The sequence below is a fragment of the Schistocerca nitens genome, chromosome 1 (genome assembly GCF_023898315.1).
Source record: "Schistocerca nitens isolate TAMUIC-IGC-003100 chromosome 1, iqSchNite1.1, whole genome shotgun sequence".
NCBI lineage: Eukaryota > Metazoa > Arthropoda > Insecta > Orthoptera > Acrididae > Schistocerca > Schistocerca nitens.
The window spans coordinates 1,227,488,535-1,227,632,713 of NC_064614.1; positions in this window are offsets into that span (position 1 = coordinate 1,227,488,535).

The window sequence follows — 144,179 nt, forward strand, 5'->3', positions numbered from 1 at the left end:
GTTAGGCGTGCGGCGGTGCGCAAAAAGCTGCCCACGCGTGTCGGCGTAATTAAACACAGCCGGGCCACGTCTGGTGCCTGCCGGTCCTGCGGCCTTCGAAAGGCTTCCGCGCCAGAGCCGTAACTCCCATTATTTTCTGGTGCACATAAAACGTACAGGTTAGTCGCTAGCTATGTCACCGACAACAGCGGGCTGCAGCGTAAGACAACCTTTATGAAGAATCGGTGTGTAAGGAAATGTGATAGTGAAGAATTGAGGAGTAAGTCTGAGGGTGTAGCCCTTGAAGGTAATGAACTCTGTATTGGGTATTTCAGTTGAAATGGAACTGACATACCTTCGAAGGGCAGTTACAGAAGTTGGACAGAAAAATATAGGTTCAAATGGTTCAAAGCACTATGGGATTTAACATCTGAGATCATAAGTCTCCTAGACTGAGAACTACTTAAACCTATCCTAAGGACTTCACACACATCCATGCCCGGGGCAGCATTCGGTTCCGGACTGGAGCACCTAGAACCGCTCGGTAAAATATAGGTTCAAGGAATGAAGTCTTCCGCGAAAATTACCTTGAGCAGACGGATAGAGAACCAACTCGTGAAGGTAACGTCTTGGACGTCCTAGCAACAAACAGACCTGAACTTATAGAGTCAGTTAGCACAGAGGAAGGTATCAGTTACAAGACCATGTAACTATGACTACTGGTTTTACAAGGAATGTTAAGAAAGTTAGGAAGATATTTTTGCTTGCAGGATAAAAGTTGCAGAGTACCTGAGTAGCCAGCATCAAATCTTGTGTATGTCTTAGACAGCCCGCCCGGTTGGCCGTGCGGTCTAACGCACGGATTTCCTGGCGGGAAGGAGCGCCTGGTCCCCGGCACGAATCCGCCCGGTGGATTTGTGTCGAGTTCCGGTGAACCGTCCAGTCTGTGGATGGTTTTTAGGCAGTTTTCCATCTGCCTCGGCGGATGCGCGCTGGTTCCCCTTATTCCGCCTCAGTTACACTATGTCGGTGATTGCTGCGCAAACAAATTCTCCACGTACGTGTACACCACCATTACGCTACCACGCAAACATAGGGGTTACACTCGTCTGGTGTGAGACGTTCCCTGGGGGGCCCACCGGGGGCCGAACCGCACAATATCCCTGGGTTCGGTGTGGGGCGGCGGAGGGGTGGACTGCGGTACTCGTCGTGGGGTTGTGGACCACTGCGGCTGCGGCGGGGACGGAGCCTTTCCGTCGTTTCTAGGTCCCCGTTTAACATACAATACAATACAATGACTTAGACAAGTAAGTTCCGACCAAGCGCTTAAGATGGGATAGACTCACTGTGTCACAACAGCCGTGTTACAAAACTGCTCATATTCAACAGCATTCGAAACCTAACTGACAAACAAAAGCTGAACGAAGCGAAAATATTTGTGGCGCAAGTTTTAGGTGATTCATATACAGGGTGAATCACCTTAAACTTATATATGTATAACGCGAATGAAATAAATAGGCTGTGCACAGTTGATGAAGTCTTCGGAAGGGCAAATTCGGCGTATAAAAAAATTAAATTACCTTTTGGTGAGGTAGGAGGAGAAAAACAGAATATTAAGTAGAATGAGATTTTCACTCTGCAGCGGAGTGTGCGCTGATATGAAACTTCCTGGCAGATTAAAACTGTGTGCCGGACCGAGACTCGAACTCGGGACCTTTGCCTTTCGCGGGCAAGTGCTCTACCAACTGAGCTACCCAAGCACGACTCACGCCCCGTCCTCACAGCTTTACTTCTGCCAGTACCTCGTCTCCTACCTTCCAAACTTTACAGAAGCTCTCCTGCGAACCTGCATAACTAGCACTCCTGAAAGAAAGGATATTGCGGAGACATGGCTTAGCCACAGCCTGAGGGAGAGGTTCGCAGGAGAGCTTCTGTAAAGTTTGGAAAGTAGGAGACGAGGTACTGGCAGAAGTAAAGCTGTGAGGACGGGGCGTGAGTCGTGCTTGGGTGGCTCAGTTGGTAGAGCACTTGCCCGCGAAAGGCAAAGGTCCCGAGTTCGAGTCTCGGTCCGGCACGCAGTTTTAATCTGCCAGGAAGTTTCAGAATATTAAGTAGCAGGACAGCACAGGGTCAAGTGTGTAAATTCGAAAGGACACACACCCCTTGAGTTTTGGAATTCCAGCTAATAATAGTGGATACATTATTCAACAGCCATGTGGAGGAGACACAGGTAGACTTGGAAACGGTCTGGTAACAGGGGAGGATAAAAGCAGAGTTACATCATACTCATAGAGAGGTTCCGAAATCAGATACTTCTTTTTAAGGCGTACCCAGAAGCGAATATAGACAGATATCACACAGTTTAGTAATGCTGAGGAGCAGGCTGAAGATGAAAGGAACCGTAAAGAAGAATAAATGTGCAAAAAAGTGAGATACTGAAGTACTAAGGATTTCTGTGAATCTGTCTGAAGCTGTAGATACTGCGATTATGAATACCCCAGTTACCGGTTCAGTTGAACAGGAACTGATGTATCTTAAAGGGAGTAATCACAGAAGATGGACAGACAAGTGTAGGTGCAAAGAAGGTATCTGTGAAGAAACCATGGGTAGCAGAATAAATTCTTGAAAACCTCGTCGAAAGAAAGAAGTAGTAAATTTTTCAAAAAAATAAAAGAATACAGCGATTTAATTCAGAGATTAAATCAGTAGGAAGTGCAGGAAAGCTAAAGCGAAATGGGTGTAGGAAATAGGAAAAGAGATTCTCATCGGTACGAGAGCTTCATTATATGGAAAAATCAAAAACACCCTTCGATGAAATTAGTAGAAAAGGAATTTCACTGCTAAACCAAGAGAAGAGAGCAGATATTTGGAAAGAATATAATGAGGACATTTACTAGGGGGAGGAACTACCTATTCGGAAGAGATAGGTGATCTCGTATTAGTGTCAAAATTTGAGTTTTGGTGTAGCATTTATGGAACATAGAAGTCGTAGATAACTCTGGATGAAATTGGGTGAAGTTTCAACGAAGCGATTATTCATGTTAGTGTGTAGAATCTATGAGAATCTAGATGTACCGTCAGCCTTTCGGAAGAATATCATCCATACAATCCTGAACATGGTTAAAGCAGATAAATACAAGAACAACCGCTGAATCAGCCTAACAGCTCATGTGTCCAAATTGCTGACTACCGTATATTAATACAAGAGAATGGAAAAATTTAATCTGTTAGACTGACAACGAGTTTGACTTTAGGAAAAGCAAATAATGTAGAGAGGTAGTTCTGAAGCTGCACTTGATAAAGGATCCAAATCAAGACGCTCTGAGAGGCTGTTTGTCGTAAGGAAAGTGTCTGACAATATAAAGTGCTGCAGTGTGTGAAAAATTTTCACAAAACAGATATAAACAATTGCGAATGATTTGCAATGTACAATATTTACAAGAACAGGGAGAGAACAGTTAGAGTGGGAGGCCAAGATAGTAATGAACGGATTCAACTGGGAGTGAGGCAGGGAGGCTGTTTTTCTCCACTACTGTTAAAACTGTCTGATAAGATTCACTAATGACCCAGTGGAAGTGACGAAGAGCTGTGGAAACTGTTGAACTGAAGGGACAGTCTACTTAGAGCAGACTATGGATTCAAAGGAAACTAGAGAAATAAAAAAGAAATTTTGAGCACCAAATGTGGAATTAACAGTAAAATAAACTTCCACGATGCAATACAAGGCTCCTGAAGGGAGCATGATCACTTTGATATATACTGCAGTGAAAGAAGTCATGGGATGGTGATACGCACATATAGAATTGGTGGAAGTATTATGTACACAAGATATAAGCCCGCATCTCGTGGTCGTGCGGTAGCGTTCTCGCTTCCCACGCCAGGGTTCCCGGGTTCGATTCCCGGCGGGGTCAGGGATTTTCTCTGCCTCGTGATGGCTGGGTGTTGTGTGATGTCCTTAGGTTAGTTAGGTTTAAGTAGTTCTAAGTTCTAGGGGACTGATGACCATAGATGTTAAGTCCCATAGTGCTCAGAGCCATTTTAGCCACAAGATATAAAAGAGCAGTGCTTTGGCAGAACCGTCATTTGTGCTCCGGTGATCCACGTGAAAAGCCTTTCATCATGATTATAGCCGCACGACGGGATTTATCCGACTTTGAACGAGCGATGGTAGTTAGAGCTAGACACATGGGATGTTCCATTTCGGATATTGTTAGGGAATGCTATAATTCAAGACCCACTATGTCAACAATGGCTGAGAACCAAATTTCAGGCATTACCTCTCACCGCGGACGACGCAGTGCCCAACGACCTTCACTTAACGACCGAGAGCAGCGACGTTTGCGTGGAGTTGTCGGTGCTAACAGACAAGCAACACCGCGTGACATAACCGCATAAATCAGTGTGGGAAGCACGACAAACGTGTCAGTTAGGACAGTTGGCGTTAATGGGCTACGGAAGCAGATGACCACTGTGAGTGCCTTTGAAGACAGCACAACATCGCCTGCAGCGTCTCTCCAGAGCTCGTGATCATATCGGTTGGACCCTAGACGACTGGAAAGTCGTGGCGTGGTCATGTGAGTTCCGATTTCAGTTGGTAAGCGCTGATGGTAGGGTTCGAGTGTAGCGCAGAGTCCATGAAGCCATGGACCGAATTTGTCTACATGGCACTGTGCAAGCTGGCGATGGCTCCATGCTAGTATGGGCTGTGTTTACATGGAATGACAAGGTCCTCTGGCCAAACTGAAACAATCGTTGAGTGGAAATGGTTATGTTCGGCTACTCTGATACCATTTGCAGTCATTCGTGGAGTTCATGTTCCCAAACAACAATGGAATTTTTGTGAATGACAATGACCATGTCAATGGGCCACAGTCGTTCGCGATTGGTTTGAAGAACATTCTGGACAATTCGAGCGAATAATTTAGCGCCCTACATGAATCCCGTCGAACATTTGTGGGACTTAATCGAGACGTCAGTGCTCGAACAAAATCTTCCACCGACAACGCTTTGGAGTTACGGACGCCTACAGAGGCAGCATGGCTTAATATTTCTCCATAGGACTTCCTACGACTTGTTGGATTCACGTGAGGTCGGGCTGCTGCACCACGCCAGGCGAAAGGAGGTCCGACTCGGTACTAGGGGGCATCCCATGACTCTTGTCACCTAAGTGTAATGAAATCATACGTAGCTTGTAATCGGAGTAAATATAACATCTGACGCAAACAGTGTCTGTCTTTCTTCATTAGACAGACATCGAAATTGAAGTACTAGAGGAAGAGAAGGAATTCTGCTACCTTAAAACTTTTATGACGCATGACAGAAGAGACAGACCAGCGGAGACAAAGAAGGTATTACTCGCTAAAAGAGATGCAGAATCAGGGTATAACTGTGTGCCCATAAGATAGGAATAAGATTGCGAGGAACGAAATATTTAAAACAGTGACTATAAACAGGGTGTTCTATAATTCGAGATAACTAAATATCTCGAAAAGACACATCGTACGAAAAAAAACTGTTATAGGTGAAAATTTAATATTAGCAGAAGGGGATATCCGTTTTTGCTACAACTGATCACCAAATTAGCGCCTCTCCTACGTGAGGGAACCTCACATTTATTGCGTAATCAGAATCTACGCCAAAAATACGTACAGTTAACATAAACTATTGTTTCCAGTTCATGGTAGATGACACTGTAATCGACAGATCTCAGGGTGCCTGTTTTTTAAATTAACAACCGACGCTTTTGATTCTATATTTCATTTACAGTGTGCAAATGTAAACCTTTGTCTTCTAGTTGATTTGTTATATTTTTGAGATGTTCTGCAAAGAAAACGAAGTGTTTGGTTCACCTTCCCCACATCATTATCTGCGAGATCGTTCCAATTTAAGGTGCTCGAAATTATTGTCCCTAAGTGTTTAGTCGATTTGTGTGATTTATCGTGTAACAGAAATTTAACGAATTCCCTTTTGTACTTACGTGTAGGACCTCAACCTTTTGATTTTTTAGCGGTGAATACTCGCTTTTCAAACCATATAGGTTTTTATATAAATCATTAAGCAATTGGCTTTGATCTTCTGATGACTTTAGTAGACGGTAAATGACTGCACCATCTGCAAACATTCTCAGGGGGCTGTTCAGGTTGTCTCCCAAATCATTTATACAGATCAGGCAATAGCAGAGTGCCTATAACACTTCGTTGAGGAACGTCAGATATCACTGCTGTGTTAGTCGAAGACTTCTGTGGCACTAGAGGGATCTAGTAGAGACTGGAATACATCCAACAAATTATAGAGGACATTGGTGTAGGTGCTGGATCTAGTAGAGACTGGAATACATCCATCAAACTATAGAGGACACTGGTGTAGGTTCAAAAAAAAATGGTTCAAATGGCTCTGAGCACTATGGGACTCAACTGCTGTGGTCATCAGTCCCCTAGAACTTAGAACTACTTAAACCTAACTAACCTAAGGACATTACACACATCCATGCCCGAGGCAGGATTCGAACCTGCGACCGTAGCAGTCGCACGGTTCCGGACTGCGCGCATAGAACCGCGAGACCACCGCGGCCGGCACTGGTGTAGGTGCTGGATCTAGTAGAGACTGGAATACATCCAACAAACTATAGAGGACACTGGTGTAGGTGCTGGATCTAGTAGAGACTGGAATACATCCAACAAACTATAGAGGACACTGGTGTAGGTGCTGGATCTAGTAGAGACTGGAATACATCCAACAAACTATAGACTGGTGTAGGTGCTGGCAGCATCAAACCAGTCAGAAGTATGAGGGAAGACAGATTGCTAGTGTAGAGAGAAGACTGAAATAATCCGGGTAGTAGACCCTCCCGTAACAATGGTGTATTAAAGACGCATAGAGATATCAGTCTCCTCGCGAAGTCTTTCAGTACTGTAGTACTGACGGCGGATAGAAATAGTTAAAGTAAAATGTTACACGCGTTACAAAACCGTTCCGTCTGCATTAAGTTGAAATTTACCAGATAAGTAAGTGTACCACCAATAATGAAAAGTTAATAGTGTGCAGAATATCTTCATCAGTTGCTGGAAACATGGAGAAACATTCCAACTATCGTGCTGAGTCACGGTGGAAGTCATTATACATTCTCAGTTCTGGCTGATAACAAAATACCATTTTCTGGAACACTACCTCCGGCAGCCCATGTACACGGGCGATGGAACATCGATTCTGTGACGTCCCTTTTTGTTAAATGTTAGATTTTGCAGTAGCAAGAGCGAGAGTCTCCTGCTAATTTAATTTACATATTCGCTTTGTCATTACATCAAACGAAACGAAGCTGAATCAAAAGCGTACACCGAATACGAGATTCTGATGGAATCAGCTAATGAGATGTATTTCAACATTTTCATTATCTTGTGACAAATGATTCCATGACACTGATACACAAAGGAAAAAAGTCGCATTAACTGTGCCTCAGGAGACATGGCACCAGTAATAATATGAAAAAGTAAAATAACACGACAAAAGAAAATATAGTGCCTACGTATCTCTCAGTTTCAACCTGCGTACTGTACTGTGATTCATTTTCGCGACCGAAATGAAACGGGGAGGCTCTAACTTTCATTTAATTAAAATGGCTGGCCTTATGAAATTAATAAGGTTGTTTCCTTTACATGTACCTGTTTGGCAGGCTTCAGAATTCTCTTGATGCATTCTGCATTAATTCCACTAAGGTCTAGCATATGGTTTAAGGTGATTGTTGGCATAGACAACATTACTTCTTTAATGTTTCGTAACAATTGAGCAGGAGAAATATTATCACGGTTACACCTGAATCATATCTCTAAAGCTGATGTGCTGTCAGGATCTGCTATAAATGTTCTCGTATATTGTAACCTTAGCACAGTACTTCAGAGTATTAGGGTCATTCGAAAAGAAACGAAATTGAGGCTGTAGAATGAAAACCGCTGAAGGGATCGTCATCTTACTGCCTGCTGAAGAAGACGCGGTAGATGTGGGATCGATGAGTACCCAAACACGCCGCCAGAGGGACGTGGGCGCTCGTCTACTGGACGACAGAGCAAGCGCGTCGACAGTCCACTCTAATTAGTCGTGTCGAAAAAGAGAAATGGAGACTTTGAAAGAAGATCAAATGGATATAGGGTCTTTCCTGGCAGCAGAAGGAGTGCGACGAATGGAAATGCACCAAAACGTGGTACAAGACGCACGACCTGGAACGCTACGCCGACTTACCAGCAGGTGTATGTCCTCGTTATTGAAGGCCGTTGACTTACGGTGACAGCCATTGCCTCAGAGGTCGGACTGAGAGTCGGAAATGTAACGGAATTGCAGTGGCCTCCGTAGACTTATGCCATTATTCGACGAATGACCGTTCTCCACAAAGAAAATGATTACAATTTCAGAAAACCTGGATAATTTATTCAAGAGTAAGAATTTCAGAAATTTAGCAAGTCAATAACCCATTGGTCCAACTCTGGTCTTCAGGCAATCAGTTATTCATCCTGTCATTGATAGAGTCGTTGGAGGTGCTCGAGAGGGATATCGTGGCATATCCTGTCCAATTGGAGGGTTAGATCATCAAATTCCCGAGCTTGTTGGAGGGACTTGCCCCTAACGCTCCTAACGTTCTCAACTGGGGATAGATCCAGAGACCCTGATGACAAATTTAGCGTTTGCTAAGTACGGAGACAAGCAGTAGAAGTGCGGGTCAGCATTACCTTGCTGAAATGGAAGCCCAGGATTGCTTGCCATCAAGGGCAACGAGACGGGGCGTAGAAATTTACCAAAGAGGCGAGATGACCATGGTTGAGCTACAGGGTGGGGCAAATAAAACTGACCCAGAGAATGGAGTTTCAGGGTTCAAACAAACACAGTAGGGGAAAGGAAATATGGTACTAATCTGACTATAGCAGACGTTGAAAGTGACCACCATTTCTCTCTTGGTACTTTTGGGCCCTGGTCAACAAGCTGCTGAAGGTGGATCGAAGCTGGACTGCTGCAATTGCTGCAATCTCATCCGAAATGTTCTGCTGCAGTTCTTATGGTTACTGCGATGCACTTTAGACTTGAGCGCTCCCCAAACAAAGTATCACACACTGACACATTACGTGAGCTAGGACACGTCCAGACCGATGACGCACCACGAGAGAATTACCGAAATGGGACGGAAATCAGCAGATGTGATGTACATGTACAGACAAACAAATGATAGTAATTTCACAAAAATTGGATGATTTATTGAAGAGATAGAGCTTCACAATCTGAGGAATTCAGTGACACATTGGTCCATCTCTGGCCCTTATGCAAGCAGCTAGTCGGGTGGGCATTCATTGATAAAATTGTTGGATGTCCTACTGAGGGATATCGTGCCAAATTCTGTCCAAATGGCGCGTTATATCGTCAAATCCCGAGCTTCTTGGAGACCCCTGACCATAATTCTCCAAACATCCACAACTGGGGAGAGATCCGGCGACCTTGATGGCTGGGGTAGGGTTTGGCAAACTCGAAGATTACCAGTAGAAACTCTCGCCGAGTGCGGGCGGACATTATGTTACTGAAATGTAAGTCCAGGCTGACTTCCCATGAAGGGCAACAAAACGGGTCGTAGAACATCGTCAACGTACTCTTGTGCCCAAAGGATGCCACGGATGACAACCAGAGGGCCCGTGCCATGAAATGAAATGGCACCCCAGACCATCAATTATGGTTGTTGGGCCTTATGGGGGGGGGGGGGTGAAAAGCGTGTTGGCAGCCAACCGCTGTCAGGCGCATCTCCAGACATCTAAATCTACATCTACATACATACTCCGCAATCCACCATACGGTGCGTGGTGGAGGGTACCTCGTACCACAACTAGCATCTTCTCTCCCTGTTCCACTCTCAAACACAATGAGGGAAAATGACTGCCTATATGCCTCTGTACGAGCCCTAATCTCTCTTATCTTATCTTTCTGGTCTTTCCGCGAAATGTAAGTTGGCGGCAGTAAAATTGTACTACAGTCAGCCTCAAATGCTGGTTCTCTAAATTTCCTCACTAGCGATTCACGAAAAGAACGCCTCCTTTCCTCTAGAGACTCCCACCCGAGTTCCTGAAGCATTTCCGTAACACAAGCGTGATGATAAACCTACCAGTAACAAATCTAGCAGCCCGCCTCTGAATTTCCTCTATGTACTCCCCCAATCCGACCTGATAGGGATCCCAAACGCTCGAGCAGTACTCAAGAATAGGTCGTATTAGTGTTTTATAAGCGTCTTCGGTCAGGAATCGCATCGACTGGAACAAAATTATCTTCAGTGCTGAGTTCCGTTTCGAATGTAGACTTCCCAGGCGACCGCACGTAAGGCCTCCCCGGTTTGTCTCACAAACAAGTTCCAGGTGCTGTCTGTGGCTGACTCTGTCACTGAACCAGATGCTGTCGCCTGTCCTGTTTCAGAGGAAAAGCCTGCAAGATCCGGGCAATCACAGAAGGTGGGATTGCTGGTAGTTTGGAGCTCCAACGTTAGGCGCGTTATGGCCCTCAGGGACTTGGTTGACAAGAAGGGTAAGAAAACCAATGTGTACTCCGTGTGCATACCGGGCGGAGTCATTACAGATGTGGAAAGGATCCTCCCAGGTGCCATGAAGAGCGCAGGATGCAGCCAACTGCAGGTGGTTGCTCACGTCGGTACCAATGATGTGTGTCACTTTGGATCAGAAGAGATTCTCTGGTTTCGAGCGGCTAACAGAAGTAGTAATGGCTGCCAGTCTTGCTTGCAAGATGGAAGCAGAGCGGACAATTTGCAGCATAGTCGACAGGACCGATTGCGGACCTCCGGTGCAGAGCCGAGTGGAGGGTCTGAATCAGAGGCTGAGACGGTTCTGTGACCATGTAGGCAGCAGATACCTCGACTTGCGCCGAAGGGTGGTTGGGTTTCGTGTTCTCCTGAATAGGTCAGGTGTCCACTATACACACGAGGTGGCTACACGGGTAGCAGGGGCTATGTGGCGTAGACTGGCCGGTTTTTTAGGTTAGAAGGTCTCGGGAAAACGCAGGAAGGATGTCAGTCGCAAAGGGTACAGGCTGAATACGGGAAGAACGTAGATACAGGAACCACTGGTATAAAAGTTGTAAATTGTCGCATCAGTGTTGGGAAAGTGCCAGAGCTCCAAGCGCTAATAGAAAGCACCGATGCTCAAATCGTTATAGGTACTGAAAGCTGGGTAAAGCCGGATATAAGCTCAGCCGAAATTTTTGTGGAGAACCTAACTGTGTTCCGAAAGGATAGGCTAAACACGGTTGGCGGTGGCGTGTTTGTTGTTGTCAGAAGTAGTTTAAGTTGTCGCGAAATTGAAGTAGATACTTCATGTGAGTTAGTATGGGCAGAGGTCATTGTTGGCAACAGGAATAAAATAATAATAAGATCCTTTTACCGACCTCTCAATTCAGATGATACAGTTGCTGAAAGGTTCAGAATAAACTTGAGTTTGATTTCAAACACGTACCCGACTCATACGATAATAGTTGGTGGTGACTTTAATTTACCCTCGATATGTTGGCGAAAATAATGTTTAATTCCGGAGGTACGCATAAAATATCATCCGAAATTGTACTAAACGCATTCTCTGAAAATTATTTCGAGCAGTTAGTTCATGAGCCCACGCCAATAGTAAACAGTTGTGAAAACACACTTGACCTCTTAGGAACAAATAATCCGGAGTTAATAACGAGCATCAAAACAGATTCACGGATTAGTTAACACAGGGTTGTAGTAGCAAGATTGAATTTTGTAATCCGCAAATCCTCGAGAAATAAGCGAAAAATATAACTATTCAAAAAAGCAGATAAAAATTAACTTGACGCCTTCCTGAGAGACAGTCTCCACTCATTCCAAATTAATAATAGACGTGTAGACCATATGTGGCTTGAATACAAAGAAATAGTATCGGCAGCAATTGAGAGAGTTATACCAAATAAATTAACAAACGACTGAGCTGATCCTCCTTGGTACACAAAACGGGTTAGAACACTGTTTGAGAAACAATGAAAAAAACATGCCAAATTTAAACAGACGCAAAATCCCCAAGATGGGCGATCTTTTACAGAAGCTCGAAATTTAGCGCGGATTTCAATGCGAGATGCTTATAACAGTTTCCACAACGAAACTTTGTCTCGAAACCTGGCAGAAAATCGAAAGAGATTCTGGTCGTATGCGAAGTATGTTAGCGGCAAGAAACAATCAATGCCTTCTCTGCGCGATAGCAATGGAGATACGATCGAAGACAGTGCTGCCAAAGTAGAGTTATTGAACACAGCCTTACGAGATGCCTTCACAAAAAAAAGACGAGATAAATATTCCAGAATTCGAATCGAGAACAGCTGCTAACATGAGTAACGTAGAAGTAAATATCCTCGGAGTAGTGAAGCAACTGAAATCACTTAGTAAAAACGAGTCTTCTGGTACAGACCGTGTACCAACTAGGTTACTTTCGGAGTATGCTGATGCATTAGCTCCATACTTATTAATCATATACAACCCTTCGCTCGACGAAAGATCCGTACCCAAAGACTGGAAAGTTGCACAGGTCACACCAGTATTCAAGAAAGGTAGTAGGAGTAATCCACTAAATTACAGGCCCATATCGTTTACGTCGATATGCAGCAGGATTTAGGAACATATAATGTGTTAGAACATTATGAATTACCTCGAAGAAAACGGTCTATTGACACACAGGCGGCCGGCCGGCGTGGCCGAGCGGTTCTATGCGCCACAGTCTGGAACCACGAGACCGCTACGGTCGCAGGTTCGAATCCTGCCTCGGGTATGGATGTGTGTGATGTCCTTGGTTAGTTAGGTTTAAGTAGTTCTAAGTTCTAGCGGACTGATGACCTTAGAATTTAAGTCCCATAGTGATCAAAGCCATTTGTACCATTTTTGACACAGGGTCAACATGGGTTTAGGAAACACGTTCCTATGAAACACAACTAGCTCTTTATTCACATGAAGTGTTGAGTGCTATTGACAAGGGATTTCAGATCGATTCCCTATTTCTGGATTTCCGGAAGGCTTTTGACACTGTACCACACAAGGGGCTCGTAGTGAAAATGCGTGCTTATGGAATATCGTCTAAGTTATGTGACTGGATTTGTGATTTCCTGTCGGAGTGGTCACAGTTCGTAGTAACTGACGGAAAGTAATCGGGTAAAATAGAAGTGATTTTTGGCGTTCCCCAAGGTAGTGTTATAGGCCCCTTGCTGTTCCTTACCTATATAAACGATTTGGGAGACAATCTGAGCAGTCATCAGAAGATCAAAACAAATTGCAAAACGATTTAGAAAAGATATATGAATGGTGCAAAAAGTGGCAGTTGACCCTAAATAACGAAAAGTGTGAGGTCATCCACGTGAGTGCTAAAAGGAACTCGTTAAACTTCGGTTACACGATAAATCAGTCTAATCTTAAAGCCGTAAATTCAACTAAATGCGTAGGTATTAGAATTACGAACAACATAAATTGGAAGGAACACATAGAAAATGTTGTGAGGAAGGCTAACCAAAGACTGCCTTTTTATTGGCAGGACACTTAGAAAACGTAACAGACCTACTAAGGAGACTGCCAACACTATGCTTGTCCGTCCTTTTTTAGAATGCTGCTGCACGGTGTGGGATCCTTACCAGATAGGACTGACGGAGTACATCGAAAAAGATCAAAGAAATGCAGCACGTTTTGTATTATCGCGAAATATGTGAGAGAGTGTCACAGAAATGATACAGGATTTGGGCTGGACATCATTAACACAAAGGCGTTTTTCGTTGCGACGGAATCTTCTCACGAAATTTGAATCACCAACTTTCTCCTCCGAATGCGAGAATATTTTGTTGACAACGACCTACATAGGGAGGAACGATCACCACGATAAAATAAGGAAAATCAGAGCTCGTACGGAAAGATATAGGTGTTCATTCTTACCGCGCTCTATACGAGATTGGAATAATAAAAAATGGTTGAAATGGCTCTGAGCACTATGGGACTCAATATCTGTGGTCATCAGTCCCCTAGAACTTAGAACTACTTAAACCTAACTAACCTAAGGACATCACACACATCCATGCCCGAGGCAGGATTCGAACCTGCGACAGCAGCAGTCGCGCGGTTCCGGACTGAGCACCTAGAACCGCTAGACCACCGCGGCCGGCTTTGGAATAATAATGAATTGTGAAGGTGGTTCGATGAACCCTCTGCGAGGCACTTAAATGTGATTTGCAGAGTATCCGTGTAGATGTAGATGCAGATGTAGCCCTGATGACCAGTGAAGACGTCTCTGGAAACGCCCCAGACAGGGGTGGGATGCCAATCTGACTGTTGCCCGGCATTCCGCCCGATAACCGGCTGTTATAATGGGGGGGGAGGGGGTGTGCCAATTTTTTTTTTCATAGCAGGACTCATTTGGTTGTCATCATCGGCACGTAAAAAGCATAGCGGTACGTCGACAATAATCTACGCCCCGTTTCGTTGCTCTTCATTGCAAGCCATCCAGGGCTTACATTTGAAAAAGACAATGCCTCGCCCTCACACCGCCAGACTTTCTGATGCCTGTGTTCGTGCTTGCCAAACCTTTGGTAGGTAGGCAGTGTTGTGTCGATTCCCTAAGGTCTCGACACAATGAGTGGCTAGGTGCACGCGAAACTAACGCAGACGGGCGTAAATTCTGAAACAGGAGACTGGATGAAAACTATAAAGAAAAGAAGAGAGATTGTCATCTACTTAACTTTTAATGATGTTCTTCTTGTTGAAATACATCTCTTGCATAGTAGTAAGCAATTAGCAATGATACACATGGCGCCTTGCTAGATAGTAGCTACGGACTAAGCTGAAGGCTATTCAATCTGTCTCTCGGCAAATGAGAGGAAGACGTGATACGTGTGGTCGCAAGCTATGTCGTCCGTACAACTGGGGCGAGGTCATGTCCGTGTCTTGTGACCTGCCCTGTGGTGGCGCTACGTTTGCGAATACACAGTGGCGACACGCGGGTCCGACATGTACTACAGGACCGCGGCCGATTTAAGTTACCACCTAGCAAGTGTGGTGTCTAGCGGTGACACCACAGGCAGGAAGTCGGATCTAAGTACTTTTGGAGCTTTATGGGCAGGGCCCTCCAGCTATCTCGAAATTTTGACAATTTGACGCCATAGTTGGACAGCATTAAGCATAGTCTGTCTCAGAAGGACATCCAACAACTCTATCAGGCAATGCCACGCGCCGGATTTCTTGTATCAAGACCAGAGGTGAACTAACGCGTTCCTGACTTGCTCAATTTGGAGAGCTTTTTCTTTTGAAGAAATCATCCCATATTTCTCAAAATGTTATCATTTGTTTTGTTCATCTGTGCTTGTACATCTGATCTACCGATTCGGATAATTACTTCTAGCACGTCGTTTTTTTACAGAACGTATGCAGCAAGACTGCTAAGAGAAGTTATCAGCACTTATCAACAAGAGAAATAGTCCAGAATTAACTGCTACTGTACAACTGTTATTCATAGTGTCGTCTGGTCACTAAGTACATAGCGGTGTAACTACTTTTGAAATTGACTTTCTCGGTTAATTAACATCAAAGGCTTGATTTTGTGGCCTGTATAAAATTAATCAGGCTGTCCATTGATAGGATAAGTAATTACACTGACAGAGACTCGTTAAAAACAGGTAATAAATTCGCGGTCAAAGCGAACATACAACAGCCGTGTAACAGCTGTTGCTAGTAGCTGTTTAATGAAACTGATTAACTACATTTTTATTTTTGTGTAATTACTTAGTTTTTAAAGTACACGTGGCAACCTTTTTCTACGCAAGCGTGCTCTTATGATTGAAATGCTACTCATCTCCACAAATATTTGACAGCTCTGAAAAATGAAGTGCGGGAATACTTACGCCGTTAGAAGGGAACACGTCAAATTGTCGTCTTCCACAGCTGTTGGCTACAGGTTTGTGAATGACGTATATTACAGTCGGCTCTCGTATATTAACATCGCGGAAACTGTTCTGTAACCCGTAATGCACATTCAAGAATTATCAGCTGACAGCTTAGTCTGCAGTACGATAATATGTGAATCTTTGCTCATAGTAGCTCACTGTTGCTAGTATTTCTCTGCGTAACAACTGTGAAACTCTGAAATATTCGATATTGTGATACTTTGTAACAATCTGCGGTGGTGCTAGATCAGTTTTGGAAGGAAGAACTTTAGTGTTTAATATCCCATGGATAACGAGGTCATTAGAGACAGAGCACAACCTCTTATTGTTTGAAGGATGGGAAGGGAAATCGGCGCTGCCATCCAGAAATTTGCGTGGAGCTATTTAGGGAAATCACGTGAAACCAAAATGTAGACCTAGGACGCGAATCTGAACGGCGTTCTCCTCATCTCGAGTCTAGTGTGCTAACCACTGTGGCACCTCACTCGGTAAATTGATTGAGAAATGGATATTATCCAGTAATATTAAACGTCTTGCAAAATATTGCTCAGTTCACGTTATCATATTTACGAATTAAGTAAGATTGACATTAGAGTGGAGGAACACGAGCTATCAAATACCACACAAAACTCAGCGTTCATATCGCATCCGACATTAACTCACTGGAAAGTGCCAAGTGTCTTTGATTAGTATGTACTGTGAAAGTACCATAGTGCCATTAATTTGTTGAGGTAACAAGCGGTACTGCAGAAGCAGCAATACAGTAATATTACCCATATGATACTGTCATGGGTGATGACATTAATAAGGGAATCTACAGGTCACATGTTTCACACGGCAAATACTCGAAATTCCTGCCTCCAACAAATCTTATGGAGCATAACATCCTCAGCATACAACAGCAGCAGCTTAGTCGGATAGAATCCAAACTCCTAAACACACCGAAACACGATCGCTTACTGGACAAACTGTCACGTACTCGTCGTTGACTGACTGTGCTTTATGGCTGCAGCTATAATGGCATATTTTCTAGGTATGGTTATGTGTAAAAAGTTGCTGTGTTTAATGTCTTCTACGCTGTCTTGACCTTATTATTGTATTTCTCCATTCACGTACACTAGGTACAGAGGTGTGCAAAACGTTAAGGACGAAAGTAACATTCACATGATGTGTCACTTCCGAGTAACATAGCTCGCTGAAACTTGGACCATACATAGAAATGAGTGCTACAACATAGTACCATTTCTGTTTGTTTGATTGCTTATTTCTTTCAGTTAACTTCTGTACAACATATTACAGAAGTTAACTGAAATAAATACGCAATCAAACAAACAGAAATGGTACTTTTATTCAAAGACATGTAATTATACTGAGGTCATCGCGATTTGTGATGTTCCTGTCGACATTACAAAGCGCGATACACGGTTGTTAATAGTGTGTGTGATGGCCGGCAAAGCATGCTCTGCAACCCGCTGCCATGCTGGGCACAAGATTAGTAAGGAGTTGTTATGATAGGCCGCTCCAAACGTCCACCCGAACGGTTGAAAACTGCTGAATGAGATAGCGCATTTTCATCCACAAAAATGAAGTCACGACCGAACGCGCTCCTGAAAAGACGTAGAGAGGGAGTACAGTGTCACAATAACGATGACTGGTCAGTGTACATTGTTCAAAGATTTGGATATCAGTGCGGCCTTGCAACATTATGCCTCCTCACACGGTAGCATATGGACCACCTAATCGATCGTGTTTGGCAGTGTTCCTGGAAACGTTTCACTGTGTCACCTCTCGCCATATGACGGTACGCAACATAGCCAGGAAAAACTTCGAACATGATCGTTTGGTGGTCCAGGTGTTATGATGTGGAGAGGCATAGCTGTACACGAGCCTGCTGACCTCCAAACCTTCGAACATAACGTACTCACTGGTCAATGCTAGAGTGATACTGTCCTCCTTTCCTATTATAAATTATGTGTCCCTTTGGAAGTCAGATCTGGAAGCTGGAGAGGTTGAATAAGAGTCTCTGACCGTTATTTCAACCAACCTGTCTTCTTCTAATGTTGTGTCCCTAGCGGAGAAGACAGCTCTTCGGTGGAGGGATCTTCTTCGGCGGAGGCTGCTACGCTGTCAATTCGAACCTTTAATTGGGCTTTTTGCCGGATGCCACTTGCCCAGGTTAGTCTCTGCATCTACAGAGGGCAACATCTGTAGTATTGACAATGATGGTAGGCGACACTTATCATTAATGTATCCTGTTTGGTTATTATTCAAATATTCACACATTTACACTGTTTTTTACAACACTCGACAAAGCTTTCTTAATTGTGTGGTAACTTTTCCATTCATCTTCCGAAATATGATACACATACCCAGGTCTCCAGTACGGACGAGACAGAGTGAGTATTACATATTCACAACTAGTTGGCTCTGAGCACTATGGGACTTAACTACTGTGGTCATTAGTCTCCTAGAACTTAATACTACTTGAACCGAACTAACCTAAGGACATCACACACATCCATGCCCGAGGCAGGATTCGAACCTGCGACCGTAGCAGTCGCGCGGTTCCGGACTGCGCGCCTAGAACCCACAACTAGTTATGCGCGATACAAAATACAACATGTCCGGCTCTGCAGAACACCCGAAACAGGGTGACTATTACATATTTACACCTAAGTAACGCACGATAGTGTGTCCGACCCTCCAGAACGCCTCAAAATAGAGATACGTGTCCGTACCTCCAGAACGCCTCAAAACAGAGTGACTAGCGCAGCCGAAGTACTTTGTTTCCCAGGCGCGCCAAAGTGACCCGAAGGTGTACGCACTTCGGTTGTAATATCGTTACTCTCACGTTTCTTAAAACTAGTCGAATTTAATAAACAAAAACGATACACTTGTAGGGTAACCATGAGAGATTGTCATACTAAAATACAATGAAATGTGTATATATAATTAATAAGAGAAGTTAGGCGTTTTGACACCTAGCACCTAGCAATCATAAGCAAGTTCAGTACAATTGGCGGACTATCCCACGGGACTGGTACATCCGGTACCATCTGTCACTTGTACGTCACTCCACTTTCATTGTACCATATGCTACTTCGCGTGTATCAAGCTGCATCACGGCGAGCTTCTAGCAAAATAAAATGCTGGCAGTCATTGCCAGGAATAGCACACCCTGTACTTCTGTTCAGGGAGGCTTAATTTTTGTGGATGGCCAGGCGCATTCGCTTCGAACTGCACTGGCGGAGGAGTTCTTGACATGAGAGGGCGCATCGAGCGTATGGAATGCGTTGGGGGGACGTATTACAGCATGTCCATATTCACATACGAAAATCCAGGAGTTGTCAGCCTCTCTGGCGGAGAAATGGAACTCCCTACCACAGGAAGTTGTTACCAACCTTGTCGACAGCATGGGAGCACGTTTCAGAGCATGCGTTGTCGTCAGTGGTGATCACACAACCTTCCGTAACGTCCAGGAAGCCACCGTAAATTGTGGTGACTTCAGTGTAGTTATTGTCGTTGAATAAAGTGACATTTCTGTTCATCTCAGTACATATTTCTGTCAGTCATCTTCTGTACTATACTATATAAGCACTTTCTGCGTACATTCCAAATTTCATCGAGCTAAGTTACTGCCAGTAGCACATTATCCGAAAGTTTTCTACACCAATGTAAATGGCATTACTCATACGTCATTTTTGCTGTTGCGCTGAAATACTAATCATTTGCATACCCAAGAACCTAGTACACTTCATGCCAGTCTGACGTTTGTTGCAAGTCACTTCGTCGGTGTTTTACTTTACTGTAGTGATCTCTGAAAAATATCCGGTCAAAATTATGTCGAGGTAGTTCCGAGATCAGGGAAACCTTTCATTTCGAGAAGTAGGCCCCTCCTCTGTTCCGATTACAGTCAAGCCGTCTCTTCCGTGGTCTTCAGGTATACTGTTTTCCTCGCGGTTTGCAGCTGAACTCTTGTTTTGTTCCTTCTGGTGTCCCACTGATTTTGCAGCGACCAGATTGGTCAGCCGTTGGCGATGAAGGGTGGATCAAGGTCCGGAGACGAATGAGTGGGTGCCTGAATAACGCTCGATGGGACGTCAGAGAAACAGTATTGACAATGGAAACATTTATCATTCAGTGTACAACAGTAGTCAGGGCACCACTGCTCCGGACAGCCAGCGCTCGAGTGTCGAAAGCAGCAGTCGCCAATGATGAATGCTGCCGTGACCGCGTTGCCAGCGTGGTAGTGGTGACTGATGTCAGAGGTGGCTCACGGCTGCTGAGGCAGCAGGTCTTTCCTTCTGCACACCTACTGCGATACCTATCGGCAGCGAAACATTTTGGCAGAGGGCACACTGAGACACACAAGATCACGCCGTGGCCCCATAAAGCAGGAGAGACTACCCACAACAAAGGAGTCTACCCACGGGGGCAGAAGCGGGCAGCATCTAGTCTGTTCGCCGTTTAGACGGCGGAAGAGAGGCAGCACTTCTTAGGCTCGCACTTTAATCTTCCAATAGACACTCTGGACGGAAGTTCGCCGCATTGGACTTGGCACTCACAGTGCTGTTGCGGCTAACAGGGTGGGACTTAGAGTTCTGTAGAAGACTGTAAAGGGCAGGCCTTCGGAGACTCCTCTTGTGGATGGACGCAGACAGTCAGAGCACATCTGAGTGTCTGTGTAAGACCGTCTGAGCGTGAGGATCTAGTTTGGGGGGTATTTAAGACACTGTTGCCCAGTACCCCTCCAACAGTGACACCCTCAACCAGAAAAAGCCAAAAAGTCAGTGCAGTTGGATGTTACATTTTGCTGGCGACGACTTCATTCAGTCTCATCTTCTTGTTTGTCCAGTGCCTGAAGGAGGCTATCCAGGGCTGAAATACTGCCCAATTTCACTTTGCAGAGGTACTGGCCAGCTTCTTCTCCCTTGTTGTTGTTGTTGTGGTCTTCAGTCCTGAGACTGGTTTCATGCAGCTCTCCATGCTACTCTATCCTGTGCAAGCTTCTTCATCTCCCAGTACCTACTGCAACCTTCATCCTTCTGAATCTGCTTAGTGTATTCATCTCTTGGTCTCCCTCTACGATTTTTACCCTCCACGCTGCCCTCCAATACTAAATTGGTGATACCTTGATGCCTCAGAACATGTCCTACCAACCGATCCCTTCTTCTGGTCAAGTTGTGCCACAAACTTCTTTTCTCCCCAATCCTATTCAATACTTCCTCATTAGTTATGTGATCTACCCATCTAATCTTCAGCATTCTTCTGTAGCACCACATTTCGAAAGCTTCTATTCTCTTCTTGTCCAAACTATTTATCGTCCATGTTTCACTTCCATACATGGCTACACTCCATACAAATACTTTCAGAAATGACTTCATGACACTTAAATCTATACTCGATGTTAACAAATTTCTCTTCTTCAGAAACGCTTTCCTTGCCATTGCCAGTCTACATTTTATATCCTCTCTACTTCGACCATCATCAGTTATTTTGCTCCCCAAATAGCAAAACTCATTTACTACTTTAAGTGTCTCATTTCCTAATCTAATTCCCCCAGCGTCACCCGACTTAATTAGATTACATTCCATTATCCTTGTTTTGCTTTTGTTGATGTTCATCTTATATCCTCCTTTCAAGACACTGTCCATTCCATTCAACTGCTCTTCCAAGTCCTTTGCTGTCTCTGACAGAATTACAATGTCATCGGCGAACCTCAAAGTTTTTATTTCTTCTCCATGAATTTTAATACCTACTGCGAATTTTTCTTTTGTTTCCTTTACTGCTTGCTCAATATACAGATTGAACAACATCGGGGAGAGGCTAACACCCTGTCTTACTCCCTTCCCAACCACTGCTTCCCTTTCATGTCCCTCGACTCTTATAACTGCCATCTGGTTTCTGTACAAATTGTAAATAGCCTTTCGCTCCCTGTATTTTACCCCTGCCACCTTTAGAATTTGAAAGAGAGTATTCCAGTCAACATTGTCAAAAGCTTTCTCTAAGTCTACAAATGCTAGAAACGTAGGTTTGCCTTTCCTTAATCTTTCTTCTAAGATTAGTCGTAAGATGAGTATTGCCTCACGTGTTCCAGTGTTTCTACGGAATCCAAACTGATCTTCCCCGAGGTCGGCTTCTACTACTTCTTCCATTCGTCTGTAAAGAATTCGTGTTAGTATTTTGCAGCTGTGACTTATTAAACTAATAGTTCGGTAATTTTCACATCTGTCAACACCTGCTTTCTTTGGGATTGGAATTATTATATTCTTCTTGCAGTCTGAGGGTATTTCGCCTGTCTCATAAATCTTGCTCACCAAATGGTAGAGTTTTTTCTCCCTTGTAAGCTTCCTTAATGACTGTTCTTGCTCTGTAAATGAGTCTTCTTATTTCATAGTACATGATCACCACAATGACGGCATATCCCTCCGTATGACGTCACACAGTTCAGCGTCCCAGACTATGACATTGCTCAACATTCTTCCTTCCCCTCGCTTCTTGTGGTAGGCATGAAAGCGTCTAGAACTTACCCATTTTTACTTTTGCAACAATATTATCTAGACACTTTAAATTCTTTTTTATTATTTTGTGAACTAAATAATTTCCCAAATCACTTCTAAAGCCTTCATATATTATACAATATTTCAGACTTTACCCATCTTCCGTTTCGTAACTTCCATTTCAGTTGCGTGTATGTGCATTGTATCTTCCTATGTTGCTGTCCCCGTTTGTGTGAGGAGATGGAGCCACTACGATATTCTATTTCATTTTTCTTTCTTTCTATCCTTTGTTCTCTAGTGTCACTTGTATCTCAGCATCATCATTCATCGAGGCAACAGAGTATCGCATTCATAGGGGATAGGGCCTTCCTACACAGCAGGTAGCTCCACGTTCTCCACTGACGAGCGTGGCAACCATTTTAATTTATTGCATACGTTGTTTTCAAGTTGGCATCTTACGTCAGAACCCAAAAACTGGAAATAGGAACTAGTTCTAAAATACGACTATTTAGCAGCATTTAGGAATGTACTGCGTCTTTCCACTTTATAGATAAAATGTTACTCTTTCAGTGAGAGATACTGCAGCATTAGTTCTCGTATACCTGATCTAGGCAATGTATTCCCTTTGCAGATCGTCCTCACTCCGCTGTAAAATTATTTGGTTGTCATAAAATCATAGTAATTATCCAGATATGCAGTCCAATTGTAATGCCTCGGTTGGACTTAGTTTCCCAAGATCTAAAATTTCGTCAGTATACAAGGTGTCCCAAAAATGTAGTCATAAACTTATAGGGGTTATAGAGGGTCTCTTGAGGAATAAACTCTTCTCCAACAGCGCTACAAAGCGTCCAAGTTATAGGCGCCGACGCCTACCACTAGGTCACCTTTCTGTCAGCAAACGTGACTTGTTACACTGAATTACTGAAAGCGGAACATCTCACAAAACTATTATTCAGTGATCGCTACTGACTGCCACGATCGCCAGTGGAGAAGATGAAGCTATCTGTTGCATAGAAAGGCTTTGTCCCCTGAGAAGGCGATGCTCTGTTGCTCCTGGGAATGACGGTTTTGGATACGGGTTTCTATTCACAGTTTGTTTTTCATGTGGAACCTTCTAAAATCTCCAGTGATTTTCGGTGTAGCGAACAATATTGCGAAACGTTCCGCCTATGTTCCATAAGTGTACAAAGTCACGTTTGCTGCCAAATGGGTGGCCTATTGGCAGGCGCTGGCGCCTATTACTTCGGCGCCCTCTAGCGTCGTTGGATGGAGTTTCTGGACACTGGTTCCTATCCTCCATTTATTCCTCGAGACACCATCTACAACCGAAACTTTTTTGGGACGCCTGTAGTTATCCAAAAGAGGGAGCGATAACGTAAACGTAAATGAAACTCACTGATTAGTCTTTCTCGAATTCCCGACTGCTGTCTGCAAGGGAGCATGAGGAGCAACCTGCGATAGTTGGACATGTGAAGAGCATGTCGCTCATCCCTCCAACAATCGTTGTCAGTAGATAAATTCTGCTTATGATGCTGTTTCTCTATTAAAGCAGATCCTCATTTGGCCTCATGAGGCTTATCCACCCAGTTCCAGACACTCCTACCCCTGAAACGGTACCAGGAATCTAACCCGGGTTCTTCCGCACCAAAGACAATGACGCTAACCATTCGGCTACGGAGGCGATCTCATTGTCTCATACGTCTATTGACTACTATGGTTCCTGTCTTTCCCCAACTCGACTTTATTATGGTCTTGGTTTCTTGATATATGCTTTTAATAAATGATATTAAGTGCTTAGGTTATCATGCCTTCCTAAACCAGTCCATAAGATACGTCAGCTAATCCAGTCAAGATATCTGTGCCCTGCGCGTACGTTGTGACGCGTTTCAATACCGATACATCTCCCTGGTTGGCAGCATCACTGGCGGTGGCAGAGTCAGAGCGATATTTCACCGCCAGAGGGAAGCGCATTGACGATTAGGCCGATTTAAGAGCGACCGCGCGGACAGTTACTCTCTCAGTGATCGGATGTCAAGCGATTTGTGTGGCGACGGCGGGTGGTAAGTGCAATGACGCCGTGCCCGATAAGATCCTTGGCTTGCTGCTGCATTTGGAATGTTAGAGCGGGTTACGTGGTGTCTTATATCGGCCGGATCAGTAGAGATTGCCCGATATAGTAATTATTTCGATGTACGAGGTGTGGCTAGAAAAAAACCGGACTAGTACTGGTGAAACAATAAAACGAATGCAATATGGCTGAAAGTCGCGTGGCCTGTCACGTGACTCTCGCTCCGCCTACTGCTCGAGTTTCATCTGCCTCCTGCACTCAGTCTGCCCGTGGCGTCTGTTTTAAGTAGTTGACGTTTTGTCTGTGCGTCGGAAAATGTTGAGTGTACAGAAAGAACAGCGTGTTAACATCAAATTTTGTTTCAAACTAGGAAAATCTGCAAGTGAAACGTTTGTAATGTTACAACAAGTGTACGGCGATGATTGTTTATCGCGAACACAAGTGTTTGAGTGGTTTAAACGATTTAAAGATGGCCGCGAAGACACCAGTGATGACACTCGCACTGGCAGACCATTGTCAGCAAAAACTGACGCAAACATTGAAAAAATCGGTAAACTTGTTCGACACTTTCCTTGTCAACTCCTGTTAACTCAGACACTGCTCTGATTGTTAAACGGCGATCTTGTCGAACAAGTTTACCGATTTTTTCAATGTTTGCATCAGTTTTTGCTGACAATGGTCTGCCAGTGCGAGTGTCATCACTGGTGTCTTCGCGGCCATCTTTAAATCGTTTAAACCACTCAAACACTTGTGTTCGCGATAATCATCGCCGTACACTTGTTGTAACATTACAAACGTTTCACTTGCAGATTTTCCTAGTCTGAAACAAAATTTGATGTTAACACGCTGTTCTTTCTGTACACTCAACATTTTCCGACGCACAGACAAAACGTCAACTACTTAAAACAGACGCCACGGGCAGACTGAGTGCAGGAGGCAGATGAAACTCGAGCAGTAGGCGGAGCGAGAGTCACGTGACAGGCCACGCGACTTTCAGCCTTATTGCATTCGTTTTATTGTTTCACCAGTACTAGTCCGGTTTTTTTCTAGCCACACCTCGTATTACTTCGGCACCTGCTCGTATTTGGATTTGGATCATTCCGAAGAAGTGTGTGTCTTCTGTGGTGCCGGGTTGGTTTCCTGTCCACTGGTTCCACACGAGGGCGACTATTGGATATGCTCAGCCGATTGCAGCCAGTGATTGGTCGGTTATTGACGGATGTTGCTACTTCCTGGGAATGATGGCGAGCATTCAATTGGAGTCCCGACCCTTATAGTTTGTGTGTGAATAGGCTATTCTCTTACTTGCCATCCTAATTATCCATCGTCGTCTGTAAAGTACTTTTTGTGAACCTTTGATGTGAGCTCATTCATTTTACTCCCTATGTTTTGATTATTAGACTGGCGGTTTGGAAGGCTCTTGTCTGGGTTCAGCCGCGCTAACTGACATTATCTGCAAAAAGAATTACGTTACGTGATTTCAGCGCACTGCTTGCTCTTTCCAAATTTTCTCCAGTTTCTTGGGGTGCTGTAATTTTTTCTTAATCTCTGAACTATTAATTTATATGTTACAGCTTGCGTACATACGTGGCTTGTAATTTGCGTTCCGCGAAAAGGGTGCCGGGTAAAAGAAATGGCTAACCCTAAAGCGGTTGCTTTCTTTATTCACCGTACTACAGCGCGAGTCTAAAAACTCAGCCGACCAACCAGGTGGATTGTTGTTCATATACAAAAGAAAGAAGTGTTTTGGCGCTAATCGGACACCGTGTCTGCACGAGCAACTAATTGTATTTTATGTAAACATGCCATCAGTCTATTTACTTGGATTTGGTTGTTTTTCCCAGTTTCGTGCGATCCGTTTTACTTGCCAGTGGATGACGGACGTTAATTTTTGGTAAGTTTGCGAATCGTGTAACTAATGCGGGACGTGGGTGCTAGCCCGTTATTCGCCTTGACGGTCGTAGAAGAAGAATCGGAATTAAATGCACTCAAACTTGGAATGGAGAACTGCTTGAGTGAGAAATTAGGATTCCAGTGTCTGAAAAGCTAACAGATGCTGGGGAAGTGGTATATCTCGTTGACGACGACTTGTTGTAGAATCCTGCAACATCTTTTTCGAAAGAATAGCCTCCTCCTCCGTGACAACGAGTATGGATTCCGAAAACATCGATCATACGGAACCAAACGCTCGTTCTTCTCACACGACACACTGAAAATCATACATCAATAGGATGGAGATGCAGTATTTCATTGACCAATGACCATAGCAGTCTTGTCCCTTTAATCCCCCAAACCTACCAACCAGTATTTCATTGCCGGCCGGAGTGGCCGTGCGGTTCTAGGCGCTACAGTCTGGAGCCGGGCAACCGCTACGGTCGCAGGATCGAATCCTGCCTCGGGCATGGATGTGTGTGATGTCCTTAGGTTAGTTAGATTTAAGTAGTTCTAAGTTCTAGGGACTGATGACCTCAGAAGTTAAGTCCCATAGTGCTCAGAGCCATTTTGAACCAGTATTTCATTACTCCCAGAAAGCATTGGGATGGGAACGAAACAGACGATTATTAACCAAAGTACGATAACATTGGGAATCAAACAAAATGCATGGCACAAAAAATTTATGGAGACAGGGACAGTGTTGCATAAAGGGAGGAGTGGGCGACCAAGCAGTCCGAGGAGAACAATGATCGCGTTTCAAACGTCTTCACTCGTTCACCTACGAAGTCCATCCGCATTGCTGCCAGACAGTTGCAACTACCACGTTCAACTGTGCATAAGGTCCTCCACAAGAACTTACGGTTGTACGTTTACAAAGTGCAACTGTTAGAGACACTTGAGCCAAATAATATACCAAAACGCACAGAGTTTGCACTCAACATGCTGGAACGCATTTCGGAGCATGAAGCATTCCTCAAGCGAGTTTGTTTCAGTGACGAGGCAACTTTTCATGTTTTTGGGACATTAAACAGACACAATGTTAGAATCTAGGGATCTCAACACCTCCATGTTACTAGGCAGCTTCACTGGGGAAGTCCAAAAGTGAATGTGTGGTGTGGAATCATGTGCAACTGAATAATTGGTCCATTTTTCTTCAACAAGTCAACAATTACTGCAGATGGGTACCTCGACCTTCTGACAGAATATGTAGCACTACAATTGATTGACTTACAACCAACTATCACTTTCCAGCAAGATGGTGCTCAACCACATTGGGGACTGCATGTTCGTCGGTTCCTCAATGAAATATTTCCAGGAAATGGATTGAGACGGATGGACCAATTCCTGGGCCACAGCGTTCTCCAGATATCACTCCAATGGACTTTTTTTATGGGGGTATGTAAAAGCTGTCGTGTGTCAGACACAGATACGGGACATTGCTGACTTGAAACAAGGAATTGGTAACGCCATTGCCCCCATTGATGACGCTATGCTACAGCGAACGTGGCAAGAAATCGACTAGTCTTGATGAGCTTCGTGCAACTAACGGCGCCCATATAGAGCTCTATTAAACTCTGCCAAAAAATCTTTTATAAACACTGGAAGCAATAAAAGAAATGTTGTTAAAATATTTCAACAACTGGCGTTGTAATAAAATTTTGAAGTTGTAAAGCGACTTTATGGACACACTGTATGTCGAAAACTTCGCCGGTGGTTCTTTTTAGAAACAGAAGAATATCTCTGGATAAGGCGAGAAACTCGTTCGCTTATTTTGACGCCTCTTCTACTGAGCGAAGTTTCTGGGAATTCGGATTGTGGCACTTGCCGTGTCCAGCTCGATAGTAAGTTTCAAGAACCCGAATTAAGATAAGAATCAAGAGATATACTTTATCTCCGTATCTATCGCTCCCGTGTAACTTCCCTCTGTCATGCGTTTACAGTGATTTCCTGACTAAGTACTCGGATGAAGATGTAGATGTAGTTGTCCCTCTATACCTCATCCAAATGACATCATTATCGCTTGATCCTCAGAACGTGATCATCGATTTCATAAAATATCCATATAGGCTACACGCCATACGACGTAAAAACGCACGGGACTAGAAGCTGGTGACGTCACAGCGTAGAATTCCACGTTCCATTACAGTGTGGAGTAAAGAATCTGGCATGTGATATTTTGGCCTCGTCAAGAGGAACGTGGCCAGTGAAATGCGACCTCGTTTTACGTCACAAGCAGAACATACGAGCCTCCCTACAGCATGGCGTTTAACACCGTATCATGTGGGTTTCCTTCCTCGTATAGTACGTGGTAAAGATAGGAGGTTCCCCCTTCTTGCAATTATTTTTTAACTTTCTGTTTTCTAAAGCATTCTGCGACTTTCTTGTTAATATAATAGAAATGATTGTCTCAAAACTCGATGTTATTTCCTAGGAATACATATTTGCTGCAATTATTGTTGTAAAGGTCAGGACTGGAATGTTTCCCCAGTGACCAGAGATCTTAACGTGAGTGCCGGTCTGTGTGTGAAGGTAAACTCGAGTTATACACTGGAAGATGTCGCTATTATGAAACTTTCTGCAAAATGTGTATACGTATTTCACGGTTTATGGGCTGGCTCCTGATCTATATTAACGACATAGGAGACAATGTGAGCAGCCGTCTTAGATTGTTTGCAGATGATGCTGTCATTTACCGTCTCGTAAAGTCATCAGATGATCAAAATGACTTGCAAAATGATTTAGATAAGATATCTGTATGATGCGAAAAGTGGCAATTACCCGGAATAAGAAGTGTGAAGTTATTCACATGAGTACTAAAAAAATAAGCTAAATTTCGATTACGCGATAAGTCACACAAAACTGAAGGCTGTAAATTCAACTAAATACTTAGGGATTACAATTACAAATGACCTAAATTGGAACGATCACGTAGATAATATTGTGGGTAGAGCAAACCGAAGACTGCGATTCATTGGCTGAACACTTAGAAGGTGCAACAGGTCTACTAAAGAGAATGCTTACACCACGCTTGTCCGCCCTATTCTGGAGTACTGCTGTGTGGTGTGGGATCCGCATCAGGTGGGACTGATGGATGACATCGAAAGAGTACAAAGAAGGACACTCGTTTTGTATTATCGCGAAATAGGGGAGATAGTGTCACAGACATGATACGTGAATTGGCGTGGCATTCATTAAAACAAAGGCGTTTTTGGTTGCGACGGGATCTTCTCATGAAATTTCTCCTCCGATTGCGAAAACAATCAAATGGTTCAAATGACTCTGAGCACTATGGGACTCAACTGGTGTGGTCATAAGTCCCCTAGAACTTAGAACTACTTAAACCTAACAAACCTAAGGACATCACACATATCCATGCCCGAGGCAGGATTCGAACCTGCGACCGTAGCAGTCGCACGGTTCCGGACTGCGCGCCTAGAACCGCGAGACCACCGCGGCCGGCGCGAAAACAATCTGTTGGCGCCCACCTACTTGGGAGAAATGATCATCACGATAAAATAAGAGAAATCAGTGTTCGCACGGAAAAAATCAAGTGCTCGTTTTTCCCGCGTGCCGTTAGAGAGTGGAACGGTAGAGAGACAGCTTGAAGGTGGTTCTATGAACCCTCTGCCAGGCACTTCATTGTGAATAGCAGAGTAATCACGTAGATGCAGATGTAGATGTACCTCGCCGGTAAATAACTTTTTCGAGGATGGTGAGAAGCTCCGAAAAAAATATCTCGTTGCATTCAAATGAAATTACGAAACGAATCTCGATCTTGAAATCAGTGATATGAAGTATGTTATTTCAGGGTATTGGTAGTCAATGCAACATCGAGAATACGGATATTATGCATACGCAAACATACATTAGACACTGTACGGTAACTATATTGACTTTAAAACCGAAAATGGCATGAAAATTCAATTGATGTAGGGAATAACTTCTATTAGTTTGTATTTCAGATCGTTGAGTAGAATTATTTAGTGTTCTTCTACCAAAAGTGCACTGTTCAAGCCACTGACGAGTCACTATCTTCTTAGTTTTCTTCGCTTTTCTTCGTTGTCGCTAACAGAGTTATCTATTTATGGCGCGTCCATTTTTGCAAAGAAAATGTGTGGTTTGCGAGTCAGTTGAAACTGACAACTGCTGCCAGTGGGCGCTTAGAGCGCAAATCTCGTTAACCGGCTCGTCCCGTGTGAAGGCGGCTCGCTCTCTCGTGAGGCTGGATGTCCCGTCCACGTTCACGTCAGCGTTAGCTGCAGCGTCCCGTGTGAGGGCAGCTTAACCGCACTACTCAGAACAGAGTCCTGAGGCAGCAGCCCAAAGCGTAAACAGGGTAGGCGCTTGATGACGCGCTGATGGTCAATGGATCGGTTCTTTGGAGCCAGAGTAGACATCTGAATCAGTAAGCTCGGCGCGTCCGGCCTACGATACGTAGAGATGAACCCAAGTTCCTCTTACGGCGACCGAGGTTGCTGCACTCCAGATGGTCGACAGCTGAGCCCTGGACAGGGAGATGTGTGGGATGGTGGGAGGCGCTGTGCAGCGTGTATCAGCTGGCCGCAGCCCAACAGGTCCCTGTGGGCGGCGCTGCGCCAGGGGCCAGCGACACCGTGAGAACGGAGCAGCTGCCAGAGAGGATGGAGCCGATAGGTCGGTCAGGTGCGGCTCGCCAGTGTACCAGCTGGCTGCGGGCTTCTCCGCCCTCAACATACGGCGCTACTCTTCTGAAATAACCCTAGAGATGGACTTGTAACAACGTTTTACGTTCAAAACCTGGAACTTAAATAGGCCGTTTTCCTATGTTAAAACAGCTGCTCATAATAATGGATATAAACCCACAATAATAGAAAAACTCTACAACAAAATACAGACAAAAACCACAGATCCACTTCACAGCAGTCACTTCAAGCCAAATCAGTGTCCCACTGAAGTCAATCCTAAATATGCTACTGTCCCACACATAGGCCCGCTTTCATACCAAATAGCAAATTTATTTAAAAAGAAGAAAAATATCACAATCAGCTTTTCCACAAAGAATAAATTACAACAAAAAGTAATCCATGATGTAAATACCTCCAAGAATCCCTATCGTAAATCAGAAATATACAAACTCAAATGTGATACATGCCCAAAATTCTACATTGGACAGACAGGCAGAAGTTTTGAAATTAGATACAAAGAACATATTGCTGCTCTAAGGCTTCGTAACTTGAACAAATCAGCATTTGCAGCCCATATTGCTGAAGAAAACAGTGGGAAACATTGAGGACAACTTAAAAATTTTGTATCTAGCAGAAAAAGGAGCCACTACGAATATATTAGAAGAATTAGAAATACGCAGACACAAAAACAGCACCCCAGACTATATCCTTAACGAACAAACAGAGTTAACTAACACCCCTTTCCTGAAAAATTTCCAAAAATTACTTTCCAGGCTCCAAAACAAATAATATTGGTACACCTATCTGCAGATCAAGTAGCAAATTTATATGTTACTATAATTCTCATGATGCCAAATGTAATTAAATAATATACTATTTTACCTATACTTCTAAATATATACACTCCTGGAAATGGAAAAAAGAACACATTGACACCGGTGTGTCAGACCCACCATACTTGCTCCGGACACTGCGAGAGGGCTGTACAAGCAATGATCACACGCACGGCACAGCGGACACACCAGGAACCGCGGTGTTGCACGTCGAATGGCGCTAGCTGCGCAGCATTTGTGCACCGCCGCCGTCAGTGTCAGCCAGTTTGCCGTGGCATACGGAGCTCCATCGCAGTCTTTAACACTGGTAGCATGCCGCGACAGCGTGGACGTGAACCGTATGTGCAGTTGACGGACTTTGAGTGAGGGCGTATAGTGGGCATGCGGGAGGCCGGGTGGACATACCGCCGAATTGCTCAACACGTGGGGCGTGAGGTCTCCACAGTACATCGATGTTGTCGCCAGTGGTCGGCGGAAGGTGCACGTGCCCGTCGACCTGGGACCGGACCGCAGCGACGCACGGCTGCACGCCAAGACCGTAGGATCCTACGCAGTGCCGTAGGGGACCGCACCGCCACTTCCCAGCAAATTAGGGACACTGTTGCTCCTGGGGTATCGGCGAGGACCATTCGCAACCGTCTCCATGAAACTGGACTATGGTCCCGCACACCGTTAGGCCGTCTTCCGCTCACGCCCCAACATCGTGCAGCCCGCCTCCAGTGGTGTCGCGACAGGCGTGAATGGAGGGACGAATGGAGACGTGTCGTCTTCAGCGATGAGAGTCGCTTCTGCCTTGGTGCCAATGATGGTCGTATGCGTGTTTGGCGCCGTGCAGGTGAGCGCCACAATCAGGACTGCATACGACCGAGGCACACAGGGCCAACACCCGGCATCATGGTGTGGGGAGCGATCTCCTACACTGGCCGTACACCACTGGTGATCGTCGAGGGGACACTGAATAGTGCACGGTACATCCAAACCGTCATCGAACCCATCGTTCTACCATTCCTAGACCGGCAAGGGAACTTGCTGTTCCAACAGGACAATGCACGTCCGCATGTATCCCGTGCCATCCAACGTGCTCTAGAAGGTGTAAGTCAACTACCCTGGCCAGCAAGATCTCCGGATCTGTCCCCCATTGAGCATGTTTGGGACTGGATGAAGCATCGTTTCACGCGGTCTGCACGTCCAGCATCAACGCTGGTCCAACTGAGGCGCCAGGTGGAAATGGCATGGCAAGCCGTTCCACAGGACTACATCCAGCATCTCTACGATCGTCTCCATGGGAGAATAGCAGCCTGCATTGCTGCGAAAGGTGGATATACACTGTACTAGTGCCGACATTGTGCATGCTCTGTTGCCTGTGTCTATGTGCCTGTGGTTCTGTCAGTGTGATCATGTGATGTATCTGACCCCAGGAATGTGTCAATAAAGTTTCCCCTTCCTGGGACAATGAATTCACGGTGTTCTTATTTCAATTTCCAGGAGTGTATAAAAAACTTTATAACTAATTTAGCAATATCAACTCAAATATTCAATGTCTCTGTACTAATGTAAAAGGCATTACAGTTGTGTAAATGAATATATGATCCTTTCCAAACATAGGACACCATCGTCAATTGTTACGATATATCATAGCATCTGCGATACTCATATATTTGTAAGCTCTTTGTTTGTATCAAAACATGTGGTGCGTGGTTGAAATGATCTCAGCGACAAATCTAAAGTGTGCAATGAGAACTATTTACGTGTGCAACAACGAGGATGCAGTGGGAATGCATTTACATCTGTTAGACGAATGTTATGAAAACAAACACGCGAAACCGACGTTTCACGTAAGTCACATGCAACGAAAATCTGTAACGCAACCATCTATGTATGGCGTGTTTATAATTATGTTTTATTTATATTTTAGGTCAACTAATCTGTAAAAACACCACATGTAATAAAGAAAGCGTGTAAACCGTCTGAGGATGAATCACAACGATTCGAAATCGGTAACGGTTTCCTTTGAACAAAGGAACTGAAAGTTAATTTGTGGCTGGTTGCTGTCCTAACACCATCAACATTTGTCTTCAAACAACAACCACGGTCTCCATCATGTCATCATATGACAAAATTGCATGTTGTTATTCTGCTTGATTATAAGATTTAAATAGCATTTAAGGTCAATTTTATCACAAAATATCTCTTACTTTTATGTAATTAAAGCTTAGAAATCATTAAGCATCAAAATCTGGTCACGTGATCGACAGAACCCTGTTATTGGCTGATGCTCTCGTGACGTCACAGACTTGGAGTAAGACGAACCTATACCTGTGTTATATTAGCGTTAGACGAAGTTAGGAGGTGTTTACGTACTTTTTCTGCAAACAGTTTAGTTACAACTTACATATAACAATAGACAGGTTTTTTTAAGGTGATAGTGGAAGCCTTGCGAAAGCTGATGCTCTTATGCTCCATTCATTTTGAGCGGCAATATGTGCAACGACGGACATTCTTTTCTCTGCTCCTTTAAACATCATTAAACTCGCTAAAAACTAAGGAACTGTAGAATTATAACTAGATTGTCAACTATCAGTCGTGAGCTACGACGCAAAACTTAGTGTTGATTTCCTTTCTAGAAGACACACACCAGACATGCTACATTCAATCGGCGTTCAGTGGTGCAACGGATAGCGCATTGGTTGCAGACTGAGAGGTCACATGTTCGGATTCAACAAGAATCAACGTATTTTTAAAAGTTTTTACGCGAAATACGAAAATTGCGTTAGCAAGAACTGATTGTAGCAGTTGTTTCTATGGTGGGACGTATTACATATAGCTTCACATTAGTCTTAGTCTGATAAATGAACAACAAAGGATAAACGGATTTAGTTTGCCAACAAACAATTCACTTTTTTTTAAAGTATTGCTAGTAGTGAAAATATCACCACACACCTACCATACAACACGGTGTAGGACAAAGACGTTATACGGAGAGATATAAAAGCGTGCACAACATGCAGGTGACACAAATGTAAGGTCTGTGATGTCTGCGAGTAAAAACTAACGTTAGCGTCTGGAGCAGACTCACTTCAAATGTGTGTGAAATCTCTTGGGACTTCACTGCTAAGGTCATCAGTCCCTAAGCTTACACACTAATTAACCTAAACTATCCTAAGGACAAACACACACACCCATGCCCGAGGGAGTACTCGAACCTCTGCCGGGACCAGAGGCACAGTCCGTGACTGCAGCGCCTGACTCACTTCATCTTTACGTAAGATGATGGAATTGCACAAGTTTGAACAGTAAGGATCGTAACATGCCAATATGAAGATAAAAATGTTGTTTCTAATAAAGTAAAAATGGTGTGGTCACATTAACCAGAAAATATCTTTTTGAACGCCATGCGTGTGAACAGAGATTCCGAATGTAAGCGCATGTAAACAGCAAGGAAACACAGCAATATTCTGTTTCTGATCGGTGTGGTGAAGTTTTGCAATTGTGATTTGGTTTTCGTATGAGAGGACCTTCGAGTCGTTTTACAAGTAAGTCAAGATATTCTTTCGGGTTAGATTCGAACGAGCGATCTATGGACATCATCTTACAAAATTCGAAGGTCTACCGCTATAACAGCCGAAGTACTGAATAGTTAAGATGTAGTTGGATAAAACGACAATTTTCACTAGAAGTTTAATTTGGCTGAATGATGGTATTCTTTGTTGTGACAGTGGGAGAGCATATTTCGGAGATAAGTTAGTGTTAACTTCAAAGTACAACGTATTTTTAATTAAGGTATTGAACTTGTGCGTCGACGTGGTGGCAGTTTGCCCGTAGAGTCCAACCACATTTTACTCATTTTCTCATTTTCTGGGACATTCAAAAACAACCTTTCAGTATACTAAACACCATTTGTTACTCATTTTTCGGAACGTAAATTCCAAAACAAGACATCACGATGAATTAGCAATATGGCAGTAGGAGCAGCGAGTTAGCCAGTGACGTCATAGGCATCACATGCCTCGAATGGAGTGTTTTAGTGGGCGTTCGAATTATCTGAATTTCACTTCTGTTTTTATAATAGAACACTGAAATGGAACAGGGAAAAAAGTATGTTAGGAGCACAAAATGACACAATAAATCACTTAAGACAATTTCCAGAAAACATTCAACTACCCTACTGTTGGAATTCTGTGTTGTAACAGACCCAGAGGCACGTGGTACAGAATACGATAAACACATTTATTGTGTTATACGACACTAGGGCGAGAATACTGTGCTTGTCTACATCTACATGACTACTCTGCAATTCACATTTAAGTGCTTGGCTGAGGGTTCATCGAACCACAATCATACTATTTCTCTACCATCTCAGCGCGCGGGAAAAACGAACACCTAAACCTTTCTGTTCGAGCTCTGATTTATTTTGATGATCATTCCTACCTCAACAAAATATTTTCGCATTCGGAAGAGAAAGTTGGCGACTGAAATTTCGTAAATAGATCTCGCCGCGACGAAAAACGTCTTTGCATTAATGACTTCCATCCCAACTCGCGTATCATATCTGCCACACTCTCTCCCCTATTACGTGATAATACAAAACGAGCTGCCCTTTTTTGCACCCTTTCGATGTCCTCCGTCAGTCCCACCTGGTAAGGATCCCACACGGCGCAGCAATATTCTAACAGAGGACGAACGAGTGTAGTGTAAGCTGTCTCTTTAGTGGACTTGTTGAATCTTCTAAGTGTCCTGCCAATGAAACGCAACCTTTGGCTCGCCTTCCCCACAATATTATCTATGTGGTCTTCCCAACTGAAGTTGTTCGTAATTTTAACACCCAGGTACTTAGTTGAATTGACAGCCTTGAGGATCGTACTATTTATCGAGTAATCGAATTCTAACGGGTTTCTTTTGGAACTCATGTGGATCACCTCACACTTTTCGTTATTTAGCGTCACCTGCCACCTGCCACACCATACGGCAATCTTTTCTAAATCGCTTTGCAACTGTTACTGGTCTTCGGATGACCTTACTAGACGGTAAATTACAGCATCATCTGCGAACAACCTAAGAGAACTGCTCAGATTGTCACCCAGGTCATTTATATAGATCAGAAACAGCAGAGGTCCCAGGACGCTTCCCTGGGGAACACCTGATATCACTTCAGTTTTACTCGATGAATTGCCGTCTATTACTACGAACTGCGACCTTCCTGACAGGAAATCACCCCATAGGCCCGCAGCTTGATTAGAAGTTGCTTGTGAGGAACGGTGTCAAAAGCTTTCCGGAAATCTAGAAATACGGAATCAACTTGAGATCCCCTGTCGATAGCGGCCATTACTTCGTGCGAATAAAGAGCTAGCTGCGTTGCACAAGAACGATGCTTTCTGAGACCATGCTGATTACGTATCAATAGATCGTTCCCTTCGAGGTGATTCATAATGTTTGAATACAGTATATGCTCCAAAACCCTACTGCAAACCGACGTCAATGACATAGGTCTGAAGTTCGATGGATTACTCCTAATACCCTTCTTAAACACTGGTGCGACCTGCGCAATTTTCCAATCTGTAGGTACAGATCTATCGGTGAGCGAGCGGTTGTATCTTTATTGCTAAGTAGGGAGCTATTGTATCAGCGTAATCTGAAAGGAACCTAATCGGTATACAATCTGGACGTTAAGACTTGCCCGTATCAAGCGATTTGAGTTGTTTCGCAAGCCCTAAGGTATCTACTTCTAAGGAACTCATGCTAGCAGCTGTTCGTGTTTCAAATTCTGGAATATTCCATTCGTCTTCCCTGGTGAAGGAATTTCGGAAAACTGCGTTCAATAACTCCGCTTTAGCGGCACAGTCGTCGGTAACAGTACCATCGGCACTGCGCAGCGAAGGTATTGACTGCGTCTTGCCGCTTGTGTACTTTACATACGACCAGAATTTCTTCGGATTTTCTACCAAATTTCGAGACAATGTTTCGTTGTGGAACCTATTAAAGGCATCTCGCATTGAAGTCCGTGCCAAATTTCGCGCGTCTGTAAATTTTAGCCAATCTTCGGGATTTCGCGTTTTTCTGAACTTCGCATGCTTTCTCCGTTGCCTCTGCAACAGCGTTAGGACTTGTTTTGTGTACCACGGGGGATCAGTTCCATCTCTTACCAATTTATGAGGTATAAATCTCTCAGTTGCTGTTGCTACTATATCTTTGAATTTGTGCCACATCTCGTCTACATTTGCATAGTCAGTTCGGAAGGAATGGAGATTGTCTCTTAGGAAGGCTTATAGTGACACTTTATCCGCTTTTTTAAATAAAATTATTTTGCGTTTGTTTCCGGTGCATTTGGAAGAAACGGTATTGAGCCTAGCTACAACGACCTTGTGATCACTAATCCCTATATCAGTCATGATGCTCTCTATCAGCTCTGGATTGTTTGTGGCTAACAGGTCAAGTGTATTTTCGCAGCCATTTACTGGACTAACTGCTCGAAATAATTTTCGGAGAAAGCATTTAGGACAATCTCGGAAGATGTTTTCTGCCTACCACCGGTTTTGAACAAGTATTTTTGCCAACATATCGAGGGAAGGTTGAAGACCCCACCAACTATAACCGTATGAGTGGGGTATTTATTTGTTACGAGACTCAAATTTTCTCTGAACTGTTCAGCAACTATATCACCGGAGTCTGGGGGTCGGTAGAAGGAGCTGTTCGGCTGTTAAGTATAACCTCCACCCATACCAATTCGCACGGAGTATCTACTTCGACTTCACTACAACATAAACCGCTACTGACAGACACAAACACTCCACCACCAATTCTGCCTAATCTATCTTTCCTGAACACCGTCTGAGACTTGGTAAAAATTTCTGCAGAACTTATTTCAGGCTTTAGCCAGCTTTCTGTACCTATAACGATTTCAGCTTCTGTGCTTTCTATTAGCGCTTGAAGCTCAGGGACTTTCTCAGCACAACTACAACAATTTACAACTGCAATTCCGACTGTTCCTTGATCCAAGCACGTCCTGTATTTGACATGCACCCTTTGAGACTGTAGCCTACCCCGTACTTTCCCGAGGCCTTCTAACCTAAAAAACCGCCCAGTCAACGCCACACAGCCTCCGATACCCGTGTAGCCGCCAGCTGAGTGTAGTGAACTCCTGACCAGCGGAACCCGAAACCCCACCACCCTATGGCGCAAGTCAAGGAATCTGCAGCCAACACGGTCGCAAAACCGTCTGAGCCCCTGATTCAGACCCTCCACCCGGCTCTGCACCAAAGGTCCGCAGTCGGTTCTGTCAACGATGCTGCAGGTGGTGAGCTCTGCATTCATCTCGTAAGTAAGACTGGCAGCCTTCACCAAATCAGATCAGCCTTCACCAAATCAGATAGCCGCTTGAATCCAGAGAGAATTTCCTCAGATCCAAAGCGACACACGTCATTAGTGCCGACATGTGCCACCACCTGCAGCTGGCTGCACCCTGAGCTCTTCATGGCATCCGGAAGGACCCTTTCCACATCAGGAATGACTCCACCCGGAATGTACACGGAGTGCACACTGGATTTCTTCCCCTCCTTAGCCGCCATATCCCTAAGGGGCCCCATTACGCGCCTAACATTGGAGCTCCCAACTACCAATAAACCCACCCTCTGTGATTGACCGGACCTTGAAGGCTGAGAATCATCCTCTGAAAAGCAGGCAGATGCATCTGGCTCAGGCAGAGACAGTGCCTGAAACCTGTTTGACAGACGCACCGGGGAGGCTTTCTGATCAGCCTCCGGGGACGTCTTTCGCTGTATGCCACGCCTTGGAACCATCTTCCAATCAACCACAGGCGAGGGCTCAGCCCCACTGTGGGCAGCAACCGGGGCAACCACAGCGGCAGACCGATCTGGGGACAGACGGGACGAGGTTGAAATCCCCGTGATACCCAAGTCCGGCTCCCCACAGTGGCGCCCATTGGCAACGGCCTCAAGCTGCCCGACCGAAGTCAGCGCTACTTGCAGCTGTGAGAGAAGGGATGCCAACTCAGCCCTCATCCGAACACAGCAATCACAGTCCCTGTCCATTCTAATCGATGTTGGACAACAGTTACTGAAACACGAGTCCGTGCCTAGATAACGCCAAGGGAAACACGCAAAGAATGTATTAACTAACCTGTGCAAATGGCCAACGACTGCGCTACAATCTGCCTGAGTTTACGATTACAGTAACTAAAACTCGAAATTACACCTCCTATACGACACTCACACGCAATTTAAGTAAGAATCTACGAAGTAAACGCTAAACCGCGATGCTAAAACTCTCAAATACCATAATATGCCCTAAATTCATGAATTAAACAATGCAAGTACCCAAAAACACGCAAAGAAATTAAGAATTAAACTATGTAACAAATAAGTAAGCTAGGGGTATACGACTTGCTGCTGCAGCTGCTTATCCAACGGCGTATTTTGTCATCAGGTGTTTAATATTGTACTAGTATGCCGTCAAACTGAAAGAATTATGTTTCAAAAACTCTAGAAAAATAACATATTGTTAATTCTGTTTAACAGCCCATTCCGTAACGTAATAACAACCGACTAGAGTAAAATATACAACTACTAAACGCCATCTTGCGAAAAGTTAGTAATGGCTATAAATTAGTACTTAAAAAGAAATGTAAACAGTTGCAGAAGTAATTGTTTACAAATCATACTGTGTTCATCGCTGTCAGAACGAAAACTCAGACTGACAGTTGAACGCTGCGGTCGCAGCTTCCAGTCCTGCCTCGGGCATGGATATGTGGGATGTCCTTAGGCTAGTTAGAATTACTTAAACCTAAGGTCTAGGGGACTGATGACCTCAAAGTTAAGTCCCATAGTGCTCAGAGCCATTTGAACCATTTTTGACAGTTGACAATGAGCACATGAGGAGGACACGTCGTCTGTCATCACAGTTATTGATATCATGGTCAATTCCCCCTGTATGACTGGTACAACCCAAGATTTACATTGATGGCTGATTTGATAATGGACAGATAGTCAGAAACTGGTCATCAATAGATAAATATTTTTTCCAGCACAACTGACGACCGTTTTCATGACATTTATAGGAAAGGAATTGCAAATTTATCAATGCGATGACGGCTGCGCCTGTCAACTCAGTTCCAGTATGAGTTCGATCTAGCACTCGTTTAGGTTAACACAGTTGTTGTTTTATCTTGTTTTAATGTGGTTTGTCATAGTTTTGAGAGCAAAAGCAAAAATGATGAATATACGTTACTGTTAATATAACTGGTGCAACTGGAACGAATAAAACTAAGATAATGTGCAAAACGTTTTCTGATTATTTACGTCTATCTAATCTAGACCTATTACTTCAGCACCAGAAGCCAAATATTTCAAAGAAATTATTTTCCTCACTACTATCCGATGAAATTTGGACACTTGGAAATACCAATTAGTTTACTGTTTCATTTTAATCATCTGCAAAGTACAAATATATTTCTTGTGAAACATCCCCTTAGAAAAATTGTACATGACTGTACTTAAACTGACACACAATATTTTTTAGCGCAACGCAATCTGACTTTAAAAAATCCCTACAAAAGAATGGCCCTGACTAACATTAACCCATACCTTTCACAAATCACTTACCTCACAAAAATCTTCGTTACTCGAACTACTGCAATACAGCGAGCGCCACTACTGCCAGCTAAATAAAAGATTCAAACTACTGAAGGCACTAACTACTGATACGCATAGTTAGCAAATGAAAGATTTTGATAGAGAACAAACAATGTATTTACCTAAATAGTGGTAAAAAGTCATAATATATATAGCAGTTCATGATATTCAATATTACAAATTTAGTGTCTCTGTCCAGATCATCGGCTGTGAAAACTCCACCATCTCACTCCCCACATCCACCACTGCTGGTGGCTCACCTCCAACTGGGCAACACTACGCGCTGTTAACAGCCAACTGCCCAACACTAAATTGGCCAACAACAATGCAAACCAGCCACAGACTGCACACAGCACAGCCAGTGATTTTCATACAGAGCGCTACGTGGCATTACCAATATAAAAACCTAAACAGCCTACTTACATAGTCCCCATGCTCCCCACAAAAAATTTTAGAAATTGTTTTGGGCAGTGGCCAATACAGATTAGAAAAAAAATTTTCATAATTACAATAACAAAGAAATCAAATGCACACACTTATTGATACAATGTTGGTCAAAAGCTAAAATTTTCTCACAGTCCATAAAGACAGTCCTGATCATTCATCACAGTAAAATTGCAGTGTTTTTTTTTCTCAAAGTGTGAGCAGTAAAAGAAAATGCACGCGGAGGTAGTGGATTTCCATGCAGTCTTCAAGAAGTAGTGTTGTCCTTCCAACGGTAAGACAGTGCTGACTCTTGACATGTAGACAGGTAATGGTCCACAACAGAGCAAACCCACCACAGAGTCAGTCGAAGTTTTGAAGAATATTGGTAGGTAGGTCGTCACAGAGCAGACCCACTGTAGTCCTGGTAGAGATTACGGTATTGATGGGCCACCAGAGGTGCGGACCCACTGCAGTCCTTGTATAAATAATGGTATTGGTGGGCCATCAAAGATGCAGACCTACTGTACTCCTTGTAGAAATAATGGTATTGGTGTGCCATCAAAGATGCAGCCCCAGTGACTGTCGCGCAGCTGGGTGCCCACGACGCATTACGTGCAGGTGGTCACTTAACTTTCTTACCGAAATATTTACGACACCAGTTTGCACTACAGTGACAGTCTCATATAAAAATTTGATAGGTCGAGAATTTGCGTTGCAAATCTGTAAAAACAAAATCCTGTAAATATAACAGTGTCCAAATAATTTTCGCCAGCATAGTGATACATTCACGCATATACACACATTTCATAACTCTTAAAGTACGATTCTCGGTTTCCAACATCCTTTTTCACAAACCAGAGTCCCTAACCACTACTCATTATTCCTTGCTTTATTACACATATACATATTCGTAGACACTTCTTCAATATTTCATCATAATAAATACGTAGCATAATCAAATTCCTCATATAGCATCAGCTTATTGATTATAAACATACCGCAACAGCGTAATACACATCGTCATCGTAATAATAACATTATAACACCTCAGGCAAATCTCAAAATCGTCGTAGCTTTCTGCAATAATTTCAAAACCTAAAAATATTCTCTGCTCATGTCAAAAGTGTCATCTACCTCAAACATATTTTAAAAATCATGATCCCATACCAAATACATCATTCAAAGCTCTCATAGTATCACAATGGTTCCGAAAAAAATATGAACATTTCACGAAGCACAGACAAAATACAATTTCATAAGTGTGAAGTTATCCAACTGTGTAATTACGTAAACATCTGTCACTGATGTAGTAAAATAAATATTTGGCTCTCTCAGTTAAATGATCACATAGCTGTGTAATTCTGTGTTAGAGAAATATGGTACCGATGTGTAAAGTTGTATAAGCAAATACCATTTTAGCTAGGGCTCCTTGTGCTTGCCACACACATGATACACAAAGTAAGCGTGTACCCCCCCTGAGGATTAATGTAATTATACCCTCAGGTGTTACAGATTACAGCAATGGAATGAAAGTTATCACAGAAAACTTTCTTCGTAATTCAAAAATCTTGAAAAATAAATGGTTTAAGTACAAAATTAGTCTCTCAAATGCGTGTCCTGTAGCGCTAAATGTGCGTCTTGCTGTAAGATAATTCTGTGGAAGTGTCGTAGTTATCGTCCTCTGTAAGCAAAGTTCTGCTGAAGTCAATGTACTTACCTCATCATAAACGGAAGTAATGTATAGATATCTTAGTTATTACGTACCTTACCGTGATCAAGAAAGTACTATAATGTAACATATTGTTGTGCTACGGAAGAGGCTGTCTCATTGTAGCTATACCACAAAAGTTAGTACTAAAACATGTTTCACTTTCCAGAATAATACAGAAAAACTGTGCAGATATAAAACAGATACACCGCAAAAGCAACAATGTAAATTGTGTCACATATTAGTAGCGTCGTGATATAATCGTGTAGCTATCAAAGAAACCAAGTGCTAAGTCATCTTTAATTTCACCGAATGTACTTCAAATAAAGAGTATCTTTTCAAGTAAACCAAAATGTTGCATTAAAATCTCATTGGCAGTATATGTTCTAAGTATGTAAGCCTAATAGTCGTTACGTAATCGTGGAACTAACAAGCAAGAATGTACAAATAACAACATTGTGTCGTCTGTTCACTATAACAATGCATTCCTAAATTCTGTTTAAATAAGTTCTCTTGGTTCAAACATTGTTGCATGGTAACAGTTTCTAAGCCTGACAAAGCATACTAGAAATGTGAAGTGAAACGTTTTATCGCAAAGACAAAGGTAAAAAGCAGATTATCTTTCAATAAACGGTTTTACATGTGAAATGTGGTGAAAACCTTTACTCTTCCTAGTACGCCGAGTTTCAACTTTAACGCAATTATCATGTGGTATATGCCGGATTCTGTAGGGTCCACTGTACGCTAGAAAGAATTTGTGACTCAAGTTTTTCTTCTTATGTGACAATGAATTAGCATTAATGATAACTTTCTGACCAATATATAATTTCTTTGCATTTGCTTTACCATGTTGTTTTCTCCTTTTGTCTGCTGCAGATTTTATATTTTTAATAGCCAAATCAATTATGTATTTGTGTCGAAGTTTACGTGTATTCGGGAAAGGTACAAGCTCTCTGATTCTGTTCGGTGGTTCTTCATTCTTCAGTACAAGAGTAGGTGGTAAAGCAGTGGAGTCATGAGGCATTTCATTCAGCACATTTTGAAATAAGTGTAAAAATCTGTCCCAATGCTGATGCTTTCTGTGACAATAAAGTCTGCAAAGTTTATTGATTTCTTTCATAGCCCGTTCAGACGGGTTACAATGTGGTGAGTACAATGAAATAAAAACAGGTTTGATTTTATGATTCCGAAGCATGCGTGACCAAACAACAGATCTGAATTGCGGTCCGTTATCTGAAATGACTTTAGCAACGTGGCCAACTTCACGTAAGAAATTTTTAACAAAGGCGTTGGATACAGACCGTCCTGTGGCTTTACGTAACGGAGTGAAAGAAACATTTTGAAGTAAGTTCAACAGCGACTAGAAAGTACGACAATCCATTAGATGTTCTGACAAGGGGTCCCAAGAGATCAACAGCAGCAAATTCTTTTAATTTAGAAGGAATGATAGGAAACAACGGAGCACGATGTGAGATAGTAGATGGTTTCGCTTTTTGACAAAGTTTACAAATAGACAAGACTCTTCGAATTCTCTTTTCCATTTTATTAAAATAAAAAGTCGTTCGAAGAATATGATAACATTTTCGTGGACCAAAATGTGCGTAGTTGAAATGAATGTACCAAATGAGCTTATTAACAAAATCGTCTGGAATGCAAGGTACCCATAGCTCGTCATCAACAGTGCAGCGTTTGAAGAGTATGTTGTTTCTAACCAGACAATAATGCCGAATCTGAGTGTGTGTCTTTTCGTGCCATTTACTTTTGATATCTTTCCAAATCGGATCTTTATCTTGTTCATGAGCAAAGTCCTTTAAAGATGTGGTGATGAAGATTTCAAAGGGCGCTTTCTGAATGTAAAGAATACTGAAATTTTTCTCGAGGTAGCCTTCTGTGTTACTTTTCTCAAGCCCAGCCGGTGCGCGTGACAGTGCGTCCGCAACAATGTTCTCCTTGCCGGGAATGTAGACTATTGTGAAGTGGAATTCTTGCAGAAACAATGCCCAACGTTTTAACCTGTCATGATTTTAATTTTGAAGACAAGAGAAATTGTAATGCACGATGATCACTGTATACTTTTACGTGCTTACCAGAGAGGAAGAAACGGAATTTGTTAAATGCCCAAACGATACCTAAAGCTTCTAATTCAGTAACGGAATAATTTTTTTCAGATTTTGTTAGCACTCGGCTAGCAAAAGCAATGGTTTTCTGAACAGTAGTGTCATTTCTGTGGCTTCTTGAAATAAATGGGCACCAATACCGACTTTAGAAGAATCCGTGCTAAGGCAGGAATCTTGTGACAGATCTGGAAGAGCTAGTATTGGCGCGTTAAGCAGCGATTCTTTCAAAGAATTGAATTCCAACTGTGCTTGTTAGTCCCGGTTCCAAATAGTATTTTTTCCAGTGAGAGAATAAAGTTTTGGTGTAACTAGAATTTGCATATTCAGAAAACGACGGTAAAAATTTACGAGAGCTAGAAAACTTCGGACTTGTTTTTTTGTGGACGGAACTGGAATGGCTCTGATTGCTTCTAACTTTTCAGGATCCGGCTGAATCCCTTCAGAAGAAATAATATGTCCCAAAAACTTCACCTTTGTCCTACCGAACTCAGACTTTTCCAAGTTACCTGTAATTCCAGATTCTGCAAAAATATGTAACACGCTGTTGAGGATGCGATTATGTTGTGCCCATGAGGCTTCTGCTATGAGAATATCGTCCACATATAAGGTGGTGTGACGTTTTAAGAACTCAGGTAATTTGGAATTTAGCCCGCGATAGAATTTTCTACATTCTGGATGAAATTAGATCTGATAAAAGCTGGATCTAAGATCAATAGAATACACTTTTACACCATTAAAATTTTGAAGAAGTTCTTCCAACGTTTGCGGCCTGTCTCTTTCAGGAATGATGATAGTATTGATTTGTCTCGAATCTAAGACAAGTTTGATCGATCCATTTTTCTTCTCAACAACATGTAACGGATTGTTGTATGAGCTTACTGCAGGCTGAATAATGTCCTCGTCTAGCATAGATTGTATTTCTGATCTAACATGATCCCTATAATGTGCCGGAATTACATATGTTCTAACACAAAATTTTGTATGCTCACGAACACGAAATTGGTATTGAAATCCCTTGATTGTTCCTGTTTTGTGAGTAAAAACTGTGGAATGTGCTTGTAAAATCTCAAAAAGGTCTTGCCTATCAGTGTCATTACAATACTCAATTGTTTGAATTTTATTCTGAATTAACTCATTAGTATCAAATGCGCCGTCGATATCATCCCTGTCAGTACTTGCAGAGTGATTGTTAGTGTCAAGTTCGTTCGAAAATTCCGAACTGTTGTCTAACAGGAGGTAAAGCCGATTAATTTCTTCGTCATGGTTTGAGAGCCAATCTTCAAATTTCAAAGCTATTGACTTACCTTCTTTCTCTAAACTTATTTCAGCATCATGAAAGTTTAAGATTGCTTTGTATTGATTCAAAAAGTCTACTCCCAATATAATTTCTCTCGACAATAATGGAACAATAAGAAAGTTCATAGAGAAGCTGTGGCTTTGACAAAAGAAAACTAAGTTGGTTTGTTGACGTACATCTACACTTTTTCCAAAGATTGCACCTTGTAATTTAATCTTACGTAACGGAAGTGTGGGGAAATTGTTCGATTTCTTGCATTTGCTAAAGGCTGTTTCACTAATTACTGAAATGGGACTGCCAGAGTCAAGTACTGCCGTAAATTTTACGTCATTTACTGTAATGTGAATCACAGATGCAATGTTGTTATGTTGTACGTCGTGTTCCTGGAGTAAGATGTCCCTAATGTCTTCCATTTTTACGTAATAACTAGCTACGGCAGCTGCGTCGTCACTTTCGTAAGTACGTTTTGTGGCTGCCAGCGGTATGAGTCATTGCCTATTGTGTATTTGTTGGCGCGCGTCGTTATTGGGATTTGGAGACCTAACTTCCACAAATTCACCTTGTCGAGAGGGCCTTGCTGTGTTTGAATCCAGCCAGTTCTGATGCAGTTCAGATCTGTCGTTACGATCATATTGTCTGTCGTCATGTCGGTAGATTCCATAGTTTCTTTCTTGTCGGTCACGTGGTGGAGAATTTCTCCCTGAATCGTAACTGCGCGCTGGACCATTGCGTCTAAAGTTATTCTGTCTCCCTTGATAATAATTATTTTGGTTCCCATATTGTCCGTCTGTACATCGAGGAAGCAATGATGGAAATAAAAGAAAGGAGTGGAATTAAAATACAAGGTGAAAGAATATCAATGCTACGATTCGCTGATGACATTGCTATCCTGAGTGAAAGTGAAGAAGAATTAAATGATCTGCTTAACGGAATGAACAGTCTAATGAGTACACAGTATGGTTTGAGAGTAAATCGGAGAAAGACGAAGGTAATGAGAAGTAGTAGAAATGAGAGCAGCGAGAAACTTAACATCAGGATTGATGGTCACGAAGTCAATGAAGTTAAGGAATTCTGCTACCTAGGCAGTAAAATAACCAATGACGGACGGAGCAAGGAGGACATCAAAAGCAGACTCGCTATGGCAAAAAAGGCATTTCTGGCCAAGAGAAGTCTACTAATATCAAATACCGGCCTTAATTTGAGGAAGAAATTTCTGAGGATGTACATCTGGAGTACAGAATTGTATGGTAGTGAAACATGGACTGTGGGAAAACCGGAACAGAAGAGAATCGAAGCATTTGAGATGTGGTGCTATAGATGAATGTTGAAAATTAGGTGGACTGATAAGGTAAGGAATGAGGAGGTTCTACGCAGAATCGGGAACAGGAATTGTGGAAAACACTGATAAGGAGAAGGGACAGGATGATAGGACATCTGCTAGGACATGAGGGAATGACTTCCATGGCACTAGAGGGAGCTGTAGAGGGCAAAAACTGTAGAGGAAGACAGAGATTGGAATACGTCAAGCAAATAATTGAGGACGTAGGTTGCAGGTGCTACTCTGAGATGAAGAGGTTAGCACAGGAAAGGAATTCGTAGCGGGCCGCATCAAACCAGTCAGTAGACTGATGACCAAAAAAAAAAAAAAAAGAAATTGTCTGTTTCTCTGATTGTCTCTGTGATAGTCACTACCGCGGAGAGGTGATCTTTCCCTGTAATTATTACTACTCTGCCAACGGTTGTCATACGGCTGGTGTCTGTTTTGGTCACGATTTGTGTTGTGAGAATAGCCTTGTCGTGTCCAGTTATTACTTCTTTCATCGCGGAATTGCGACGGATGTGACCTGTAATTGTTGTGTTCCTGTTTTCGCGTTCCGCGATTGTCAGTGTCAATTTCTAATTCTTGTAAGAGTCCCTGAAAAGCTTCAGTGTCGTCTTTGCAACGTCCTGCCAAAATAATATGTCGTAAATGTTCAGGTAATTTGATTAAGCAAATGCGGATGAGTTCTGAGGGGCTGTATGGGTTTGACAGGTACTGATTCTTGTGCAACATGTCTTCAAAATATTTCACAAGACTGGAGAATTCTGATTGTTCGAAATGTTTCGTCATTATGATGCTATGTTTTACTTGGTCTTGTGTAGCTTGAGACCAATATGCTGAGAGGAAGGCATGATAAAATTCTCCTTCACTATGGCAATCGTGAATGACCGATCGCATTCTTACAGGTGGTTCATTCTCTAAATAGCCACACATATATTCTAATCTGTGCTCTAATGAGAGAATTGATGTAGCCACGCTTGTGGATGGATGTCGTTGCGGGAATTCTTAAATGTTTTGAATTTACGTGTAGTAATAAACAGCTTGTAGTCAAAATCATCATGTCGGCGAGTCGCATATCGGTCATTGTTACTTCGTTTCGGCGGTTCCATCTCAAAATTTGGTGTACCTTGCCCATTTCTTTCATAATTTCCGAAGAACCCTGTGTTCTTATTTTGTGGCTGTTCCGTATTTCTATGTCCCTCTTCCCGTATTGGAGTGCGAGTGTCCTCTGAAATACGTAATTCTTGTATTACCTACTTCAGCTGATCTTGTACCTCCCGGATTTCTCTTTTGTGTTGCATATTAATTTGATTCTGATTTTGTTTGAATTTCCTAATTTGTTCGCACTCTTCTGTGTCAGACTACCGGTTTTGTGTCATTCAGATTATCATTTACCTTCGTAGATAAATTATTTAGCTGATCCAAAAGTTCAACTACTTTCTGTGATAATGAACTAATTTCCTCCATGTGTCTTTCTGAACCAATTTTCAGAGTATCTACTGTGTCCTTTAAGTTTTCCTGAGTTTTTGCAAGTTGCATAACCGAATCGGTAGATGCAACTGAGTCAATTTTAGCTTGCAAGGTCTCATGATTTTGATGAACAATAGTTTGCAGTTCTTTTATGGCTGCTTCGTGATTCTGTAATGCATTTTCATGCCGCGAAAAAATAGGTTGAAAATGCTCACAAATTTGTGCTTTTACGTCATTACAGACTTTTTGACATTTCGATTCAATGTTATGTAACTCAGTAGTTAAATCTTCACGTGTTTGTTCAACCGTGGTGTCGAACTTCCGAAGATTTTGTTCCATTGTGTCTAACTTTTGAAGCTTTTGCTGTGTTTGTCTCTGATTTTGTTCCATTGTGTCTAACTTTTGAAGCTTTTGCTGTGTTTGTCTCTGATTTTGTTCCATTGTGTCTAACTTTTGAAGCTTTAACTGTTTTTGTCTCTGATTTTGTTCCATTTGTTGCATTAATCGCAGTAATAATGTATTAGTGTCTGGAATCTGTTTCTCTATGCTTTTTGGCAATGCATTTTCATCGGCAACATTCACATTTTGACAAGCAGAAAATGTGTCTTGACTCATTTGAGAAAACGGTGAGAACCCAAAACCTGAGTCTACAGTATTTGCAATATTGTGTTCTGTCATTCCCGATTCCGGAGGCGAGCTGTTGCCGACAGATCGATCGATAATGCTTCCCTGTTCACTACCTGTTTCACTGTCTACACCATTATTTGCCACCTGCTCCATTTCCCTATGCACAGTTACCAAATTACTACTTTGAATGTCTGTTAATTCATTACACAGTGGTGCTGGTGAGCTATGCTCGTCGTCACTATTATATCTCAGTTTACTTTGGAGCCTAGTGTTACGTTTTTCACTCGCCATTATTGTCACAATATTTCACACGATAACACAGAAAAGCACAATTTGAAGATCAAATATAAGAGAACATATTAACATAGCACTGAAAATAATATCTAGTTAATTGCAAGCACAGCTGCGAAATACTTGGTGCAAATCTTCATGCATGCCACAACTGTTTTACTGTACAACAATGAAAGACTGCAACTACAAAGGATATTCTCTCTACAATTACGTGCTAGCAATAAACAAAAGCTACACTAATTACACAAACTACAAGAAAAAATCAGAAGATTCCAGTGAGGTATCCTGGCAGGGTCGCCATGTGAAACATCCCCTTAGAAAAATTGTACATGACTGTGCTTAAACTGACACACAATATTTTTAGCGCAACGCAATCTGACTTTAAAAAATCCCTACAAAAGAATGGCCCTGACTAACATTAACCTTTACCTTTCACAAATCCCTTACCTCACAAAAATCTTCGTTACTCGAACTGCTGCAATACAGCGAGTGCCACTACGGCCAGCTAAATAAAAGATTCAAACTACTGAAGGCACTAACTACTGATACGCATAGTTAGCAAATGAAAGATTTTGATAGAGAACAAACAATGTATTTACCTAAATAGTGGTAAAAAGTCATAATATATATAGCAGTTCATGATATTCAATATTACAAATTTAGTGTCTCTGTCCAGATCATCCGCTGTGAAAACTCCACCATCTCACTCCCCACATCCACCATTGCTGGCGACTCACCTCCAACTGGGCAACACTACACGCTGTTAACAGCCAACTGCCCAACACTAAATTGGCCAACAACAATGCAAACCAGCCACAGACTGCACACAGCACAGCCAGTGATTTTCATACAGAGCACTACGTGGCGTTACCAATATAAAAACCTAAACAGCCTACTTACACTTGGTAACGCCAAAGAATGAATTTTACACTATTTAACCATCGGATAGCAACGTCATAATGGGTATTTCTTACCTCGCACCATTTTTTGCTATCGATAATGTGTTCCACAACCAAGTGAGCAAAGTGAATCTCTTAGGATGCGGACTTCCTTGGCCATCGTCATTGATGGTGAAATCTTTTGATTCGTTTCTCCGCGTCTTAATCCTCTTTTAGTTTTTGGGATGCTCGACGTTTCGATCTCTCTGCCGCAATTGTCTTCAGGATTCCACCGCCGTGCCTGGGTGGCTGAACACTCTGGATAAACAGTGTCACGTCTAGTTAGAAAATATTTTTACAGCTCATTTCCTCAGGTGCTGAATTACTGGGTAAGAATCTTTAAGCTGGTGTTTCATGGCCATTGGCTAAATACCGAGAACACGCACTGAAAGAGAGGGAGACTGTTTCCCTTAATGTTACTGTTGTCGCAATGCCGCGGTGTTTTCCTGGCAGTTGCTTATGTCATTGCTCGTCAAGTTTACAATGGCTGGCAGGCACGAAGCCGGTAGCCTGTAACCGTCAGCTCTGTTGAAATTGCATTCATTCTGCGAGATTTCGACCGTTTTCGGGATTTATTCCTCCAAATATTACTTTCTTTGGCTAGCACTCTTGTGTTCTTAAAATCTAAGAGGTGCCCATGAAGTGCCACTATCGTATCTAAAAGAATACTTGGAAACTACAGTAAAACTGTCATTCGAGCCCCGGCAACCTGGACTTCTGTTTAATCCCAGGTGGATGAAGGATAAGAATTACGTTAAAAAATCAGAAGAATGTCACAGATAAAACCCTAAATACGAAGGGGGTGGGTGTGATCAGCGGCCGAGGTGCAGAGCGTGTGTTTTTCGACATGTTTGTGGGTGTGGGGATGCAGACGACAATGAAGTGCAGATGCGGTTGAATTAAGAGGATCAGTATGAAGTGAGTGACAGTGCTGTAGTGGAAAAGGTAAATACATGCGTATATTGCTCGACATTTGTCTGGATGTGAAAATGCAGTCGACAGTGATATGCAAGTGTGGTTGAACTAAGACGATCATATGAAGTGATCGCCGGCACTGTTGTAGAAATGGTAACTCAAGGAAAGAGAGAGTCTAGTGATGAAGAGGAATAGGAATATGTTGATGCCAACAAAATTAGTCACAATGATGGAACGGAGGCATTAGAAATAGCACAGCGCTGCGTTAAGAAACAAAATGTGGCGACTACCAGCAGCCCCTGAAGACGACGGGAGTTCGCTGCAGAGAACAGACATTCTTCACAAAAACTGCTGATTCAATTTTTTCGAAAATTAAATATGTACAGCAGCAACTCTGGTACAGTAGTTTATGTAATACCGCAACGTATCTTTGCTCTGTGATAGATAATAAAGTTAGAAAAATAACCAAATAGAGCAAAAAGTATGCAAAGCATGAGTACATGTTTGACTTGGGGAAGACACGTCACAATTTCGATGCCACGATACAGTCACTATTATAACATACATCAATAAGTAATCAGTTATCTTGTTATATAGTATCACCTTAACTGTATTTTGTAGGCCATCGTTTATTATTTTTCTTTTGACTTGTCAGGCCCCTGGTGGCTATTGTACATCATCATTGTTGCAAAGAATCTTGTCAGCGAAAGTGTTAACTAACTTCTTCGTAAAAGTGATAGTAGGTAGTAGTACGGACTTCGTAGAAAGGAACTTTTAAAGAATTAAGTTTTAAAACAACTCGACGCAATAAGCTACCGATCGTTCTGCCTTCAGTGTGTACACAATTCCTGACACATTCATCTGCAACGTAAAGCTCGAGCAATAAAATTAATAGGTCATTACTAAAAGGTTTCTACAACGAATGCAGACACATTTACTGTCAATATGACAATGATTTTTCAATAAATGAGATAAATTACAGAGCTCAATCACACGTACGTCCTATAGATCTTAAGAAACATTCGAACTGTGTCACAAGACGAAGCAGGCCTCTCTTCCATGTCTTTTGTTTTACAAAAAACTGAATGAAATTTATGGATTTTCGTTAAGCTTTCTCGTATACACTGTCTTTGAATTGTAGCCGATATGAATTCTCTAGCCTTTGACGTTATATACGTACATATTTTATGACATGGTTCTCTTAACGATTAATTATTTCATAGTAAGAATCTAAAAAATGAAAAATAATACATCCTTTACAGATGATATGCTGCATTCACAGTGGATCCGATATCTGTGAATTCCGCCGACAACCGACATCGGTCGAAGGCGGTCGATCTCTTCAAATCGCTACAGCGCTATGCGTGCGCTTAGAATTTAGTCGGTCTCACCACCCGCAAGTACAGATTTCGAACGTTAATCAGTGACATTCATCGGTCGACACGACACGAACTGCGAGAAACTGATACGTTTAGTCGAAGGAGGAGTATGTGGCGCCCTGAGGATGAGAAATATCATATTTGGCTTACAGTTCGGAATCTAACGGCTGAAAGCACAGGTTTTATTGGAGATGATACGTAGGCTAATCTCTATCGGAATTTTTAGGTGTCAATCACTACCTCAAAAACTAATTTGTTCATATGAGAATCATAGCTTATCTTAGCCTTAAAGTGACTGTAGCGGACCTGTTTCCTGTTGTGGCAGGTCAATATTAGCTGTCTACAAATTGTTTCTGGCGTTATTATGCCAGTGGGGTGATGATTCTTTTACATGACGTGGTCTGCAAATGTGTTTGTGTGTGTGTGTGTGTGTGTGTGTGTGTGTGTGTGTGTGTTTCCACTTGTCAGTGCTTTAGATGATCATAGTGTCTTATTCTAAATTTTATCTCTGTCTTTCACACGTATGCTGAATGACGCTCATTGAAGATTAACTGCGGTACGTCTGCACAACTTCAACTAAGTTCAGCAAAACTGTTTATTTGTAATCTTACTTTTCAAGGTCACCATGAATCATCTCGACTATGTAAAGGCTTTAACCCAGATAACTTTCGGATAACGAAACCTAATTTCAGTTACGTGTAGAGGTGTGACTCCAGCTCTGTTAAAAACTGGACACTCATATTAACGAAGCAGTTCTGGCCCAAGTAAAACTAGAATCAATACATTGATTTTTGACACCTGGCGATTACATGTTTCCAATATACCGCGTTCTGAAAACAATATTTGAAAGTATTAGTGTGATATGTTGGATGCTATTTACGATGACCTAAACAATAGTTTATGAGATAACATTTTCAAAATGGTTCAAATGGCTCTGAGCACTGTGGGACTTAACTTCTGAGGTCATCAGTCCCTTAGAACTACTTAAACCTAACTAACCTAACGACATCACACACATCCATGCCCAAGGCAGGATTCGAACCTGCGACCGGAGCGGTCGTGCGGTTCCAGACTGTAGCGCCTAGAACCGCTCGGCCACACCGGCCGGCTAACATTTTCACTCTTGCACCCCAAATTGATTTTGGAGCTATGCTTCGTGAAACTACACTAAAAGACACTGTTATTACAATAGTTGATTTGCTTTACTGGGTGCTACACTAAGTCTGTAATAATATTGCGTCTAGAAACCTTGTTACTCCCTTTATCAAATCCACGGGGCAAGTGTTTAAAGAGCATTGAAACTTCCAATAGCAAAATCTATTTATCTGAATATACTGCTAGTATTTCATTAGTTTCACCAGTTTTAGAATAAACTGAGCTGCTGTGAAACAATAACTCTGCCTTTCATTAATTAAATAATATTAGCTTACCCACACGCAAATTTTGTGCGTGCGTCATGTAATAGGAACATCATCAACCTTCAGCAGTTAAATTAACCATTATGTGCTCATAACCTTTTTTGGCAATATGTTTATACACCGAAGTTCCACTTCCTGCCATTGTATCGTAATTAACCATGCTCGGAACAGCGGGTTTTGGAGAGATCTTTAAAGCTGTTTATCATTGAAACTACAGATTTACTTAACACACACGCATAAATATGAAAAACATCAAACACGGAATCGTAGATTCTAAGGTAGCGGCCCCTTCTGGCGGTAACCGATGGTGGGAGGAGGAAAGAGGCGACACAAGTCGAAGAGTTTTTAGATTTGCGGTATGACGTTTTATCTTTCACCTCATTGTTTCTAACACTCGTCTGTTAATTCCAGCAACAGAGGAAAGAGTGTATAGTAGTCGCCATTTTCTTTTCCAGACAGATACAGCTCATTCACATGTATTCGGCGTCTTTTTCATAACAAAAGCCACATTGTAGCACTCGTCTGCAAGCAGGGAGGTGTCGTGTTACCCATCCCACACATGGAGGTTTACGTCTAACCTACTTCGAGATTGTAACCTAACCTAAAGTAACCTGCTTCACCCCGCCAAACCTGACAGTGGAATTGGGACGCTCCTTGACCAAGATGTCGGCCGATGTTATCGGTAGGCTTCTGGCGATAGCATCTACGGCCGTCGTTGGTGCTTTAAACGTCTGTCCTTCTTATCATGAACCCATCAGGGCCTTACCGCACTGGGATGTCACGGCCGGTCTGCTGGCAGAGACGCCAGACAGAAGCATGATGGGACGCAAAGGAGCCTGCAGCTCCGCGAGACTGCCCCCGTGCTTCACACTGGCAGCTCCGCGAGACTGGCAGCTCTGCCGGCAGAGTGGCAGCAGCGAAGCTCTGCCGGCAGGCCTGCCAGTCTCGCGGAGCTGCCAGTGTGAAGCACGGGGGCTTGTGGTCGCTCCCGCACCAGGGCGCAAGCAGAGCTGCCAATCGCTACCTGCCGCTCACTCGTACCAACACTACGTAATCAGAAGTATCCGGACACCCCTAAAAACGTACGTTTATCATAATAAGTGAATTGTGCTGCCACCTACTGCCAGTCACTCCATATCAGCGACTTCAATAGTTATTAGATACCGCGAGAGAGCAGAATGGGGCGTTCCGCGGAGCTCACGGACTTCGAACGTGGTCAGGTGCTTAGGTGTCACTTGTGTCATACGTCTCTACGCGAGATTTCTACACTCCTGAACATCCCTAGCTCCACTGTTTCCGATGTGATAGTGAAGTGGAAACGTGAAGGGACACGTACATCACAAAGGCGTACAGGCAGATCTCGTCTGTTGACTGACAGAGACCGCCGACACTTGAAGGGATTCGTAATGTGTAATAGGCAGACATCTATCCTAACCATCACACAGGAATTCCAAACTGCATCAGGATCTACTCCAAGTACTATGACGGTTAGGGGGGGAGGTGAGAAAACTTGGATTTCATGGTCGAGCGGCTAGTCATAAGCCCTACATCACGCCGGTAAATGCCAAACAACGCCTCTTGATGTAAGGAGCGTAAACATTGGACGATTGAACAGTGTGAAAACGTTGTGTGGAGTGACGAATCACGGTACGCAATGCGGCGATCCGGTGGCAGGGTGTGGGTATGGCGAATGCCCGGTGAACGTTATCTGCCAGCGTGTGTGGTGCCAACAGTAAAATTCAGAGGCGGTGCTGTTATGGTGAGGTTGTGTTTTTCATGGAGTGGGCTTGCACCTCTTGTTGTTTTGCGTGACACTATCAAAGGACAGGAAAAAAAATGGCTCTGAGCACTATGGGACTTAACATCTATGGTCATCAGTCCCCTAGAACTTAGAACTACTTAAACCTAACTAACCTAAGGACATCACACAACACCCAGTCATCACGAGGCAGAGAAAATCCCTGACCCCACCGGGAATCGAACCCGGGAACACGGGCGCGGGAAGCGAGAACGCTACCGCACGACCACGAGCGGACAGGAATACATTGATCTTTTAAGCACCTTGCTTCCCACTGTTGAAGAGCAATTCGGGGATGGCGATAGCATCTTTCATCACGACCGAGCACCTGCTCATAGTACGTGGCCAGTGGCGGAGTGGTTACACAACAATAACATCCCTGTAATGCACTGGGCTGCATATAGTCCTGATCTGAATCCTCTACATCACCCATGGGATGTTTTGGAACGCCGACTTCGTGCCTGGCCTCACTGACCGACATCGATACCTCTCCTCAGTGCGGCACTCCGTGAAGATTGGGCAGCCATTCCCCAAGAAACATTTCAGCACCTGATTGAACATATGCCTGCGAGAGTGGCAAGGCTAAGGATGGGCCAACACCATGTTGAATTCCAGCATTACCGATGGAGAGCTCCACGAACTTTTAAGTCATTTTCAGCCAGGTGTCCGGATACTTTTGGTCTCATAGCGTATTTTATCCGCCCACGTGAGCGCTATGGATAGTTTTACCATCGAATATTTTATCTGCGATATTCAGATAGATCAGCAACTAGAGACACTCCGTATTCAAAACGCGAAGTGGAAAAAGTAAGTGTTGGGAACTAGGAGGGTTATAAATGAAGCTCTGTTCGAAGATTAGGACTCTCCACACTACAATCACGTTCAAACTAGTTACAATAACTCACTTTCTGGGCTTTGATTGGCTGTAGGTCGTGCAAATTATCGATCCTCAATTTACTCACAGCCTATTCCTGATGCTCCACTCTAACCGCAATAACTTTACACCACGGCCAAAGCACGTTTACTATAAGGGCTGTGTAACTTTTCCTCGAAAGCTACATTCAGACCAAACTAGGACAGCTACATCGCCTGCAGCAGCGAGGGATGCTAATGGGTCAGATACATCAGACACGCTAGAATTGTTTTAAGAAAAATGCAATCCAAACAAGGGAGACTGGTTTCAGGCTTCTTGTTTAAGACAGTGACCTTCTTCGTCAGTTAATCTCGAAAGACCTCCACTACCTCGCCAAATGAACGGAATGACATTCTCAAGGTACTGGAAAATTCAGCACTGTGATTTGTTTAAATCATTGTAAAGGCCCGCCGCTTTGGCCGAGCGGTTCTAGGCGCTTCAGTCCAGAACCACTCTGCTGGTACTGTCACAGGTTCGAATCATGCCTGGGGCATGGATGTGTGTGATGTCCTTAGGTTAGGTTTAAGTAGTTTTAAATCTAGGGAACTGATGACTCGGATGTTAAGTCCCATAGTGCTGAGAGCCATTTGAACCGTGTTTCATTATGAAGCGGGTCAAATAACCCGTAGGTGTCACGATCAGCAATGAAGAGATGTGCCCCGAACTTCTTTTCCTGCAATCCTTTTATTGTTTAGAACTCACACACAAAGCTTGTAGCTCTTCTACTGAGCCGAGGCTGAAGGCTTTCCCCTGGCGTCTCGTACTGCCAGACCAGAGCGCTGCCAACAGAGCGGCGAGCAGACCTGACGTGACGTCACAGTGCGGTAGGCTACCAACGCGTTCCATGCGTTCAGGCCTAACTTCCAGCTGACAAAAAGGAGGTTTAAGTGTTGCCAGTGGTTATTTAAAGAGACTGTGGGTGGCGAACTCGACGCAAGACAGCATTTTACGAGGGGTGTCCAGAAAGTAAGTTCCGATCGGTCGCGAAATGGCAACGACTAAGAAAATCCAATAAAGCTTTGCACAGGTGTGTTGGGCAGTGTCTCTAGTACAGCCCTAGATAGCATCACGTCGCTCTTCTCATTTCTGATATCACAGGGAGCACATAAAGATACATAAAACAATATTGTCTCCCGCCGAGTACGAGGGCCTGGTGAGAAATTTCGCCTGAAGCTATGCAGCCAACATTACATAACTGTCGTGCGGTTTCTTCTTCGAGACAAATCATAGCCACATTCTGCAGTTGCAATGAAGATGCTCCTGCATCGTTTTCAGTTGCCTATGTTTGATTACCCACAATACAGCCCGTAATGTCTCCCACTGAGTTTCATCTCTGCTCACATGAACCGCTGGCTGTGAATACAACATTTTGGCACAGACAGCGAGCTGTAGGCTAGCGTACAGAATCGGCGGAAAGCACTGGCGGCTGCCTTCTATGATGAGGGTATTGGCAAGTTGGTACAACGCTACGAAAAATGTCTAAGAACGGTGACTACGTAGAGAAGTAGCTGGAAGGTGTAGCTAACTGTTAACGAGTAAAACATATCTGATTTTCACTGCGGTTTCCGTCAGGCGATCAATCGGAACTTACTTTCTGGACAGCCCTCGTATAACTGACGAAACATTCTGGCCATCTGAACAGCCTGACTAACCGCTACTGATTCACTGAAAAACCTCGTCTTAACAGCTCCTCACCATAGAAAGAACTTGAATCTGCCCTGCGGTTTCTGTTACTCAAATAACAACGCCGTTATTGTCTGAGACCACTATCTGTACAGAAGTTTATTTTCAAATCTTTGACCTGGAACTGGTTTTTCCACGTAGATCAACCTACGTGGCGAATGTCGCTTCAGATTCGGTCTCGTGTTCGCCAAGTCTCCCCAGAAAAGCACACGACAACCAAAAGTATCTACCCTATTCACCGGACTTGCCACTTGTACAATATCGTAGAGCACTTGCCCGCGAAAGACAAAGGTCCCGAGTTCGAGTCTCAGTCCAGCACACAGTTTTAATCTGCCAGAAAGTTTCATCGTACAGATGTTTTGTAACTTTTCTGTTTGCAACCTAATATGATAACATATGCACTTATAGCGACTCGGCAAAAATTATTAAAACACCGCGAAGAATGCTTGCTTGAATGTAAACGCAGATGCTGTGACGGTACGCCACATAATGTGATAAATACGAGGGCAGTTCAATAATTAATGCACCACATTTTTTTTTCTCGGCCAATTTTGGTTGAAAAAGCCGGAAATTTCTTGTGGAATATTTTCAAACATTCCCGCTTCGTCTCGTATAGTTTCATTGACTTCCGACAGGTGGCAGCGCTGTACGGAGCTGTTAAAATGGCGTCTGTAACGGATGTACGTTGCAAACAACGGGCAGTTATCGACTTTCTTTTGGCGGAAAACCAGGGCATCTCAGATATCCATAGGCGCTTGCAGAATGTCTACGGTGATCTGGCAGTGGACAAAAGCACGGTGAGTCGTTGGGCAAAGCGTGTGTCATCATCGCCGCAAGGTCAAGCAAGACTGTCTGATCTCCCGCGTGCGGGCCGGCCGTGCACAGCTGTGACTCCTGCAATGGCGGAGCGTGCGAACACACTCGTTCGAGATGATCGACGGATCACCATCAAACAACTCAGTGCTCAACTTGACATCTCTGTTGGTAGTGCTGTCACAATTGTTCACCAGTTGGGATATTCAAAGGTTTGTTCCCGCTGGGTCCCTCGTTGTCTAACCGAACACCATAAAGAGCAAAGGAGAACCATCTGTGCGGAATTGCTTGCTCGTCATGTGGCTGAGGGTGACAATTTCTTGTCAAAGATTGTTACAGGCGATGAAACATGGGTTCATCACTTCGAACCTGAAACAAAACGGCAATCAATGGAGTGGTGCCACACCCACTCCCCTACCAAGGAAAAGTTTAAAGCCATACCCTCAGCCGGTAAAGTCATGGTTACAGTCTTCTGGGACGCTGAAGGGGTTATTCTGTTCCATGTCCTTCCCCATGGTCAAACGATCAACTCTGAAGTGTATTGTGCTACTCTTCAGAAATTGAAGAAACGACTTCAGCGTGTTCGTAAGCACAAAAATCTGAACGAACTTCTCCTTCTTCATGACAACGCAAGACCTCACACAAGTCTTCGCACCCGAGAGGAGCTCACAAAACTTCAGTGGACTGTTCTTCCTCATGCACCCTACAGCCCCGATCTCGCACCGTCGGATTTCCATATGTTTGGCCCAATGAAGGACGCAATCCGTGGGAGGCACTACGCGGATGATGAAGAAGTTATTGATGCAGTACGACGTTGGCTCCGACATCGACCAGTGGAATGGTACCGTGCAGGCATACAGGCCCTCATTTCAAGGTGGCGTAAGGCCGTAGCATTGAATGGAGATTACGTTGAAAAATAGTGTTGTGTAGCTAAAAGATTGGGGAATAACCTGGTGTATTTCAATGCTGAATAAAATAACCCCTGTTTCAGAAAAAAATGTGTTGCATTACTTATTGAACTGCCCTCGTATGATATTGAATAACTTCGCAAAAAGGTAATTTCCAAGAATGATTACCTATAGAAAGTCGCGAGTTCCAAACGATACGTAACGAAGGTGCGAACATAATCGATAATGCGGCTCTGGTGGCGGGCGTTATGATCAGTTATTTGTGACCGTCACTTTTATCTGTTTTCCGTCGTTCCCTCAGTTGCTCTAAATTACAAACCTCCGCGAATTATTTGTGAATTGCAAGGGAAACCCAGACTATTTATGTCGGTAGTGAGTGGTTTGTCTGATGTTCTTGGCATTTCTTCGGCGGATTCTCTCACATGGAAAAATCTAATTCCACGCTTATTCAGTGTAGAAAATTGTTTGAGTTTGTGTCGCAAATATGGAGTACTACCGGACGAGGAAATGAGGGACTCTGTAGACTATGGTGATGCGAATTGTGTAAAATTTCGTAAGAACAGTTTCGATGCTGACATACCGTTACAATTTCATTGCGGACAGCGCAGGAAGAATAGATGGTTCGACTCTTCTAAATTATTCAAAAAGACCAGCGTAATTCTTCTATCTTGCTGGATTCAAGACTACACCATCGGAAACTGACTTATCTGTGAATAGAGCGTGCGAGTGTTTCGGGTTTTGCAGGGAAGTGTGTTATGTGGTAGTGAGGAACGACAGTGTACTGATTGGTGGACCGAGTAAAGTTGTGGAAGTGGACGAATTTCAAAAAAATGGTTCAAATGTCTCTGAGCGCTATGGGACTTAACTTCTCAGGTCATCAGTCCCCTAGAACGTAGAAATACACTCCTGGAAATTGAAATAAGAACACCGTGAATTCATTGTCCCAGGAAGGGGAAACTTTATTGACACATTCCTGAGGTCAGATACATCACATGATCACACTGACAGAACCACAGGCACATAGACACAGGCAACAGAGCATGCACAATGTCGGCACTAGTACAGTGTATATCCACCTTTCGCAGCAATGCAGGCTGCTATTCTCCCATGGAGACGATCCTAGAGATGCTGGATGTAGTCCTGTGGAACGGCTTGCCATGCCATTTCCACCTGGCGCCTCAGTTGGACCAGCGTTCGTGCTGGACGTGCAGACCGCGTGAGACGACGCTTCATCCAGTCCCAAACATGCTCAATGGGGGACAGATCCGGAGATCTTGCTGGCCAGGGTAGTTGACTTACACCTTCTAGAGCACGTTGGGTGGCACGGGATACATGCGGACGTGCATTGTCCTGTTGGAACAGCAAGTTCCCTTGCCGGTCTAGGAATGGTAGAACGATGGGTTCGATGACGGTTTGGATCTACCCTGCACTGTTCAGTGTCCCCTCGACGATCACCAGTGGTGTACGGCCAGTGTAGGAGATCGCTCCCCACACCATGATGCCGGGTGTTGGCCCTGTGTGCCTCGGTCGTATGCAGTCCTGATTGTGGCGCTCACCTGCACGGCGCCAAACACGCATACGACCATCATTGGCACCAAGGCAGAAGCGACTCTCATCGCTGAAGACGACACGTCTCCATTCGTCCCTCCATTCACGCCTGTCGCGACACCACTGGAGGCGGGCTGCACGATGTTGGGGCGTGAGCGAAAGACGGCCTAACGGTGTGCGGGACCGTAGCCCAGCTTCATGGAGACGGTTGCGAATGGTCCTCGCCGATACCCCAGGAGCAACAGTGTCCCTAATTTGCTGGGAAGTGGCGGTGCGGTCCCCTACGGCACTGCGTAGGATCCTACGGTCTTGGCGTGCATCCGTGCGTCGCTGCGGTCCGGTCCCAGGTCGACGGGCACGTGCACCTTCCGCCGACCACTGGCGACAACATCGATGTACTGTGGAGACCTCACGCCCCACATGTTGAGCAATTCGGCGGTACGTCCACCCGGCCTCCCGCATGCCCACTATACGCCCTCGCTCAAAGTCCGTGAACTGCAGATACGGTTCACGTCCACGCTGTCGCGGCATGCTACCAGTGTTAAAGACTGCGATGGAGCTCCGTATGCCACGGCAAACTGGCTGACACTGACGGCGGCGGTGCACAAATGCTACGCAGCTAGCGTCATTCGACGGCCAACACCGCGGGTCCTGGTGTGTCCGCTGTGCCGTGCGTGTGATCATTGCTTGTACAGCCCTCTCGCAGTGTCCGGAGCAAGTATGGTGGGTCTGAAACACCGGTGTCAATGTGTTCTTTTTTCCATTTCCAGGAGTGTACTTAAGCCTAACCAACGTAAGGACATCACACATCCATGCCCGAGGCACGATACGAACCTGCGACCGTAGCGGTCGCGCGGTTCCGGACTGTAGCGCCTAGAACCGCTCGGCCACCCCAGCCGGCGACGAATTTCACACAGCAAGAAGGAAGAAGCAGAGAAGACGACCTTCAAAGAGTCAAATCGATCATATTTGGGTATTTGGTGGAACTGAACGAGAATCCCGAAAGTGATTCGTTGACAGAATGTTGTTCACAGGCAAGGTCACTTTAGTGCGTCTGGTAAAGCACTTAATAGAGCCCGATAGTAAACTCATTCCAAGTTTCAGTCCTACAAGAGACTCAAAGCAGAAGAATTCGACCACGAGTTCGTCAACCACTCTGTAGAGTTCGTGTCTTCGCATGACCCCAGTGTGCACACGCAGAACATCGAGCAGCTATGGAAATGTGTGAAGTCTTCCGTTTAAAGAGATGGCCGTCCACGACAAAGAGACGAACTATACTTGTTTCAGTACCTCTATTTCCACAACTTGCGTTTGCAAGGAAAAGTTAACTCATGTGACACTTTACTCATATTTTTGCATGATATTGGCAGAGATTACCCAGCTTACAGCAAAAAGGGAATGCTTCCCGTAGCGTACACATCGCATGACGACATCACCGAAGACGAGTAACGTAAGTCGTGTCCTTTGGAATCACAAGTATTTTTGTAACGCTATTCTTTTGTCGTTGCTGTAGTGACCACCGTAAACAGACTCATAACGCCCGCCACCAGAGTCGCATGATCGATTTAGGATCGCACGTTCGATATCTATCGTTTGGAACCCGCGAATTCGATAGGCAGTCATTCTTGAAAATTACCCACAAATATACCAAAAATGACGCAGTAACGATATAAATATTATCGCAGAAAAATAACAAATACTCTGTAGTCAATTAATACGGTCCGCGAATGTAATTGCAATCTCTGTTCTTTTGCAAAAGATCGCTCACCCTTTTCTTTCTTCGTAGTGTAAGAAGCCATTCTGTGACGAGGCAGGAAAACGTGTAAGTTTCTTGTAATATTTAGCCTAAACAAAATCAAATATTACTTAAAAGTGTTGTAAAATGTTATATGTTCCAGCTCCTATATTCATGAAGAGGCAAAATTAATGTCTTTATGCAAATTTAATAGGAGAACATTGGTGCAGATGTTACCGCCATTGTTCTAAATGATAACGGTCCATAGACGTAATAAATATCGAAATTAAAGTTTTTAACATGGCTGTCAATCAGCGACTGTTGTATAATACAAAATTTTGAAAAGCACAGCCCTCAGCCGCGAACACAATTAATTTTTATCCTAGGTTTCGGTGTCACAAGGGACACCTTCTAGGTTTCGGTGTCACAAGGGACACCTTCTTCGGACTAAATTAAAACTAAATGTTACAGCATAACGTACCAAAAAATACGAAAGCTGTGGTCATACCTGACAGCGTCAGATAGTCAGAATTCTATCTGACGCTGTCAGGTATGGCCGCAGACCCCGGGTCTCTAAGTGCAGCTTTTCTCACACCTGATGACGAGAAAATCCAAGATGTTGTTCTTATATCCTATGAAAACAAAATGAATAATTCTCCTACTATCATTATTTTGTAGAAATTGTTATATTACAAAGCGAACAGCGTAGAACTGATAAATTTGTTTGGACACTGCTACAGGTATTTTATGGCAGTGCCGAACGGACGTAGGTATCAGCACAGAAGTTATGATAAAAGAAAATATGAATACATGCCTCTATGATAAAGTTGACACAGAGAAAGGTTCCTAGAAAATGGCCTCTCACGTAGTGAGGTTAGCCGCTCAGGGTGAGACGTATAGGTTCACATTTTATTTACAATAAGAAAAATGGAAATGGACATACAAATATCTCAAACGAATTCTGTCTAAACCACAACAATAGGCCACACTGGACGGTGAAAATCTTCAATTAATGCGGCCTGGGGCATGCAGAACGAAGGGAAAGGAAACTGAGAATGTGTTACAGGATGTTCAGTTTGGCTTTAGGAAAGGAAAAGGCACCAGAGCGGCAGTTCTGGCGTTGCCGTTGATATTGGAAGCAAAACTAGAAAACTCAAGACACGTTCACTGGATTTGTCGACCTGGAAAATGCGGTCGACAATTTGAAATGGTACAAGATGTTCGAAATTCTGAGAAAAATAGGGGTAAGCTGTAGGAACAGACGTACACGCACCAAGAAGGAATAAACAGAGTGGACGAGCAAGAACGAAGTGCTCATATTGAAAACGGTGTAAGACAAGGAAGTAGCCTTTCGCTCCTACTGTTTGATCTGGACATCCAAGAAGCAATGATGGAAGTAAAAGAAAGGTTCGGGAGTGAAATTAAAATTCAAGGTGAAAGGATATCAATGATAAGTTTTGCTGATGACATTGCTATCCTGACTGAAAGTGAAGAGGAGTTACATGATTTGATGAATGGAATGAACAGTCAGGGTACAGAATATAGACCGAGAGTAAATCGAAGAAAGACGAATGTAATGACAAGTAGCAGAAATGAGAACAGCGAGAAACTCAACATCGGGATTGAGCGTCCCGAAGCAGATAAAGTTAAGGAATTCTGCTACCTAGGCAGCAAAATAACCAATGAAGGATGGAGCAAGGAGGTCATCAAAAGTTGACTGGCAATGGCGAAAAGGGAATTCCTGGCCAAGAGAAGTCTACTAGTATCAAAAGTAGGCCATAATTTGGAGAATAAATTTCCGAGAATGTACTTTTGGAGAGCAGCACTGTATGATAGTGAAACATGGACTGTAGGAAAAACGGAACAGAAGAGAATCTAAGATGTGCCGATACAGAGGAATGTTGAGAATTAGCTGAATTGATAAGATTAGGAATGAGGAGGTTCTCCGAAGAAACGGCAAGGAAAAGTGTAGTGGACTGACAAGGCAACCAGTCCACAGAGACGGGTAGCCGAAAGGGCACACGTACACACACGCCGACTGGCGCGAAGTCTGGAACAGGATACGTGATGAATCTGATAAAGAAAAAAACGTAGCTACTAGAACACTTAACTTTTATATCATCCTTTGGTATACAGCATTCTTGATGATACAAGTGAGACTATCTTGAGATACATGCAATGGTACAAATGGCGCCTTGCTAGGTCGTAGCCATTAACTTAGCTGAAGGCTATTCTAACTGTCTCTCGGCAAATGAGAGAAAGGCTTCGTACGTGTAGTCGCTAGCAATGTAGTCCGTACAACTGGGGCGAGTGCTAGTACGTCTCTCGAGACCTGCCTTGTGGTGGCGCTCGGTCTGCGATCCTGACAGTGGCGACACGCGGGTCCGACATGTATAATGGACCGCGGCCGATTTAAGCTACCACCTATCAAGTGTGGTGTCTGGCGGTGACACCACAAAAAGAATATACGGGAAACACTCACAATAACGGACAGGATGATAGGGCATCTGTTAAGACATGAGGGAATAACTTCCATGGTACTAGAGGTAGCTGTAGAGAGTAAAATGTATTGAGGAAGGTATAGATTGGAATACATCAAGCAAATAATAGAGGACTAGGTAGCAAATGCTACTCTGAGATGATGAGGTTGGCACAGGAGAGGAATTCGTGGCAGGCAGCGTCAAACCAGTCAGAAGACTGACGACTCAAAATAAAAAAACAAATATATAAAGCAAGTGAGGCCACACAGCAAAACAAGTCTATACGACACAGTCTTACGCCTGCACAAGAAAAATAAACGAAAACTATTAAAATTTAGGAGAAATAAGTAGTAAGACCCCTCAGACGTTGATACAGGTGTAGAGTGGAAAGTAAGAAAGAAAGGCGTTTTGCAGAACGCCCAGGATCGTTGGGAGGATTCCCGGAACTCGGTTTCTGCCGGTGTGTTACGTCACGTGAGGAAGACGAGGCGGCTTTCCTTCCTCTTTACACGTGCGCGCTGTGTGGCGGAAGCGGCGCAGCACAGTGCACTTTCGCTGCTCGCGCTCTGATGAGCACGGGCAGAGGAGCAGCAAGGTAGAGCAGGGCGGGCCAGTGCCCTCGTTACGTCAGAGCTGGCGCCGCGCCGTGAGAAAGCCGGGCAGGCGTCGCGGCTGCGCACACCTCCGGAGCAGCAGCAGCAACAAGTGGATGGCGAGCTGCGGGCGCGCCGCAGCCGATTCCGCCGGCGCTTTCGTTGCAGGGCGGGAGCCGAGGAGGGAGGCAGATGGCATACACATTCCCCAAGTCCGCCCTACTGTGAATGAAAACGTTGTAGGAATACACTACTGACCATTAAAATTTCTACACCAAGAAGAAATGCAGACGATAAACAGGTATTCATTGGACAAATACATTATACTAGAACTGACATGTGATTACATTTTCACACAATTTGGGTGCATAGAGCCTGAGGAATCAGTACCCACAACAACAACCTCTGGCCGTAATAACGGCCTTGATACGCTTGGGCATTGACACAAACAGAGCTTGGATGGCGTGTACAGGTACAGCTGCCCATGCAGCTTCAACACGATACCACAGTTCATCAAGAGTTGTGACTGGCGCATTGTGACGAGCCAGCTGCTCGGCCACCTTTGACAAGAGGTTTTCAGTTGGTGAGAGATCTGGAGAATGTGCTGGCCACGGCAGCAGTCGAACATTTTCTGTATCCACAAAGGCCCGTACAGGACCTGCAACATGTAGTCGTGCATTATCCTGCTGAAATGTATGGTTTCGCTGGGATCGAATGAAGGGAAGCCATGAGTCGTAACACATTTGACATGTAACCCCCACTGTTCAAACTTCCGTCAGTGAGAACAAGAGGTGACCGAGACGTGTAACCAATGGCACCCCAAACCATCACGCCGGGTGATACGCCAGTATGGCGATGACGAATACACGCTTCCAATGTGCGTTCACCGCGATGTCGCCAAACACGGATGCGACCATCATGATGCACAGAACCTGGATTCATCCTAAAAAATGACGCTTTGCCATTCGTGCACCAACGTTGAGTACACCACGGCAGGCGCCCCTGTCTGTGATGCAGCGTCAAGGGTAACCGCAATCATGGTCTCCGAGCTGATAGTCCATGCTGCTGCAAACGTCGTCGAACTGTTCGTGCAAATGGTCGTTGTCTTGCAAACGTCCCCGTCTGTTGACTCAGGGATCGACACGTGGCTGCACGATCCGTTACAGCCATTTGGATAAGATGCCTGTCATCCTGACTGCTAGTGATGCGAGGCCGTTGGGATCCAGCACAGCGTTCCGTATTACCCTCCTGAACCCACCGATTCCATATTCTGCTAACAGTCATTGGATCTCGAGCAACGCGAGCAGCAATGTCGCGATACGATAAACTGCAATCGCGGTAGGCTACAATCCGACCTTTACCAAAGTCGGAAACGTGATGGTACGCATTTCTCCTCCTTACACGAGGCATCACAACAACGTTTCACCAGGCAACGCCGGTCAACTGTCTGTGCATGAGAAATCGGTTGGAAACTCCTCATGTCAGCACGTTGTAGGTGTCGCCACGTGCGACCACCTTGTGTGAATGCTCTGAAAAGGTAATGATTTGCATATCACATCATCTTCTTCCTGTCGATTATATTTCACGTCTGTAGCACGTCATCTTCGCGGTGTAGCAATTTTTAATGGCCAGTAGTGTAAAATCGTCGTAGCTTCTGAACGGTTTGCGTTAGTACTTTCAAACTAGACGGGTTGGCCTCAGGGCCGGATTGTAATTAGAATGCGCACGCATGGTTTGGTTTAGTGACGAAGCCCACTTTCATTAGCATCGGTTCGTCAATAAGGAAAATTAGTGCATTTGGGGAACTGAGGTTCCGCATTTCGCGATCGAGAAGTCTCTTCACCCTCTGTGGGTGACTGTGGTGTGCAGTGTCCAGTCACAGTGCGATGTTCCTTGACGGCACGGTGTAAGGCGACACCCTCCTCCAGCGTTACTTTTTCTACAACTGTAGTAGTAGATACCAGAAATATTTTTCGAATTTTGGACAGGTCAGTATTATCTCAGCTGCTTTTCTTAAAGGTTTCATATAGTCTTATGCACAATACGTTATAAAAATGGTGCAAATGGCTCTGAGCACTACGGGACTTAACTTCTGACGTCATCAGTCCCCTAGAACTACGTAAACGTAACTAACCTAAGCACATCAGACACATCCATGCCCGAAGCAGGATTCGAACTTGCGGTCGCAGCGGTCGCGCGGTTCCAGACTCAAGATGTTATATTTCAAGGTAAAAAGGAATTCTTTATTTTCGATGTTACAATCGATGTGTGCTAGCTCTGAATTACAGTTAAAACTTTTTTTAGAAATATTAGAAATTACAAAATATTTGGCACACTTAAAATTTCTGTTATTAATTACGCAACCTAGTAATTTTCATTATGTTTATTTATGGATTTATTTCTGAAATAATAATCTAAACTAATAGAAACACTGTAAGCCCTCTGGAATACTGTTATTATCCGCAGAGTGAGGTAGTAGGAAGTATGCCTGTGATGTGATCGGACGTATTTTTGTAGATGGACGAACAATAAACTTTCAGGAGTGCTAGTTCTCCAAGGTTCACAGGGACCTTTGCCTTTCGCGGGCAAATGCTCTACCAACTGAGCTACCCAAGCACGACACAAACCCTTTTCTCACACCTTTACTTCTGCCAGTATCTCGTCTCCTACCTTACAAACTTAACAGAAGCTCTCCTGCTGTGAGAACGGGGCGTGAGTCAGGCTTAGGTAGCTCAGTTGGTAGAGCACTTGCCCGCGAAAGGCAAAGGTCCCGAGTTCGAGTCTCGGTCCGGCACACAGTTTTAATCTGCCAGGAAGTTTCATATCAGCGCACACTCCGCTGCAGAGTGAAAATCTCATTCTGGTAATGGACGAACAATGCACTTGAACAAGCGTTATGGAACGTCCGCCCCCGAACAAATACAACGAACGTTAACTAGCAAAATGGGATCAACCCAAATAATATGTTGGTAGAGCACGTGCCCGTGAAAGGCGAAGGTCCCGAAATCGAGTGTCGGTCCGGCACACAGTTTTAATCTTCCAGGAAGTTTCATATCAGCGCACACTCCGCTGCAGAGTGAAAATCTCATTCTGGACTGTAATTTCAGCTTTGTTAATGTGAAAATTCCAACACGGTGTGGTGGTGGTGGTAGTAAGTTCCTATGGGGCCAAACTGCTGAGGTCATCGGTCCCTAGCCTTCAACGCTACTTAATCAAACTTAAACTAACTTACGCTAAGGACAACACATCGACCCATGCCCGAGGGAGGACTCGAACCTTCGACGGGGGAAAAATGCAGTGTGCTATAGTAAAATGTGATGCAATAAATCATCGTAAAAACAAAATTTCTGCACAGACATTCTACAAATTTATTTAGATCAACTGCACTATGAAACATAAAATGTGAAATTTTCAGCTTCAAGAACCAGACCACTAGACATGAAGAGACATGCTAGAAAAGATAAGTAAAATGTTTATTGTAAATCTTACTCCTCTAGAATCTTTTGAAAAGACTTCACCATTGTGGACAGTAGCGACAACAAAGAAGGGAGAGGCAGATTACGAAGGTGACTACCGTACCGTACTTGAGGGTTCTGGAGCTCGACCCCATCGAAGCAGGAGGGTGATGTCCTGGAGAAGTACTTTGGGGACAGCATTCTGGCTCCGGGGTACCCAGAGGCCACTGGCGTGGGCCTCGATCGGCCGCCATATTCTCCGGATCTGAGCACATGCGACTCTTTTTTGTGGTACAGCAATAATACCAAAACCATTGTTGAGCTGAAAACAGCCATTCAGAAGGTCAGCAACAGCATCGATGTTCCGACATTTCAGCGACTCATGCGGAATTTCCCTAGTTGAGGGCTGTGGCTTCGTCAATCAAGACAAACATTCTACAGCGCCGGTATCAACAAACGGGTCTCTTGCTGGCAAAAATGTGTTCGTCGCTAGTGACTATGTTGGGAAATAAACACGTAGACATGGCGCATAAGGATTCAGAATGTTAATGACATTGTCTTGTTTAAAATGCCTTAAGGGGCTCCGGAAAGGCTCAAAATCATGAAAAGTTCAATTTTTACTTTTTTGCGTTTTCTGAATCTGCAGACTATTACCTTTTAATAGATATATAATTTATTCAATTCCGAAGACTACAACTATTTTTTAATTTTTTTTTTGAAATGTGTTCTACATGGGCGTGACCCACTGTGGCGCTGTTAAACTGCTGTCAAATGGTGTTATTATTAACGTCTGTGTTCATCAGGTACATTTTAGTGATGTGAGATAAAGTATGTGTTGTGGCTAACCTGTGATGGTTCAATATATATCGCTGGTGTGATTGTCGATTGTTTCATGTTTATTTACTCTGTCGTTATCTCGAAAATATTCGTAATTAATTCTGTTTCTTGAGTCTCTGTTTTGTTGAAGTATAATAATGAGTAAAAGTAAAGTTATTAGAAATCCTCTGAAGGCTTTTAAGAAAAGGAGAAATGTTGGAAAGCCAAAGGTATGTGTTATTACTGTAAACAATAAAGACGATAACCAAGTGAGTGAACCTAACCTCTCAAGTACACCTGCCCAAAGCAGTCAAAGTGGGAAAGAAAATACTTGCTAACTGGTGAAGTGTACACTCATAAGCATAGTCTGCCTCATGCAATAATGAAGGTGATAAAACCTATTTTCAGAGACTTAGCAGCACCTGAACTGTTGAAAAAGTGTATTCACGGAAAAACTCAAAACCCCAATGAAAGTGTAAATAGTGTTATATGGTCGAGAAACCCCAGGACTGTATTTGTTGGAATAGAAACACTTCACTTTGGGGTGTATGATGCTGTTGCGACTTTTAATGATGGCAACATTGTAAGGTGCAAGGTATTTAGAAATATGGGAATGAACATAGGTTCTAACATGGTACGAGCGATGCTTGCTTTAGACAAGGAACGCCTTCGGGCTGCAGACAGGGCTGTAAAGAGTCTAGAAATACAAGCAAGAGTAAACAGGAGGAGGAACAAGAGGAAGCTGGAGGAGGAGTTTGCAGAGGATGAAGATAATCCATCCTATGGACCTGGAATGCACTAAAAAGTTAATCCAATCTTTGTCGCTCGATTCCCAAAACTTTTATTTTCTCATACTAATTACATGTTTTCTAAGGATCTTCCAAACATATTTGTTTCAAACTTTCAGTAAATGTTACACAGTACCTACTCCATAATTTAACACAGCCTTTTTCCAAAAAACTGTATATTTTTGAATATATAAATAAAAAATTGCAAAAAACTGTTGTGAATTTTCATTACAATTGAAAAAAAAAATCATCTTTAATAACTGAACAAAAATTTTGTAAAATCCCTGTGTTAAGTTGTAGCCCATATTCCAATAAATAATCTGTAAAAAGTTCAACTTCCTACCTCAAATACTTTGTGAGGAAAGATGTAATTTATAAGCGTTATTTTAACATTGCAAGTATAGGGCGTTCCGGAGCCCCTTAAGTGCTTACACATACAAAATTCGAAGGCACTGCTTTTCAGCACGCTCTCGTAGTAAGGCGCTGTCTGAGATGTAATCTCTAATTTTACCTTCGCTGCCTTTTCGCGACATATGCATATGAGGAAGGAATGTAGTGTGAGGCCGCTGTGGTCGAGCGGTTCCAGGCACTTCAGTACGGAACCACGCGGCTGCTTCGGTCGCAGGTTCGAATCCTATCTCAGGCATGGATGTGTGATATCCTTAGGTTAGTTAGGTATAAGTAGTTCTAAGTCTATGGGACTGCTGACCTTAGATGTTAACTCCCATAGTGCTTAGAGCCATTTGAACCATTTTTTTGGGATATAGAGTGATTCAAAAAGCAAACTGACGTTGCACATTGGGTGTACAACAAGAATCAATAATAACATAGGAACAGTGGGACGCAAACGCCACGAGAGGACCAGATCGAAGCCTTATAGTGAGTGTTCTCTTCACCGATGACGCTAGGTTCTCACTCGAGAGTGTGATGAGCGTTCACAACCTGCTTACGTTGGTGGATGTGAACCCTCATGCTACACGGAAGAATACCTCACAACTCGAATTTGCCCTTAACATGTGGACTGGAATCGTCGGACACGGCTTAATTGGGCTCTACAATCTCTCGGACCGACTTGTTGGTCGTCCGTGACTCGTATTCCTGTGAGAGTTTCTACCGGATGTGCTGAACGATGTTCCCATGCCGATTCAGCAGACAGGTGATGGCACATCCGCAGGCAACCGTTCCGGGCAGCTGGGTTGGTCGCAACGGGTCAGTCACATGGCCAAAATTATCACTCGGTGTGTTCTCAGTTGATTTTTTCCTGTGAGCGTATCTGAAGGGCCTCCTGTATGAAACACCTGTTACATCACCGGAGGATCTAGTGGGCAGGATTGTTGTGGCAGCAGGATAGCTTCGGGATGCACCAGGTAGATTTGAGAGGGTATGCCATACAATACAGCGTCGATGTCAGGTGTGTCTCAATGCATCTGGACAAAACTTGGAGCATCTAGGCAATGGGCGTCCATTTGTATCCTGTGATTAAGCAGCTGCAACAGTATTTTGTAGCCCCCGATGACCTTTGCGACCGCCAGTTCCTCTGTGACTACTCATTGTTGTTGTAGTTTGTGAACGTTTGTTTGAATCACCCTGTATATTGGTTCATTTTCCTAAGAATGTTAATAATGTGCCCTCTCGGAACTTTAACAGTAAACTACACTACTGGCCATTAAAATTTGCTACACCACGAAAATGACGTGCTACAGACGCGAAATTTAACCGACGGGTAGAAGATGCTGTGATATGCAAATGATCAGCTTTTCAGAACATTCATACGAAGTTGGCGCCGGTGGCGACACCTACAACGTGCTGACACGAGGAAAGTTTCCAACCGATTTCTCATACACAAACAACAGTTGACCGGCGTTGCCTGGTGAAACGTTGTTGTGATGCCTCGTGTAAGGAGGAGAAATGCGTACCATCACGTTTACGACTTTGATAAAGGTCGGATTGTAGCCTATGGCGATTGCTGTTTATCGTATCGCGACATTGCTGCTCGCGTTGGTCGAGATTCAATGACTGTTAGTAAGGTATGGAATCGGTGCGTTCAGGAGTGTAATACGGAACGCCGTGCTGGATCCCAACGGCCTCGTATCACTAGCAGTCGGGATGACATGGCTGTAACGGATCGTACAGCCACGTCTCGAACCGTGAGTCAACAGATGGGGACGTTTGCAAGACAACGAACAGTTCGACGAAGTTTGCAGCAGCATGGACTATCAGCTCGGAGACCATGGCTGCGGTTACCCTTGACGCTGCATCACAGACAGGAGCGCCTGCGATGGTGTACTCAACGACGAACCTGGGTGCACGAATGGCATAACGCCATTTTTTCGGATGAATCCAGGTTCTGTTTACAGCATCATGATGGTCGCATCCGTAACTGGCGACATAGCGGTGAACGCACATTGGAAGCGTGTATTCGTCATCGCCATACTGGCGTATCACCCGGCATGATGGTATGGGGTGCCATTGGTTACGCGTCTCGCTCACCTCTTGATCGCGTTGACGGCACTTTGAGCAGTGGACGTTACATTTCAGATGTGTTACGACCCGTGGCTCTACCCTTAATTCGATCCCTGCGAAATCCTACATTTCAGCAGGATAATGCAGGACCGCATGTTGTAAGTCGTGTACGGGCCTTTCTGGATATAGAAAATGTTCGACTGCTGCCCTGGGCGGCACATTCTCGAGATCTCTCACCATTTGAAAACGTCTGGTCAATGGTGGCCGACAAACTGGCTCGCCACAATACGCGAGTCACTACTCTTGGTGAAGTGTGGTATCGTGTTGAAGCTCCATGGGCAGCTGTACCTGTGCACGGCATCCAAGCTCTGTTTGACTCAATGCCCAGGCGTATCAAGGCCTTTATTACGGCCAGAGGTAGTTGTTCTGGGTACTGATTTCTCAGGATCTATGCACCCAGATTGCGTGAAAATGTAATCACATGTCAGTTCTGGTATAATATATTGGCCCAATGAATACCCATTTATCATCTGCATTTTTTCTTGGTGTAGCAATTTTAATGGCCAGTAGTGTACGTAGATGTGCAGAATGCCTCTCCTGCAGCGACTGCCACTGGAGCTGGTTGAGTATATGTGTGATGCTTCCGCTCTTACTAAATGAACCAATTGCAAAAAGCATTGCCATTCTTTGGGTCGTCTCTGTTTCCTCCGATGTGATACTGATCCCATACTGAAGACCGATATTGAAATACTGGTTGAAGGAAAGTTTTGTAAGCTACCTCCTATGTGGGTGAAGTACCCACGCCAGCCGGTGTGGCCGAGCGGTTCTAGGCGCTTCACTATGGAACCGCGTGACCGCTACGGTCGCAGGTTCGAATCCTGCCTCGGGCATGGATGTGTGTGATGTCCTTACGTTAATTAAGTTTAAGTAGTTCTAAGTTCTAGGGGACTGATGACCTCAGCTGTTAAGTCCAATAGTGCTCAGAGCTATTTTTTGAAGTACACACACTGAGGATTCTTCCAAAGAATCTCGGTCTGACATATGCCTTACCTGAGGATACTCGGTCATTCCGCTTTAAGGCGCTCCTTAGTTATACTCCTAGATATGTTACCGATGCCAGCGCTTCCAGTGATTGTTCTCCTTTCATAAAATAACGGGTCATTTTGCTTATTTATCCGTAATAGGTTATATTTGTTTATTTTGAGAGCTTCCGCTCCGCAATACGTATGGGAAATAAAATCGCAAATGCAGGCAGTCGACGGTCTTTTATTCATAAAATAATTATGTATTTTTCACTGTCTCTGTACGCCACGTGGAATCTTCATGAATTCATTAAAAAGTTTAACTTATTCGGATTACAAATGAAAAGCACAAAACTATTGATGCGCTACTGTACTGCTTTATTTTGTTACAAGATTTTCGGCTTACAGGGCCATTCACAGACTTTCACGGATTACCGTCGTTAAAGAGTTTACAATGCTGGTAAACAACACTACAGAAGGTAATACACACCATGGCGATATGCAAACACAGAGTGTATACAGTATTTAACTGTATATAATAAGGTAATTCAAAATGTTTCAGTTACACATAAAGCGAACAAACTAGAATATACCATTAATACTAAATATCAGTAGAACTGCGTGTGCGTGGTGGTTGTGTGTGTGTGTGTGTGTGTGTGTGTGTGTGTGTGAAAATGGGGTGGAAATTGAGCAGGACAACATCAAAGAACTGCATTCAACTGAAGAGCAGACCTATATGCTGTAAAACAACCGCGTTGATGAAATGTGAAGCTTAAATGAAGCTTAGGAGAGAGAACATATTTAACTGTAACACTCAGTACTGATTAAGTTGTTTGCTAAGTTGATGTCCTCGCTTAGTACATGCTCAAGAAACTTGGAGACAAAATTCAGCAACCTCCAACTGCATTGATGCTCAGACAACCTAGATATCATTTTGGTTCAAAATGGCTCTGAGCACTATGGGACTCAACTGCTGAGGTCATTAGTCCCCTAGAACTTAGAACTAGTTAAACCTAACTAACCTAAGGACATCACACACATCCATGCCCGAGGCAGGATTCGAACCTGCGACCGTAGCGGTCTCGCGGTTCCAGACTGCAGCGCCAGAACCGCGCGGCCACTTCGGCCGGCCGATATCATTTTATTCTGCCCCTTCTACAGGGCTTAGCATTAGTTTCATTACCAAGTGCATTTATAACATAACGACAAACTCAAATAACACTGAGTAAAAAATATTTTGCATAAGAAAATAGTATACTTGGAACTGCCAGGAAAATATCAAAGATCTTACCCGGCAATGCCAGAGGCAGAGCAAAATAGGTCAATAGCCTGGCAGAATTCCAGCGTGAATGATCCACTGATGATACGGCAGTGAACACAGAATCTACTGCAACTGCAACTCCAGTGGAACACTCTGCAGCAGAGACGCTCAGTAGCTCGGTACGGGCTTTTGTTAAAGTTTCGAGAACATACCTTCACCGAAGAGTCAAGCAGTATATTGCTCCCTCCTACGTATATCTCGCGAAGAGACCATGAGGATAAAATCAGAGAGATTAGAGCCCACACAGAAGCATACCGACAATACTTCTTTCCACGAACAATACGAGACTGGAATAGAAGGGAGAACCGATAGAGGTACTCAATGTACCCTCCGCCACACACCGCTTGCGGAGTATAGATGTAGATGTAGAGATGAGCACCTGAGCTAGGAAAGTAGTAGAATGACATCATGGTGACAGAAGGATATTGTCGTAATTGTGACTCTGTTAAAAAAAGTGTGAGAAATCTTATGGGACTTAACTGCTAAGGTCATCAGTCCCTAAGCTTACACACTACTTAACCTAAATTATCCTAAGGACAAACACACACACCCATGCACGAGGGAGGACTCGAACCTCCGCCGGGACCAGCCGCTCAGTCCATGACTGCAGCGCCTTAGACCGCAATTGTGACTGTGCAAAGTGTCCCAAGAAAGCTGAAGTCAGATGCAAGAGTGAGTAACTATTCAGTATACAGACATGGCAGAAAGAATGCCTGAAAGGTGAAGTTGAGAAATCCTGAAGCGACCAAGGGAGGTGACCAAATGCAAGAGTTGGGGAAATGATGTTGTTGTTACCTCACCTTCACGGAGCACACGAGGTTGTCTTGCATATATACTAGTTCGGTTCTGGTGGAGTCCTATTCAGTTGAAGCAGTCCTGCTGAGATGGATGGACTATGTTGGTCAACCCTCTGCTCAATTAGTCACATTTGATGTTCCCTATGGAGTAGCAAGTTGTGTCTGGAAGCACTGAGTCACAGTGAGCTACAGTGTCCATTGCTGAGTCAAGACTGATGGAGAGCTGTGGAAATCACTATCGGCAAGCCTTCTGGAGTCCTAACTTGTAGGGCCTGGGAGCAGATCATCATCCACCATAGTTGGGCATGCCACTGTTTAAGGTTATGATTAGATGGTTTCTTATTCTATGACTGAACACAACTGTGTAAGCTGTAATGACGTTGTTTAATATTGCAATTTTGTCACGGAAATACAAGCATTTACACAGTTGACAATGTGACAGTGTTAATACAGTTGTCAAAATGACTCACCTCGGCCTCTGAAAGTGAACTAATCCTAAACATAACAGTATTAAATTTTAACTCTCAGGAAGTTAAATAGCCCTAAACATAACAATATTAAATTTTAACTAGGAGTTTCTTTACAGAATTATTCTTACGATTACGTTATTATGTTGGCCAGTAGTAGGATAAATCATCTGATTCCAGTTCAAAGTTTGGTACTATCTTTAGGAAGACAATAAAGGCGAGCGAAAGATTACCCTAGGTTGCTCGAGTTTACAGTGGATGCACGCTGGTGAACCAACAAGTTTACGCCTCTGCACGCAGTATTTACTTTAGCTGCAATGAATTGTCACCTGCGTAGTTGCTCATGCCCTCTGAAATTCCTATAAAACTAATTAAACCTTTGTTCATTTTTCCAGCAGAAACTCTATGTTTCTCGACATGTGAGAAAACATGGACTCATCCCTAGTCTCAGACTGTGGTGTCACCGCCAGACACCACACTTGCTAGGTGGTAGCTTAAATCGGCCGCGGTCCATTAGTACATGTCGGACCCGCGTGTCGCCACTGTCAGGATCGCAGACCGAGCGCCACCACACGGCAGGTCTCGAGAGACGTACTGGCACTCGCCCCAGTTGTACGACGTCGTTGCTAGCGACTACACTGACGAAGCCTTTCTCTCATTTGCCGAGAGACAGTTAGAATAGCCTTCAGCTAAGTTAATGGCTACGACCTAGCAAGGCGCCATTAACCATTTGTAACGTTGCATGTACCTCAAGATAGAGTCTCACTTGTATCATCCAGAATGCTGTATACCAAAGGACAATATAAAAGTTAAGTGTTCTAGTAGCTACGTTCTTTTCTTTATCACATTCATCACGTATCCTGTTGCAGACTTAACGCCAGACGGCGTGAGTTGACGCGTGCCCTTTCGGCTACTTCACTGTGGACTGGCTGCCTTAACAAGCCACTACTAAGACTATGGCCTTATACACTTGCATGGCTGGAACAGCATGCATATTATAACGCCCCCTCAGTTCTCGCTATAATGCCCTCTCAGTTCTCGCAAGAACAGTTAAATAACTGGCTGGTTCGTTTCTCCACAGTTGGAGCTCAACGACGCTACAGCTAATATCTAGCTGAATGTCAGCCGCAGTGAACACAGTGTTCACTCAAATTTCTCCTCTGCGTCGTTCAGAGCGTTATGCATTCCATTCTGCACTTGTCCCCAGTTCAGAGAAGAGTCGACGAAAATTTCACTCTTGTCTTTATCGTAGCCCAACTCTCTCCCCACCTCGCTCCTTTCGTTATCCACGTCACGAAATTTCCTATTTTCGACCAATAGGAGTGTTCCTCCTATTTTGTGGAAACTCTCTCTACCAATCGCAAGGGTCCTACCATTAAACTGCGTCGAAATCTTGGCACTTTACTCCTTCCTGGTGCGTTTCTGCCAGTCGGACGTTTGGTGCCTGCTCCAGATGCCTAAAAAGTTACCTGCGTCTATCAACTTGCAGTTCACGCGATCAAATGCATCACTGGGTTTGTTTGTATCCATTTGGAAATTCGAAACGCAGCTTTCTAAAGCTTCTTTCTGTCCTACTTCTGGTGGCCCATTACTCGCTCTGCAGCATCAGTCACCTGTCCAGTATCTGGCTCTCGCCATGGGACGCCCCCTTAAGAGCTTCCCGTAGTGCCTCTGTGTTGCCTGTGCTGGCTTCCACACAAAACGTTTCCTCTCGCTGCTTGTTTCACCTTCTGCTCATTGAAAAGCATTGTATAGGAGTGTGGTGTTAGTACCGTTGACTGTCATCCCTTTTGCATTACTTACTTATAGGCAAATCTGCTCATTACTGCTGAAGTAAGTTAGGTGTCATATTCACCTTCCCGTTACTGAGTGTAAAACTCTTATCGAAGGTGCGAAATTCACCTTCATTTATTCTGTCACCTTACAACTGCTGCCAGTCACCTCATTTCTCGAGGAAGACTTCAATGGTGACTGTATCTCTCTTTGCAGGAGGACATTGCACTTCTCTGCAGGACTTCATGTACTCTGGGCAGCCTACGGTATGGTCATGGGTGCCCTATTCATCTCCTCCAGGAATCTGTTGGCTACCCTTGGCAGCACAGAGAACGATACATGCTAACCCCTTGGAGCAACTGTCTTGTGACGACATTGGCGCTGATGCTGCCAACTCTGCCTCCTCCAGTTTCGCTGCAGATCACACCATGGTCAGTTTGTATTGGGCTCCCACCAGTGCAGGCTGCCTGCGTGTCACTACATCAACTGCTGTATTTTGTGCACAATAAATGTTTGATATATTAATACTGTTTTAACAGTACCTCCAGGAATCGTACTGGCATCTGCCCCATGTGTCAGTGTACCCACGTTTCTTGCTTCCTGACCTCGAGCTCACATCTATTCAGCAGGTATCATAGCATCATACCACCTGGGTGCTACAGAGTATATACAGTGTCTATGCAACTAAACCGACTACATTACTGTAATATTAAAACTGTGTAACTACTTACCTTTCTTAGATAATTATACTAATACATTTCATTTTTACCGAAGAGCGCAGAGAGAGCTGCCTGAGATCCTAGCCATGAAGCACCCTACACGTTTTCAGCCAAAAAGTGGGGTGAACTGGTAGTGGGGCAGAGCGCTCCCGATGGCGAATATTTGGGAAGGTTTTCAAGTCCCGTCATTTTCTTTGTAATCAAGGTAAACACACTGAAAGCCACGGTCAAATCTGGGGAGAGGGTTGGAGCGACTTTTGACAATACATCCCAGACTAAAACATGAAGGTCTATAGGGTGTTTCAATATCTGCCACTGTGTGTAAGAAAGTGAAGACGATTACTTATCTGACATGGGCAGTGTGTGTATAGTCGGTCAGTGTGTGACATATCAGTTTTTGACAAACTGCCTATTGGATTCTGTCTCGGGTTCTTCGGCCGAAGTTCATCTAATGATTTTTCTGACGTTTCACCAGCACGAGTGGCTGGCATTGTGAAAGCTTCACCCTCAATTGCCGGTGGAGAACTGGAGCCGAGCTCGCGGCTGCAGACTATATGTATGTGGCGCGCCAACGTCCGAGGGCTTCTCCGCGGTCATTTCCGGTGCGGTTGGTTCTCCTCTTGCTACCTGCGACGGTCGTTCGCTGCAGTACGGGAAGCCAGGATCCGTTTACCTTACGGCTTTCCTCTTTCTTGTTAAAACTGTTCGCGTGTTTTTGTATTTCTACAGCTTCTCTGAACAAGCGCGTGTGATAGTGCTTCTCTACAGCCAGAACTTCCGTGTCGGCGAATTTTATTACGTGGTCGGTCTCATTCAGTGCGTGTTCTGCCACGGCCGATTTCTCCACCTGCCCCAACCTGAAATGCACTTATGCCCTTTGATCCTGGTGTTAATTGATCGTCCAGTCATTCCGACATAAACTTTTCAGCATGTGCATGGTATACGCTACATTCCCGACATTGCAAGTGGGTCTCTTTTCTCCTTCGCCGATCTAAGACACTCTTTGATCTTCCTTGTCGGTTTGAAAATCGTCTTTACGCCATGTTTGCGCAATATATGGCCGATTCTGTCCGTCACTCTGGGAATGTATGGCAGAAAGGCCGTACCCGACATTTCTTTTTCTGGTTCCTTACTCCGCCGAGTGTTTGGCTCTGTTACACTTCTAATATAATTTGTGTAGTACCCATTGCTCCTCAGAACAGTTTCGAGGTGATGAATTTCTCGTTTGTGGTGTTGCGGCTCACATATTCGTCCTGCTCTCGTTACGAGCGTACTAATCATGTCTCTTTTCTGGCTCGGGTGGTGGTTTGACAGTTTGTGCAGGTATCGGTCCGTGTGTGCCAACATAACATTTACCATGGAAGTAGAAAATGACAAGAAACTGCCATTTCCAGATGTGCTGGTCACAAGGGACGGCGAAAACCTGGGACACAGCGTGTATCGAAAATCGACACACACAGACCGATACTTGGGGCACCAGGTACATATAGTCTGCTGCCGCGAGCTCGGCTCCAGTTCACCACCGGCAATGGAGGGTGAAGCTTTGACAATGCCAGCCACTCGTGCTGGCGAAACGTCAGAAAAATCATTAGATGAAAGTTTAGATGAACGTCGGCCGAAGAACCCGGGACAGAAGCCAATAGGCAGTTTGTCAACAAGTGGTCACGAAAGCCTTAACAATTTTATATCAGTCTTTTCTGTCCTGCGAGCTTGTTATGTTCACTATTGTGGACCCTAGAGCCAATTACCAGGGTCAAGGACAGTTAGTTTAGCGTGGAGATGATAGGTCAGTTTCTACTAGGACTGCTTAAAAGGTATAGCTTAGTCGACGAAAGAAGATCGCTGATAGCTGGCAGCACTGTCGCTACCTTTCAACTGCGACGTGCAAACGGCTGCGGCTGTAGACGAAACCAGTAGCCGCCCATAAATCTGGGTCAACACCGCGGCGTTACCATAGAGACCTATACAAAAAGGGTTTATGTGATTTTTTGAGGCAGATGCAGGAAGTAGTCGTGACAAAGCCACTGGAATTGTCAGGGATCTTGTTCTCCCGACTCTACATAGCGACTTTCCGACGATCGAAAGTGGTTTAAAATCGCACGTTGGAAGAAGCCTTTTGAAAGTCGTGGCTGTAAGTAGCGCTTTACACAGTAGGGCCGTTAGTGGGAGAAGGGAATGTTGAGCAGAAAGGCCTGCTTTTGGCTCCTGAAGATCACTGGCAGTAAGGCCTGAACGTGAAATAATTTCGTGGAGTGGTTAGAGACGTACGAAGTGGAGTCTCGTCCGGTATTCATTGTACGTTATAGGAGGCAAGTTTAGTTCCCTGTGACGACGAGATGGTGTTTCAAAATGTAATCCGTTAATCGGTTAGCATCCCTCGGTGGCGAAGGAATCAAGTCGTTGGTCCAACGGTGCGGAGTTGACGTTTTAAGTGTTATGTGTATAAAGGCAGGTATGAGTGGTACTCAGTGATCAATCGAGTTGTTTGGCTGGTACGGTAGCATGTTGTTGTTGTTGTGGTCTTCAGTCCGAAGACTGGTTTGATTTAGCTCGCCATGCTACTCAATCCTTTGCAAGCTTCTTCCCCCAGCACTTCCCTCCGATACTAAGTTGGTGATCCCTTCATGTCTCATTACGTGTCCTATCAACCGATCCCTTCTTTTGGCCGAGTTGCGCCACAAATTTCTTGTCTCCCCAATTCTATTCAGTATCTCCTCACCAGTTACTTGATCTACCGTCTAAGCTTCAACATTCTTCTGTAGTACCACATTTCGTAAGCTTTTATTCTCTTTTTGTCGAGGATACTGGAAATTAATATACGTCCCCTTTTTATTTTAAACTGTTATACTGTTGTGTGTATGGACGAGATTACCAGTGGGAGCTGGTGCAGACATTGTTTGTGGTGTTCGGTTTCCTATACAGCGCTCTGTTCCCAAGGAAATTGGATTTCTGCAGGGTGTCTATTACTGACACATGAATAGTGACGATTTTATCTTTGTCTGAGGCTGGCGACTTCTTTTTAGACTGATTTAATAGTAAAACGTTTGCGAGGACTAACCCATGTCCGCCATATACGTTTACCATGACAACTGTTAAGTAGCACATTGTGTAATTTGTCTCACGCCGCAAATCGCTAAGAGTGCGAGTGTTCAGGCCGCCGAAACCGTGAATGAGATATCAAGCGATGACTTGGAAGCTCCGGGGGGCGGCCGAAATGAGCATTTCAACTGTTGTACAAGTTTCCTTTCTTTTTCGCTTTTTACTCCACACCAGCACGGGCGAAAGCAGCCTGTTAGTGGTACACAGCCGAGAGCATCTATAAATCGTACGAGTATAGTGTTTGAAATGTAAATTACATACATGCTTTAGTATTATTTAAATTGGCCTTTGTACATTACAGATGTTATACAATAATTGTCGTCTGTCTAAAACTGAGTCAGTATGAACATAGCATACCTTACTAAGCTAGGGTCAGAGAAAATGAGCAGTAAGAGAGGAATCTGGTTGGATTTAGAATATTTTGGAAATTACGTGAGATGGAAGAGTTGGAAAGGAGAGCATCGAAGGAAGCTTTTACGAAGGAAGGGAGGAAAGCGGGAGGGAAGAGAGGAAGTCTGAAATGGAGAAGAAATGCAGTGTTCTGTTACCTTGGTAAGTTTGATGAACGTATTTTGCGGTCAGATAGGAGGAGATGGTGAAAGGTATGTGCTGAGATTCGATCAGGATAGAACCAGTGAAAAATGTCGATAGTTCCCAACCGCAAGGTTGGACGAGTAGTACATCTTCGAGTAGTAAGATCTTTGACAGCTAACAGAGCTAGGTGCACGCGGTAAAAGTTTGAGTAGTGGTGAGGAGATGCGCAGAGACAGCAGACGTGTTTCGAGTCGGAGCTAGATGCCTGCAGGAGGCAGCCGGGTCGTGACAGCATCAAAGTAAGAATTGGCGCTACGCACATAATAAGCTATATATTGAGCGAAACTCGGCACATACCTGGGGAAACTAGAAAGAATAATTAATAAAATAGGTTTTCTTTGGTTAAATAATGTCTAAAAGCTAGATAGAAATCCCATTGTTGATGCAATAAGCGTTTTGTGAAACTTTCTCGTAAATCCATGCTATAAAAGTTTTTTTTAGTTTTTCACATGTGCCTTAAAAGTTTGAACAATAAATATTTTTTAGATAAAATTAGAGTTTCAACTCACACCTTATGTCGTTCTCCGCATCCTGTGCTTGCATTGAACCAAAAGGTACATTAAAGTAAAGTTTTCATGAGTAAAGCTAATAATTTCATTTATCAGAGTAAAATAATCTATATGCCATTGCACAGTTGGCAAATTATTCAGATCAGGACAGAATCTTTATTAAGTAACAAACAGGGCCAAAATGAGTAAAGTTATCTAGAAATACAATTTTATGCCATTGCACTACGGCTGAGTGGAATATATGTTTTATTATCGGCTAAACGGGAAGGAGTGCACGAGCTAAGTCCACAGACGCAGTCAGATGCAGGTTGGTGACTTTCATTTATTTTTACCACTAAACTTTCACGCAGTGAAATGTGTATTTTGTGTATTAATTTTCCAACAATACTTTCATGCAGTTAGATAAAGTTCAGTTCAGTTAAATACGCAGTCAGATGCAAGTTTTCTTGAAGACTAAAGCAGTCACATGCAGTTCAGTCTAGTTTAAATAGAGAAGTTTTATTAACAACACTTTCAATGGTTAAAATTGGGACATGTTGTGTATAGTGTTGTTGTTTGCCGGCCGTGGTGCCCGTGCGGTTCTGGCGCTGCAGTCCGGAACCGCGGGGCTGCTACGGTCGCAGGTTCGACTCCTGCCTCGGGCATGGGTGTGTGTGATGTCCTTAGGTTAGTTACGTTTAAGTAGTTCTAAGTTCTAGGGGACTTATGACCTAAGATGTTGAGTCCCATAGTGCTCAGAGCCATTTGAACCATTTGTGTTGTTGTTGTTTAGACGACTTGTTACAAGCGCGGCAGAGCACAGAGTTAATAATCAGGACTGAAACAGTAAGGTGGTTGGCCCCCAGTTTTGCGAGAAATATCCTAAATCGGAAGGTGTTCCACGAAGAAGAGGTGAGATTAGAAAATTGTTTCAGCAAGCTCCTAGTGGGAGATGGTAGATGGATACGGAAGGCGAGGTGGCGTGCATGGTGTTGGAGTATTTTGAGGGAACAGGATGGTATGATACAGTACTGGTCGCATTAGGGGCATGATGGAGGGATGGAATCCTCATCGCACTGGATTAATAGTTTTGGTCTGTTGCAGACTTTTTGTTGGGTCATTAGCAGGTGCATCTACCTTGCTAGTTCAGGACTGGAGAATCGGCTCAATTGTTCTAGAGTGTTAGTAGGATTTGCCAGCTGTAAATGGTGAGAGAAAATTTAGGGAAGTGGAAACTGCTCTTAGTTCGTCCAACACGTTTTCGCTAGATTTACGTGTGATCAGTTTTGGGAGAAAGGTACGCGTCGCATCTGCCTTCTTTGTTGTTGGTGGGCGTCGTTTCTTCCTTCTCCTCCTGTGGCGTCCACTTCCAAATTCGATTTTGCCAGCTGTCGACACCCGTTCCTTCTAAATGGCCAACCAATCAGAGCTCTTTCGTTTCTATTACGTTGACTGTTGTCGTGCTGCCACCTAAATCTCTCTTACTGTATTATTCTTCACTCTGTTCATACCTAAAATGTCACAATTTCTTCTGCTCAAGTTGAATTTCAGGGACGGTAGTGTTTCTTTCTTTTTCTCTTTCTACCCCCCCCCCCTCCCACAGCCTCATGCTTATGCACTCGTATAGTTTTAGAGCACCCTGTAACATTGAGAAATCAAGGGGCAAACAAATATACACTCCTGGAAATGGAAAAAAGAACACATTGACACCGGTGTGTCAGACCCACCATACTTGCTCCGGACACTGCGAGAGGGCTGTACAAGCAATGATCACACGCACGGCACAGCGGACACACCAGGAACCGCGGTGTTGGCCGTCGAATGGCGCTAGCTGCGCAGCATTTGTGCACCGCCGCCGTCAGTGTCAGCCAGTTTGCCGTGGCATACGCAGCTCCATCGCAGTCTTGAACACTGGTAGCATGCCGCGACAGCGTGGACATGAACCGTATGTGCAGTTGACGGACTTTGAGCGAGGGCGTATAGTGGGCATGCGGGAGGCCGGGTGGACGTACCGCCGAATTGCTCAACATGTGGGGCGTGAGGTCTCCACAGTACATCGATGTTGTCGCCAGTGGTCGGCGGAAGGTGCACGTGCCCGTCGACCTGGGACCGGACCGCAGCGACGCACGGATGCACGCCAAGACCGTAGGATCCTACGCAGTGCCGTAGGGGACCGCACCGCCACTTCCCAGCAAATTAGGGGCACTGTTGCTCCTGGGGTATCGGCGAGGACCATTCGCAACCGTCTCCATGAAGCTGGGCTACGGTCCCGCACACCGTTAGGCCGTCTTCCGCTCACGCCCCAACATCGTGCAGCCCGCCTCCAGTGGTGTCGCGACAGGCGTGAATGGAGGGACGAATGGAGACGTGTCGTCTTCAGCGATGAGAGTCGCTTCTGCCTTGGTGCCAATGATGGTCGTATGCGTGTTTGGCGCCGTGCAGGTGAGCGCCACAATCAGGACTGCATACGACCGAGGCACACAGGGCCAACACCCGGCATCATGGTGTGGGGAGCGATCTCCTACACTGGCCGTACACCACTGGTGATCGTCGAGGGGACACTGAATAGTGCACGGTACATCCAAACCGTCATCGAACCCATCGTTCTACCATTCCTAGAACGGCAAGGGAACTTGCTGTTCCAACAGGACAATGCACGTCCGCATGTATCCCGTGCCACACAACGTGCTCTAGAAGGTGTAAGTCAACTACCCTGGCCAGCAAGATCTCCGGATCTGTCCCCCATTGAGCATGTTTGGGACTGGATGAAGCGTCGTCTCACGCGGTCTGCACGTCCAGCACGAATGCTGGTCCAACTGAGGCGCCAGGTGGAAATGGCATGGCAAGCCGTTCCACAGGACTACATCCAGCATCTCTACGATCGTCTCCATGGGAGAATAGCAGCCTGCATTGCTGCGAAAGGTGGATATACACTGTACTAGTGCCGACATTGTGTATGCTCTGTTGCCTGTGTCTATGTGCCTGTGGTTCTGTCAGTGTGATCATGTGATGTATCTGACCCCAGGAATGTGTCAATAAAGTTTCCCCTTCCTGGGACAATGAATTCACGGTGTTCTTATTTCAATTTCCAGGTGTGTATATTGGAACTGTACCATGATCTAATACTAATAATTTACTGTGATTCAATGGCATGGAGTAAGTCTTTCAATTGGACCCCATCTCGACTACTTACGAGCCCCTAATCTACATTTATAAGGACACATCTACATCCACACACTGCAAATGTCGGTGAAATGCGAGGAATGGGAAAGTGAAGTACAGGGTGGGCGAGATGCCACCGTACTCCCTAGTTGATTTGATTTATTTTAACACAAATACGTACTGATGTATGTAGTGTCCAGTGTATCCGTATGTTTCCCGCCATACTGTAAACGCCTTCCCATACTCCTCCATGTTATTCGTGACATATTTTTGAGCATGTCTAGTGTTACAGTGCGAAGTACATCCTCAACAGCAGTGCACAGTTCTTCATTTGTAGCATGACTACTTGCCGATTTATGCGTCTTAATGACTCCCCGTAACGACTTATCAGGTGTGATGAGGTCCGGACTACTTGGTGGCCGTTTCAAGAGAGCTGGTGTCGCTGATGAATCACGCTGAATCCGGCACGCTGGGAAGTGTTCATTTAGTGACTCGTTCACTGCAAGAGCGTAGTGAGGAGGCTCTCCATCTTGCTGTAACCGTATGAATTATGTGAGGCCCCTTTTCTTAAACTGAGGTATTGACCATGTTTGTAACACGTATAAATAATCTGCGCCACTCACAAAGAACTACCGTCCCAGTAGATGTTGGGATGTGATCACTGACCATATCATTACTTGAGGTAGCTTCCATTGCTTTCTAAATCGACTGTGTAACGAGGATTCTCTTTGGTCTAAACGACAATATTTCTAGAACCTGAGCTGCGATAAAGGACCTTGGCACGGTTCACTGCGCTTAAAAGTGAGTTAACAAAGCACAGCATGCGAAACACACTCATTACAGTCTGTATCTGATAAGTCGTTTATGAACGTCTGTCGAAAAGGTCTGACCGCAGTTTTTTTTTTTTTTTTTTTTTTTTTTCGTGTGAGCTGGGATTGTCGTCCTCGGTATATGGAGCTGCGAAGTACGCTTTCGTGTCGACTTTGTAGGAGATTTTTCAGCCGAAGCAGACACTCCGGCACTCATGTGCCGGAATCGAGTCTTCTTCCTTCCACTCCGCGGCCTGTCTTTTACACTAGCAAAAGCGAAAGCACGTCGTTCGCAGTCCAGAAGTGTTGCCTGTCGCGGTGGAGCATTATTAAATGTTTTCTGCAATGCTCCCATAATCTGTCCCATTGTCTGCTCTGTGTGTCGTTCGTGCACCGGCACACTTGTTACTGAGCGCTCCTCAGTCGCGTAACTGTAGCTTCTCACATTTGCCGTGGCTACAAATTAAATCTCGACTGCGAATGCCAAAACATGTCACCCTTAATTCCAAGAACTTATAAGAAGTGGCGTAGTTACCAAACCGGACATTAACTTTTGATATCAAACAGAGGTTACGAGGGTACGGGGATTTTTCCTCCACCCTGCACAGGCACAGAAACTCATGTCGTTCTCGAGAGCCCCTTTCTTCATTGAGGGGTAAAAGTTAGCTTAAAGCCAGATGAAAATTTGTGATCCTTCGATTAAATGCGCTAAGGGTTACTCTAAGAGAAGAATAATAATTAATGTTCGTTCCTTCCTTATTCGCAAACAGACTAGGGGAGAGCTTTCAGGTGCGTTTGCTGCCACCGTTAATAGTATACTGACCTGCTGGCGAGATTAGGGTACTACAAGCGACAGCAGCAGAGCGTTAATGCGTTTCCCAACGTTCGTTTTATTTAATTATACTTTTTTAAAATATTAATGGGTGATGCGTTCTGACACCGGTAATGAAAGGCTTACATTTTTTTTATCTGTTGTATAGAAAAAGAGGTCATTTCGGTCGTGTAATTAGGACCAGACGGGAGCTAATAGGACCGCCCGTGGGACCGATGATGAACTACTGTTCTCAATTTGTTGTTGCACAGGCGCAGCACGCACTAATCGGAAAAAAGTGTGCGAAAACACATAAAAGCCGGCGTCATTTGCGATCTAGCATGGGTAGGAACGGTGGTATGGGCCTGGGGAAGGGGGGTCTGGCGGAAACACGTAGTTTAATCCGGGCGCGCCGCAATCAGCTTCCATTACGGGCTCGGCGCGTTGGGGCGGCGCGCCGGCAGTCAAATGTAAACAGACGCAAACAGGGGGCGCGTAATGCCGCGCAAAATGCGCGCGCCGCCCCGCGGGTGCCGTAAATCTAACGAGCGCGGGGTTGTCATGTTAATCGTCACGATGAATATTAATGCAGATCCGCAAATGCTGGCAAGATAATTTGTGTAGAGTGCGCGGCAGGTTCGGCAGGCAGGGAGGTGGGAGGGGGCGTGTCGCGTGTGGGTGCGACTGCCAGCGGTACAGGGCGAGCGCGCGCCGAGTGTGGCAGCGTCACATGAGCGCATGTGGGGGGAGGGGGGGGGGCCGAGGGAGAGCTAGCGCCGGTGGTGAATGCTGACGCCGCCGCCACCGCCCCGGCCCCCGGGTGACAGGGACAACTGCGCGCCGTGTCAGCGGTACACGGCCGACATGGCACCCGCAGCGCCAACTGCTTGTTGCGCCGGAGCCCCTGTGTAGCCATCAGCGAGTGGCGAGTGCCGGCCGCCTTCTGCTGGCTGTCCTTGCGCTGTCCGTTCGCTCGCTTTATCATTTAATGAACGTGGGAGGCCTGTAAAGCCGGCAATGCTTCGAAACAACGGAGGGAACTGATTAAAAAAAACAATCAACGCTACGATGGGCGTTCAATAAAACACGCAACACAATTTTTTTGTTCTAAAGACAAATCGGTCATATTCTCTTCTACAGAATCCCATTTTAAAACATAATTTCCGATCAGCGCAGCGGCCTTTACCCCATCTCACTGGGAGGGTTTGTATGCAAACACAGCAGTAATTTGAATCTTCCTGGCAGATTAAATCTGTGTGTCGGACCGAGACTCGAACTCGGGACCTTTGCCTTTCGCGGGCAAGTGCTCTACCAACTGAGCTACCCAAGCACGACTCACGCCCCGTCCTCACAGCTTTACTTCTGCCAGTACCTCGTCTCCTACTTTCCAAACTTGAGGTGGTAGAGCACTTGCCCGCGAAAGGCAAAGGTCCCGAGTTCGAGTCACTGTCTGGCACACAGTTATAATCTGCCAGGAAGTTTCATATCAGCGCACACTCCGCTGCAGAGTGAAAATCTCAGTACTTTACCGGTCGACGTCAGAGCAAACGTCTTGCTGCATCATTAACCTCCACATCATCCACCTACTGCTTCCCGCGGAGTGCGTCCTTCATTGGGCCTAACAGATGGAAAGTATGAGATCCGGGCTGCAGGGAGGATGAGGCATAACAGTCCGATGAAGTTTCGTCAGCTACCCTCGTGTTCCCAGACTTGTGTGAAAACGTTGTCATAGAGGAGAACGTTTTCATTTTAGTTGCGGCCAACACGCTTAAGTTGTTTCTTCAATTTCCTGAGGCCACCACAATACACCTAAGATTTGATCGTTGCACCATGAGGGAGGATATCAAACACGATAACACTGAGCCGGCCGCTATGGCCGAGCTGTTCTAGGAGCTTCAGTCCAGAACCGTCCTGCTGCTATGGTCGCACGTTCGAATCCTGCCTCGGTCATGGAGGTGTGTGATGTCCTTAGGTTAGTTAGGATTAAGTTGTTCTAAGTCCTAGGGACTGATGACCTCAGATGTTCAAATGGTTCACGTGGTTCTGAGCACTATGGGACTTAACTTCTGCGGTCATTAGTCCCCTAAAACGTATAACTACTTAAACCTAACTAAGGACATCACATACATCCATGCCCGAGACTGTAGCGCCTAGAACCGCTCAGCCACACCGGCCGGCAGATGTTAAGTCCCATAGTGCTTAGAGCCCTTTGAACCATTTAGAATAACCCCTTCGGAGTCCGAGAAGACCGCTGCCATGACAGTTGAGGGTCCGGCCTCGAACCTTTTCTTCGGAGGGAACGGTACTCCGTGGACTGCAGTTTTGTTTCCGTTTCGTAGTGATGAACCCATCGTTCGTTGCCTGTGGCGATGTTCGACAAAAAATTTTCACGATCAGCCTCGTAACTCACAAAAAAATTTCGCATAGATGGTCCGTCGTTGCCCTTTATGGTCTTGAGTTAGGCGGCGAGGAATCCAGCGGGGACACACCTTGGATTATCCCAACTGGCGGATTAATGTTTCAGCACTAGCAACAGAGACGTCCAGTTGAGAAGCCAGCTCTTTGATTCTGATCCGCTGATCACTTCGAATGAGAGTGTCCGCACGTTCTAACATTGCGAGAGTCACAGCTGTGAACGGCCGGCCTGTACGCACGAGAACGGACATGTTAGCGCGACCTTGTTGCGATGATGACAGACGCATTGTCCAACGTCTCACCGTGCTTTTGTTCGTCGTCAGGTCCTCGTAGACATTCGGCAAGCGCCTGTGAATATCTGCGGTGTTCTGGTTTTCCGACAAACGAAACGCAATGACAGCCCTCTGCTCGAAATGCACCTCCGCTACAGACGACATTTTGGTGGCTACGTGTAGCACCGCCACCTATCGGAACCTCATGAAACTATAGCGGCAGAAGCGGTAATGTTCCGCGATGTACCAGAAGAAATTCCGCAGTTTTAAGCCGAACTTGACTGAGGAAGAAACTGTGTAGTATTACTTATTGAATGCCCTTTGTACACTAATGGCCAATAAAATTGCTACACCACGAAGATGACGTGCTACACACGCGAAATTTAATCGGCAGGAAGAAGATGCAAATGATTAGCTTTTCACAGCATGCACGCAAGGTTGGCGCCGGTGGCGACATCTACAATGTGCTGACATGAGGTAAGTTTCCAACCGATTTCCCATACACAAACAGTAGTTGACCGTCTTTGTCTGGTGAAACGTTGTTGTGATGCCTCTTTTAAGGAGGAGAAATGCGTACCATCACGTTTCCGATCGGATTGTAGCCTATCGCGATTGCGGTTTATCGTGTTGCGACATTGCTGCTCGCGTTGGTCGAGATCCAGTGACTGTTAGCAGAATATAGAATAGGTGGGTTCAGCAGGGTAATACGGAACGCCGTGCTGGATCCCAACTGCCTCGTATCACTAGCAGTCGAGATGACAGGCATCTTATCCGCATGGCTGTAACGGATCGTGTAGCCACGTCTCGATCCCTGAGTCAGCAGATGGGGACGTTTGCAAGACAACAACCATCTGCACGAACAGTGCGACGACGTTTGCTTCAGCATGGACTATCAGCTCGGAGACCATGATTGCGGTTACCCTTGACGCCGCATCACAGACAGGGGCGCCTGCCGTGGTGTACTCAACGTTGGTGCACGAATGGCAAAGCGTCATTTTTTCAGATGACTTCAGGTTCTGTTTAGAGCATCATGATGGTCACATCCGTGTTTGGCGACATCGCGGTCAACGCACATTGGAAGCGTGTATTCGTCATCGCCATACTGGCGTATCACCCGGCGTGATGGTATGGGATGCCATTGGTTACACGTCTCAGTGACCTCTTGTTCGCATTGACGGCACTTTGAACAGTGGACGTTACATTTCAGATGTGTTACGACCCGTGGCTCTACCGTTCATTCGATCCCTGCGAAACCCTACATTCCAGCAGGATAATGCACGACCTCATGTTGCAGGTCCTGTACGGGCCTTTCTGGTTACAGAAAATGTTCGACTGCTGCCGTGGCCAGCGCATTCTCCAGATCTCTCACCAACTGAAAACGTCTTGTCAATGGTGGCCAAGCAACTGACTTGTCACAACATGCCAGTCACTACTCTTGATGAACTGTGGTATCGTGTTGAAGCTGCATGGGCAGCTGTACCTGTAAAAGCCATCCAAGGTCTGTTTGACTCAATGCCCAGGCGCGTCAAGGCCGTTATTATGGCCATAGGTGGTTGTTCTGAGTGCTGATTTCTCAGTATCTATGTACCCAAATTGCGTGAAAATGTAATCACATGTCAGTTCTAGTATCATGTATTTTTCCAATGAATACGCGTTTATCATCTGCATTTCTTCGTGGTGTATCAGTTTTAATAGCCAGTAGTGTAGTTCGTTTTTCGTTTTTGTGGTGGCCAACATGCTTAAATCATTTCTTTAATTTCCTAAGGGTACCACAATACACTTAAGATTTGATCGTTGCACCATGAAGGAGGACATCAAATAGAATAACTTTTTCGGAGTCCGAGAAGACCGCCGCCATGACAGTAGAGGGTCAGGCCTCGAACCTTTTCTTCGTAGGACACATGGTGTGCGCGCCACTCCATGGACTGCGGTTTTCTTTCCGTTTCGAAGTGATGAACCCATGTTTCGTTGCCTGTGACGATGTTCGACAAAAAGTTTTCACGATCAGCCTCGTAATGCGCAAGAAATTTCTCACAGATGTTCCTTCGTTGCTCTTTATGGTCTTGAGTTAGGCGGCGAGGAATCCAGCGGGGACACACCTTGGAGTATCCCAACTGGCGGATTAATGTTTCAGCACTAGCACCAGAGACGTCCAGTTGAGAAGCCAGCTCTTTGATTCTGATCTGCTGATCACTTCGAATGAGAGTGTCCGCACGTTCTAACATTGTAGGAGTCACAGCTGTGAACGGCCGGCCTGTACGCACGAGGGCGAACAGATTAGCGCGACCTTGTTGCGATGATGACATACGCATCGTCCAACGTCTCACCGTGCTTTTGTTCGTCGTCAGGTCCTCGTAGACATTCGGCAAGCGCCTGTGAATATCTGCGGTGTTCTGGTTGTCCGACAAACGAAACGCACCTCCGATACAGACGACATTTTGATGGCTACGTGTAGCACCGCCACCTATCGGAACGTCATGAAACTATAGCGGCTGAATCGGGATTGTTCCGCGGTGGCCCAGAACAAATTCCGCATTTTTAAACATAAATTGATCGAGTAAAAACTGTCCAGGGACCAGGACCCGACAGAAGAGTTACCTATGACGTGTCCGCAGCTCATGGTCTTGCGGTAGCGTTGTCGCTTCCCGCGCACGGGTACCTGGTTCGATTCCTAACAGGGCCAGTCATTTTCCCTGCCTCGAGATGACTGCGTGTTGTTGTGTCGCCTTCGTTATCATAATTCATCTTCATTACGGTCGGGGGGAAGGTAATGGCTAACCACCTTCGCTAGGACCTCGCCTAGTACGGCGGTGCGGGTCTCCCGCATCGTCCTCTACGCTCCTCGGAGTATGGTACCTCATCATCACCACCTATTACGTTGAATATGCTGCGAAATGAGCTCCATCCACAGCTCATATGAGGTGCGTTCAAATAACTGAATTCCATTTTTACAAACAAAGGTCACATAATATTTGAATTAGGTGTCGTTTCTCAAATTAATTGCCCTAGAGCCGTGCACATTTTGCTCTATATCGACTCGATGGTCGCTGCGAAAGCTTTTGTCGGCCGGAGTGGCCGTGCGTTTCTAGGCGCTACAGTCTGGAACCGCGAGACCGCTACGGTCGCAGGTTCGAATCCTGTCTCGGGCATGGATGTGTGTGATGTCCTTAGGTTAGTTAGGGTTAAGTAGTTCTAAGTTCTAGGGGGCTGATGACCTCAGAAGTTATGTCCCATAGTGCTCAGAGCCATTTGAACCATTTTGCGAAAGCTTCTTCAGAAGTCTCTTTTGACCACTGGGGAATCGGTGATGCAGTAGCGGCACAACTGGAGCCTGAGCGACCACGGGACGTATATTTTCAGCATCGGAGGAAGTCAAAAATCATTAGGAAATAAGTCAGGCGAGTAATGAGTGTCAGAAACGAAACCGTGTGCCAACTGGGATTTGAACCTAAGAATTTTCCCTTCGGTGTGCAAGCGCCTGAGATACTCATAACTCATCGTCCTTGCTCCACTTCCACCAGTATCTCCTTCCTACCTTCCACACTTCACAGGAAGTCTCCTGCATACCTAACGGGACTCGCGCTACTTTCTTCCAGAAGCGCTAGTACCGCAAGACACACACCATCTAATCAAAAGTATCCGGACAACCCTATGTTATGAGGTATTGGCCACTAGATGTCACGAGAGGCGGACCCGCCGTTATAGAAGGTGGTGGGGGTACCGTGTTGTCAGTAGAGAAGCAGTAAAAGCAGTATGGGTCGGTCAGGAGAGCACATCGACTGTAAATGGACAAGTCAATGGATGTCAACTGATAAGTAGTCCACCCTGATAGCTGAATGGTCAGCGTAACGGACTGCCGTCCTAAGGGGCCCGGGTTCGATTCCCGGTTGGGTCGGGGATTTTCTTCGCTCAGGGACTGGGTGTTGTGTTGTCTTCATCATCATTTCATCCCCATCCAGGGCGCAGGTCGTCCAATGTGGCGTCGAATGTAATAAGACCTGCACCAAGGCGGCCGGACCTGCCCCGTGAGGGGCCTCCCGGCCAATGGCGCAAAACGCTCATTTCGATTTACTTGATTAATAAATGCATCAGAGACATTTCAACACTTCTAAAGCTGCCTACGTCTAGTCTTGGTGATAGTGAAGTGGTAGCCTGAAGGAAGTCCACAGCTAAACCAAGGGCAGACAGGTCTCGTGTACTGACGAACCTTCATAGTGCTACCAGCAGTCCAGCTAAAACAATGGCTGTGCGTAGGGAGTGATAACTCACGCTTTACTCTGTGGTAACCCAGTGGAAAGGTTTGAGTTTGGCGAATGCCTGGAGAAATTATATGCCATAATCCGCAGCGCCGACACTGAAGTACGGAGGAGGTGTTACGGAATGGGTCTGTTTTATATGGGTGGTATTCAATGAAAGTGATGTGAGAGCTACTTTTATTCGACGTGCCTTACTTCGTATTTGTTCAAAATGGTTCAAACGGCTCTGAGCACTATGGGACTTAACATCGATGGTCATCAGTCCACTAGAACTTAGAACTACTTAAACCTAACTAACCTAAGGACAGCACACAACACCCAGCCATCACGAGGCAGAGAAAATCCCTGACCCCGCCGGGAATCGAACCCGGGAACCCGGGCGTGGGAAGCGAGAACGCTACCGCACGACCACGAGATGCGGGCTTCGTATTTGTATAATGGATATTTTTCAAACAGGAGTCTTCAGTAGTTCATAATATGTTACGCCACAGAGGTTTTGATACAAGCAATGTGATTTGTTGTTAGTAGCATTGGCGTTGTCAGTAGCATTATGTGAGAAGTAAGTGAGGGAGTGGGGTGTTGACTATGCTGTTGTGGGCTCTGGAAATCCAGCAGAATATATGCAAATGCAAAGGATACTGCTTTCTGTAAATATGAGTTGATAAAGGCTGGTTCTAGAACTATCAAAATTTTCGGCTAATGTTGTTGCTGCATTGCTTGGTCGCGCTTAATTTATCGTGAGTCTGTAAAACAAAAATTTTCGGTGATTTTCTCTTTATTGGTACAGCTCAGTTATCTTAATTTTCCAGACGTGATCTGTTCATATGGATTACACTCTGAGATATAGAAGCACCATTCCTGTACCATTCTCTTAAGTATTTTTTTGATAGACTAATATTTTCTTAGTAGGAATCAATGTTTGTAAAGAAGGTTGTAGTTGTCAAGGAAGGAATTTCATTATCCGTAATACAGTTTTGAATGCCAGTCTTCTTTTTAGTCATTTAGTACCTCTAGTTCGTACCACCTTCTCCTCACGCAAGTTTCATCTTGTAAATATGTGTCGTAGCATAGCACTCAGCGAAACACAAGCTTCCAGAAGTAAGCATGGTATGCTTAGCATAGCTGCTGTTCCTTACATAACGCTTGGGAAAGCCATTTTCGTTGTTTAACTGGGTTACTGGTGCGCAGTATTTTTGTTTCTTTTATTTCATTTTATTTTCATCACCTTCGTGCAGTAACGTGTTTCCGTTGCCAGAAGTAAGACATGAAAATTTGTTAGGGCCAATTTAACATTACAGTTAGGACAAAGTAAGATAATCTACAGTTGAGCTCCGGATTTCAAAATTATCTTCAGGGTCTTTCCGGTAAAGCTTACTTCAGATTTCTCTTCTTGGTCAGACTGTCTTCTTCAGTTGAGTGCTACATTTGAATGTGTATCACTTAATGCTTGGAATTTTGTTTAGTCGGTCTGCGTACGTAAATTTATAGGTCATTCTTATAGAAGCACTAAGGACAGTTATTCTTTCAAAATTCATTTTCCGTTTCTATATAGGATGTATATTCTTTCAGTTTTGTGTGTCTGAACTGCAAGTCACTTACTGTGAAGTCACGAATTTTTGCTAAATGTTAATTACAATAATTTCAGGTCAATTGGACTACTCTTTTCATCTGATAGCGTATACTAATCTTACTACTTTCATTATTCAGATTCACATTCAAGACAGGAAGCTAAGAATAGAAGACCAATCCGGGTTACAACAACACACATCTTCTAGAACAAACACGAACATAAAGTAAAACTTTTACAGGGTGCGGTCCCCTTATTCCCCTTAAGAAAACGCTAAATGAGGAAGGATATGAACAAATTTTACACAATTTTGTACTTTAAGCAGTAGAGGAGCACATCAGAGAATTTGTTGTGGGACATGGTGGAACATTCCCTCTTTGACCCCGCAAGCAGACAGCTGTTACAGCGTTTCTTTTTCCGGTTAACCAGAACATCGCAGATATTCATAGGTACTTAGAGCATGTGTACGGAGACCTGGCAGTGAACAAAAGCACGGTGAGTTGTTGGGCGAGGTGTCTCAACAAGGTCGCGCAAACCTGTCAGATCTGAGACTTGGCGGCCGGCCGCACACAACTATGACTTCTGTAAACGAACTTCTCCTTCTCCATGACAACGCACACCTGAGAGCACACCTGAGAGCAGCTCACAAAACTTTATGGTAATCCATCCTACAACATGAATCTTGCACCTTCCGACTTCCATCTGTTTGGCCCAATGAAGGATACACTCCGCTTGAAGACTACGTGGATGATGGGGAGATAATCGATCCAGCAAAACGTTAGTCCGACGTCAACCAATACAGTGGTACCATGCTGCAACAGAGACCCTCCCATTGAGGTGGCGTAAGACCGTCGCACTGAACGGGCATTATGTTGAAAAATAGAATTTTCTAGCGAAAACAATGGGAAACAGTGTGGTGTATTAGAATCCTGAACAAAACCAAGTTGCTTCCAGAAAAAAATGCGTTGAATTACTTATTTAATGCCGCTCGTAGGTACACCAGTCTTTCCGTCCCAGATATTCTCTCTGCCGCTCCATCCAGCACCAAGCAATCATTTCTGGATACCACAGCACACGTCCCCACAGCGTGTCCTTCATTCTAGTACGACTTCTTGCATCGTTTATAATTGCCTTAGAACTTCATTTCGTACTTTTGCATACACTTAGGTTCCAGCACTCTTTAGTAGTATAACAGATTCTAATTTCTCCTGCTTCGGATTTCCGATGGCACAGGTTTCACATCCACGCAATGGTTTGCTCAGATTGTGCAGTTTCAGAAGTCACTTCCATAGCGATATCCAAGATCTCTACAGCTCTTTACAGAATTAAGCTTACTTTGTGTGTTCCAGTCTATTTTGTAACGGAACCTATTAAAGGCTTTACTTTACCGAAGTATGCGATACCCTCCAAAGTAAACCAGTTTAATGAGTATTTATGATTATAGAAACGTTATTGTGTATGTTAACAATGATTGCATAACATGTCTCCAAAAACAGTCAACCCATTAAATTATACTGAATAACTGACCCACACAAAAGCTAATATTACTTGATCACTGATGCAGCAAATGTCATCATGCAGAAACACTAAGTTCATCTTAAATAATTAATATGAAGTACGAAAAATAGTGGCCAACTTACGTTTTTGGATCTCCTTACATAAAAATCACCCAGTGAAACCTATTTGTTCACTAGGAGCGTTTTCACTCAGTATCCACGTAAACACTCCTATTTTAGATGAAAACCAATGTAATTCTTAATAATTCATGTTATTTACTTATTTATGCAAATTAGAGAAGTCAATTGACAAACTTCTAAAAAACGGCCTTTTTGTAACAAAGAATTATTCTGTCAAGTCAACAAATCTGTCATTTTAATAACCTGTTAAATTATGTCACTTGATATAAATTAATAACTTTTTTGCACAAATTACGATAACAGATGTACATGTGACTTATAAACTATATCTCTTTTTAGTAGTTCTTTGACAAGGTTATAAATACAAGCAGCAAGACGGGTCGGGAGCGCAGTCGGAATGTCACTTTGGTAAAGTGTGTATATGTGTTATTGTTTGGGGTGGATAAACAATGCAGAGAACATGTAAAAGAAGTACTACTTTGTGTTGTGTCATTGTCTTTGGTGGACAGTGGAATTAAGATGGCCACCAGAGTAATAAATATTTGACGTTTAAATATTTGTTGGTTTCGCTCGTAATTTATCATCAAAAGCACATCAAAACACAGGACGTCATCTTTTTAACCCTAGACAACCAGATTTAGAGCCAGCATCAGCATCGAGACACAGCAGCGATCCAGCAAGGAGCAGCGATTACCACAAGGCACAGTGCATTTTAATGGCGCCAACCTAACATCAAGTGGTAACAAGCTCCGTAAGTGGGAGTGAAATAGTGCGATTATAGCAATATCTATGACTAGGCGAACATTACAAAAGTGGGGGCTCGTCCGGGATCTTTAAGTGCATCGATGATAATAGTGCAGCGATAAATTTCGTAAGTGCTTAGCACTACAAAAAAGTTTATTTGTGCAGTGTGGCAACAGTGAAAATATTTCAAAGTGAAAAAGGTGTGTATGTGCGACTACGAAAAATTATCATCACCCCGTCAGAAGATTAACATCTGGATTATGTCAATGTAATTCATCAATCAAGACTTGAGCTTCGATAAAACCGAATAAAAATGAAGAAAGCCAACAAGGAACACCGACCATGTCATCATAGCAGAGATACAGAAAAAAACAAGGTATTTTGTTGTTGTTGTCGTGTAAAAAATTAATAGTTAACATGTCTCTACCTGAGAGTGATGAGATCGTAGGAAATGTAATAATTGAACCAGGGGCTGCTGAATAATTAAACTTAACAAAGTGGCTAACAGAGTTTGCAACTCAAATAATCTCGCAACTTAAACAATCGAGTGAACAAGTAAATTTGAAACTTAAAGAAAACACAGATAGACTGGATAAGTTAAGTTTGAATTTTGATCTATTAGTACTCATCTCAATGAGAAGTGTGAGGAAATTAAAACTACCCTCAGTAAGGACACTAGAGAACAGTTGATACACTTCAGAAAAGAATTTCAAGTTAAAGTTGAAAGTTTAAATGAAAACATACAAGCTAACACAGAGAGCATTGTTGTCATCAACAACAGAGTAGATACTGAAGTGGAAAGATTAGATCAGAGAATAGAGAAAACATCAGAAAACCTTAGCAAGAATACAACCTGTATACCACTAATGTAGATACAAAAGTAGAAAATATACACACTAAATATACACAATTGGAAGACGCAGTGATGTTTTACAATCAAAATACAATGTATGGGCACATCCAAGTGAAACGCTTTCCTGGTGAATATCTGCACCCTATTGACTTTATTCACCAATGTAAGGATATGTTTGTAGTAGGAAATTAAGTTAGTAAAAAGATTTCTAGAAGGGGAAGAGGTATCCTGAGCAAACGAGAATAATGATTCTTGGAATACTTTTGAAGAGTTTGAAGTTAAATTTATTTGTAAATTTTGGTCACAATCCATACAAGCCAGATTAAAGTCAGAATTTCTAAATGGACCAGTGTATAGAGGGAAAGTAGGAGATCAATTGAAAAAACTTGCTCACTTGAATAACTCTTGATATTATGACACAAATTGATGTTTCAAAGAGAAGGTTACCAGAGAGACTGGTCCATGTGAAATGTCCCCTTTTAACAATTTATACATGACTGTGCTTAAACTGACACACAATATTTTTTAGCGCAACGCAATCTGACTTTCAATAATCCCTACAAAAGAATGGCCCTGACTAACATTAACCTATACCTTTCACAAATCACTTACCTCACAAAAATCTTCATTACTCAAACTACTGCAATACAGCGAGTGCCACTACTGCCAGCTAAATAAAAGATTCAAAGTACAGAATGCACTATCTACTGACAGGCATAGTTAGCAAATGAAAGATTTTAATAGAGAACAAACAATGTATTTACCTTAATAGTCATAATATATATAGCAGCTCATGACATCCACTCTTACAAATTTCAAAACTCCGCCATCTCTCTCCCCACATCCACCACTGCTGGCGGCTCACTTCCAAGTGCGCAACGCTACGCGCTGTTCACATCCAGCTGCCCAACACTACAATGGTAGACACCAATGCAAACTAGCCACAGACTGCACACAGCAAAGCCAGTGATTTTCATACAGAGCGCTACGTAAGGTTGCCAATAAGAAAACATAAACAGCCTACTTACACATGGACCAGACGATTCAATGGAAGAGTTCCTGAAATTTGTAGATAGATTAGATAGGGCCTTGGAAAGAAAAAATAACCAAAGTTTTTGTTCTGGCAACAACCAGTAGGGGGGGGGGGGGGGGGGACAGGAATGTAAATAGATATTATTATGGGAGGAGAGACTTTGAAAATTCTGAAAATAATGCTCCAAATAGGGGAGATAAGAGATATGAAAATGATTTCAGAAACAATACACAAGAGGGAGGATGGAGGAGCGATAACAGGAATGATAGGTATTGGGGAAGAGAACAAGATAGAAGGGGGTTTGTTGAAACTAGTTAACAAAACAGCAACTACAAATGGACAGACCGAGGGAACCAGCCGGGAAACAGTGGACAGCCCCACTAGATGTCTGTAGTTTTGGGGCTAGACAATATTATGGTAGGACAACACATAACCGAAACTGGAAATGGAGAGGATACTATGTAAAGAGTAAGTACTGTGAAAATACTGATGTTGTTAGAATGAATAAATTAGAATTTAATAAGAGGTTTTGGGATACTATGAGTAAAAGTGATACAGTTAATAAAAACAGTGTTCAAGCACAGGTAGTTAGTGAAAGTGCAGAAGTTGAAGGTATTGCAGAGTTCCGTAGTTGGGCTGAAAAAGATACTGGTGTTAATAACAAGTCAGACACACCACAAATAGAATCTATTTTGGGGGGTCTATTTGATAAGAAGGGGGATGATGAAGTGTTTATTGGAGCCAAAGACTAAATTGCTGAGATTCAGATACATGGGGGGGGGGGGGGGGGAAACTGAAGATGGTGTTGTTGTGGAAGAGGAGGAACGAGTAATAGAGAGGGACATTTAAATAATGATCCTAAGTCAAGTGATGCTATTGATGAGAGTGTGGAGGAAGAAATAAAAGTATTTGTAGAATTGAAGAATGATGATGAGGTAAAGGTAAGTGATGTGACAAATATGGGTAATAATGGAATAAATTTAAGTGAAATGCAGGCTAGGGAATATGTATCTGATGACAAGCTATTGCCTATTGGGAACTGTGAAACACTAATCTATGAGGATGGTAATAATAATAATAATAATAATAATAATAATAATAAAAGAATAGGCCTCCGGTATGTTCTGCCAGTCGTAAAAGGCGACGAAAAGAACAAACCACTAATAGGGCTAACCCCCCTTTTAGTGTGATTAGTTGGTTCAGGACAGAACTAAAGAAGCCTCGGACAAGCGCCGTAATGGTCGGGGACGACGCTTGAACCCTATGCCCGCCCACAATGGTAACGACACTGCTAGCCAACTGGAAAATTATTTAAATCCGAATAGAGGTGTTTTGCAGGATATGCTTCCTGCAACCACCCTAGAAGGAAAACAAAGACAGAGGATGAGATGGTCAGATGAAGTTAATCGACACCTCATGTTCTGTTATTACCAAGCAACAAAAATAGGAACCAACACAACTGGATACAGATCACAAGTATACACAACATTTATTACCAGATACCCAGAATTAAAATTTTTAACAGAACAACGACTAGCTGATCAGATCCGTGTAATAATCAAAAATAACAGGATACCCCAGTCACAATTAGAAAACATCAAACAACAAGTGCAACAAATACTGGAACAAAATAATGTGCAATCAGAAGAAGAAGAAAATACAATAATGGACTCAAACATCCCAGAGCAAACAAACAAAGAACAACACGCATCAATTAAACAATCAGAGGAAAACGAAATCTTAACACAGCCACCAGAAGAAGCACAAATAGAACATGAAGTGACACACATGTTAGATATAGAAGAAAAATTTCAGCTGACATATATAGACTACAAAGACACAAATACAGACATTAGACCATTCTTGCATAGACCACCAAATAACCCTCAAGTCGAAACAACAATAAAAACTATCAACACAATCATACACAACAAAATAAATGAAAATACAACTATGAAAGAGTTACAACTACTGCTTTATATAGGAGCACTCACTACACTAAATATACACACTAGGCAGAGATCAGAACCAACCAACACACAGAAGAAACCCACAAAACCAATATGGCAACACAGGCTATAGATCAGAATAGAAAAACTGAGAAAGGACATCAGACAGCTAACACAATTTATAAGAAATGAAATGTCAGAAAAAAATGAAAAAGGTTAGGTAAAATCTCACAAGAAGAAGCGATAGAGCAATTAGATGAAAAGAAACAGAAATTACAAGCATTGGCCAAACGACTTAGAAGATACAAAAAAAGTGAAAATAGAAGGAAACAAAACCAAACATTCAACACAAACCAAAAGAAATTTTACCAGACAATAGATAACACACACATTAAAATAGACAACCCACGAAACATAACAGACATGGAACACTTCTGGAGCAACATATGGTCAAACCCGGTACAACATAACAGGCATGCACAGTGGATACAAGCAGAAACAGACACATACAAGATGATACCACAAATGCCTGAAGTGATAATTTTGCAACATGAAGTTACCCAAGCAATTAATTCTACTCACAATTGGAAAGCCCCTGGAAAAGATAAAATATCAAATTTCTGGCTAAAGAATTTCACCTCAACACATTCACATCTAACTAAATTATTTAACAGTTACATTGCAGACCCATACACATTCCCTGATACACTTACACATGGAATAACTTACCTGAAACCTAAAGATCAAGCAGACACAGCAAACCCAGCAAAATATCGCCCCATAACATGCCTACCAACAATATACAAAATATTAACTTCAGTCATTACACAGAAATTAATGACACATACAACACAGAACAAAATTATAAATGAAGAACAAAAAGGCTGCTGCAAAGGAGCACAAGGATGTAAAGAGCAACTGATAATAGATGCAGAGGTGACATATCAAGCTAAAACTAAACAAAGGTCACTACACTATGCATACATTGATTACCAAAAAGCTTTTGATAGTGTACCCCACTCATGGTTACTACAAATATTGGAAATATACAAAGTAGATCCTAAATTGATACAGTTCCTAAACATAGTAATGAAAAATTGGAAAACCACACTTAATATCCAAACAAATTCAAATAATATCACAACACAGCCAATACAGATTAAGCGTGGAATATACCAAGGAGACTCATTAAGTCCTTTCTGGTTCTACCTTGCCCTGAACCCACTATCCAACATGCTAAATAATACAAATTATGGATACAATATTACTGGGACATACCCACACAAAATCACACATTTGCTATACATGGATGATCTAAAACTACTGGCAGTAACAAATCAACAACTCAACCAATTACTAAAGATAACAGAAGTATTCAGCAATGATATAAGTATGGCTTTTGGAACAGACAAATGTAAGAAAAATAGCATAGTCAAGGGAAAACACACTAAACAAGAAGATTACATACTTGATAACCACAGCGACTGCATAGAAGCGATGGAAAAAACAGAGGCCTATAAATATCTAGGATACAGACAAAAAATAGGAATAGATAATACAAATATTAAAGAAGAACTAAAAGAAAAATATAGACAAAGACTAACAAAAATACTGAAAACAGAATTGACAGCAAGAAACAAGACAAAAGCTATAAATACTTATGCTATACCAATATTGACCTACTCATTTGGAGTAGTGAAATGGAGTAACACAGACCTAGAAGCGCTCAATACACTTACACGATCACAATGCTACAAATTTAGAATACATCACATACATTCAGAAACAGAAAGATTCACATTAAGCAGAAAGGAAGGAGGAAGGGGATTTATCGACATAAAAAACCTACATTATGGACAGGTAGACAATTTAAGAAAATTCTTTCTAGAACGAGCAGAAACTAGCAAAATACACAAAGCAATCACTCATATAAATACATCGGCTACACCATTGCAATTTCATAACCACTTCTACAACCCTTTAGATCACATAACATCAACAGACGCGAAGAAAATAAATTGGAAAAAGAAAACACTACATGGCAAGCACCCGTATCATTTAACACAGCCACACATCGATCAAGACGCATCCAAGACATGGCTAAGAAAAGGCAATAAATACAGTGAGACGGAAGGATTCATGATTGCAATACAGGATCAAACAATAAACACCAGATATTACAGCAAGCATATTATTAAAGATCCCAATACCACAACAGATAAATGCAGACTTTGTAAACAACAAATAGAAACAGTAGATCACATCACAAGCAGATGTACAATACTAGCAAATACAGAATACCCCAGAAGACATGACAATGTAGCAAAAATAATACATCAACAGCTTGCCTTACAACATAAACTTATAAAACAACACGTTCCCACATACAAGTATGCACCACAAAGTGTACTGGAGAATGATGAATTCAAATTATACTGGAACAGAACCATTATAACAGAAAAACAACACCACATAACAAACCTGACATCATACTCACCAATAAAAAGAAGAAATTAACACAACTAATCGAAATATCCATACCCAATACAGCAAATATACAGAAGAAAACAGGAGAAAAAATTGAAAAATACATCCAACTGGCTGAGGAAGTCAAGGATATGTGGCATCAGGATAAAGTTGACATTATACCAGTTATACTATCAACTACAGGAGTCATACCACACAATATCCACCAGTACATCAATGCAATACAGCTACATCCAAACTTATATATACAACTACAGAAATCAGTAATTATTGATACATGTTCAATTACCCGAAAGTTCCTAAATGCAATATAACACATACCATACAGTTAAAAGGAAGTGACGCTTGATCAAGGTCCGTGTCACTTTCCGTTTTTAACCAGACTTAACGTCTGAGAAAGTAAAGAATAATAATAATAATAATATTCAAGCAAATATAAAGGGATGGAATGTAAATGTGTGTTTTCAAGGAAAAGGGGAAAAGTTTTTAGAAGTTTTGTGGAACAACTATGGAAACTGTATAAACAAAGATGCCTTTTGGAAAGAATTAGCAAAGGTAAGTGCAACCTTGTGTCCAATATGGTGGATAAGAATCTGTAGTGGACTTCATAGGAAATGGGGTTAAAACAGTAGCTTGTTAAGTGGCAACACAGTGTTAAGAGGAACAGATGAAAACAAAGGTTTATATTTAAATGTCAATGCTTTGCAAACAGAGATAGATGTGTCTAAGTGTAGGAATGAGACATTAGGAACTACAGAAATTGAAAATGATCTATTGTTTGAAAATACTGAAATAGACAAAGATGTTGAGCTAGGTTGTCCATATGTCAAAATAAACATTGACGAGTGGGAAGGAAGAGTGTTAGTAGACACAGGAAGTCCTTTTTTTGCCATCACTTCTAGACTTAGAGATAAGCTCAGAAATTCTCAACATTTTCCTGAGATGCCAGTTGTTGGAGTAAATGTGGAAGGAGCTACAGGCAGAGCCATTAAGGTAGTTAAGAAACAAGTATTACTTAATTTTAAAATTGATAACCTAAATTTTGAACATGGATGCTTAGTAGTATATGACCTGAATGAAAATTTCATTTTAGGTATGGATTGGATATTAAAAGTGAATGCTGGTTTTAATTTTGCAGCAAAACAAATGTTTATTATAGAACCTGTTATGCAACAAAGCTGTGTAGTGAATTTGTTAATTTTAAACTGAGGTGACATGTGTAAACATATTCAATCAGTGTATCATGAAAATGAGGGTGTTTATTGCCCGGATGAGAACGTAAGAGGGAGATGCAGAGGGTCAATAGTTTGATAAGTTGGTAGAGAAAAAACTGGAGGAAGCTGGAAGCCTAAATAGTTCACCCCAAGAAAGAGAAGACTGTGTACGGGAAACCATGAAAAACAAGGGGAATCAAGAAAAAGGCGACATGCAGCCAAGGAAAAAGCTACACAGTTCAAACCAGGGGACCTTGTACTCGTCAAGACACAAGAGAAATCAAAATTATTGTCTGCTGTACTTAAGAAGTTTTTTGATATTGGTCCATTTGAAATAAAAGAAAGCCCACATCCTAATGCGTATAGACTTATCTTTCCCAGATCAAGAAGGTTATTTGGATTAAGAAACATTACACAAATGTAACTATATAAACATGATTAAGCACATTTCCCTTTTGAATACAGTTACTTACCCATTTTCCATAAAGCATTTTACCAGCAAAGATTTTTATTGGGTGTGTCAAATAGCAACTACCCTATTAAAGTTGCAGATCTCTGCGAGAATGTTTTTATATTTTTGTCACTATTGAATATTAAATTTTGAGACATCTTCTTTACTTGCAATGGGCAAGTTTAACCATGCACCCAAAGAGGTGACAAACATTTATGACTTTCTTTTTGTATTGTTGAATATGGGACATACTTGCACCAAATATAAAAGACAAAAAATTGTTGTGCAAGACCCATCATTTTGTTACTATTCTTTTCTTAGGTTTAAGATTTGTGTACAATTTTCTACAGCTAATCAGATGTTCACCAAGTTTGATGTTTGTGTTATGTTGTGACCAATTTAAGTGTGCAATTTTGGTATTAATATGTTCTTGTACTATCTTGACTATGTGTCTCAATGGGAGACAATATTAAAAAACTTTTTTTTGCAAGCGCATATTATATTCATACATGTGACTTGTCTAGTGTTGGTGTGTATATATCATATCCATACTTATAATTATGTTCTTTGATTTCATTTCCATTATGTGGTTCAAAAAAGATCAGAGAGTTGCAATATTTTCTTATGGACATATGACCTGTCCATCTATGTAATATATTTATGTGCCTTTTATTATCTTGATTGTTCTGTGACTCAATGAGAGCTGACTTTGAAATAATTTACATATAATTTTTTTTATATATCTTAACATCGCATGTGCTATATTTATATCTGTTTTTGATCATTTTCCATGTGGATCACTGGGAGCAAAGATTATACAATTTTTATACTGTCATATATTAATAAATATTTTTATTATGCTGTCATACTGAGAGTCACAACACAAAGTACATTTGAAACAACACAACTAAAATATTTGCAGGAAAAAGCCATTTGGAAACGGTGTAACAGTCATTGTATACATACACATTATGCCTAGTAAAAGAAAAAATTTATTAAAGTAGAACTTTTCCAAATGTTAGCCATTTGACACATTTGTCCTAGTTGGCTAATATCATTAACATTCTGGAAATGATATTACCCGAGAGGGTATTGTAACGGAACCTATTAGAGGCTTTACTTTACCGAAGTATGTGATACCCTCCAAAGTCAACCAGTTTAATGAGTATTTATGATTATAGAAACGTTATTGTGTATGTTAACAATGATTGCATAACATGTCTCCAAAAACAGTCAACCCATTAAATTATACTGAATAACTGACCCACACAAAAGTTAATATCACTTGATCACTGATGCAGCAAATGTCATCATGCAAAAACACTAAGTTCATCTTAAATAATTAATATGAAGTACGAAAAATAGTGGCCAACTTACGTTTTTGGATCTCCTTAAATAAAAATCACCCAGTGAAACCTATTTGTTCACTAGGAGCGTTTTCACTCAGTATCCACGTAAACACTCCTATTTTAGATGAAAACCAATGTAATTCTTAATAATTCATGTTATTTACTTATTTATGCAAATTAGAGAAGTCAATTGACAAACTTCTAAAAAACGGCCTTTTTGTAACAAAGAATTATTCTGTCAAGTCAACAAATCTGTCATTTTAATAACCTGTTAAATTATGTCACTTGATATAAATTAATAACTTTTTTGCACAAATTACGATAACAGATCTACATGTGACTTATAAACTATATCTCTTTTTAGTATTTCTTTGACATGGTTATAAATACAAGCAGCAAGACGGGTCGGGAGCGCAGTCGGAATGTCACTTTGGTATAGTGTGTATATGTGTTATTGTTTGGGGTGGATAAACAATGCAGAGAACATGTAAAAGAAGTACTACTTCGTGTTGTGTCATTGTCTTTGGTGGACAGTGGAATTAAGATGGCCACCAGAGTAATAAATATTTGAAGTTTAAATATTTGTTGGTTTCGCTCGTTATTTATCATCAAAAGCACATCAAAACACAGGACGTCATCTTTTTAACCCTAGACAACCAGATTTAGAGCCAGCATCAGCATCGAGACACAGCAGCGATCCAGCAAGGAGCAGCGATTACCACAAGGCACAATGCATTTTAATGGAGCCAACCTAACATCAAGTGGTAACAAGCTCCGTAAGTGGGAGTGAAATAGTGCGATTATAGCAATATCTACGACTAGGCGACCATTAAAATTTCTACCAACCTATATGATTTCGCTTCGATAGGAGAACTGTTACTCTTATCATAACTCTCATTCCTTTTACTCGTCAACACTTTCGACTTTGATTTGTTTATTCTTAAGTCAACAAAAGTCCCATACTCATTGAATATCAGTAGGGAGCAGATGTTTGAATCCTACATCGCCGCTGATGTCTAGGTCCCAATGGAGCTGGTTTCCCATTGCCTTCCTCTGACTTGTTGTGAAGTGTCAAGAGATTTCCGTGTCGTGTGATGCGTGCTTGTACAGAGTGGTATTAGGGTTGTGTTGTTATTGTTGAAAGGAAGGGAGAGGTAGGAACCCGGTGCGGCACATAGCATTCTTCTCTCGGAAAGCATCTATGGTCCGCCGAGCATAACCTCCGTATCTGACGGTCGGGTCAGCGAGTCAGGCCCTCACGTCGTAAGGACAGTTTGGAATTCAATCTACATGGGTGACCCCAATGCGGACGATGAGGAACTTCACGCGGCTACCTCTCCGCGCCTTGCCGGCCAAATACTGGCAATGCAATTGTCGACGACCAGGAATAAAGCTACCATACCTACGAGAGGAACACCATCGCGAAGGAGTTTCGTTATTGACCTCGGCTATGGAGACTGGTGTCCTCATGAAGTATTTGTATTATGTACTGTGAAGCGCCAAAAAAACTGGTACAGGCATGCGTATTCAAACACAGAGATATGCAAACAGGCAGAATACGGCGCTGCAGTCGGAAACGCCTATGTAACACAAGAAGTGTCTGTCGCATTTGTTATATCGGTTACTGTTACACAATGGCAGGTTATCAAGATTTAAGTGAGTCTGAACGTGATGTTATGAGTGACGTGAAACAGTATCTCGGAGGTAGCGATGAAGTGGGGATTTTCCCGTTCGACCACTTCACGAGTGTACCGAGAATATCAGGCATCCGGTAAAAAATAAAATCTCCGCCATCGCTGCGGCCGGGAAAAGATCCTGCAAGAACGGGACCAACGACGACTGAAAAGAATCGTTCATCGCGGTAGAAGTGTACCCCTTCCGCAAATTGCTGCATACTGTAACGCTGGGACATCAACAAGTGTCAGCGTGCGAACCATTCAACGAAACATCATCGATATGGGCTTCCGGGACTGAAGGCCACCTCGTGTACCCTTCACGACTGCACAACACATAGTCTTACGCCTCACTGGCCCGTCAAGATCGACATTGGACTATTGATGATTGGCAACCTGTGCCTGGTCGGACGAGTCTCGTTTCAAATTGTATCGAGCGGATGGACATGCACGGGTATGCTGACAACCTCATGAACCCATGGACCCTACATGTCAGCAAGGGACTGTTCAAGCACGTGGACACTCTGTAACGGTGTGAGGCGTGTGCAGTTGGAGTGATATAGGGACCCTGATACTTCTAGATACGACTCTGACAGGTGAAACGTACGTACGGATCCTGTCTAAAATGGTTCAAATGGCTCTGAGCACTATAGGACTTAACGTCTGAGGTCATCAGTCCCCTAGAACTTAGAACTACTTAAACCTAACTAAGAACATCACATACATCCGTGCCCGAGGCAGGATTGGAACCTGCCATCGTATCGGTCGCGCGGTTCAGGACCGAAGCGCATAGAACCGCTCGGCCACAACGGCCGGTTGCATCCTGTCTGATCACGTGCATCCATTCATGTCCATTGTGCATTCCGACGGACTTGGGCAATTCCAGCAGGAAAATGCGACACCCTACACGTCCAGAATTGCTTCAGAGTGGCTCCAGAAACACTTCTGTGTTTAAACACTTCCGCTGGCCACCAAACTGCCCAGGCATGAACATTATTGGGCATATCTGGGATGTCTTGCAACGTGCTATTCAGAAGAGATCTCCAACCGCACGTACTCTTACGGATTTATGGACAGCCCTGCAAGATTCATAGTGTTAGTTTCCGCCAGCACTACTTCAGACATTATTCGAGTCCCTTTCACTTGTGTTGTGGCACTTCTGCGTGCTCGCGGCTGCCCTACACTATATTAGGCAAGTGTATCAGTTTCTTTGGCTCTTTATTGCATAATATGTTTGGACGTCGTTCCAGGGCAACGGCACATTCAAATTTTATCGGAAAGATGTCGATCTTGGTACAATTCGTAATAATAAATGGTATATGGCCGGTTAAAGCCCGCGGGAGATCGTAATGTAAAAGTGCATTACTTTGCAGAAATTCACCGTGGTGTAGCGGGCAGAGACGTAGAGCTAAGAAGCTGTAAGTTAATGGTTCGTATTATCCTACATCGAATTTTTTATGGACTTTCATGTTTACTGAGATTTTTATCAGTTTAACAGTAGTGTCCGGTCGCTAACTCTCAGTTTGTTCGATTTTGTGAACACAGAGCGGGATATGGACCAACGAATGGCAAGATTGCTTCTGAGTTACTGCCTGATTTGACAGCAATACGGTAGTTATTTATTCACCCAAACAACCTTCCAGATTGTGATCTTCGTAAATATTGTGTACGATTTTTTTGGTTTGGTTGCAGTACGAGATTTTTAACTTCCTTTTTTGAAGTCTTATATCTCATGAGTTCGAAAAATTCCGCTCCTATCTATGAGCAGTGATCTAATAAGAATAACCTTAACTTTTTACGAAAAAGTGAGAATGATGAAATGATTTTTACCTTATGTGGAGGACTGTTTTAAATGTGATCCGCGCTGTTCGTAATGGGAGTTTTAAATGCTAATGTCTTTTACTGATTCGGCATTGTACCTCCTTCATGGACACCGAACTTTTTTTATGTTTGCTATAGACACAGGATATCGATATCGACAAGGGAGGATGTGCTCGATTTAGTAGAGTTAACATAGGAGTTTTATGCGCGTTCATTTTTATAAACAAACTGTATGATTTATGAACCGTATACAGGTAACAACTGCTGCTGGACAGCGCTGCAATCGCAAAGCATGACGAGAAGTATGAACTGTGTGAGTCACTAGTTCGTTTCTAAGTATGTGCCAACAACGATGAAAACATCTGTTGTGAATAGCAATAAAAGACACGTCCGATATGAAGACGGCTTAAACTGTCGAACGATGCCTCTAGATCAACAAAATGTAAGGGATGTATTCTGAACGTTATCGATCTATTGGTAACATCATCTTTGGATATCCGTTACGCCACAGGCAGGACCAACATCATCTACTGCTGGAAACGATAGCCGAGGATGGATGTGTTACAAAAATCGTTAAAAAGTGACTCATATCTGAAACAAGAAACGTCACGGATACATTTTTTACAGCGCCACGAAAACATTTTCTTGCAGAGTAATGCTGTCTCCATAGGCCTGTGTGTTCCCAGTAGTAGTAACAGTAACGATCTACCGACGTGGACTCCACTTCAGGTGTGGATTCCAGGGGCAGCATATTTGACTAGTAATCAGAAAATCATAGGTCCTAGGTGCAAACCTAGCCACTCCTTAAATTTTGAACAAAAATCATCAGCAATGGTGACCAAAGATTTTCGGCACAAGAAGCTGTAGTTTCGCCCAAAGAACGCTGCGCAAAGTCAGCAACGCACATTGATAATACAGGCATAAGTGATCTCACTGCAATCCGCAGCGACAAAGAAAGGAAAAAAAAGGAGAAGATGAAGGAGACACACCCTCTCTTCCAGCACAGCAGCGCCCTCACACAGAGGTCAATATACGGCCGAGTATAGAAGCGCCTTGTCCTAGTTCGTGCAATCAGCATCATCGCGCAGGACTAACGAGTTACTCAAGACTCAGATGGATGTATACTTTCGTGATTGTTGTACATTGTACTCATAGAGAACAATTTGTTAATTAGTGCACCATGTGATACGTACATTGTCAATGACAATTGTAAATTATCGAGCACTGCTGTAGCAAAGCATTGCATCAAGCTATGTAAATATTTCCATTCATTCATGATAAGGTGAATTAATATTTCATATATTGTAGTTCCAATGAGCCATCTCTCAGATTGAAAGAACCCATAGTTATGGCCAGACGATTGTAGTTTCATCTAGTCATAACAGAAGTCACCCTCGTCCTGCCAACGGCTCTCTCAGAGAGTGCGGAGGAGCAGACAGAAGTTGAGAACACTCACTTTTCTTTCCTGTAGGAAACTTCCCGCAAAAAACTTCCAGCAGAAGGTGTAAGATTCAGCAATTATCAACGGCAAGAGAATTCAGGAAGCAATGGAAACTACTGCATTAAAGGTGCATCATGTGTATCCACAGGGCATGCGGCCACTAATTCAAAAAAGTTCCATGATGATCTCTACATTGGCAAAAGATTTCGGAGAGTCTCCCATTCAGATCTTCGCAGGGGTTTTGCCAAGGAGAAAGTAACACGAGAGATAGATGGAATGACCAATGTGCAGTTAATGTTGTACGAGTCGGAGCAAAGAACTGCAGGAGTCTAAAAGGAGTGGGAAAGTTAGAAAATCTGGAAAGAAAATGTAAAATTTCAAGCTAGATACGTCTTTCGTCAGTGCATTGTAATGAAAGGAAGGTAAGGTTTTTTTTCGGACAGATGAATATAATATCATCAGTAGCAGGAAATATTACAATTGGAGTAGGATATTTTGTGGTTAGGAAAGCTGGACAGAGAGTGAGCTACTGAGAACATTTCAGAGGTTGGGCCTCATGACCATCTAAAAGGGTCAGTCACAGATGTTGGAGAGATAAACACAGGTAGAAAGAAGGTATATGCGGAGAAACCCAGGGTAACACAAGAAGTTGGTTCAAATGGCTCTCAGCACTATGGGGCTTAACTTCTGAGGTCATCAGTCCCCCAGGACTTAGAACTACTTAAACCTAACTAACCTAAGGACATCACACACATCCATGCCCGAGGCAGGATTCGAACCTGCGACTGTAGCGGTCGCGCGGTTCTACACTGTAGCGCCTAGAACCGCTCGGCCAGCCCGGCCGGCAAACACAAGAAGTAATTCAGGTGATCAACAAAAGAAGGAAGTACGAAAATGTTGAGAGAATGACAGGAATATAGCAAAATAAACCACTTACGAATGTAAAAATAGAAAGCGTAGAGCAGCCAAAGCGAAACAGCTGCAGGAAAATTGCGAAGAAATCGAAAAAGAAATCAACGTCGGAAAGACGATCTCACCGTAGAGAAAAGTCAGAACAATCTACGGTGATATTAAAAGCAAGGATGGTAATACTCTACATTTAAAAGCAGAGGGGAGAGCGGATAGCTGGAAAGAGTGCGCTGAAGGCCTCAGTGCGGAAGAAGACTTGCCAGTTGACGTTATGAAGAAACTGGAATGCATGTGAAAGACACAGGGGATCCAGTATTAGAATCAGAGTTTCAGAGAGCTTTGACAGACTTGTGATCAAATAAGGCAGAATGGATAGATAACATTCAATTTCGATTTCTAGGATCATTGCGGGAAATGGTAACCAAACAACTATTCAAGACGGTGTACCGAATTTCTGAGACTGGCTACGTGCCATCAGACGTTCGGAAAAATATCATCCTCAAAATTCTAAAGACTCGAAAAGTGCGAAATCTATCAGTCAGTCAGCTTAACGTCATATGCATTCAAGCTACTGACAAGAATAGTAACCAATGAAGCACCAAAGAAACTGGTATAGCCATGCATACTCAAATTCAGAGATATGTAAAGAGGTAGAATACGGCGCTGCGGTCGGCAACGCTTATATAAAACAACAAGTGTCTGGTGCAGTTGTTAGATCGGTTACTGCTCCCAGACATGAAAGTTATTGAACATATCTGGAATGCCTTGCAATGTGCTGTTCAGAAGAGATCTCCACCCCCTTGTACTGTTGTCGATTTATGGACAGCGCTGCAGGACTCATGATGTCAGTTCCCTCCAGCACTACTTCAGACGTTAGTCAAGTCCATGCCACGTTGTGTTGCGGCACTACTGCCTGCTTGCGTGGTCCCTACACGATATTAGGCAGATGTAGCAGTTTCTTTGGCACTTCAGTGTACATAGGAATGAAAAAGAAGATTCATGACTGTAGTTTTGGCTTTAAGAAAGGCAAAGAACCAGAGAGACAGCTCTGACGTTGAGGTTGATAATACAAGCGGGGCTGAAGAAAAGTCAAGACACATTAATGGAATTCATCGATCCAGAAAAATCGTCTGATAATTTAAAATAGTGCAAAATGTTCGAAATTCTGAGAAAAATGCGAATAACTCACAGGTAAAACGAATGATATCCAATATGTACAAGAACCAATAGTGAACAATAAGATTGGAAGACCAAGAAAGAATTGGTCGTATTAGAAAGTGTGTGAGACAGGGATGGAGTGTTTCGCCTCTAGTGTTTAATCTATATATCGAAGAAGCAAAGACGGAAATAAAAGAAACTTGCAAGAGTAAAACTAAATTTCAGGTTGGAAGAAAATCAATGATGAATCGTGCGTCCGCTACGGTCGCAGGTTCAAATCCTGCCTTAGGCATGGATGTGTGTGATGTCCTTAGGTTAGTTAGGTTTAAGTAGTTCTAAGTTCTAGATGACTGATGACCTCAGAACCATTTGAATCATTTGAAATCAATGATAAGATTCGCTGATAATGATATATTCAGTAAAAGTGAAGATGAATGACAGAATCTGTTAAATGAAATGAAAATCTAATGAGCGCGTATTATGGTTTGAGGGTAAATCGAAGAAAGACGAAAGTAATGAGAACGAGGGACTTAACAATGGAATTGGTGATAACATAGTAGATGAATTTAAGGAATTCCGTTATGTTGGAAGCAAAATAACACACAACTGACGAAACATGGGAGAATACCAACGATAAACAGTATTAAAAAAATGGTTTTAATTTTAGGAAGACATTTCTGACAATGTACGTCTGGAGCACAGAATTGCATGGTAATGAATCGTGGACAGTGGGAAAACCAGAACGGAAGCGAATCAAAGCGTCTGAAGTGTGGTGCTAAAGATGAACATTAGATATCAAATGGACTGAAAAGACAAGGAATGAAGACGGCTAAGAAAAGAATGTGTGGAAAGCAAGAAGAGGGGACAGGATAATAGGACATGTGTCAAGGCGCTAGGAAATAGCCTCCATAGTATTTAGACGGAACTGTATACGGCGAAAACTGTAGGGAAAGACAGACATTGGAATACATGCAGGGAACAACAGAGGACACACCGTGCGATTGCTACTGTGAGTTGAAGAGGTTCGCGCACGAGAAGAATTCGTGGCGAAGCTGATCAAACCAGTCAGAAGACTGATGACTCAGAAAAGAGAAGATTGTGCAATCGTCACCACCAAGCTTCTAGACAGTAAACAAAGCGAATTTGGATTCAGTTTTCTACCTTTACCTAATATTCCTCTTATAACAGCAGCCTCCATATCCGGATTCGACTCATAGATTGCCTGTTCCACTTTCACTGCGGACGAAGAAAATTAGAGCGCATAAGGTCTCAGAGCTAACAAGGCTATAATTATACAAGCTATTTATTCACTTTCCTGATTATTAGATATTTTGGAAACTGGAAACGGTAAGACACGTTCTCGAATAAAACACGTGGCCACTGTAGCACAAGTTTGCTTGCCAACAGATGGCCGAGTTCACTGATATATAACATTGCCTACACGCTTTGATGAGTGATTAAAAGTGAATACGTCGTCAGTGTCGTAAGGAAGTGGAGCTGGACGATTAATATGCACATTTTTCCTAATTACTAATAATAATTCTGTAGGCTACGACTGACAGTTCTGAGAAATACGAAGTGATTAATGAAATGCTGTAGGCTACGACTGACAGTTCTGAGAAATACGAAGTGGTTAATGAAATGAAAGTTTCGGCTATGTTGAAGAGCCGTGACCTATTGGGGTTAGAATAGGTCCGGCTACAAAAATCGTTCGATAGCATTATATGTTAAACTATACATACACTCCCGGAAATGGAAAAAAGAACACATTGACACCGGTGTGTCAGACCCACCATACTTGCTCCGGACACTGCGAGAGGGCTGTACAAGCAATGATCACACGCACTGCACAGCGGACACATCAGGAACCGCGGTGTTGGCCGTCGAATGGCGCTAGCTGCGCAGCATTTGTGCACCGCCGCCGTCAGTGTCAGCCAGTTTGCCGTGGCATACGGAGCTCCATCGCAGTCTTTAACACTGGTAGCATGCCGCGACAGCGTGGACGTGAACCGTATGTGCAGTTGACGGACTTTGAGCGAGGGCGTATAGTGGGCATGCGGGAGGCCGGGTGGACGTACCGCCGAATTGCTCAACACGTGGGGCGTGAGGTCTCCACAGTACATCAATGTTGTCGCCAGTGGTCGGCGGAAGGTGCACGTGCCCGTCGACCTCGGACCGGACCGCAGCGACGCACGGATGCACGCCAAGACCGTAGGATCCTACGCAGTGCCGTAGGGGACCGCACCGCCACTTCCCAGCAAATTAGGGACACTGTTGCTCCTGGGGTATCGGCGAGGACCATTCGCAACCGTCTCCATGAAGCTGGGCTACGGTCCCGCACACCGATAAGCCGTCTTCCGCTCACGCCCCAACATCGTGCAGCCCGCCTCCAGTGGTGTCGCGACAGGCGTGAATGGAGGGACGAATGGAGACGTGTCGTCTTCAGCGATGAGAGTCGCTTCTGCCTTGGTGCCAATGATGGTCGTATGCGTGTTTGGCGCCGTGCAGGTGAGCGCCACAATCAGGACTGCATACGACCGAGGCACACAGGGCCAACACCCGGCATCATGGTGTGGGGAGCGATCTCCTACACTGGCCGTACACCACTGGTGATCGTCGAGGGGACACTGAATTGTGCACGGTACATCCAAACCGTCATCGAACCCATCGTTCTACCATTCCTAGACCGGCAAGGGAACTTGCTGTTCCAACAGGACAATGCACGTCCGCATGTATCCCGTGCCACCCAACGTGCTCTAGAAGGTGTAAGTCAACTACCCTGGCCAGCAAGATCTCCGGATCTGTCCCCCATTGAGCATGTTTGGGACTGGATGAAGCGCCGTCTCACGCGGTCTGCACGTCCAGCACGAACGCTGGTCCAACTGAGTGCCAGGTGGAAATGGCATGGCAAGCCGTTCCACAGGACTACATCCAGCATCTCTACGATCGTCTCCATGGGAGAATAGCAGCCTGCATTGCTGCGAAAGGTGGATATACACTGTACTAGAGCCGACATTGTGCATACTCTGTTGCCTGTGTCTATGTGCGTGTGGTTCTGTCAGTGTGATCATGTGATGTATCTGACCCCAGGAATGTGTCAATAAACTTTCCCCTTCCTGGGACAATGAATTCACGGTGTTCTTATTTCAATTTCCAGGAGTGTATGAGTGCAATTAATAGGCGGCAAAACAGCTCAGTGACGGCGTACTAGTGCCGACATTGTGCATGCTCTGTTGCCTGTGTCTATGTGCCTGTGGTTCTGTCAGTGTGATCATGTGATGTATCTGACCCCAGGAATGTGTCAATAAACTTTCCCCTTCCTGGGACAATGAATTCACGGTGTTCTTATTTCAATTTCCAGGAGTGTATGAGTGCAATTAATAGGCGGCAAAACAGCTCAGTGACGGCGTACTAGTGCCGACATTGTGCATGCTCTGTTGCCTGTGTCTATGTGCCTGTGGTTCTGTCAGTGTGATCATGTGATGTATCTGACCCCAGGAATGTGTCAATAAACTTTCCCCTTCCTGGGACAATGAATTCATGGTGTTCTTATTTCAATTTCCAGGAGTGTATGAGTGCAATTAATAGGCGGCAAAACAGCTCAGTGACGGCGACAGAGGCTAAGTAAATGTACGATTGGGACATTTAAGGTATGTGAGACAATGTAATTCATGTTCTCATATTTTACTGCCCTGCTACGACAAACAAATCAAATGTCGAATGCTAACCAAGACGCTAAAATGAAGAGACTGATACTAACGTCCATCAAGTAAGAGCTATTTCTCTGAAAGATACGTTTATCATGTCTTATCTGTCAACGAATCGCGTGTTTTTAGAGGAATAACGTAACTACCGTACTGGTTGCTGTGGAATACATTATACCCGCTTTATCGATGGCTTGAAACGCAATGTCGCGTGTTGCTTGCGTGGGCTTAGGAACTTCGGGGAACCGCTGTAGTTTATCGTGTCGCAGCGAATGCGGCATCTCTTGTTCCAGTTGCCGAACTTCATACCGTCTGACGGGTACTGAGATCATGACGCATGCATAGCTTAACAACAGACCGTTCTTCTATATGTCGTTATTGCATACGGGGGAACGACTGGTTTTATGCACGACTCCATACGAACTGCATAAAATTTTACGAGTAATACGCTCTTTACTGCCAGCTGCAGAGGGTTATACCTACGGCCGCAAACGCACACTTCGCCAGTATTACGTCCCTCGAGTAGCTGCATTCATACATACATACCTGCATCCTGATAGTAAAGTATAACACAGTGGCGCGTTTTATGGACTGGCCGCGTCAGAAGAAGGAATGCTTATCCGTCTATTACACGGAAAGATATTTTAATTCCTAACTATCCCGACGTGTGACTTATTCAAAAACTGTTTGGTAAAGTTTAATAGGTAGCTTGAAGGTATTCGAGATTAGCTGCAATATGACTGTTTTCTGCTCGTATTTATTATACAGAATACATTAATAAAAGAAAAAGGGGAAAATGCACCCAGAAGATATGGTCGGACGTCAATGGAACTTCGCCCATGTACACATAAGCACCGGTTATGTAAATTATTAGAGTTCCAAATATCAGTGCTGATAGAACGCCTGCCATAGCATTAGCGTCAGTCCTGGTAGGGTATATAATGGAAGTGAACAGCGTCAGATGTTGCGTGAACACTGTGAACGACACGTAGATGCCGCGTACTCGTTTGAGACAGCGTTATCAGTACCTAACAGAGTTTGGAACGGACCTCATTGGTGATCTGAATTTGGCCGGCTACTCGATTCGTGCAATACCCACACTTTTCGGAAACCCTAGTGTGACAGAATTCTTATGTCGGGCTGAAAGGAAATATGAAGACAGGGATACTTATTGCCAAGCTTTCGGCCGATCATGGGTGACCACCACAACGGAGGATCGCCGTATTGTGCACCAAGCACATCTTAACCCCTTCATATCAGCACCTTGCAACATTATACGTCATCCCGCACCAGTGGTAGGTGATAATCAGCAACTGGACGAGGGAATTACCGTTCTGTGCAAGGGCTGCCGTTAACGCCACAACACGAACAGCTGCGTTTGGAAGGGTGCCCTAACCGGTAGGCGTGAGTTGCTGCTGAACTGCCTCACGCCGTTCTGTACTACCCTGGATGATCATCGTCGGCGAGAATGGGGAGAGGTGCCATTCTTCCAACGTTTCGGAGAGAACAGCGGAGTTACTCCTGGTCTCATGGTATGCGAAGTCATCGGGGAAATGACTACAATCTCACGGCTCGAGGTGACTGAGGGTCAGAAGGTACAACGATACGTCACAAACATCCTGCGTCCTCATATTCAAATGGTTCAAAAAGGTTCTGAGCACTATCGGACTGAACATCTGAGGTCAGCATTCCCTTAGAACTACTTAAACCTAACTAACGGAAGGACATCACACACATCCATGCCCTAGACAGGATTCGAACTTGCGACCGTAGCGGTCGCGCGGTTCCAGACTGAAGCGCCTAGAGCCGCTCGGCCACACCATATGTTACCTGTCTTACGACAGTATCGTGGTGCCTGTTCCAAACAGGACAATTCTCGTTCATAAATGGCGTGTGTTCGTATGAACGTTCGGCGTAATGTTGAGGTACGCCTTCTTATTTGCCAGTACCCAGGATATCAAGCAAATCCGTTCATGTATCTAGGCCAGAAATGGTACAAAGCCATAGAGGTAAGAGAGCTCACACTGTATAGTTCTTGGCTATTATGACTCTGTTTTCTACCGACTGAAATAACATCACACCATCTCAAGATGTGAGGTTTCATTTCGCTAACTCCTCCCCTTTTCGGTGCTCAATTTTTCTCTTTCTTTGTTGTCAGCCAGTGTATGCCGAGGTGACAAACGTCATGGGGTACCCCCTAATATCTTGTTGGACCTTCTTTTTCTCGGCGTAGTGCAGCAACTCGACGTGGCATGGACTCAACAAGTGGTTGGAAACCCCTGCAGAAATACTGAGATATCATGCCTATAGCTTTCCATAATTACAGAAGTGTTGAGAGCGCAGGATGTCGTGGACGATCTAACCGCTCGATTATGTTCCATAAATGTTCGATAGGTTTCATGCTGGGCGATATGGATGGCCAAATCATTAGCTCGAAAGGTCCAGAATGTCTTTCAAACCAGTCGGGTGACATAGCATAGTTGTTTGGGACATGAAGTCCATGAATGGCTGCAATTGGTTTACAAGTAAGCGAACATAACCGTTTCCAGTCAATGATTGGTTCACTTGTACCAGAGGAGCCAGTCCACTCCATATAAACACAGCCCACACCCTTATGACGCCACCACCAGCTTGCACAGGGCGTTGTTGACAACTTGTTTGCATGGGTTCGTGAGATCTGCGCCACACTCGAACTCTGATGTCAGCTCGTACCATTCTGGATTCATCTGACTAGGTGACGGATTTCCAGTTGCCGAGGGTCCAATCGATATGGCCACGAGTCCGGGAGAGGCGCTGCTTGCTATATCGTACTGACAGCAAAGGCACTCTCGTCGGTCGTCTGCTGCCATGGCACATCAACGGCCAAATTTCGCCGCACTGTCCTAACTCATGCGTTCGTCGTACGTGCCACATTGATTTTTGCTGTTATTTCACGCAGTGTTGCTCGTCTCTTAGCAATGACAACTTTACGGAAACACCACTTCTCTCCGTCTTTAAGCGAAGGTCGCCGGCCATTGCGTTGTCTGTGGTGAGAGCTAATGCCTGAAATTTGGTATTCTTACCACTCTGCTGACACTGTGGATCTCGGAATATTGAATTCCCTAACGATTTCCGAAATGGAATGTCCCATACATCTAGCTCCATCTACCCTTACTTTCCGTCGTGCGGCTATAGTCAAGCTGGAAACATTTTCACGTGAATCACTTGAGTACAAATGACATATACTTTGCGTACGCGATACTACCGTCATGTTTATAAGTGCACATTTTTGCTATTTCGTGACTTTTCTCTCTTCAGTGTATCCTACAGGAAGAAAAATTTGTTACTTAGCCAGTGATTTTACTGTTCAAAATAAACAACTGATACACTTCCCTGTCTTCCTAAACAATAAAAAGTTTTTTCCTTCAAATTTTCAGTTACTTATTTGCAGGTAATAGCCATTCTCTTAGCCAAGCCTGCAGTCCTCAAAACAGGAACAGCTGACATCCGGACAATTGTTCTCCAGCCACTTTCCAGCTGCTGTTGTTTGATGGAAAAATCACCAGATTCTCCGTAGCCTGAACACAATGAACACACAAGTCGTCATCTCTTCTTTGCACTCGTCTAAATAGCTGAACAACGCATGAAGAGAGTATGCGGAATATACTTGGTAACATTGTGGCTGCCACTACTGTGACATGTAGCCTTGTCCACTCCCCCCCCCCGCCCCTCCATCAACAACAAACCTGCCGCCACCGAAGCATCCCCACCCCCCTCACCCCCACTTCTTCTACTCTAGTGTTCCTCTTGCATACCTGAGGTCGCTAAAGGAAACTTGCGGAATGACGCGCGACTCTAAGGCGGGCCGCAAGATGAGGCGCAGGCCCGTGAGGTGACGCAGGGGGGCTCACGCCAAATTCCTCACGGCAGCGTGAGTCACGGCGACAATCATCGCAAGTTGGATCGCAGTTTCAATACGCAGTTTGCTGAGGAACTTTGGCTCTGGCATAGATGGCAACTACTTCTCCTATGTTAATAGATATAAGTTCAGAATCGGAATCCGATTCTGAGTTTGAGTTCGAAACGGTGTGTTACATCACTTTGATGAAACAAAAAGCAGAAAAAAGTGCGTACAAGACTAAGTCATGGGGAATTCGCTTTAACTAAGGAATATGATGATGAAAAATTCACGAACTATTTTAGATTAAACCGTGATCAATTCCAAGAAGTGCATGGTCCCATCAAGAATGAAATGTACTCGGACGACAGTTTCGATTCTATATTGATATCAAAGACGTGGTTAAATCCATCTACTCTGTTTTCACTGGTAGATATGGAGGGCTACACGCTAGTAAGGAATGATATTGTAAGGAACCCAGGCATCTTTTCTGATAAACATTTAACCAAGACAGAGCACATCACGAAAATTTGCTACAGAGTAGCAGAATGTTAACAAAGAACTACGCTGCAACTTATCATTTCGTATATCCGTTTCCTTGGCCACTTCCTCCCACTTCTCAGTTTTCAGCTTCGTTTTCAAGTAATCTTCATGGCTTGTATCATACAGAACTTTGCGAACACGTGCGGCTTCAGTTAGCTTTTCCTCCATTTCGAACTACCAACAGCCAGAACCACCGTGAGCCTCGCAGCAAACTGCGTACAGGAGACTGCGGTCCGCAGGGTCACCAAGCGCAGGAACTGCTTCACGTCACGCTGCGCTCTAACGTGCGCAGGACCGTTCAGTTGTGTGGTTCGCAAAAACTCACCGTGAGTCAGCCTGCGTCACCTCACGGACCTGCGTCTCATCTTGCGGCCAGCCTAAGGGAAACGGCCAGAGAACACGCGGTGAAACATTCTCGTATTTAGATCAGCAGCGTTTGGCCGGCAAGGGGAGGTGGTGATGTGAAGTTTTCGAGCAGCAAACTTTGCACCAGTGTAGTAAAAAAAATGTGGTGTGACTAGCGCCTCCCGTCGGGTAGACCGTTCGACGTGCGAACGTCTTTCAATTTGACACCACATCGGCGACTAGCGCGTCGATGGGGATGAAATGATGATGATTAGGATAACGCAACACCCAGTCCCTGAGCGGAGAAAATCTCCGACCCAGAAGGGAATCAAACTCGGGCCCTTAGGATTGCCGGTCCGTCGCGCCAACTACTCAGCTGCCGCGGACGGACGCTAGTGTTCCGGATTACATTTCTAACTTCCCAAGGGTCTGACCTAGAGAACGTATGTGGTGCTGTTGATGGTTATCCGTCCCTTAAATACGGACGTTATTCTCGGTGGCGCCGTGATGCTTTTTAGAAGGAGCAGACTGTGTGTCGACACCAGTTCTTACCTTCTCCCTCCACCCTCCCTCTTCTCTCTTCGTCGTGTAAAACAAACATGACGCTACACTATTCGCTTGTCCGCCAATGTAACTGAGTGTCCAGCATCTCTGACTGTCATAAGGGGAAACCAAATTGAATTGCCGGCACTACCAACGAGATTTTCTTTGGTGGAAGCACGGGAACAAACCTCATCACGGAGCTACTGGAGTGAGATTCAGCAGCTCCTATTTCTCGAAGCTACCAACGGCTGGGATATGGCTGTGTTGACCCCATGCCCATTCCACTCGCGTCAAAATGTTTCCACGTGGCTTAGGACACACGACAGACAGCGAGAGTCGCTTGGTACGCTTGGCCTTATCTGATCGCGTTGTTGCCTTTTTCTTAGGTCACACGTAAATGCTTCTCAGTCCACTACAAACAGGTACAAAAATGGTTCAAATGGCTCTGAGCACTATGGGACTTAACATCTGAGGTCATCAGTCCCCTAGAATTTAGAACTACTTAAACCTAACTAACCTAAGGACATCACACACATCCATGCCGGAGGCAGGATTAGAACCTGCGACCGTAGCGGTCGCGCGGTTCCACACTGAAGCACCTAGAACCGCTCGGCCACACAGGTACATTCAAGACCCAGTTCTCACACACATGGGGCGTTGTGCACGGAGGAAGACAAACTATTCCGAGTAAACGGGTGACAGCCCGTCGACATCATCCGACCACACCAGTTCCGCCGGCCGAAGTGGCCGAGCGCTTCTAGGCGCTACAGTCTGGAACCGCGCGACGGCTACGGTCACAGGTTCGAATCCTGGCTCGGGCATGGATGTGTGTGAAGTCCTTAGGTTAGTTGGGTTTAAGTAGTTCTAAATTCTAGTGATGACCTCAGAAGTTAAGTCCCATAGTGCTCAGAGCCATTTGAACCATTTTTGAACTCCAGTTCCTTCCTTTTACGTTATCTAATCTGAAAGATCAGGATGCAGTTCCATCACAGAAATGGCGCAAGTCATTTCCACAGGATCTGTATTAGAGACTTCCCAAATAGTTCGTGCCACACAACGTAAGATGCGACTGTTTTTTAATAAAAAAAGTAGGTATTTTTTCATGGGAGAAGTAATGGCGAGAAGCAGGTTCATTCGTGCGAGATGGTAAATTAGATGAAGAACCGACAATTTACCGGTAATGTCCTACTATTTTGGAAGTGGAAAATGCAAAGTTTTAGAAAGTAATGATGAACTTTTAACGGATTGTAACATTGAATGCAAATATCCGCTAATGTTTGCTATGTATATAAGCTCACAGGGAAAAAAAATAGTCACCCCAATCCTCACGCTCAGATGAATACTTAAGCCTTTACACATCGCACAGTGATCGAGTCACGTGCTAATCCGCGCGCGCAGTGCCTCTATGTGAAAATAAGAAGTAGCGCTCAGTGAGACATGTACGTTTCAAGCGAACATTATACTTAAAGATGAGCAAATGTAAAGGCGTGAGAGAATGGCAAAAAGGGACAGTCATGTTTGACCATGCCCATGGTCAAACAGTGTGAGAAGTTACAGGATTTGGTGGTGTTTCATAGAGGATGGTTGAACGCGTTCAGTCTGCCTTCGTCGGCTGACAACCATAGATGGAAACATAAAAGACCAAAAGACATACTTGCAAGGACATAACATCTATGGCCAAGCATACGCAAACATAACGGCACAGGCGAGCCCCTGTTAATCAGACACATTTACTGGATTCCCAGCTGAAATACACTGCCGAATAACTGGCACCACACAGGGAAGCCGTACCGTGCACTGTATGCAAACAAGCTCCACACATCCCCCACACAGTGAGATGATCTATGGCCGATCTCCCACTACTGTATAACGATCTTGATTGTTCCAGGAATGTAGCAGCTGTAGCAACTGGGACACATCGCCATCGCTTGTCACGGTAATGATGCATGGTACCTATACTAACAAATCCAACCTTGCATGAGCTATCGCAGCTAGTAAGCCACTACTGCTCTTACTACCCATCCCACTGTCGCAGAGGTTTTTTTCCGACGGCACGAGCCATGGCACTTTTTTCCCTCTGCTCTTCAAATCGCTAACCTCACTCGCGTTTCGTCCACTATTTATCACCTGATGGACCGTGTTAATGCGTAGCCTTACCCAGACGCACGGACAACATCACAGCCCAGCATCCTGTGATCCACTTACTAGATAACTAACATGTTTACGGAGGTGACAGTAGAACTTTTGGTTTGGTCACCACGTTGGTGCGGGCGTGGAGGGGCCCCATCTCTTTTACGCCCTCGCCGCGGCTTTTTCGCGGGTGTGTGCCTTTCGAAGTAGATGATCGGAGGTCGATGCTGAAATTCAGTTTCACGAATGAATATGCAGGTCCCAAGGCGATTTAAATAGAACGGTTTCTTCAAAACGATCCCTTGAACCGATTTTGTTGGAATTCACCTCTCCACTGTGAGCACCGTGGCTTGTGTTAAATTAGTAACTGATGACGTATGCGACGCGATTTTAGAGAAGACAGGAGATGGGCTCTAATTCCGACATTCGGACGGCAGCACTGGTCCAGTAACTGGATCATGCGGGTTTCTGGCTCAGGAAGTGGCTACGGACGATCGAATGATTCAACGTCACGTCGCGGAGAACTGCACACAATTTATCACTTACCCTGTGTTGAAAGAAGGGCCACAAGTACATATCGAACTCAGTAAGCATGTTCCGTCTTACCTCTACATCAGAGGATGCAGGGCGATCATCATTCCAAGGACCTACTTAGGTGGCGGAAAACAAGGCCACATTCGCTCAGGGTATCTGGAGCAACGGATTTCCAAGCTCCGACCAACGGATGTGATGCCTTCCACCACAATGACATCTACATCTCTCACTCATGTAGCGGCGCTTTGGACAGACCTCAGTCAGACGCATGGACCTGACCGTTTACAGAATCTTTCACAACTGGCGATGTCAATACGGAACGACGAGGGGAAGACGCCGCCTAACAGTCACCCCTCACGCCCCGACGCCTCTGAAAGGAGGTGAAGGAAAGCCCCCTGGCGGTTTCGAAATTGTTACGATGGTTGTACCCACAGCCACCTTTGTCACTGGTCGTCGGAACTCACTCCCATCATCTGACACAGAGACGCACTCTCGGTGACAGCGATCCCCAAAGACGCGTAAGACCTCGGCCAGTCAGCCCACGACCCATTCGCGAGCCAATGTGATCTCCCACCACCATGACGAACTTCCAGAGGACGCCTCCACGCCGGATTCCGACGTATGGCCTTCCTCCGATTCGCTCTTGTCGAACCTGCAGCTGCTGATTGCCGACCAACGCGACAAACGACGGCCGGTGTCATGTGAAGTATCCCGGTAGCCATCACGTCCCACTGACATTGGGGAGGCTTCTGAAGACCTTAAACTCACCCAGTGGCGTGGGTGGATGATATTGTCCCCGAATATTTAGCCGAGGATACACAGGCGACTTTTGCATCTACGGCGCAGGAACGATAGAATGTAATGTACAGTGAAGATGTGGTTCGACGTGATTGATCTGCTGCTGCAGTTACACCTCCTCCCTCTGTTGCTATGAACGCCCCACTGCCTGCAGAGCAGCTGCTAACTTACAAAATTGCCTCCATCAATCACAACATGATGAGCACACGTTTCAAATTTCAACTGCTGTGCGACATGTTCAGGGTAAATGATGTGGATGGTGCTCTACTGGACGGAGACATTCCCAGACTTCCAAAGGTTTACTACTTGTCACTCCTGTGGCTATGGGAGGCAGTGGAACAGCTGCCCTTATGCGAGAAGGAATTGAGGTAACCAGTGTCATATACTTTCCGTAGGCATGGGGACTGGCATTCAGCATGCAGGGACACGAGTTATGCAGAAGAACTTATGCCTCTCTTCTTGGGTCGCTAAAAACACGTTATTATTGGCAGAGACTCTAAGAGTGAGCTGTCCCAAAAAGACCAACAACCAAACTACACTCCATGCCCTGAACTGTGTCTCTTCGTACACCACCTGCATCTTGTCGATACTTGGGAAGTACTGGATAGTGACTGCCCTGGCATTACTTATATGATCAGTCACTACCAGCAGACTCGATCGCATTTACATCTCTTTCGTCCTTTTGACTGAACGTGGCACTCCTATAGGATCAAGGATATTGTCAGCTCATAGCGAGTACGTGGGCCTCATGTGAACGTCGATTACTGCGTTATCCGTCACAGTTGTAATGTTGGCTCAAATGTGTCAAACCAGCTTTTCTATGCGCTGTGGTTGGTTATGCTGTGTCTAGGCCAGACAGCCTAGACGCAATGAGAGGAAGCCGAAAGGCACGCGTTTAAACTCACGCAGGCTGGCGTGAGGTCTGAAACAGGATACGTCATGAATGCTATAAAGAAAAGTACGTAGCTTCTGGAATACTTAACTTTAATCCACATTTGTAGAACATCGCTCTTGATGATACATTAATAGAATCTCAATATCAATTGAATACGGCGCCTTGCTAGGTCGTAGCAAATGTAGCTGAAGGCTATACTAACTATCGTCTCGGCAAATGAGAGCGTATTTGTCAGTGAACCATTGCTATGAACGTCGGCTGTACAACTGGGGCGAGTGCCAGTACGTCTCTCTAGACCTGCCCTGTGGTGGCGCTCGGTCTGCAATTACTGACAGTGGCGACACGCGGGTCCGACGTATACTAATGGACCGCGGCCGATTTAAAGGCTACCACCTAGCAAGTGTGGTGTCTCGCGGTGACACCACAGGTTACAGTAGAGCTTTGGCACGAACAAACGACAGACTTCTATTATGCTCTTCTGGGGAACGTACAGTGCTCTCACCATCCCCCGAGGGCCAGATGAAAATCCATCGCGCCAAAGCGAAGATTCTCACCCTCACCCGCCATAGTCTTGAAGGTGCTGTGGAATGAGCGAGATATTAGGCCAGGTTCGGTTATGGATCTCCATCCAAGCACCAGATTATAGCCAGACGACAACAAAGACTAAAATTGGTACACTCTCTGGATATCCTAGATAGTAGCAGGGTGACAATGCAGGCAGATATCGCCTATGCGTTCGTCGACAACTATCGCCGACTACATTGGGAGTTGTACCAAAAATGATGCAGCTTTGGCAGCAGTCCCCCAGACCCTCACTGGCATATTTTAACATAGGGCGTTGGCATCCCTTTTGGAGGACATCACGAGTCATGATTTTGCAGACACCCTTGCAAAGCGCGCAGTTAATAAGTCGTCAGATGGTTTTCCATTGGAGTTCTACTGGACTTTAAGTACCTGTTGGGTCCGTGGTGGGAGGAGATATGTTGTCATTAGTGGTCGTCATTTCACCAGGTTTCGTGTAAGGTCTTCTCATTCCTGCTCCTAAACCAAATGGAGGCACACAGATTCAACATTACGGCCAGATCACTCTCCTCAACTGTGATTTTAAGATCTTCACCAGAACTGTGATAATGCATCTTAAGCTAGTTCTGCACCAAGTAATTCCATATGAACAAACTTTGGGGAAAACAGTAATACCTTGACAGCCCTTAGTGACTATCTAGATTATTGTTGTGATGGCCTGTAGGTTGCATGATACCCTGGTCTCTGTGGACTTGGATTGCTTATATGATACACTCTCTTCTGGCTGCGTGATGTATCAGATGGCCTTTACCTAGGTCATCATGTGCCTTGTTGAGGATTATGATCAATGATAGGATCTTACATTTGGACCGACAGGGCTGTCCTCTCTTAATGATCCTCTACGCAAAAGCGACAGAATCGCTTCTATGTGGGGTGATATACCACATTTTTGGTATCATGATGAGATGACACGCATTCCAATGCCGCACTTATGCGGATGATCTCGTCTTTTTTGCCCATTTTGGGGAGATCTGGAAGACTCTGGGATGAGTCGAGCGATATGGGAATGTGGCAGGCAGAAACATGATTGTGGTCAAGCCTTGTGTCAGGAGAGGGCTCTGGGAGGAGATTGTGGCACCACTGTAGACGATGGAGACATTTCGGTGTTTGTAAATCTCATTTACGACAAATTTCCGATGTACGACGGCGGTGAATTATTAACGCCTTTTCAAGCTCTCGACATGGGCGTCCGAGGTCACATTAACATCCAGATGTCGTCCAGAATACCTCATTTTGCGCAGATCCTGCCTATGACTGCAGTAATGTCACAGCGGATCCAGGTGGCACTTGGCTACTTCGTTAGTAATAGACTTCTCGTCAAGACAGGATGCGATGCCCTCACCACCCTATCTCTCAGCGGAGGACTGGGATATGTCAACGTTCGAGCAACTGCGATGGCCGTTTACATCAACATCAAATCAAATGGTTCAAATGGCTCTGAGCACTATGGGACTCAACTGCTGAGGTCATTACTCCCCTAGAACTTAGAACTAGTTAAACCTAACTAACCTAAGGACATCACAAACATCCATGCCCGAGGCAGGATTCGAACCTGCGACCGTAGCGGTCTTGCGGTTCCAGACTGCAGCGCCTTTAACCGCACGGCCACTTCGGCCGGCACATCAACATCAAGATTTGGACCCATCGTCGACACAGTTTCACCGGTTTTCTCATCTCTGAACTGCTGCCTCCGTCCTGCCTGCTCCCTATTGCACTGACATTGCGTCTGCTCTTTCCCCATAGCAAAACATTCTTCCCACGTCAGAACTTATCTACGTGCACGTGAATCTCCCCTGTAGCAGGACTCCCATGGCATATGATGTGTACGGCCAGCTCACGACGAATCATCCACCGAATGTGGTTGAAAGACGCCACTCAGAACTGGTGTCGACACCAGTGCGGCAAGCGATCCACCAACGGTACTTCACGATGGAAATACGCTCCACCTCGTACCTAGTCTTCAACGAAACGTTTCTGACAAGATAAAGAGTGGACAACATTGCTCTAGCTGACTCTCCAGTGCGCATGCTGCAGTACCACGCTATAGGTATGGATGAACATCACCGTGAATGTGGACCTTCCGTGGATGTGTGGCTTCTAATTCAGAGGATGCTTGCCTTCTGCTTCCGAGTGCCGCCCCACAAGCTTGGAATGCTCATTCGCCTGGTTAAGACCTACTTCCCCCAATCAAAGACACATGCAGTTAACTGGATCAAAGGACTTTCTGTGCAGTACCATTTTTGGGACAGTCTCAGTCTCATAGAGATGCTTGACTTTTGGACTTTCTCAGAAGAACGACACTATCAGTTGCAATACATTTCCAGATATCGGCAGACCAGGATTGCCCGCAGCTGGATAATACCGGTTAAGGGAATAAGATTCTGGTGGACACTGATTTGAATCTCGATGCGGACAAATGAACGAGACTGTATTCTGAGAGGACACATCGGTGTCCCCAATGTGGAGAGTTGGGACCAGACAGCGTTTATTTTCTGACGTTTTCGAGTGGTCCTTGTTCTTATATTGTACTACCGGAAGGTTAGCCTCAGTTTGTTGTATTATTTTTTGTATTGATTGTTCAAAAAATACACTGCTGTCACAAAAAATGCAAACCCATATTTTGGTAGCAGGAGAGTCTCTAGTGCGAATCTTACTAACAGCAAATTTTTCGTGGTTTTCTTCTTTTACTTTTGTTTAAACTTGCATTTTTTGGAAAAAAGTACGGAACGGTAATCCTAGGCTCGTGGGATTGAGTCCATATATGGAATAATTTTTTACTAATTTTCAGTTTTCACATCGTTTACACAGCAAATGGGACGAGATGATGCTCAATACATAATATTTGATTTGATGTACATTGTGCACAAGAGAACAAATTTTTATTCTGTTAACTGACTAGCGGGGAATACAAAAAGAAAGTGTCTACAAGCAGTGGTGCAACACACGCGACCACAAAACACATCAGAATTGTGGTCGGAAAAAGATCTTGACTGAGAGTGACCGACTTGTGAAACAAAATCGCTTCCAAACTTGGCAGGAATTGCTGCAGACAGTGACTGAAGGTAAAACAGCCTGTCACCGGAGAACATTGCGACGGGAACTGTATGCAATGAATATTTGGAGTCGGTCGCCACGAAAGAGGCCATCGTTCACTCAGGCCCTTGAAGTTGCGCGCCTTCAGTGGGCTGTATATCGTCGAATGTTAACAGTAGTTCACTGGCGGAACGTAATGTGGTCTGATTAATCGTGTTATTACCAATATTAGAATGATGCATGTCGTCGAGTGCACATAAGACAAATGAAGCATTTCATCTTGAGTGCGAGTAAGGTCAGGTTCAGGCCGGACACAGGTATGTGATTTTTTCGGCCTGCTAGAACTTGAACCAACGAGCTCATTTCAGCACTCGATATGACCAGTCATTGCCTTTTAGTTAACAACTGCGTGATGAGTATGCTACCGATACCCCAATTTTTCAAGACGTAACGGCAAAGTTCATCGGGCTTGAAAAATATGTGACTAGTTTCCGAACAATCCCCCACTATATTATATCTCGACTGGCCTGCAAAATCACCTAAATTAAACCCTATGGAAAATCTTTGGGACATATCAGAACAGTGGGTAAAATACCGACACCAGTATTTGGTGGAACTGCGCGAGTTGCCGTGACGTGGATGTGACATACCTGCATAATCTTGTGGACCCGCTTCCTGACCGAATCCAGGCGGTTATCAAATCCAGGGGTGGAATTACAAGATATCAAATGATGCTTTTAATGATTTCTCCAGTGAGCTTGAAAGCGCACTTCAAAAAATGGTTCAAATGGCTCTGAGCACTACGGGACTTAACTTCTGAAGTCATCAGTCCCCTAGAACTTAGAACTACTTAAACCTAACTAAGCTAAGGACATCACACGCATCCATGCCCGAGGCAGGATTCGAACCTGCGACCGAATCGGTCGCGCGGTGGACACTTCAAAAAGTAAGTTACACATTATTGTGGCAGGCTAAGTAACTTTTATACAATATTATACACCAAAGTAACGCAAATAGACGACGCTACTGTGCAACACATTCAACAGGTCAGTGATCGAGCGAGGTGGCGCAGCGGTTAGCACACTGGACTCACATTCGAGGGGACGACGGTTCAAACCCTAGTTCGGCCTTCATGAGTTAGGTTTTCCGTGATTTCCCTAAATTGCTTCAGGTAAATGCAGGGATGGTTCTTTTGAAAGGACACGGCCGATTTCCTTCCCCATTCTTCCCTCATCCGATGGCACCGATGACCTCGCCGTTTGTTACACTTCCCCACATCAACGCACCTACCAAGTCTCTATAAACAAAGGTCACAAATTTCTACCAATCGTTCAATTTCTGGCAGATAAACTATGTGATCAAAAGCATCCGGACACACCCAAAAGCCGGCCTGAGTGGCCGAGCGGTTCTAGGCGCTTCAGTCTGGAACCGCGCGACCGCTACGGTCGCAGGTTCGAATCCTGCCTCAGGCATGGATGTGTATGATGTCCTTAGGTTAGTTAGGTTTAAGTAGTTCTAAGTTCTAGGGGACTGACGACCACAGATGTTAAGTCCCATAGTGTTCAGAGCCATTTGAACCAACACACGCAAAAACATACGTTTTTCATATTTGGGGCATTGTGCTGACACCTACTGCCTTGTACTCCATATCAGCGACGTAAGTACTCATTAGACATAGTGAGAGAGCAGAATGGGGTGCTCTGCGGAACTCACGGACTTCGAACATGATCAGGTGATTGGGTGTCAGTTGTGTCATACGACTGTATGCGAGATTTCCACACTCCCCTAGCTCCACTGTTTCCGATGTGATGGTGAAGTGGAAACGTGAAGGGACACGTACAGCACAAAAGCGTAGAGGACGACCTTGTCTGTTGACTGATAGTGACCGCCGACAGTTATAGAGGGTCGTAATGTGTAATAGGTAAACATCTGTCCAGATCATCACGCAGGAATTCCAGACTGCATCAGCATCCACTGCAAGTACTACGACAGTTAGGCTGGAGGTGAGAAAACTTGAATTTCATGGTCGAGCGGCTGCTCATAATCCATACATCACGACGGTAAATGCCAAACGACGTCTCGCTTGGTGTAAGGAGCGTAAACACTGGAAGATTGAACAGTGGAAAAACGTTGTGTGGAATGACGAATCACGGTACACAATGTGGCTATCCGATAGCAGGGTTTGGGTATGGCGAATGCTCGGTGAACATCATCTGCCAGTGTGTGTAGTACCAAAAGTAAAATTTGGAGGCGGTGGTGTTATGATATGGGCGTGTTTTTCATGGAGGGGGGGGGGGGGGTTGCACCCCTTGTTTTGCGTGGCACTATCACAGCACAGGCCTACATTGATGTTTTAAGCACCTTTTGTTTCACACTGTTGAAGAGCAATTCGGGGATCACGATTGCATCTTTCAACACGACCGAGCACCTGTTCATAATGCACAGCCTGTGGCGGAGAGGTTTCGCGACAATAACATCCCTGTAATGGACTGTCCCCACAGACTCCTGACCTGAATCCTACAGAACACCTCTGGGATGTTTTGGAACGCCTACTTCATGATAGGCCTCACCGACCGACATCGATACCTCCTCTCAGTGCAGCTGCCATTCCCCAAGAAACCTTCCACCACCTGACTGATACCTATGAGAGTGGAAGCTGCCATTAAGACTAAGGGTGGGCCAACACCATATTTAATTCGAGCGTTGCCGATGGAGGGCACCAGGAAATTTTTAATCATTTTCAGCCAGGCGTCCGGATACTTTTGATCTCATAGTGTAGAAAAAGTTTCTTCCCATCCTCCAGTTTCTGGAAGATAGAAATCGCACTTTTATGACGGAGGCATTCAAGAACCGCTATGTAAAATTTACTAATCGTTTGAAAATTTCTCAACCCCCCCCCCCCCCCCCTCGACCACCATCCCTCTCAGATTTTATTTTAGACTGGTGCTAACTCTTGAATTACCGATGAGCACCACCCATGTCTGTGTTGCTTTTATCAAATTGTTGGTACCATTTCACTGGACCTGACACTCAATTAGGTCCATACACAACAACGATGAATTTCTGTGTAATTTAGGTAATCAAAAGACTCGTAACATCCCAGAGTGCTTCAATTTTGGAGTGCTTTTCAAGTTGCTGCTCCATTTCACTCCCACAATGCGAGATACATGTTAAGTGTATCGCAGCAGAACTGTGTCAGGAAGAAACCTTGAACATGTAGTCTTTCCCGAAGAGGCAACAGTCTTGTTGTGCAATGTTCTTATTGTGGGACGCCGTGTGTAATTTGTTTTCTGAAGTCGCTACGTAGTAAAATGAATTCGAGGCAAGGAATAGATCTACAACTTAAAATTTATATGGATTGTAATCTTCACTGCGCCAATTTTGAGCATCTACAATTCTGACTTGTTTCTATTGACTTTGCTTATTTTCACACCTGAAGACGATCAACGTTGATCGAAACCAATATCATAACAAATGTGCAACTGAAATGGCAAAGCGATAGAAGGTTTAGATAACAACAAAGTTACGGAGCATCTCGCCATGAATATGTCGGCAATACCTGTGCTACTGCTACAATGGGGTGCTATGTGGGAGTAGCGTCGCTAAAACACGTAGGTGTCCAGGATACGTTAACAGATGTGCTATTGTGTAACGCATTTGTATCATGTAACAAGCGTCTGTCAACAATATGTATATAGACATGGCTTTCTGAACAAGGTGCTGTGTGTTTTTAAATGTTTTAGCGATGACAAACGTCTATAATGTGCTGAGTTTTATCCACTTGTCATCTTGTGCATGTTTTGTTAAAAAAAATAAATGTATAAGTTCCTTAAAGAGTGCCGGCCGGGATGGCCGAGCGGTTCTAGGCGCTACAGTCTGGAACCGCGCGAAAGCTACGGTAGCAGGTTCGCATCCTGCCTCGGGCATGGATGTGTGTGATGTCCTTAGGTTAGTTAGGTTTAAGTAGTTCTAAGTTGTAGGGGTCTGATGACCTCAGAAGTTAAGTCCCATAGTGCTCAGACCCATTTGAACCATTTGAACCTTAAAGAGCTGAAGATGACAGCTAAGACTGTCTTGAATAAAAAGTATTTTGTACGATCTTGGCTTTTTAATGGTTTTTGACAGTTAAAGCAGGTCGCCCCTCAATGCACTCATAATGAGAACATTCAATCAAAATAAAATCACCTTTGGTAACATCACTTAAATACTTGAGAGTGGAGTAATGTAGCGCAGAGTGCATTACGCACCCATTCCGGTCCTCTTTCACATTTTGCCCGTTGCCCTTAGAGCTGGTAGCTACGAAACGGATCCTGAGCAACGTGTTTGGCGGTGCGCGACGAGATTTCAGCTTTCCTACATCCTGTTTCCTGGAGAAAAGACCCGGGGAGCGCACATTCCACCGGACGTTCAGCACGCCTCCGAGGTGCTTTCCCTGCCACGGTAATGGAGAGCGTTTTAAGTAGCACTGAATAATTCGCAGCGCAGAAAGTGCTTCTGAGAACAGTAGCTGGTGCCTGGTTTGTGCCGCCTGTGTGACGTGAACTGCCGCGGGAGCTCAGGCCGCGCCAGAGGTCGCCGCGGGTCACAGGCAAGCTCTAACCACAGCCAGCGCCTCAGTCTCCGCGTAGCCGAGATACTGCTTCAGAGAGAGAGAGAGCTCAAGTCCGACATAAATAATGTCTGAATGATTAAGGGAAAACGACAAGGTAACCTGGAAAAAACTCGAATTTTTTTTTTTTATTACGGAATTCGAATGTACACTGCTGGCCACCGTAAATGCAACACCCTGAAGGAAGCATCCGAATCAAGTGAAATTTACACCATGAGTTTGCAGCGATGAGATATGCAACTGATTAGAATTTCGGCGCAGACGCACATCACGCGCGCCTGTGGCGCCACCTCATAGCGCCATTTAAGGCTTGGAGATTTCGACGAGTGTACGTTCGGCACGTGTGTTTACCTTGTGGTTGTTTCACAAGACGATCAGTTATGCCTCGTAGACAACAGCGAACATCTTTTGATCAAGTATCCGAGTTCGACAGAGGAAGGATAGTGGCTTACCGAGATTGTGGATTATCGTACAGAGAAATCGCTAGTCGTGTTGGACGAAACCAAACAACTGTAATGCGGATATGTGACCGTTGGATGCAGGAGGGTACGACGGACCGACGTGGTCGATCGCATTCACCTCGGTGCACCACTGCACGTGCTGATAGGCAAATTGTGCGCATAGCAGTGACGGATCGCTCAGTGACATCCCTAACCATAGCACAGCACATTGCGTCTGTAACGCATCATCCAGTGTCTGCGCGTACCATTCGACGCCGTTTACAGCAGAGTGGTCTGTCCGCAAGACGTCCATTGCTTCGTCTACCATTGACGCAGAACCACAGACGTCTCCGTCGCCAATGGTGTGATGACAGACGGATGTGGACGGCAGAATGGAATGTCGTTGTCTTTACTGACGAGGCACGCTTCTGTCTGCAGCACCACGATGGTCGGATTCGAGTGTGGAGACACCGTGGAGAGAGGATGCTGGACAGCTGCATTATGCACCGCCACACTGGTCTTGCACCGGGTATTATGGTATGGGGCGGTATTGGATATTACTCTCGCACGCCTCTAATACGCATTGCCGGTACTTTAAATATCCGGCGCTACATATCCGAGGTGCTGGAGCCAGTTGTCCTCCCTTACCTTTAGGGCTCGGCCACAGCCATATTTCAACAGGATACCGCGCGACCACACGTGGCACGCATTGTCCAAAGGTTCTTCGTCAATAACCAGATTGAATTGGTTCCCTGGCCGGCTCGCTCTCCGGATCTTTCGCCGATAGAAAACATGTGGTCCATGGTTGCTCAACGAGTGACCCAGATTACATCCCCAGCTGCCACACCAGATGATCTTTGGCAACGTGTGGAGCTGCTTGGGCTGCTGTACCCCAGGAACACATCCAACGTCTCTTCGACTCAATGCCGAGACGTGTGGCAGCGGTGATCTCCAACAATGACGGCTACTCTGGCTACTGATTCTAGCAGGAACCACATGTCACAGACGTCTGTAAACGTAATCATTTGATACTTGGTCAACATGTTATCTACAAAATAAATCTTGATGTGCTACCTCTTGTCTTTCTTGGTGTTGCCAGCAGTGTATATACATTAAAGAATTAGTCCCGAAAATATTACGCGCTATGTCCAAAACTAACGATTCAGTGAGCATTTGAAGCAGAGCATGCATTGCACGCCTCGGTGATAGAGAATCGGTTCCGAGCTGACATTCCCTATTCATACCGGTTGGAGTAAACCTGATTTGCTGGAGCGTTGTTTGGCCGGTTTTACTCCAAATGTGAACGAAAGTTTCAATAGTCTCATTTGGAGATACGCTACGAAAGTACCTTCCACCCTAAGCGAAATTGTCAACATTGCTTCAAGTTTGACCGTATGTTATTCGATGCACGTGCATTGATGCACGTGGCAAATGCCCTTCAAATCAAACTCGGCGATGAAATGCACCGACTCTGTGGAGACAGATACGGCAGTTGCGTTGCGCTCAGCGACGAGAAGTGCTTTAAGGACGAAAATTAGGGTTTGTCAGGTCAGAGTAGCAGAAAGCGCGCATCCACTTGCCGGGGCGATAGTTATTATGGAGCAAGCATCGATTATATCCCGTAAGTTTCAAGTTTAGTCCTTTTTTTATACGTACTTGTCAAGCTTTTTTTTTTTTCAAAACCACGTTTCTTGGCATTGCTGTCGTCAGCCACGTTACAATTTTCATCTGATTTGAATGATTTTCATTCTCGCTTGAAGCAAATTGATTTTTCTTTACTTTATGGTGATATTTAGCATTTTTTTCTGCCAAGAAAAGGGTCCAAAAACGGGCATTTTTTAAGCATTGCCTGAGTTAACGTATGTTGTCCCGAACAAACGTTTAACTTTTGGCCGAATAACACCTCATTTGCCAGTCTTGTGATCTGTATTGATCATGAATGTCTAATATAATTTCTTTGCGACGTATGCTTTTGTGAACTTCAGAAATATTAACCCACAAACGTCGGTTCTACACAACTGCAGAGTTACCCATATTAATGACTGGCTGGGAGTAAAACGTAAACGTTGTAAGCTCCCAACGACTGGTATTTAGATCGTAAATGTCGTTAATTCTCCCTGTCAGTGGCAGGCTGAGAAGGGAGTTTGCTTAATTTTATCAGCAGGGATTACTTTTATTCATTTTTATATAAGCCTGCTGTGGGGAAGGATCGTATGCACACTTTTTCTCTCTCGGCATTGTAACCTTCCCTGACCATTCTGCCCGCTTTAGAATTGATGTTGAGGCCCATCAAAGTTCCGAATACAATCTTATCGATTGAATTTGAAGTGGCAACGGATAACGCAACTGTAATTTTGGGGATTGTCAGAGAAAACTACATCCTGCACGAATTTAGTCTTGTGCCAATAATTTTAGTAAAGGGGCAGCGTGACTGATATGATTCTCTTTTCTTAGGTATGGTTTAAATAAGCAAGCCGAGAACGGAAATTACTTCGAAAAACAAAGTTAATTTTATTTTAACCAATATTTGACAAATTTACGAAGTTACTTCTTAACAATCTTTTGAATACACTTTTCTCTAATTCTGCTTTGAATTTTCATTTAACTATGGACAAACATTATTTAACTATGGCCATAGATTATTTCTCCTTTGAATTACAAGTCTTTGATTTGCATCGTCCTGTGGGGGGAAGGATGCTGATACATGCACATGCATTAAGTTATCACTGAAATGCAAATATCGTAACTATTTCTCTATGCAGATTTTCTATGTACAGTGGCTGGCATCGAACAGGACTCGTGGCTGGTATCTCCAGCGCGAAGTGTTTGAATACGAAACGATTCATCTTAGAAAAGCTACACTCGTCACTAAATTTTCAATAAGTTGTTAAACATCGACACACGCTAGCATAAATGTTCATCAATCGCAAAAACTGGCTACAACTCCCTCTATTAGCTTTCTCGGCGGTTGCAGTTTGAAACTATGCACCACGTGGCGGGTCATAACGGAAATCTCGAACGGAGAAGATTATTCTTATATCGGATGAATTGAACAAAAATCAATAAATGGTTCTTAATTAATCAATCGCGGAAAAGCCTCTGATAAATAAATTGTTAACATTAAACGTATTTAAACATTCAAATACCTTTGTCCTGATTTCGACGCAGCGTTCTGAAGGAACGTCTGGTCACTTACCTGTCTTCCAAAAAAAAACCTCCACGTAACCGTTGCGTGGCTCTTTCTCCCGAGCAGCGCGAGGTGGTGAGGGAGGTCCATGACCAACCTATGGTAAGAAAACGTCTTTCTTAGACTTTCGCACCTCTGGTCGAACCACCCTGTTCCTGCTCTTTGCCTTCCACTGACTGTGTTAAAAGTTGGTAGGAGATTCTGAGACCCACTACATCTCTGGTTTGTCTGCTACCACACTCAAAACATTGACACCTGACCATGTACTATAAGGAGAGGTGGCGAAATGTAAATACGGACACAGGACGTGCATATTGTAATGAGAATAAAAGACTTTCATCAATAATTGTTTCTACATGCACGTAATTTGGGGCTGAGATTATTTCACTGTTCATTAATTATGTAAAGTAATTGAATTTACGCTGATAATGTCTATCAGCAGATAGCAACATAACACCGATTTTAACTGTGTAACGGAACCTATTGTGACGTTATAACGTCTTCGTAACTTCAAATCAATTTCATTCGGTTTTAGCTATTCAAGTTTGGGGTACTTCTGTTGGAACTCATTTAATCTAGCGGTGCTGCCTTCACTTGCGCAGCATTCCGTCGCCAGATGCTACGTATGGGAGTGAGCTACACCAAGCACGTAGCTGCCTGACGGAACAGCACGAGTGTCTTATTTTCTGTTATGTTTATCATAAGTGAGGGTAACATTTATACAGTGTTTTCCAAGTTCATTTATATGAAACATATACAAGAAAAATAACACAATTTTACTTAAATATTGTGTAATAGTTTTGCATTGGAAGGACATAATTACATGGGAGCTATATCCTGTAATTCTCGAAATAAACGAAAATCAATTTATTACATTTAGGAAAATATTTACTAAAGTGGCCAATGGCTTTGCCGCAAAGGTAACACCGATTCCCGTCAGACACTGGAGTTAAGCGCCGTCGGGCTGGGCTAGCACTTGGATGGGTGACCTGTCTGCCGAGCGCTGTTGGCAAGCGGGGTGCACTCAGTCCTTGCGAGGCAACTAAGGAGCCAATTGACTGAGGAATAGAGGCTCCGATCTCGTAAACTGACATAGGGTCGAGAGTGGGGTGTGCTGGCCACATAGCCATCCATATCCGCATCTAATGACTCCTGTGGGCTGAGGATGACACGGCGACCAGTTGGTACCGTAGCATC